This window comes from Pseudorca crassidens, chromosome 3 (genome assembly GCF_039906515.1).
Source record: "Pseudorca crassidens isolate mPseCra1 chromosome 3, mPseCra1.hap1, whole genome shotgun sequence".
Classification (NCBI taxonomy): domain Eukaryota; kingdom Metazoa; phylum Chordata; class Mammalia; order Artiodactyla; family Delphinidae; genus Pseudorca; species Pseudorca crassidens.
In genome coordinates, this window is record NC_090298.1 from 101,576,202 (window position 1) to 101,720,380 (window position 144,179).

The 144,179-nt window shown below is 41.6% G+C and overlaps 1 protein-coding gene across 1 annotated transcript; it reads left to right on the plus strand.

The window, feature by feature from the left end:
* The first annotated feature begins 1,117 nt into the window (after window positions 1-1,117).
* Window positions 1,118-102,017, plus strand: PRDM6 (PR/SET domain 6). The gene is made up of 8 exons (XM_067730096.1): window positions 1,118-1,176; window positions 1,669-2,293; window positions 11,264-11,571; window positions 70,224-70,351; window positions 73,893-74,017; window positions 85,284-85,626; window positions 94,114-94,290; window positions 100,975-102,017. The coding sequence occupies exons 2-8, from the start codon at window positions 1,684-1,686 to the stop codon at window positions 101,087-101,089; spliced, it is 1,806 nt and encodes a 601-aa protein (XP_067586197.1). The 5' UTR covers window positions 1,118-1,176; window positions 1,669-1,683; the 3' UTR covers window positions 101,090-102,017.
* Window positions 102,018-144,179: the final 42,162 nt, after the last annotated feature.

Below are 144,179 nucleotides of genomic sequence, written 5' to 3' on the forward strand. Positions count from 1 at the left end.
CTTGCCTTGTATGTCAAAAGGGAGAAGGAGCCAGCCCCCCAGGAAGACAACTCGAGAGTGGGTTGGCTCAGCGCTGGGCGGTGTGAGACTCCATTGCAGCCGCCTTCCAGCCCCGCGGCCAGGCCTGAGTCCCGCCAGGACCAGCGCCCTTTAGAGACCCTCGGTCTCACGCCTCCCAGCTCGCAAAGCCTGCCTCCTCCGCCGCCGACTGAGGGTTTCATTCCAGCGCGCGCCCCGCCCCGCCCCCGACTCCCCCTTCACCCCCACCTCCGCCAAGATTTATGTGAGAGATTGCGTGGAGGGCTAGTCGACTCTGGCACCCAGCAGTACTCCTGAAAAAACGGAGCCCGGGAAAAGCGCAAACCCGCTGCGGGGACTCGGTCCTCTCGCCTGGCCGCGCGCGCCCGCCCGGATGCGGACCGCCGAGCGCGTGCCGAGATGCGTTCCGGTTTCCGCGTTTCCACTGCTTTCAGGACCAGGGCGGTGAGCCGGCACCTAGAAAAGACATATCATGGGCAGAAAGAGACAACAGGCGAACGGGAGACGTCACGCCAAAAAAAAAAAAGTGGGGGGTGGGAGGGAGGAGGAGGTTTTTGTGCAGGAGAGGCGCACGAGCTGTGTGTGGATACAGCCGAGTTAGAACTTCCTTCTCCCCTCTCCCCTCCCCTCCGTTCTTCTGGCCTGCCTCTCGCCTCCCCCCCACCCCCACCCCCATCGCGCGCTCTCTCTCTCTCTCCCTCCCTTCCTCCCTCTCCCTCTCTCTTTTTCTCTCTCTCTCTCTCCCCCTCTCTCTCTCTCTTTCTCTCTCCCTCTCCCTCTCCCCCCCCCCTCTCTCACACACACACACACACACACACACACTTGTATTTTGTGCTGTCGTAAAACCCACGTGTCCAGCGGGGAGGCTGCCAGATCGTGGAGCGGAGGAGCCGGGACGCGGCAGCGGCCGAGCGCAGCAGCCCGCCGCGGCTCCGGCGCCCGCGTCCGCCCGCACTCCCGCGTTCAGCGTAACTGTTCTCACGCCCTCCGCAGGCCTCTACACCCCTGGCTTGCGGCCCCGGAGGGTCCCGGGCGGGCGGATCTCTAGGGCTCTGCTCCCGCGCTGCCCAGGGGCATGTAGCGTAGCCGGGGCGCACACTCTCCCGCACGCACCCGCCGGCGGCTCCGAGTTTTCAGGTAAGCGTGGCTTGTCTAGGGCTGAGGGTCTTGGACCCGGGGAATAGGAGGCTGGAGGTCCTGCGCTGGGGGCGGGGGGCGAGACTGTCCCGCCTCCTGGCGCCGGAGGCCAGCGCGGCTCAGGCGCTGCGCCACTCCAGTTCGGGTCGGCTCCGGGCGGGGGCAGAGGGTGGGGGCTGCGTGCTGCCGCCGAGTTCTGCTGGGAAGCGCCCTCTCTCCGGGCTTCAACAGTGCCGGGTGGGCGCTGGGCGCCTCGGGCTGGGAGGCAAGGCAGGGTGCACACAGCTCCCCCCGCGCGGCGCTGCGGCTTCAGAGTAAACTTTGCGCCCCAGCCGAATTGGGAGGAGGGAGCCTCCGAACTGGGTTGCCGCCGGCGGAGCCAAGGACTCAAAACTCTCGCTCCAGTGTCTTGGCGGCGGTCTTCCCCGCCCCTCTCGCACCAGGCCCTGAGTCCGGCTCACGCGCACCCTCCTCTTTGCCCTCTGCCCCCAGCTTGAAGCGTCGGACATGCTGAAGCCCGGAGACCCCGGCGGCTCGGCATTCCTCAAAGTGGACCCAGCTTATCTGCAGCACTGGCAGCAACTCTTCCCGCACAGCGGCGGCGGCCCGCTCAAGGGCGGCGGTGCCGCGGGTCCCCTGGGCGCACCGCAGCCTCTCCAGCCGCCGCCCCCCCCGGAGCGCACTGAGCCCCAGCCGGACAGCCTGCGCCCGCGGCCCGCCTCGCTCTCCTCCGCCTCCTCCACTCCGGCTTCCTCCTCCACCTCGGCCTCCTCTGCCTCCTCCTGCGCCGCGGCGGCGGCCGCCGCCGCCGCCGCCGCGCTGGCCGGTCTCTCGGCCCTGCCCGTGGCGCAGCTGCCAGTGTTCGCGCCTCTGGCTGCCGCCGCCGTCGCCGCGGAGCCGCTGCCCTCCAAGGACCTGTGCCTCGGCGCCGTCTCGGGCCCGGGGCCCTCCAAGTGCGGAGGCGGAGGCGGCGGCTGTGGCGGCGGCGGCGGCGTCGGGGATGTCCGCGGCGCCCCGCGCTTCCGCTGCAGCGCAGAGGAGCTGGACTATTACCTGTACGGCCAGCAGCGCATGGAGATCATCCCGCTCAACCAGCACACCAGCGACCCCAACAACCGTACGTAGCAGCAGCCCGCGCGCTCTCTTTCGGGGCGCTGGCTCCGTCGAGCGCGGGCGCCGGTCCGGGAGGCAGGTCGAATGAGGGGGACACCGGCTTGTGGGCTTTCCAGGCCGCGGGCCCGCACCTCTCAGACCACTGTAACCAAAGTTTTATGGGTTAGAGAAGGAAGGAGAACGGTTGGGACGGCCGGGTGACACCTCTGGGTTGCCTTTCCCCCCTCCTCCCATTCCCTGCTTCCCAGCTCCGAATCTTTAAGACCCGAGTTACTCGCGGACCGGAGAGTACAGATCACAGCCCTCCCGCGGCGTACTGCGCCTCGCGCGGGGCGGGTACTAGCGGCGCGCGATGGGAGTGTCCGGGGACCGGCCTGGCCTGGCCTTAGAGGGGACAGGGCAGGGACTGTCAGCGGTCCTGGGGAGCGTGGATTCCAGAGCTAATTTCTCCTTCTCGCTATCTTACCTCTGGGGTTAACTTCGTCAGCTCATTTTCGGACCGCGGGGTTGTCGGGGGACCGGCCGGGAGCTGCTTGCTGGCCCGGCCTCGCTGAAGTAGGAGTTTTGGATGACACTGGGTCAGTCTCTCCCTGCAGGCAGGCATTATTCTTAGGTTTACTATTTATTTTAGAGAAGAAGGAAGAGAAAAAGAATGCCAGTTGCTTAGTGAGAAAACATTTCCGACTTCAGGGCAGGGTTGTTCCCTGCGGATCCCGCATTCTCCGTGCACCCTGGACCCTGCAAACGTTTACAGTCCGTAGCCACGCTTGTCGGCTTAACGTATTTTTTTAAATGAGGGTAACAGTAATTTAGTATAAGAAGCTTGCTCTTCTTTTCCCGAAATAAATGACAAAATGCCTAAATTAACATCAATTTTCTTCTAGCTTCCGTTCCTGTATTCACAATTTCAAACTCTTGATCCCAAGTGTAGTTCCATTTTCAGGTTTTGAACCAAAACTCTAAATGAAGATCAAGGATGAGTCATTTATTTTTCATATCCAATTCTTTTTGGTAATTTCAGAAGTTATGCTATGTTTACACTTAATGTGTTGAGATAAATGCTAAGTATACTTCCAGAGACCCCAGAAGAGAACATTAAAGCAGGTCAAGAGTTAGGTTGAAAGCAATACGGGATTTGAAACAGCGCTCAGCTTCTTTCTTCGTCTCATTCCTTCATCTAGCTTCTGTATGAGGAAAGTTAATTGTAAATGTATATGATCATTCTATTTTGAACAAGTTCCTTCTTGCAGAATGTCTACTAATCCGTGAGCTTCTTAATTCGTTGTAAAAGCAAAATAACTACAGGTTGTAGTTATTTAAAGGACTCCCAAATGTATTACTTTGATTAAAAACACTGAGCATGACCCTAGTGATTGAGGTGTATTAATCTTTTCATAATGGTTGGAGATAATCGTTCTAATGGAGATAATTATTATTAATAAAAAGAGTAGTTGTATTTACTTTTTTCCTTTCTAGAGTCTGAGAGTAAAGTATTTGGTTTAAAATGAGGGTTTCAACTCAGATTTGCCCTGCAGTTAAGAAAATTCCTATATTTCAGAGTTCCAGAAAATTTTATAAAACTATGTTGTCTTAATGGATTTCAAAAAATACATATCTCCTACTGAATTTCTTGATTGTGTTTTTTTCAAAGCAGTTCTTTAAAAATGTAAAATACAAAGATAAGAAATGCTTTCATAAAAGGTATTTCTTACCTCTAAGTGAAATGTAGTCACTGTGGACTGAGAGTGCTTCATCAAACTTGCAGTCTTTCTTCTGAATTAAATTAGTGCTGGAAAAGACACTAGCAGTGCACCCCAAAGCCCCGGCTGTGCGCTGAGCTCCATGTGCTGTTTACAGTGCAATCTTGAGGTTCAATACATTTTCACCAGAGAAAAACCTAGACTAATCAGAGAAAGAATTGGGACAGATTCCTAATTAATATGTGCCTATTGAACCAGTTTATTGTCTAGCTACCCTTTTTCATGGCTGGAGGAAATGAATTATGATTTATTCAAATTATTCCTATTGTGTTAATCTTCTGCTATCTCCTTTTGAGTCGACTGGACTGCTTCAGTGTGCAAAGTGCAGAGGCAAGGACAGGAGAGAAAGGAAGTCAGATTGTCTCATTAGAGTTACGCTTCACATTGCTGTCTAATTAAAGGGCAACTGAGAAAGGAAATAGCAAGCTGAGGTAGCTCTCCATGTAATGCTGGGAGACTAGGTCTGCCATGCTTCCAGGAACTTCTCTGGGCAAGAGTAGGCATTCATTTGAAACCATGAGATGTGTTTTACAAAGATGAAGTGAGAAGTGATTGAGTTTAATCTAACTAGGGGATCAGAACGACTCAGAAATGCAAGCAGTGCGAAACTGTTTTTTCCCTTGGCAGGGAAAGTTGATATATCACTTGAAAGATGGTGAATAACAGCTTCTCCCCATTCCCAGGTTGTATGTGGGTCGGGGGTGGGGTGAGAGGCGGGCAGAAGGGAAGCACCTATTAATTTATCAGGCACAGATCATCCTAGTTTTCCTTTTAGTCTATTGCCCTTTCCCTCTAAAAGAATTCTGTGAAGTGACCACTCAGCATTGCTTCGTTTTATTACTTTGTATTTAAAAACATATTGAGTCATATTCTCTTTTTCTTACAAGGCAAAGAAAGGGGCCTCCGTACTTCTCCTTTTAGAAGAGTAACTTTTTGCCTGGGATCAGCAACCCAGTAACACCTGTGACTCAGTATCACCTTCACCTTGAAACTTTATTGCCACCTATGGCAAATGCCATAGTGAAGGGTGTTGTAGCTCTCTGTCACACATAAAAAGATTTAAAACCAGCAGAAACTATACAAGCTGGCCCGGGTGAGCTCTTCCAGTATATATCTAACTAACTCCGTGTATGAAGTTATTCTATGATTGAAGTACACTTTCCACTGAGGCTCTCAATGCTTGCTTAGTTGCCTCTTTTTTCATCTCTATGGTCAGGTGGAGCTTGTGTAATGCAAATGGGGGATAGGGACCTTTCTTCCTCCTGTATTACTGCCCTCATTTGCTGCCGGTTTGCCTGAAGCCATTGATTCCGTCAGGCTCCGTTGCGGTGGCCTCTTCTCGGGTTCCGGGAGCTGGTGCGTTGTTTGAGACCCTGTCAGTACGCTTGGAAGGTACTGAGCAGCGGCCAAGGGGAGCGCCGGACGTTTGTGTTTGTTCGGAGACAGCCGGCCGAGCCAGTTAGCTTTTCACCCCCCACCCCGTTTTTTTTTTTTTTTTTTTTTTTTTTTTTTGGTTAAGACATTTCTCCCTCGTATCTGGGAGAGAGCAGGGGACTAATCCCGCCTGGGGTCTCTCTGCGGAGAATTGAGTCGGGGCAGTCCGCAACTTCCCCAGCTGGAGGTCTCTATCTCCTCCGTATTTCGGGGAGCCCTGCTGCGCAGGGAACAGCACCGGCGTGTGCGCAGGTGTTGGAGTTGGGCCCGAGGCCCCCCTGTTGGTAGTGCCATCCTTTCCAAGGGTTTGAGGAGAGATATTGGGGAGAGAAGGAAATCTGGGGTTGGTTTGGTTGAGAGGTCAGGGAAAGAGAGAAAAGGAGGGCGAGTGTTTACTGACCCTCCCTAATCTCTTCCCACCCAGTTGGAGAACGCAGGTCCTGTGTGGGAAGCTCCCGAGCCCAGTAACCCACCAGTGGGATTCTCCTGACGCCAAGGCACACTCGCTGCGCTACTCCCCGCTGTCAATGGCCAGCAAGCGACTTAGCTTTCAGACGTGGTCTCCGGTGGGAGGGAGGCTCGGCGTCACTGTGTGGGCTCTTGTGTTGTTCTCTTTTTCTTTTTCTTTGCTCTCTTTTTGTGCGCACGCCCAGCCCCATCCCGTAACACACATAATTTAGCTATTTTACATCATTCGTTATCTAGCGCCCTGAAACTGAACATAGAGCCATATATTAGATTGAGGTTAGAAGAGGTGGTGACTGTTTATTTAAGGTGATAAAACGGTTCATCAGCAGTAATCTCCATCGATATGTGCCACCAGAAGATGAAGGATGAGGGGACAAGCCACAATTAATTGCCCTATAGTTTTGTAGGAGAGAGTGGAGCCAGCCCAGACCCGCTTCGATCTCCTCTCGCGCCTCCTATTCATCATCTCCGCAATGTATATGGCGGCCTCGCAGGGGCAGGGGCCGGCGAGGTTTATCTCGGCGCAATATTCTCTCACCCTCACACACTGGCGCTGCCATTTAATTTATTAATACAGTCATCAGAAGACAAATAAAACCCACATTTCCTCCCTCCCTCTTTCTCTCCCCCTTTTGTCTCTCCCTCTTGGTCCCAGGGCCAAGCCGGCAGCCAGGCCGAGCAGGGAAAGCCCAGCGCGTAGGGAAGCCTTAAACTCTTCTAGAGAGAGGCTCCCAGAAGGTTCCTGGGAGCTGGGCCGCCCCGCGGGGGCAAGAACACAATCGGTCCCCCTAGCGGGCCTGCCTCGCCTCTAGACCTGCTCCTAGACCCGCTCCTGGGAGCCTAGAAGACCCCTTCCCGCTGGCAGGAAATGGGCAAGGCCTTCAACATACAGCTTAAGTGCTGGGGGGCCTGGCGCCCACCCCGTGCACGGTCCACCGCCATCCCAGCCAGCCAGTGGCTTGGCGCGGGGAGGGCTAAGCAGGGAGTGCGGGCTGGAGGGGGACGTGGAACTCTGGTGCGAGAGACTCCCAGTCACAGCGCTCCGCCTGCCCTCGGCCCCGTCGGCCAGCGCCCTCGGCGACCCCAAGGCCCAGTGCCCCCGCCACGAAGCACGCGGAGCTGCCAGCAGGCGGCACTCCCGGGGCCGCGTCGCCGTCAGCGGGCGGCGATCGATGGGCGCCGGCCCCCACCCGGCTCGGCCTGTGGGACAGAGGGCCGCGACCTCGGCGGCGGTCGCAGAGAATTTATAGCCGGGCGGTTACCGCCGCCCAGGCGGGGAGACAGGCTTTTCAGCTGCTCCTCGGTTGCCTTCCCGGAGGATACGTGAGGGCAGGCGAAAGCGGCGGAGAGGCTTTGGGGAGCGAAGGCCCAGCGCGGCAGGCGCGTCCCGAGGGTCCCCGCTCCGCCTGCGCCCACGCGCTCCTGCCCACCTCTCCAGAAGGCGAAAGAGCCCTGAGACGTTTTATATTTCGCCTTTCCTGGAACGAGAAATGAGATACCAGAGAACTCTGGCTTGCTTTGCCCCCTTTACCTTAAAATAGATCCATTTTCAATTACACAAGTCGCACGTGCCCTTGTAAAAACATTCGAACAATACAGGATAAGGAGGGAAGAGTGGGAGTCTGGTCTTCACTCCACTTGGCCTGGCCTTCTGAAGCCAGTGGGTGAACTAGTCTATAACTTAATGATACCTCCTTCTCTTACTCAGAGACCCATAAACAAGAGTATTAACAGATCTATTCAAGGGAGAGAAGAGACCATGATCTCTTACATTCCCTAATGCTAAAATGGCATTTCAAAGTATCTTGCTTGGGGAATATAATATCTCTCACAGATACAGACAACATTTTATGAATAATAATTATGAAGTTGTGGAAAAAACTTACCCTGATTTTAAGAGAAAATAGGAACATTTACTTGCCTCTTCTTTATGAATACAAATAGATGTACTATGTATTGTTTGGCCTGGAATGCTGTATCATGTATATAATACATACGTATTTTTTATGTGTAGTTTAGGCATCTAGCCCACTTTTTTCCTCAAATCTTTTCATGTAGGTGTTAGTGGCTTGCTGTCTAGAAAACACTCTGCTAGAATGTTTGTCCACTTGGGCCACATTTGTCAACCCCAGCTAATCAGTTACTTGTTTTAGTCGTCCTCAGGCTCCTTTGGGACTCCGAGACATAAGTCAGAAGCCACATGTTTTCAGTGGCAGAAGTTTTGTGTATTAAGAAACAGTAACGTTAGGATATAACATGTATTTTGACGTAGCCTTTCAGGTAGAGTATTTTGAAATAGCATGAAATGGTTTATAAATGAAGAAAACCTATACTGGATGGACTGATGATGGTGGGTTGGCCTTGCCTACCCTGCAGGTGTTCTTCTACATATTGGGAGAGCCTCAGCTTGTCACTCTGCAGAATGCTGCTATTAAATATTTCAATACTTCATGGAGACAAATGAAATTTAATAAGTTGAAGAAGTACTTTAGAGGACTTCTTAGAGAAAGGACTAACCATACTCTATCGTGCATAACAAATAACAGGAGTGTGCTTGTTGTCTGTGTGGGTGGTGGCCGGAGTTGGCACCTTTCCTCATTTTATTGCTGATGTAGTGGGTGTGACGTTACAGGTTGTGGAGATCTTGTAAGTTGACAGAATCTCTGGTATGGACTGTTAGGGAGGAAATACCAAATGCTCTTTCTTCTCACCCTTTGTTTCACTGAGCCAACCAAAAAGGGAAAGTCTGTTAACTCCCTGGGGTGATTTATTTTTATTTTTATGGGCATATTGCCTTTGCTTATTGTCATTTGTTTTAAGCTATTTTTGCTAAGGTGCTGAAAGCTCATTTCTGAAGTTAGGCACTGAAATTCAAAATTATGGACATCATCTACTTACTTTTCAAATCATCCTCTTATGTTAACCTCCCCAAACCCAAGAGTGTGGGAAAAAGAGAGAAATCTCTTTAGTTCAATCATGCTACAACAGTTTTGCAGCCCCCAAATAGTGACTTCAGTGAAATATTTCAATGATATTGATTGAGTTATGAGTTTGGATATAAAATTCTCCTAGTTTTCATTAATCTTAGATCTCTAGGTTTGGAGGCTTTGGAGTCAGGCAGACCTGATTGTGAATCCTTCTCAGCCACTTTCTAGTTTCTGATCCTTGGTCAAGTTACATTGCTCATGAAGCCTCAGTTGCCTCCTCTACAAAATGGAAATTGTGATATTTAGATAATATGGTGGTTGTTTGGTTGAAGGTAGGTGTCTGGCACATAGTAGGCACTTGGTAATTGTGAGTTTTTATTGTCTTTCCTTCTATCCCCCCTTTATCTTAAGGTTTTTGTTTCCACAATCAGAAGCTTGAGAGGGTGTGTGAAGTGTCTGCATTCTGGAGGAGTTGACTTACGGTGAGACTGCCTCCTTCCATCTAGCCCTAGGGTCAAAAGCAGAGCCTGGCACAGTTTTGACATTAGTTTGTCTTGCTGTAAAAGGGGTCCTTTGTGTGATGGAGGTCCAGGAGGCATGGCCACTTCACTACCTGCAGAAACAGGTTGCTACTTTTCACTTGAGAGGCCTGGGGACACCCTCAAGAAGCTGAGGTCAAAGGTCCCCTCATTCCCTGGGCTCTTTTGGGGGAAGTGGAGGAGTAGCTGCCGGAGGGGAAGGCGCCGTGGGCTGGAGCCCTTCTTCACTGAAATAGGATACTCACCTAGTCAACCTTCAGTTCGCGGTGAAGCGAATGGCAAAATGGTATCGCACATCATGCTGGGTTGCGATTAGGTGTTCCTCGAAGGTTCCTCAGTGACTCACTTTTCACAAGTTCTTTGGACATTTCAATTGTTCAAGCACGGATAGGGCACACCCAGGGCGATCCACCAGGACTAGCTGTGACCAAGGGTGGGCGCAGGAGCCCAGAGGGGGACCCGCCGCCTAGCGCTGGCGCATCCGCTGGTGCCCAGCTCTTGCCATCTCCGCCAGTCGGGGCTCGCCCGATATCAGGCCCAGTGCCACAGGGCTCTGTTGCGCAGGGGCGCCGTGGCTCCCCAGGGAAGCTGGGCCGGGGAGGCCGGTTTCGCCGGCGGGCGCCGAGGCCGCCTCCCAGAGGCCGGTCCGCCAGGCCAGGGCGCAGACACGGCGGCTCCGCCAGGCCCATTAATAACCCGGAGGGCGCTGCGATCCGACAGCATGGTCGCCGCAGGCCTGCTTCCCGCGGCTGCTTGACCTGTTCCTGCCCAGTTTGAGTCGAGGGACACTGGGGGTCCACGGCCGGCCGCCCCAGAGCGTGGGGGATCCCTCGCGCGCCGGCTGCTCTGAGGAACATAGGAGAGAGTAGGCTTTACTACAGCTCTCACTTAATTTATAACGCAGAATAATTGCATTTAGCCTCGGGCTCAACCGTCTGGGCAGGATTTGGGGCCCTCTCCATTGAATCTTTATCATCATCATTAAAGACCCATTATCTTGATCGTTAAATTTGCTGTTGGTTTTTTGGGGGGCGGGCTTCCGGGAAGAGCTTGCACGCAAGCACAGGGCACCCCAAACCCGACAGAACAGCACCCCCTTTCCCTACCCGTCCCCACCTGGCCGGAGTGCCCGGAGCGGGCGCTTCCGGGGCGCTCGAGAGACCCTAGCGCCAGTGCGCCCTCTGTGGCCGGGGTCTAGAACTGGGGCTCCGCGGGGCCAAGGCCGGCTCCGCCCACTTACGTGGACGTTCTCGCGGGAGGGGAGCGTGGGTCGAGGAGTGGGGATGGCGTGCAGCGCCGGACCGGTCGCCCATCTGCTGTGGTGATTTTGAAAGTCTCTTCTATAACTGTAAAGAAAGGAAAACCAGACATACCCTGGCGACCAAGGTAGAATCTCTCCGAGATATCAGATTGGTCGAGAGACCGCCTTTTCTCTTGGTACAACGATAAATACACTTTGAAACACCACTGAGAGAGAGAACCCGAGGGAACAGGGGAGAGGGTCAGAGGGAGCTAGAGGCCGAAGGGAAGAGGGAGAGAAAGGGGCAGAGACCGGGGAGAAAAGCCGAGAGCCATCGGTTCCTTGGAGACGACAACGCCGTCCGCGCCCAACTCGGGAGGCTTTTGGAGGCGCTCGGGGCCTCGACCCTGTGCCAGATGGATTTGGGTGCGACGAATTCCAAGGGAGTGCGTCGGGTCACCTCTCCCCCTGCTCCCAGTGGCCTCGGCGCCCTCCGGCGTCACTTCCCTCGCAGGTGGCTCACCCGGGCGGGGATGCTGTTGGCACGGGGTTTACCCGGGGTTAACCCTCTCCCTTTCCTCCCTCCCTCTCGCGTGTCTCCGGCAGGTTGCGACATGTGCGCAGACAACCGCAACGGCGAGTGCCCCATGCACGGGCCGCTGCACTCGCTGCGCCGGCTCGTGGGTACCAGCAGCGCTGCGGCCGCCGCGCCCCCTCCGGAGCTGCCCGAGTGGCTTCGGGACTTGCCACGGGAGGTGTGTCTGTGCACCAGCACCGTGCCCGGCCTGGCCTACGGCATCTGCGCGGCGCAGAGGATCCAGCAGGGCACCTGGATTGGGCCCTTCCAGGGCGTGCTCCTGCCGCCGGAGAAGGTGCAGGCCGGCGCCGTGAGGAACACGCAGCATCTCTGGGAGGTAAGTCGGCCGCCACCGAGAACCTTGCCACCCAACTGGAGCTTTGGCCGCCAAAGAGCCTCCCTTGTTCCCCAGAGGGTAGTGGAGGCTCGATTTCTCTGGTCACGCAGATGCCGGGTATTTGCAGCACCTGCAGTGAAGAGGTGCAGAGCCAGGCCCAGCACTACAGCAACCCAGCCAGGAAGACAGGGCTTACAGGTTTCTGAAGATGGAATCACCATAACAAGCTTCCATTCTAGCTGTGATAGATTTGACTGTTGTCTCCCTTGATCTTGAGAAAAAGAGAAACACCTGAGGAGATAGAACCTGAGGAGAGGAGGCTGGGCATTGGGATGTGAGCTAGGTGAATTTTGTGTCCTATTTTAAGTTCTTCCAACATGTTGTTTTTGTTTTTGCCCACTGGGCAAGAAGGAACATAAGCATAAACAGGAGGAAGGAGAGTCAGGTTCATTTTCTCAGATAAAAACAATCTAGTAAATGCTGAATGTGAGAGACTGTAACATGTTTCACAACTTTCAAAGTGCCCAATGTAAAGCAAAATCATACTGTGAATCAGATACCACAAATTCTACTTCTCTGACAAAGTACAGTTATTCAGTCTTCAACAAGGTACTGTAGGAAAACTCTGGGCAGTTTGGTATAACCCAATTGATAGTACTTCAATGGTACAGTCTTACCTGATGCTATTACTTAAAAGTCAACAACGTATCTGAAAACTATTAACCTGAGATTTGCCTCAAATCTTCATGGTTGATTATTGAGGTCCATTCCGGAAGAGACAGACCCTTAATGTAGGTTTCCCCCACAACAATTTTAGATACTCCCACCATGGAGAGTTATTTATGAAAATAAAGTGCCAGAAGTCTTACTCTTAAGCAGTATGTACATCTGACTGAGGCCAGGCAATATAATGGAGCGGGATTTGCCAGAAGACAAACTTTTTTAAATGCCAGGGGCCAAGTTGGCATGGACCTTAAGGCTCCATTAATGGCTCATTTCTGCAATAGCTTGCCCCCCACTCTTGGCTCAGTAGCCTGCAAGGTGATCATTTTTCACTGCAAGTTGCCTTATAGTCACTAACTCATGCGATTCAATAATCCACTCAGATTTTGCTGAGCACCCACTCTGGCCAGCACTATAACTTGGTCTCCAGAACGCTTGTATGACTGTTGGCAGTGGGTACTAAGGCCTGTGTCTGCAGAGCTGCCTTTGATTAAAGGGGAGGAACTAAATCTATGAGCTCATAGCCATGCAGCCCAAGATGACCACATGGTAGCCACTGGACTGTGTACCCTACAGTTATCCACTGGTGCACTGCACTGTGCCCAGGCTCCCAGGTTCCATTTCACGCCTAAACTATTGTGAAATTATTACTGGAAAACAATTATACATTTTTAATCTTTCAGAATAGAATTCTTAAATGAGGAAAAATGAGGCATATTTATGTTGCCAAATAGTTCCTTTTTTTTTTTTTTTTAACAAATTTTACATAGGGAAATGGGGCAGGAGAAAATGGTCGATACATTCAGTCAAGTTAGACTTTAGAGCTTTTGGATAGGAAAAACTGACATGTGGGAAATCATCTGGTTTTGAAATATTTTCTAGTTGTTTTTTGCTTTTGACTAATTAGTTGTTACCTCCACTGTGGTTTCAAGTTTATAAAACAATTCCAGTCACTTTTCTTGTTCCAGTGGTATTATTAGGAACTCTATACCATACAGTTAAAGATCTGCCAGTACTTTTCTGAGGAAATCGTAAAGCAATTGCTTAGTGGTACAGATTTGTTCTATCTGAAAATGTTAAAACTGAGCACTATTACATTGCCCTCTGATGCCTTGGGTTTAGTGCCTGTCTATTTTTAGAGTGCCAGGGGACAAAGCCACAAATATGAAAAAAATCCCATAGCTTATTGTGGTTGTTGGTTTTTGTTTTCCTAAAAGGCTTTGAATGATTGGGATGTTGGCAGGAGACCACTATACAGATAGGATATGATGATATATAGCAATACTGAAAACTATGGAGCCTTTTTTCTGCACCTTTACTTGTACTCGATGAAGTTAAAATTCTGTTGTAGCAAAGAGACTGGGGAATTTAATTAGTTTGTTGTTGTTGATGATACTTTGGTGGATGTAAAGTGAGTTTTACCTGTTGTTTAGGGTATGTGAGTTGAGTGTGTTGGGGGGTGGTACATAGACTTGGTTCTGTGTTACAAAAAAAGACTTGCTGAGTTTATGCTTGAATGATCTACTTCTAAAAAGGACATAATCTGTTTATTTTTATCATCTGTAAGAATAGTTACAATAACATGCATTTAGGGGATTGAAGGGATATTAAAACTGAGGCCATGTAATATGTATCAGACTCCTGGGAGATCATATAAATGTGACCGACCAGGGTCGGGTAACTTAGTGCCAATGTCCATGTGTAAGATAAAATACTTATTTAATAGGTTTCAGAGTTTTACTAGTATAATTATTTTTAAGATATGAAGTGTAAGTTTATTTTTAATTTTTAAGCATTATAATTTATTATTTTTATAAAATGTGACCATTTGAATTGTTATATTTATAACAGAAAATTCTAAATGTGGGATTGTTCCTCAGATTTTAGTCTTTCCTTTCAAATCTAAATTTTATTGTGAAAAAATTCTAATTATTATATTTTTTATATTAGAAAGAATCAGTAATTGGAATACACTGTAGGTCTATAGGAAGCTTTTGGCAATAATTGTTTAATGACTCATGTAATAATTATCCATTTTGAAAACATACTTTTAAAGATATCTTCCAGACTATCAGATCGACATAAAGCAGATCTTGAAAAAATTAAAAGCAATCGATCATTACTATTTCATTTTAAAAGTCAACTGGAATCGTTTCTCTTTCTCACATGTTTTTTCAAGTCACTTGCAGGTGAAGAAATGTCTTTATATTTAGAGTTCAATACTCAGGTCCTGATGGATCTTACCAAGGTTACTTATCTTTATTTCAGTACAATAAATGGATTGCTAGTCACTGTTTCCAAGTAGATGATGGATTTTTGTTTCAGTTTACAGTTCATTGTTTTTAGTAAGGTTGTACTTTATTATACACATGAAGGCTTATTACAGAAACAATCAGATTCACTTTAGTTACTCCTTTTGTTGAAGCATTAAGAGCTCTTTTTGTTTTTTGTAGAAAAATGACTTTTTAAATATTTAACATACATCATTTACGGAGAGCTTGTTTGATTGGTTTGTAAGTGTGCTATCATCTTTTAGTTAATATTTTCTTTATGTATAACCCTGGTTCATAAAAATACAATTTAAAGAAAGTTTAATATCATGCCACTACCTTCATTATGTTTTGACTCTTTTGGGTATTTGTAGTTTAAGGAGGTTAACAAGCTAAAAGCCAAATTATTAGTCCTTTTTTGGGCCAATTTCTTTTAGAATCAGAATTTTAATGTGTTTTACAAAAAAATAATAAGTTCAGATACTTTAAAACAGAAATATTATGGGATGGATTAAACAGTCACTTGCCTTGCTTATATACCTGTATTCCAGCAAGACTTGGATGCATGATATATTTCTAGCTATTTGGCCATGACGGGAAAGATCTTTCTGAATGTTTTGCAGAGAAAGCGTAGTCTTTCTCAGCAATTAGGTCTTATTGATGAGAGTGAGATAATTTTGTCCTAATGTGTTTTCTAATAAAGAAGTGAAAAGGCACATTTGATTCCAACATTTATGAAAACATTATCTCAATTATTAATGTGCCCCTTTTCCCTTGAGATAAATTAATCTAGTCGTACATGGTTTCCCCTTTCTGCTTAACATCAGAATTTAATACGACTGGACCTGAGGAATGTACATGGTGTATACTTTAAATTCTACTGGAAGAAAATACGGAAATTTAAAATTAAGTTACAGTTTAAGATAGCCTAGAATTACTCAAGCCTTTCAACTCAAAGTCTGATTTGACAAGAAATTTTACCAACATTGACAAAATAAATTGCACTTATTTTCACCCTAGAAAAGTTTTTCTGTTAATTGAAATAATGCAGTAACTTGTTAGGATTACAGTCAAGGTACTAATTTTACAGAATTTCTCTTTGCCTGAGTAAAATTTGAGTGTCTCATTTTCAATTGCGCTACGTAGAAAGCTTCATTATTTTTCTTCAGAAAATCAAGGGGTATAACATAATGTGGTCCTTTTTGTGGTTTGATTTTGTGCCATAATATTTTAGATTTAATAAGAGTTTTACTTTGAAGCAAATGGTCTATTTTTCATCATTACTATTTAGCTTAGGTCAAAAGACATTAATGAAAACCAATTTTAAAAAGACATTACATGCTGCTAAATGTTTATATTTCAGAGCCATCACAGGTAATTGGTACTAGAAGGAAATGAATTGATTTCATATTTTAAGTGTATTATGTATGTTTCCATAAGTGACCCAAATCCATCTATAGTACTGTACCCATTTGTATATATTTAGATGTTGAAAAAAATCACTTGAAAATAATAATTTTAAATTCAATAAAAATCATTTTTAAATTCAATTAAAATCACTTAAAAATTGTTCCAGTGATAGTGCTGTAACTGTATACTCCATATTTTGCTTTATAGACGTGGGCTCATTTTGGCCTTATTCACCAAAACACCAGGGTACAGAATTATGTGGCTGTCACAGCTATATTGAAGTAAAAATTGTGTTTCTTAGCAATTTATCGTTTAATATAGCAGAGTGCTTGTCATTTTAGTTTTGAATATATCAACTCCATGAAATCCAAGTAATGTCTCCTTCAAAATAAACCATAGTCAAGTTACTATTATGTTTTTAATTATGCAGAGTAACAGCTGGTGCATCTCTTTGGCTTTGCCTCATTTGATTTGAAGATATCTTTTATAGTGGTGCCCATTTGATCGAGTGTGAGCATTTTGTAGTTTTACATAAACTGTAAAACCATCTGCCGCCTCTTGAAATGGTTTCCAGAATTGTGTTAAAAATCAAAACTTAGTACTTAAAGTTGGCTTTGAAAAGGTCCATTTAAAGTCCTGGTCCTCTTGGTTTATGTACCAAATGCCACCCTTGGTTTTCTAAGTCCAAAAATGACTCTGCTTTAAAAAAAATTATAACAGCCATTTGGAAATTCTCATGTTAGTGAAGTTTAATCCAAATATGCATGTGACACTACAGTGTTTTAGTTGCAGTTACTTTATAAAGAATGATGTGTTCTGTATCTGCAGGACTATTTTTCTCATTGGTCAGTGCAGTTTATCTATTGTTTACAGATTGCTTCTTTTGATAGCATTTTGTCCATGTGAAGAAAGTAATTCACAAGTATTTCCTGGTCCATAACTGCCTATTTTCTTACATTGTATAATTTTTTTCCTTTTTCCACACTGCCTTAAAAATAGGGTATGGAAATTAAAATCAGAATTGCAGAGGTTACTGGACAGATGAAATCTGCTGTCCCCAATCACTGCGTGACAGCACGTGATCTGATGAAAATGTGATTTTGGTAACACTGGGTCAGAGAAACCTGCAGGGGAGCCTTTTAATTTCACTGTCGATTAAGGCAGTTTTAATTATTCAAGGAAATCTACTGTGTTACCCAGAAACCATGTGTAGTTGTTGTATAATATTATGAGTTTTAAACGTTTTTGGTTGAATACGGAAAACTGCCTATTACTCAGCTGAGGAATCATGTCCCACAGTATCAAAATCCTCTTTTCTCAGAGGGTGGATGTGATGCATTGGTGTTTGGCTTTTCTAAAAAGTGCTGTGCATGGGACCACTATGAAACTGCCTTGCTCTCCTTTTTTCTTTTTCTTTTTTAGAATCATATATACTCCACAATTTCATGAGTTCAGACATTCCTTGTGTATTTACACAAGAAATACAGACTCCGGTATAACTACTTAGCATAAAAGCCAGAGCAGCCAGAACAGCGTATACTTTTCCTTGTAAGCATTTGCCACCTCGCTCAGATAAGTTACAGAATTCCATTATCCAAATTGTTACACATGTGTGACAGAGGTTGACCTTTTGTCATGTCAATCCTTTTTGTGTAGGCCCCAGGCTCCAGCCTAATGGCTCAAACCCTGATTTACTCACTGTAATAAGGGCAGGAGGTCGAGCAATTGTCAGGCTGCCTGTTCGTACTCTTCTTGGAGCCTGGTTGAAGGCTGTTAACACAAAGCTTTTCAAAGTGAATTTACAACCAGCACCACTGACAGAGGCCAATCAGTGCACCATAAATGTCAGGTTAGTGAGATTGAGCAGTAAGTAAAGTACTGACAGCACACTATTGGCTGGAATCAATTGGCCAAGGTTTAACTGAGAAGAGCAATCTCTGTGTGGTGGGCTTAGGGAAAGAGCAAAGTGTGCAGTCTGGGTTTCCAGGTGGAGCCTGTAGATTTACCTGTAAGGGTTGGGATGTCACCCATTTGCTGTGGTGCATCCAGCATCATCGTGTCGATATGCTTCACGATCTGGGAGTTCAGAGCGGCAGAGCCTGCTGATTCTGAGTTGGGTGGTAAAAAATGCCCCTAGCATTAGACAGGAGAGAGAGAAAAAAAAAACTATTAAAATATGGGGCTGTCCGAACTGGGAGACACATCCAGTGCGTTACAGTTCAGTGAAAGGTAATTTGTTTAAGTTGCAAAACTGTAACAGGGCTTTCTACCAAGGCAGAGAGACAGATAAGCCCGTTCTTTTGCTCTTCCTGGGGCTCAGCAGGGTGAAACTTTCATGGAAGTCACTAATGACTGATTATGGGTTGAGGGTCTGAAGGTTTCCCCACCAGACAAATGTTTTTATCATTTTGTGTAATGACAGCCTGGACAACAATTCATTTAACTCTGAAGGCATCAGCATTAAAATGGAGGAATCCATTAAAATGCTGTATGCAAGGATTTATAAATTAGGCAATTTCCTTGATTATTGCAGTCATTTACAAAATTGATTGTTCCAGTGTGGTATAGACAGATTTCAGCAACGATCATTGACAACAAGCACATTCTGATATCTGTAGCTACTGGTCACTAAACCAGGTCAGTATGCCTCACCCCCCTTCTGTTCTTGGTCTCAAGGTCAGGCAGACTGATTTCAAATAAGCTTATAATTATGAAGTTTCATTTGTCTTCAGAGGAGACTAACCTAGACTGTGAGGGTAAGTGTGGGTTGCTCTTAAAGGTTGTAGCATTCTATTTACAATAGCCAGGACATGGAAGCAACCTAAGTGTCCATCGACAGATGAATGGATAAGGAAGATGTGGCACATATATACAATGGAATATTACTCAGCCATAAAAAGAAACGAAATTGAGTTATTTGTAGTGAGGTGGATGGACCTAGAGTCTGTCATACAGAGTGAAGTAAGTCAGAAAGAGAAAAACAAATACTGTATGCTAACATATATATGGAATCTAAAAAAAAAAAAAAGATCATGAAGAACCTAGGGGCAAGACGGGAATAAAGACGCAGACCTACCTACCTTGAGGACATGGGGAGGGGGAGGGGGAGGCGGGGACAAAGTGAGAGAGTGGTAGTGTATATATGGACATATATACACTACCAAATGTAAAAGAGATAGCTAGTGGGAAGCAGCTGCATAGCACAGGGAGATCCGCTCGCTGCTTTGTGACCACCTAGAAGGGTGGGATAAGGAGAGTGGGAGGGAGGGAGACGCAAGAGGGAAGAGATATGGGGATATATGTGTATGTATAACTGATTCACTTTATTATAAAGCAGAAACTAACACACCATTGTAAAGCAATTATACTCCAATAAAAATGTTAAGGAAAAAAAAGGTTGGAGCATTGTTTTTATATTTTAATCATACTTTGTGGGGAGGGTATTGATGATCCCGATATGCTTCAGACCAGTAGCACAGATTTTGAGATGTTTCCAACTTAAAAGGAAATAAGTTTTGCAAATTGCATCTGTAAATATTTGTTTGATTGAAGATCTAAAAGTCAATAATGTGTTTTGTGTGTTGGTCCTTAGAGTTCTAATTACCCAATAGATACATCAGAGAGTCACTGGATTTTAGATCAATTAATTCTGGAAAGCCTAATAAAGACATTGTTACAAGTGTGAAATGCTCAAAATGCTGCAGATTTTCCTATATAAGAATGCACACAAGTTCACTTGGTGTTTAATCATTAACCACAAACCACAAAGTTGTCTTTATTTCTGAAATATCAGAGATGGGCATGCCAGATGTGTCTGCAGAGCTCTATCCAATGAAAGCTGGCCGTGCAGTTTATGCTTAGTACAGAATAACTAACTTTAGACATTTGTTTTCAATCATCATTTTGTTTTTAATCATAATTTTCCCCTTTTGGAAATCTAACACAAACTGGGGCTTGTAAAACAATAACACTTTAGAAAATTGTTTAACACTGTTGGGAAGGCAAAAAATGTTCAGTTTGTCCTGATTTGAATATATAATAATTTGATCTCAAGGTAGTTCTTTGTTTTAAATTGAAGATGTATGTTTTGGGAAGTCCTGTGGCTTGGGGGCACTTTGCACTTATCTGGCTGCTGTTACTTAATACTGTAAGTCAGAAGTTCATTTTCATTTTTAATTAGTTGTAAAATTCACTGCTTAAAAATTGAGTAAAAAAGGCAGTGTTTCAATTCAGTGTCTTGATATGATCTCTTCATTTTTATTTAAATTTTTTTTTACACAGTATTCTGGTTTCTGTTAAGACTTAAAAAGCCGTGTGACTGGATCTGTCTCGGGGGAACTCTGAATGAAGCACTCAGTTTTATAGGTGTTTTTGCCAGTCCCCTTGTAAATTTATTTAATAAACCAGCACCTACAGCATGCAATTGTGAAATAATGATATGGGATTAAGCCCATTTTATTAAAATGAACAGTGTTTTTCACTCTCTGTGATCATTTTAAACTAAGCCTGCCTCAGATAATGAAGTGTCTGTAGAAACATTTGGTATAATCTAATTCAGTAGAAAGTTCTTAAGTGCTTTTTATAATTGAAATTAAATGTAATCAAGTCATGTTTTCAGTATCTTGTACAGCACCAGGGCCTCAAGTGTTGTTAGCACACGTGGGAATATTAATGTTTATCGCAAAAGCAACAGTACTAAATTCCTAGATAGCCTTGCAAACTCCAAAATGGTAGATAACCCGTAAATAAATTCTAGGTTAGAATATAATGTTTTTAGGACCTGTTGTGTTTGTCCCACACTAATATTAAAATCTATTTTTAGTATACAAAATGCACAAATAGTTCCTGGGAGACAGAGTCCTGAAAAATATTGGTCTATTGAGGAAAACACTTAATTTCAATTTATTGCAATTAATTGCAATTTAAAATTTGACCTGGATAATCTACAAAGTAGAAAATCTAATTGCTAAACTTTAAAATGGTAGAAATGAACTTTTCTATTAAAAATAATTCTTATCATAAGAAATTTAAACTGTATGAAAGTATAAACCAGTGGTAACTATTATTGACAATTTTTATAATGGTCTTTTGAGAGATGACTATTTAATATAATATACATCAGTTTGTATTTGCATTGTATATACATTGAATCACAGTTTTGCTGAAAGATACTTGTGCTATCTCCTTGATACTGCAAAACACATTTTAAAAGCAGCAACTAATGACACTGTTTTCATAGGATCTCCTGCAGATGTTTAAAGTTGGCTCACCCATGAATAGATTTTGATTTTGTGTCTAGTCCCATCCTCCGCTCCCTGTATCTTCCCTGGTGGGAAATTTCATTAACAGTCTGCAGACCCTACTGATACTATAGAAGCATTTCTACTGATATTTTCATGTTTTATAGCACATCTTTAATAAGACCAGAGCCTTTCTGAGATCTATAGGGAGATTTTAATAGTCCTCAGGGAGGAAGGAAAAAATTTTTGTGTTTCTTTTTATACATCAAGGTATTAACAAAAAAGAATCAAATCTCTTTGAAATGCTTTTCTAAGTAAGAAGACTCCTTGATTTATGTAGCTGTGTGTGAGACTTGAGGGAAACTACTTAATTTCTTTGTACCTCTCATTTCTCCATGTGTAAAAGAGAGCCATATTGTACTATTACACAAATTTGAGTGACAATATTTATGATGCTTGTTTAACAAAAGAGATTTTCCCTTTTTCAATTGGGGTTTTAATAATAATTTTTAAGTCTGTAGTGGACTTGCATATAGTAATAAAGAATCTCATTATTTGTCTGTGGAAACAAAAGACTGTACATGGTAGCCCATGATACCCAGTTTGGATTTAATTACTTACTATAAAATCAGGCTTAATATTTAAATGCAAATTTATTTATCACTGCTTACAAGTAAGAAAGGATTATGTATTAAGGGGATACCATACAACATGGATGTACAAAAAATCATTGCTGGCTTTAATTTTTAAAAGAACATTTCTAATGGAGGGCAACAGGGTAACTGCAAATATTAGACACATAAAGAACATTTCCTAGAGGTACCTGATTTCAGTAAGTGAAATGGTCACTCATAATCCTCACAACAGAGGACTGACTTGCAATATGAACGTGCAAGGGGAAGCACTTAGTAAAATCACCAGGCAGCCCTAAACCTGAAGGTCTTTTGACCATGGGCCTTGAATCAGGAGCAATTCATTAGGTAGGTTTGACCCTGGATATTGAATTCTGAATAGAAAAACATCTCAATGCCCAGCATATCGTGACTTGTCAATAAATAGTAAATGACAACGAATCAACATAGTGGCACTTTTGCCACTGTCCATAAAAATGTGTGTGCAGCTATGTGTGTACCAGTGAATACCTACATAATAGTACATTATACAACTTATGAATATGTGTCAGTGTTGATTCCAAGTGACAGAAAATTTTAAATGAAAAAATAAACATAAATACCAAAACTTGTCATAGAGAACGAAAATTAAACTGAAATTAATATTTTTCTAATATATATTTATTGAATATTAACCATATCTCTTATGTTATCTGGAGTTTTTACTTTGATGATAACCTAATCAGGGGTGATAGTCAAAATATTTGACAACCAATCCAGCTTAGACCCTGCCTCATAAACCTGGATGCCTACAGTTGGATCTGTGCTCCATGGGCTACGTATCAGCTCCAGAGCTAGGATAGTTAGCAGAGCTTTAGCAAAGCCATTAAACAAATAGTCTGTAATGGGTATAAGTTTCAGTTTTGCAAGATGAAAAAGTTCTGGAGATTGTACAATATGGTGGATATTCTTAACACTACTAAACTATATGGTAACTTTTATGTGTATTTTACCACAATAAGAAAAGAATAATAACTATATTTTCAGTGATTTTTCTTCTAGCTCAGTGATTCTTAAACTCTCACATCCTGGAGACAAGCATCTCCAGGTGCAGGGAGCCCAGCAAAATTCAATCTGGGGACCTGCCCCCAAAAGATTCTGATTCAGTGGTCCTACATTGGGACCCAGGAATCAATTTTCTGAACCAGTGTCCCACGTGGTGCTGGAACTACAGTTTGGGGAACGAAATGCTAAGCACCCCCTTTGTCGGCCTTACTCCTGAGGTTGTCAACTTCCCTTTGTGCTTCTTCCCTTGTCTTGGCTGCTCTTGAGCAAACCTGGCATCTCTTCGGTTTCCCTTCTATATCTGGTCTCGTCTGTTCCTATGTTAATTCTAGTCTCACCCCTTGCCTTCATTCCTGCTACACCTTGCTAATCTCTGGGCATTTCCAATCTCCTCCTTTACCACCCACACCCCAAGATAGGTAAATAGACAGATAGAAATAGATATAAATATTAAAGAACTACTAACAGCAAAATGGACTTGCCTGACTTTCATATTTTCTGTCTTTCTGAAGTCCTTCTGGCCAGGTATAAGGAAGCAGCCAAAAAGGCAGAAAGCTTTCCACTGCGTGTCAGCTGCAGTGTGTAACTAGCCCCTTAGCAATCAAGGTGTGCTTCAGGAGGAGGTGGCCCTCTGGAAGGCATTTGGTGGCGTTCACAGGGCCTGAGTTCCAGCCCTCACTGGGTGTGAGCTGTGTGACTGCAAGCAGAAACCTTCACTCCCTCGGCTCTTACCAGCACTACATCTGACGGCACTGTCCTTTCCATGTCTCCTGCCAGCTCCTTCTGTACAGCCCTATATCATAGAGAGGCCATATACTCCTTGCATGATATTTGTGATTTGCAGTCTGTAAATTTTCCATATGCTAACTTTATCTGCAAATGTGCTGGTTGTTTTCTGTCTTCCTCTTCGGGTTCCCATTTCTGCCCGTTGAGGGAGCATGCAGCCTGTATTCTGATCACAGCGTACTGTACTGCTCTTACTGTTTCAGTTGCTCCCTGTGAGAGGTGGCTCTCAGACTCCGTTTCCCACACTGGGTCTGAGATCCTCTATCCTCGCTTGTCTGTGGGACATCTCCATTTAGGTATCCTGACATTGTTTCAAATTGAGTTCACTAACAGCGACCACCTCACACCTCCTCAAATAGGAATCCACTTATCCTTAACTTACCGTTCTCTCATTCTGCTTTTTGGCCTATGAGCCTAGCATTTTTGGAGTTACTGTAATGGCTTTTTAAAATATTTGTATTTCTGGCAACTAACAGAGTAGCACACAAAAAGCACTTAATAAACACTGTTGATCTTTTTTTTTTTTTAGAGTTGGAGTTGTTATATGAACAAATTTGAAAAAAAATAAATTTGAGGATCACTCAAGTAAAAGTTAATAGTGCATATAAATTATTTTGTAAAAAAAATTAAGTCCAAATATGAATCCTAAATTGCATCCTTGCTTCTGTCCAGAAGTATCCATTACTGAAAGGCAAGTATCCTCTATTGCTAATAAAAAATAAAAGATTTCTTTTTATTCTTGAAATTTGAGAACACATTTGACATTACTAAAGATGTCTAAAGAAATCTTATCTGTGACACTTTTATAAACAAGGTATTAAAAATTGCAGTGGGACATCTTAGACACAAGCCTCAATTGGTGCTAAGATCCACTTTCAGAGCCTACTTCTGTAAAAAGTAAGGAGGTAATAATCTGACACTGGAAACGCTGTTGATCTGACAGCAGTATTAACAACTAATACATTTAAGCTGAGACTTTGTGCCAGGCATTCTGCTGAGAGCTTTATAGGAGTTATCTTAATTCACCCACAGAATAACCCAATAAGGTAAAGACTACCACAGTATTTTTCAGATGAAGCAAGTTTTCGGATGAAGGCAGAGAGAAGTTAAGTAACTTGCCCAAGGTTGTGGGTAGTAAAGGTAGGATTTCCACTGAGTTGTGTGAGCTGCAGAGCTTTTGCTCTGAACCCATCTGTTGCTGTGCGGCCTGCCCTTTGCACTCTCAGACCTGAACTCCCATCATATTACAGGGCTCCAGTCTCTGCCACAGACTTCTCTGTGCATCCAGCCTGGTCTCTGGACCTGGCTGGGAACACTCCCTCCTTGGTGGGCACTGCTTTGGTTTCTCAGACACAGCCCAGCCAGCTTCACAAGAGACCCCATAGCTCAGGCCCTTGAGATTAGTCCACCTTGTGTTCCAGGATCATGGGCTCCACATTTATCATCCCAGAAAATGTAAACTCCCCAGCATTCAGGGAAGCACATTTATGGAGAAACTACTGTGCATGGGGTGTTGTGCATGTCACAGAGATGGGCAAGACCAACTCTGCCCTCAAGTACTGTAGAGTAGTAGGATTGCAAGTAATTCCGGTTGAAAACAGTGTCCGCAAAGTGCTTTTTGAGGTACACAGAGGGGAGAGGTTCCTGCTGAGATCAGGGAAGGAGGAGAAATTTGACCTCGGGACATAGATAGTTAATACTCAGAGAGTCAGGGATTGGGAGGAAAGATGCTCCTAGGGGAAGCTCAGCCGTCCCCTCCTGGTCCTTAGAAGCCCAGTTTTCTCCCTCTGCTCCTTCATTCTAAGTGAACTGCTTCCTGTTCTTTGTCAATGTCTTGCTAATTTCCACTGCTGTGCTTTCTGCCTAAGCTATTACTTCACCTAGAAGGTTTTTGCTTCTTATTCTGGTCAACCTATATATCTTTTACTTTTTTAGAGTCATATCTTCCAAGAATTCATTGGGGGTTAACCCCAGGTCTCCACCACCCTTTCCACATTCTCTTTCCTTCAACCCTGTTCTTGACAGTTGTTAAAGTTTTACTCTTTCGCCTGATATTGCTTTCAGCCTCGGTTTGGTAAGCTCATTTTGGGGATATACTTTGACTAAAAAATTGCTTGTTGTTTGTCAGTGATTCAGCTTTGACTGAGTGTCCTGTATTTTTATGTGTGAAATGTGCAGTCCTATTAAGGTGACAGTTGAGGAGAGACCTGATGAAAAAAGGAATGAACTGTCAGGGAGGCCAGTGTGCTGTAGCCCAGTGAGTTCAGAGGAGCTTTGTGGGAGAGAAGGTCGGAGGTATCTGGGATCAGGTAAATTAGACCATGGGAAAGACTGCATTTTATCCTGAGTGAAGTAGATCTTGAGAGAGGAGTAGCACAGGCCAACTTATGTTGTTGTTGTTTTTTAAAAATAAATTTATTTATTTTTGGCTGCGTTGGGTCTTCATTGCTGTGTGCAGGCTTTCTCTAGTTACGGTGAGCGGGGGCTACTCTGTTGTGGTGTGTAGGCTTCTCATTGTGGCGGCTTCTCTTGTTGCAGAGCGTGGGCTCTAGGTGTGTGGGCTTCAGTAGTTGCAGCATGTGGGCTCAATAGTTGTGGCTCATGGCTCTAGAGCACAGGCTTAGTAGTTGCAGTGCATGGCCTCAGCTGCTCCACGGCATGTGGGATCTTCCCGGACCAGGGCTCGAACCCTGGTATTGGCAGGTGGATTCTTAACCACTGCGCCACCAGGGAAGTCCCAACCTCTGTTTTAAAAGGATCACTCTGGGGTGCTGTGTGGAGAACAAGTCTGTGGCGGGACAAGGGTGGACGCTGGTAGGAGGAACTCAGAGGACAGGATGTGACTGGAGAAATAAACAGGAGTTGTGAGCATTTGGCTGTTATTTAAATCCATAGGACTACTTGAGGTCAGCTGGGCAGTGTGGGTAGGCAGAGCTTTGACTAGAGGAGAGCTACAATGTCTCTAGTTCTAGAAACCTCTGTGAATTGGATCTGCAGGTTGAATGTGGATGAAGGACCATGTAGTTAGGTATAGCTGTGGATGCCTCACCTCATTTCCCTCCTGCGCCAGTAATGGGAACTGTCCTTTCTTTTGCCTCTGTGGTTGAACGGCAGTGAGGCAGTAATACAGCGACTTGGAATGATGCTGCCGCTCTGAAATGTGTTGGCATCTGTGAACCATGAAGCCATTTTATGTCCTAGATGCGGTCTATACTAGGGTCCTTCCCCAAGGAGAGGATGCTTAATCTGACTCACCTACATGTTCTGTGGAAAATCTCATGTATGTCCTCTATTCGTAGTGAGTCATCCCCGTGTTCTCTTGCATTTTTCATCATGCTTTTGCGAGGTCTTTATTTTATTTTTTTTACGACTATAAGTGCTAAACATATTTATGAAAGGGAATTTGGAAAATGCAGAAAAATATTTTTAAAAGAAAAGAAAAATGAGCTGTAATTAATTTGATGTCATTCTTATTGCAGTTAGTTTTTTCATTTACTATACAGACGAAAGCGTGCTGTTTGCCTTTTATCATAAAATCAATAAGCATTTTCCCCATTTTGAAAATTCTTTGAGTATATAGCCAGTGATGTTGATTGGCTATATACTCTTAATATGGTTGAATCCAATTGTTGAGTACTTGTGTTGGCCCTCCCTCACTCCCTCTCTCCTTCCCTCCCTCCTTTCCTCCCTTCCTTCCTTCCACCCTCTCTCCTTACTTTGAAAGTGTTACTAATCATTTGATATTCTGAGTGTATTGGATCATGCTTGCCAAAATACCTGCAGGAAAAAACACACACAGAAAAACTCTGTTTATACTAACAAAAATAACATTAAGAACAACAGGAGACATTTGTCCTGTACTTTCTAATTTATTCAAGATTTCACAACCGGCTCACTGATTTTGTTGCTGCTGCAGCCTCTCAAATGCAGGGAGTGCTCTGTGCTGCCTGGTACGAGTGAGATGGGGAAGCTGGGTCCTGGGGGCTGCCTGCTCTTTGGAAGGCCTGGCGGGTGGAGCTGGCTCTTTTGACCCGACTGCTCCAGGGGAGCTTTCCATCTGTCCAAATGTTAGCCTGGAACGAAACGCCTCCATACAGTGATGAAATCCCTAACAAATGTAGTGACAACACTGAACATAAGGGCTTCATTTTTTTCAAATCACTTGCATTTACCGTTAATTCAATTTGAATTATAAGTCACCTCCACGTGAATGACTCACGCACTCATTATTGTGAGCTTTGTTTTTGAAAATGTATAAAACAGGAGAAGTTGGTTTGCAAACACTGCATTGCCGAGGTAGTACTGAACTGGTTTCCAACTGAGAAAATTGTTTTACGTCTTTGCACATCTTGTATTCCAGACCTGGAGTTCTACAAGAAAACAGACATATCTTTTATTTTTTAATTTAATTTAAATTTTTTAACATCTTTATTGGAGTATAATTGCTTTACAATGTTGTGTTAGTTTCTGCTGTATAACAAAGTGAATCAGCTATATGCATACATATATCCCCATATCCCCTCCAGAAATATCTTTTAAAAGCACACTTGGATCACTGTCCACAGTGGCTCTTGGAGGGGATAAATATGCAAATCAAACTTAACTGTGTAGCAAAATGAAAATTTTTTTTTTCTATTTCAGGACATTTCGTTTCAGGCCAGTTGAAACCCTTTTCCAAGTCCGGACCTTCTGGGGTCTAGAGGGGTGGATAGATTAGGCCTTATAGGTTGTGACGAAAGTGGGGAAATGGTTTCAAAAGCAAATCACTTTCACACTGTATAAAATACTGGAGAGAAACAGTAAGGATATATTCAGAAAACAGCCATATAAATAGGTAATTGCTGAAATATTTGGATAATTTTGAGAATAAATGCAGGCTAACATTTTTGGACAGTGAAATCAGCTTTTCATAATGACTCTGTCTCCCAGCCAGTAATTTCCTTGTTCTCCCTAATTTACTTCACTTTTCTGTAGCTGACAAATTCCTGTACCTCAAGTTCTGTACCTCAAATAAACCGACTTTCCAGCTACCAAGTTCTGTTGTGAGACTCTTGTGTTACCTCCTGCTTTTATGCACAAACTGGTTCCCGCCACCCTGCCAGGGAGCTCTGGAGCCCTGAAAGCTCTGGGCTTTCTGATGACTTTCCCCATGGGGCTTCCAAGGATGCCTGATATCCCAACAGTTCATTTAATTTTGGACCCAGGTCCAGAGTAATTCTAGAGTTATGCAACTTTTAACAGTCTTAGGGCTCCTAATGAGGGGTGTGGGTACTGGGAGAGGGCAGTGAACACACCCAGCAGTCTCTGCTAGGGGGCTTATGGCTAAGTGGTCACAGCCAGGATTGGACTGCCCTAGAAGGCAGTGGGTCATTTGAGGTACCTTGGGTTTTTGGCTTTTTTTTCCTGGCCAAGGAAGAGGAACGGTAGTGACTTCTGAAAACTGTTTAGTAGCCTGGCATGATGGAAATTTTCACGCTCTTAACTTTGGATCGCAGCAAGTTTGTGTCTGGAAAGTTTAAAATGCCTGTTTTAGGAACACATTCTAAAGGACTAGGTAACCAGTAGGAAATAAGATGGGTTTCATTTTGGTGTCTTATCACCTCTCCTGTTTGGCTAGAGTCACCGATGGGTTTTGCTCAGATTTACCCCACTGGCATAAGATGTCTAACGATGGAAGTCCTATTTAAATCTTGCTGAAGTTACCAGAGCAGAGAGCATCACTCGAAGCAACTGTGGAGAGTGTCACATAGGAATGAATGTAAAATCCAAGTAGCATTTGCTTTGCATGCATGATGACTAGCACGCTGAAAACTGGAGCAGAAGCTGTGAAGATGTGTAAAGTGTTAACAGAGGCAGTCCCAGATCTGGAAGAGTTCACACTGTGACCGCGGAGAGCCGCTCAACCGGTCAGTCTGTATACTGGGGCTGCCCAAAAATGTTCGTTTTCTTCCGTAAGATGGCTCTAGTAGCGCTTAGTTGTCTTTAACTTTATTTGAAACAATTTTGTTAGGTTGTGTTGTGACAGCTGTCATATCAGCGTGGAAGTAAAAAAAAAAAAACTATCAAAATCGGTGAATTTTTGTGTAGCCATTTTAATATTTAAGATGGAAGGAAAAAAGCAGCATTTTCGGCATATTATGCTTTACTATTTCAAGAAAGGTAAAAATGCAACTGAAACGCAAAAAAACGATTTGTGCAGTATATGGAGAAAGTGTTGTGACTGATTGAACGTGTCAGAAGTGGTTTGCGAAGTTTTGTGCCGGAGACTTCTAGTTGGGCAATGCTCCACGGTTGGGTGGACCAGTTGAAGTTGATAGCGACCAAATTGGGACGTTAATTGAGAACAATCAGCATTATACCACCTGGGAGATAGCCGATGTACTCCAAATATCCAAATCAAGAGTTGAAAATCATTTGCACCAGATTGGTTATGTTCATCACTCTGATGTTTGGGTTCTACACAAGTTAAGCGGAAAAGAAACCTTCTTGATCATATTTCTGCATGTGATTCTCTACTTAAACGTAATGAAAATGTTCTGTTTTTAAAACAAATTGTTACGGGTGATGAAAAGCGGATACTGTACAATAATGTGGAACGGAAGAGATTGTGGGGCAAGTGAAATGAACCACCACCAACCACACCAAAGGCTGGTCTTCATCCAGAGAAGGTGATGTTGTGTATATGGTGCAATTGGAAGGGAGTCCTCTATTAATGAGCTCCTTCTGGAAAGCTGAATGATTAATTCCAACAAGTACTGTTCTCAGTTAGACCAACTGAAAACAGCACTCGAGGAAAAGCGTCCGGAATTAGTCAACAGAAAACACATAATCTTCCATTAGGATAACGCAAGAGCACATGTTTCTTCGATGACCAGGCAGAAACTGTTATAGCTTGGCTATAACTGTTCCTCTCCACTCCTGCTACAGTGACCAGCAGCTTCTGCCCGTGATGCCTAGCCCTGCCCCCTCTTGGAATTAGAGGAATGCATCTGTTTGTGGGCTGGAGATTAGAGTTTCGGGTGGGGGACTACAAGGAAAGCTGTCTTTTTGGGTGGCCTCACAAGACATGCTTCAGACCCGAAGCTGATACTTCTAAACTTCCTTCTCTGATAATCTATAATTTTCTGTTTTTAGAACTACATTGTCAGCGATGTCAGAGAGACCCTTCTCAGATGATTCATCCATTTAAGACTAGCAGTAATATCTCTTGTTTGGAAATTAAGCAACAGAAAGGACTTCAAGGGGGCAAGCTAAATAAAGACATTTTAAATTAAAATATGTCTCTGCTTATACTACCAAGTTAAGTCAGGTCAGTTTTATTCCAGAGCTTTAAACAAGGTTGAAAAATTATATTTTAATTTATATTTTTAAATTTCTTTAATCTGAACATTTTAAGTTAAAAATTATTTTTACAGGATTTTCCTTCATCATGTCTTCTGCAGTGCCCAGTATACATTAGCTATTTTGTAAAGAGTTATTGCTTAGTTGTTAACATCTTTCATTTTTTCAAGGTGTTTATTTATTCTCATTTTACCTTGTTCCGAAAAGATTTAAAATGGCTCTTAAGAGAGTCTGCATTTAGAGACTGATAAATATATTAGGGATATGAAAATGGAAAATAGCAACAAATGTGCATAGCTTAAAAATATTCTAGGTAGGCTTCCCTGGTGGTGCAGTGGTTGAGAGTCCGCCTGTCGATGCAGGGGACGTGGGTTCGTGCCCCGGTCTGGGAGGATCCCACATGCCGCGGAGCAGCTGGGCCTGTGAGCCATGGCCTCTGGGCCTGCGCGTCCGGAGCCTGTGCAAAAAAAAAAAAAAAAAATTCTAGGTATTGTTTTGGTGCTAGAACATGTTATATCCAAATAGTGTTATCTTGACATGGTTACCTGATTTACTCCCCCTCCAGGTGTTCTGTTGTTTATTTGCTTGCAGAATGGGTATGATGCTACCATCATCTGGAGGCAACAGAGCGACACATGCAGAGTTGGGCAGGCTGAAATCTGTCTGTGGGGTGTAGCTGACTGTAGCTGTGAAATACTGTGTTTCTTTATTTTATTTTATTTTATTTTATTGCTTATAAAACAAGTAATTGATGTTTATTGTCAAAAATTTAAAAAAAACAGAAAAAAAATTAAATTCTCATAGCCCACCACCTGGCAACAAACTCTAAATTTTATTTTATTTTACAAACTCTAAATTTTAAATGTATTTTTAAAGAAAGATATATATGTGTGTATTATGTTGAAAAAAATTTTACTTAAAATTATTGCCTAAGCATGTTGGAGTATAATTAATATTCTTGTAATCACTTTATTTAATATATTGTCCAGCAAATGGATGAGTCAGGATTAGCTTAACTGTTTTCTTATTGTTAGATATTTAGCATCTGTGTTGTTTACAGGTTTTCATTATTTTTATGAACATATTTAGATATGCTACTTACCATGCTTTTGACCTCTGTATATTGGGAATTATTTCTCTCTTACAGGGTTATTGATAATAATGAATAAGGTAATATATGACAAATAGTAGGTTCTTATTAAATATGGGCCCCCATTTTCTTTACCTTTGGCCTGAATAGGGCTGTCTTAAGATCTTTGAGTTGATGTTTATAAACAGTAACTTACTGATATTTTGAAAATGATAATTACAAAAATGTAAAATTCCTAACTTTATACAAGAGAGAGTTCTGAAAAATTGCTTTAGGTTCAGTTTTGCAAACTGAATATTTTTAAATCACTAGGGCAGTGGTTCCCAAGCCACTGGGAAGCTTTTTCCCTAACTTTCTATAGAAATTTAAAATCTACCCAAAGGAAGGGAGAACTAGTACAAGTCCTCCTGTACCCAGCATCTGTTTTGAATAATCTTTCTTTCCATTCTCTTCCTTCTATTCTATCCTGCCATTTTTTTTTTTGCTTTGTTTTAATTTTGTTTTGTATTTTTTGTTATTGTTCGAATATTTTAAAGTAAATCCCAGGCACCATAGCATCTTACCTACAGATACTTTCTCTAAAAGATACAGATTTTAAAAACCCACATAACCATAATACAATTATCACACTCAGCTGTATTAACAATAATTTCTTAATATTATCTAATTTCCATATTCCCTCATTTCCTCCCAAGTATCGTTTTTACAGTTGGTTTGTTTGAATAATGATCAAAACAAGATCGTCACATTGCACTTTGTTGAAATTTCTCTTAGGTCTCTTTTAATCTATAACTATTGAATAGTTGTGGAGCTTTTTTTTTTTCTTTTATGAAAGTTCTTGAGTCTTCCCCTCTAACCTACTGAATCAGGATCATCAGGGAGGTAGTCTGACGGTCTGCGTTTTGTAGAAGCTCTAGCGGTGATTCTGATGGAGAAACAGAGAATCTCTGTATCAAGGAGCATACTTAAGACACCTTTGGAGTGAATTTTTTAGTAGAGGAGTAAACTTTTTGAAATACTAAAATAATCACCCCCTAATTCCCTGCTTTATTTATTTTATAAATGTGAACCCTTTATTTATTGGGTTTTCCCCAAATGAGAATTACTTCTTGTATGGGTGATGATTGAGGTGATTTATGGTTTCTTTTCACAATAACTTCTTTTTCTCTTGATGATTGTTCCTCCTGATAGGTGCTTTTACTGTTTCCTGTTAAGAAATCAGTACTAAAATTTCTCAGTCTATTTGTATCATATATGTAGTTATCTATCTTTGTAAAAAATTTTTTAAATGAGGATATGTAGGGAAATAAGAAGAAAATAAAAATTATCTATACTCTGTTTGGAGGTAATCACTGATAGTATTTTCACTATTTCATTGTAGTCTTTTCCTATGGCAGTCAACTTTTTAAAAAAACAAAGTTTTAAGTTCTATTATGAACATTTTGGTAACTTTCTAACATGATATATTGTAAATTTTTTTTCAGCGACTAAACATTCTTTACTATAAATTTAATGGCTGCCTAGTATCCCAGCATATGGGTATGGTCTAATGTTGGGTATTTGTCTTGTTAATTTTTTTCCCTGGTATGGATAATACTCTAATAGAATCAGTATAGATTTTTTTTACGTATGTTTGATTGTTTTCCTGGTTTAACTTTTTATATTTCTAAGCTAAAATGTTTTTACACTTTAAAGGCTTTTAATCTTGCCTAATTTGCCTTCGGAAGGGTTGTATCAGTTTACATTCTTCTGAGTGGATGAGAAACTATTTCCCTGACCCCATATCTACATTGTGCTCTTTTTCTATTATAAACCAGTTATTTGTCATTCCCTCTTTCATATTAGTGGTTTTTAATATAGGACCTCACTTACATTCAGTTATGCTTTCTGAAGCACGTGGTACCTGATGATTCAGTATTTGATCCTTTTGACTCTTGGAGTATTAGGAAACACACTTTGGAGGTCAGGGATTCCACCTGTGGTCAGTTCAAAGCCCTCAGCTCTCATTACAGGGATAAAGGATGGTAGAATCATGTAGCTGCTATTGAGTTTTTTTGTGTAGTTTGATCATTTTAAATATTGCATTGTGACATAGATAATGAAATGTCCTAGTTCTAGAGATAGCTGCATTTTGTGGATAAGCAAAATGAATCCAAAATAAATGAACTTTGTCAATTATCTTTAGTAACGTCAGAGACCAAATTTGCAGACAAAATATTTTACAATTGGTTGTATAGTTTCCATTTTTATTGCCCTTCATTCTTTTCAACATTTATACTGATGCCATAATAGGCATATGTTCTCTCTCTCTTCCCATGCAAACTCTGATACCACTCTGATACAGTTTGAAACTTTAGACCTGGGTGACATAGACCCTTAATGTACCTGATTTATTATCTAGCTTTTCTGGCTCCCCTTCAGTCCAGTCTCTTGTGTCAGATGGGAGCTCTAGGGGCTGTCATTACAGGGTGACTGAAAAAGGAATACCATGGAAAGACAGCTAAGGTTTGGATGGAGAAAGGGAGACCTGGGGTCTTTGAATATTTTTTAAAAACTGTTGAAAACCATGGTTTGGAGTAGATGACAGTCCTTAAACAAAGCTCATCAGAGTGGAATGAGCAAAGTCAGGGAAGACAGGATCCCTTGTAAGTTTCAGCTTGGCCCAGGGTGGGCCAGCCTTGGAGCCTGACCAGACAGGCTGAGCTGCTGTTACTTTTGTGTTGAAGGCAAGTTGGTTGTGCATCTCTGTTGTGTGCGGCAACTGTCCTGAGCAACCACACCAAAATACTTTGCCTTTGTGACTTTTTATGCAGCACAACAGGAAGAGTCAATCTGGTGATTTTCTGAATAATTATTTCAGTCTAGATGGCTAGCAGGATAACTTAGACTCCAATGGAAATGATTTTATCTTAAATTGTCCAGTGTGGCTACTCACATTGGTACAATGAATGTTGCCAAATTTTAGCTTCCTTTTGTGCTGTTTATACACACTTCATACGGTGCTTTGTTTTAAAAGACCTCAAAGTATTTTTATGGAAGTATTTACAGGAAGTTTGGTTCTCAAGGGCTAAGGCAAAAATATTGTTACTTCATTGGTAAATGTATTTATCCAAATCTGCTTTTTAAGACAATAGCCTAACATAGAGCTGGCATTCAGTGGAATGATTCTGGTCTTTCACAGATACAGTGTCTAATTCAGAAACTCTGCTGTTTTTGGCAATCACACTGCCTTGATTTAGGTGGGACAGGGATCAGGGAATAAAATGACTCCACCCAGGAGCAAAGTGGACAAGTTTGACAGCAGTGAAAACTAAGACATTGCCACATCCGGAATATTTATGGTTACGGCCAGGGAAGTCTGGAAAGTTAGACAACTCTGTCATTTATTAATTTATTAGCCTTTGCATCATGCTTTACTTTAGAAGACTGATCTATGGCCTCTGAAAGGATGTCTTCTACCTCTGTATTTTTTCTCTTCATATAAAATAAAGATACTCTACTTACAGTTTTCTAAAAAAATAAAATAAAGGGAAAAGCCATCCATGCTTTTGCATCCAGATCTGTGAAAAAACTGCTTTCTCTCTAGTCACATATTGTGTACCCCAAAGATTTGATGCTAGAAACTCATCATTACAGATATTTCCCTGGAGACGTAGTGTGGGCAACTTATAAAACATTTTTTTTTGAAACCTTGTGTTGCATTTTCCTGAAAACTCTCCCAGTACCCTGCTCAGTGCACATAAACACACACACGCACACAAACACACACACACACACACACACACACACACACACACACACACACACACAGGGACTCTTCAGCTGTGGGTGCCTTTCGTGCTGCTAACCCAGCTAGGCTTGTAGTCCATTTTAAGTCTGGTGACTCACAGTCTATTTGGTTTTATTTTTTCCTCATTTAAATTGCGGTATCATAAATAACTCCATTTTTTAAAAATCATTTGAGTAGCAGACACCCCAAAGCATTAAAATTAAACAATGTTAATGGGGATTTACTTTGGCTGCTATTGTTTTAATATGACAAATGGCCATGCATCAAGCTGCGTAGCACAGTTTATTTATGCAGACATAATTGGGCCTTTGAAATGAAATATGCAGTGAGCCATTTGCCAGAAATTCAAAGTCGACTTGACATGGTCCCTCCTCCAATCTTACTCCTTCTGTGTGCTTGATAAGTTTACAGCAAAATGTAAGCTAGATGAATACTCTTGGGTGGGGGACATTGTAATTAGGCTTAGGAAAGAAGCTACCTGATACTCAAAATGGAACACTTCCTCCTGCATTTCTTTGGTGTTTTTTGGTGACTTCTAGTGGGAGAGACTTGAAAGTTAGAAAAAAAAATATTTTTGGTTTCAGATGTCTGAAAAAGAGACCGTTTCCCAAAGTGTTCTCATTGAAGAGTTTCGTGGTCTGAAGGACACTGAGCCCTAACATGCAGGCTTTTGGAGAGAAACCATAGAATGTCCTTTCTCAGAGATCATGGAGAACAGTGTACACGCTCTCATTTCCAAGTCCTTGTCAAGCCCATATAGGGTCCTGTCCTTCTCTCTCTATGTTCATTCTGTTGTGCTTATGTGAATGGAGGGAGGAATAGAGATATAGTCGTTCATTTATGTCTGGACAGATGTTACTTTAAGGTTGTAATTACTTTTTAACAGTTAGGAAATAGGGACTAAGTTGGCACAGCAGATAAGTTCTGGGAATGAGGAACCAACCTGCCAGGAATTCTCCCCAATTCATTTCAGCTTCTCACTCTTGTTCATGCCTAACTAGGCCCAATCCCTCATTAATCTGAGAGGGTATTGGGTCGTATCAATAAAGGCAAAGAGAAGGGAGCAGGAGTCCATAAGTTATGTCACATTTGTGACAATCACTATATCTCATGCTTGGAATGAAATGTCAAAGAACACCTCCTTTGTCCTTAGGTAACTGCTTTGAAGTCTGAAAGAAGGGATTGTTTGTTTTGTTTTTTTTAACATCTTTATCGGAATATAGTTGCTTTACAATTGTGTGTTAGTTTCTGCTGTATAACAAAGTGAATCAGCTATACATATACATATATCCCCATATCTCCTCCCTCTTGCGTCTCCCTCCCACCCTCCCTATCCCACCCCTCTAGGTGGTCACAAAGCACTGAGCTGATCTTCCTGTGCTATGCGGCTGCTTCCCACTAGCTATCTATTTTACATTTGGTAGTGTATATATGTCAGTGTTACTCTCTCACTTCGTCTCAGCTTACCCTTCCCCCTCCCTGTGTCCTCAAGTCCATTCTCTACCTCTGCGTCTTTATTCCTGTCCTGCCCCTAGGTTCTTCAGAACTTTTTTTTTGTTTTTTAGATTCCATATATATGTGTTAGCATACGGTATTTGTTTTCTCTTTCTGACTTACTTCACTCTGTATGACAGACTCTAGGTCCAGCAGGGATTATTGACTATAATTGATGGTGATTTTCGCAGTGAAGTTTCGAATGTAGCTTCTCTGTAGTGGATCTCTGTAGATCTGAGACCCCTGGCAGTGACCAGTGAACTAGTTCTGTTTGGGAAGAGCATTTTCTCTGGGCTTAGCTAATTAGTTATGGAAATGGTGTCATACCAGCCACCACCATACCCGGGTTCTGAAACATTCTCAGAACCGGTCCAGTTCTTTTTAAGACATTACCAATTTCTTAGATTCTGTTTTAACCAAGTTTTGTTTGTTTAAGCAAGATATATTTCCTAGACAACAGGTCATATATATTCCTACATTTTCTTAGAATGTAGGAAATAAGATTAATTTTAAGGAGAATATTCCTTGCCAATGACAGGAATATCCAAAGTTTTTACACAAAAGAAATCTTCCAGATACTCACCTGATCCTAGTCTCCAAAGATTTTTTTTAACATAATCATAATTATTAATAAGATTTTTTGTCTTATAATGTGATACAAAGTGGTTTCTTCTGTTGGTGTAAGGAAAGTTTATAAATGTTTATTGTTTTTGTTGTTTTGGTACAAACGACTGAGCAGTAAGTTTAACTGAAAAGCCAGACTCCCAAAACTTAGACAAAGACCGCACCCCACTCCCAACACTTACTTCCTTTTACTCCTATTAATCAGAAGCACTGGGAAAATCTGACAGTTGAGGTGGAAGGGAAAAAAAATCAAGAGGTTGGGAAAAAGTTCTTATTTCTAATCCTTAGAATTGTAAGTTTGAAGGTAAAATATGTGGTCTCTGTATGCAGCACCACTGAGAGAAGTAAATGGAGAAGTGACTACATATTTGGGGTTGAAAAAAATGAAAACACTGTTAGTAATGAGTCTTAACCCTTTTCAAGGTTTGTTAACTTTTAAATCCATGCCTTGGAAAGATCTGTGGATGAAAATAAAGCAAAGGATTTTGATCCTAAAACAGAACTTGTAGAGGAATGATATTCTAAGGGATTTCTTGATAATATTTTAGTATTTTGAAGTCATTTAAGATTATATGGAATTCAGGACTTAGTATATGGATTATTATTAACAAACAACATCTCCAAAATCTAAGCATAGTAAGAAACTCCTGAGGTGTTCATTAAGCTTTAGTTCTACCCTGAATTTACTAATTCAAAGTGTCTGAAAAACACTTTGCATTGTAAACAAGCACAACACCATTTTAGGACATTAAGTAAAGGTTGTTGTGTGATCTTCCCAAGCATCTTCCTTCCTTCCAGTGCTGTATGAAGAATGAGCCTTTATGTGAAAGGAGCTACGTGGGGTGATGTAACGAATAAGGCCTTGGTAATCATGCAGGTTGTTCAAACCCTGACTCCACTTCATGTGATTTGGGACAAGTCACTTTTAACTTTTCTTAGCCTCAGGTTTCTCATTTGTCAAATGAGGAATACCAGTCTTATCTAACTTTGATAAGAATTAAATACAACTAAGTTATATAAATGAAGCATGCTGCTTGTTACATAGTTCTCAGTAAATGTTTCCTTCCCTTCACTGCATTTTCAAAAAAAATCTAGAGTATGAAGTTCTGCTCCATTTAACATCTAAGCCAGAGAGAATCAGCAAATCTACTATGTCAGACCTAAGCAATTCCTGTTAATAAAAATAGCGTCTGAAAGGGCTGGCACCCTTTCTTCCTCCCTCCCTCCCTCCTTCCCTCCCTCCTTCCCTCTTTCCTTCCTCCCTCCCTTTCTCCCTCCCTCCTTCCTTTCTTCCCTTCCTTCCTTCCCTTCTCATCCTTCTCATCCCTTCTCTCTTTATCTTTTTCTCCACAGAGGTTAGCCCTGAAACACATCTTGAAGAATCAGGAAATCTTCAACCATGGGGAATAACTCATTTCTTAATACATGCAACAATGCACGTATCTCTTTGGATTAGAATCAGGCACAGAGGATCTCTTTTGTAATGACTTTATTTAAATACTCTCATTTATTTAGGGATTTTTTTTTTTTACATGATAAAGTCCATGTGTTCCATTAAAGTGTTTCCAGTATTAAGAGATTAAAAATTGCATTTGAGCCAAATGATGGTCAATAAGCAGTTATGAATTCTCTCAAGAGATGGTCTGAGAAGTTAATACAGCTGCAATTCCACTTGTATTCTCGACAGCACACAGTATTCCAGGCTACTACATTCTGTTCATTATGTTAAAAGTTATCGTTATTAATATTAATAGCATTTACCATGTGCCAGGCATTGTTCTGTGCACTTTGCACACGTTATCCATCTTAATCCTTGAATCATCCCTCTGAGGGTGGTTTAATTATGCCCATTGTATACATCAAGAACTGAGGTCTTGGGAAGCTATATCTATCATACCATCATGGTGCATTGTAGTCATAAAGTTTAATATCTGTATTTCTCAGTAGACTGAATAAAAACAACTTGAAGTCAAAGGTTATGTCTGACTCAAGTGTCCAGCTGACTCTTGAACATCGCGGGGTGTTAGGGGTGCCAACCCTCTGCCCAGTTGAAAATCCACATATAACTTCCATTCGCTCCTCTGTATCTGTGGTTCCTCCCCATCGCGGCTCTGCACAGAGATTTCAACCAACCTCAGATCTGTGATACTATAGTATTTACTATCGAACAAGTTTGTGTATAATGGAGACTTGCTCAATTTAAACCGATGTTGTTCAAGGGTCAACTGTATATTTTCAGTTTTGATAAATATTTGGTGGATGAACAATGATGATAAGAGTTATCATTTTGAGTACTTACTCTGTGCCGAGATGTTTTGCATCTAGAATGATCTAGGTTTGTGTCTCAACTTAGTCCTCTAATAGGAGTGTGTCCTTGGGTAGGTTGCTTAGCCTTTCTGTGCCTCAGGTGCATCAAAGGCAAACTGGGCATAATAATAGTATCTTTTCTGTAATGCATCTTGAGGAGTGAATGAGTTAACATATAAAGCTTTTAGTGCCTGGGACAGAGCAAGCAGCCTGTAAATATTAACTATCATTATTATTTCTAACCCGGGCATGTCTCATTCCAAAGTATGTGCTCTTTTTATAAAAACACCTATATTTCTTTTTAAAAAAACTATTTGCATATCTTTAAATAAAAATCGTGTATATGTAAGGTGACAGCTTGAGGATTTTGATATATATATATATATATATATATATATATATATATATATAGTGAAATGATTACATAGTCAAGCTAATTGACAAATCATCTCCTTGCATAGTTACTGCTTTTTGGTAGTGATCATGCACTTGAAATCTATATTTTAGCATATTTCTACTGTTCAGTATGGTGTTATTAAGTATAGTTATCATGACTGTACATTAGCTTTCTTGCTGTTATGCTTAGAAATGTTCATGTAGAGAGATCCAGACTTCCTTTGTCTATTACTCAAGCTAAATTCCTACATTGTGGTCTTTTCAGCACTGAGAAGCCCATCCATTAACACACAGGATACATAAATGTGGAGAAACACCTCAGGCCTTTCAAAATTAGAATTATTGCTGGCTCAACCTTCACATAAGCGGGACAAACATATTCCTCTGTCCAAGTAACAACGAGTTATGCGGGGTTTTTTGTTTCCTCTTCCTAACTTATCAAAGAGAAGTTTCCAAATCCTGGATGTTCTGTAAGTACTTTCTAATGGGTTTCCTTGTTTAGTTTTCCACAAGGGCAGGTATAACATCCCCATATCTCTGGTGGAGCACTCTTAAAGTGTGTTGACATTTCAGGAAGCTTTGAATGTTTCTAAATGCATCGGTGTTTTGGGCTGAGTGGTTGGCCCAGACCCAGAGAAATGTGCCTACACAAGATAGCTTCCAAGATGATTTCTAACATGGTAGAATTTTGGTTGTACACACATATGTATTATACAGGTTGATATCTCTTCCAGAGCACTGCCTTTCTCTTATTGTCATTATTTTAGAGGTTTTAATTATTTATTAAACATTTACTCTCTCAGATGTGTTAGGTTTTGTTAATTTTATTCTATTTTTCCAGCATGTAGATATTATATCTTTACAGTTGAACTTTGATAAACTCTTACATATTATCTTTGGCAAATATTATCTAGAAGGCTATTTTCTGACGAACAGGACATATTGTCCATCCAGTTCTCCAAGCCCTGGAAACGTACAGTATCTCCTAGTGAAGGGCCTTGTAAGGAGAAAGGACACGTTGATATTGATAACACATTTTAAGTTTTGGAAAGAAGATACAAAGTCAGCGACACCTAGTGTGAGATGGCTATAAATATGGAAGTAAAAAGAAAAGAATGACTTGATTGCAGAAATAGTGTTAATTACCTTTGTTATAATCTCCTTTTCCATTTGAAGCAAAGTATTCTTATTATCACAGGTTATGCATTTTGCCAAACTGAGGAGAGAGTAGGAATCTCATATAAATTCTTCCTGTTCAAACATGTGTGTTCCTCCTATAACTGAGAGAAATAACCACCTTCGATAGTACTGGTAGTTTTCTCCTTTTGAAGTGGGATCAGAGTCAAAGCTTCTATCATAGAAAAGGACAAAAAAAAAGAAAAAAGTTCTGGTAGCTTATTATACCTTCTTAAAAAGAAAAAAAAAGACAGAAGAACAAAACACAACCAAAATATCTTTTTTCATTAAAAGTCATAATTAGCATTGCAGATACAAGCCAGAACTTCAGCACTGTCACATAGGGTGAACCTTTTGATAAATTGAATCTTGATATTTACAGAATCTATTAAAACACAACCAATAGCATGTTTGTTTATATGTTGACAAGATGATATACACCCTGAAGGTCAAGGGTGATGTGAACTGTTATGGTGTTCTTGTCAAAGTAGCTAAGAAAGGGGGGCTATTTAAAGAGTTTTGATGGAATAATGGCTTCACCAGAAGTGTGACAGCAAATACAAGGATCATCCTGAAGAAGTTCAATTGATTTGAAACAAAAATCTGTGATGTTTATCAATCAAAAAAATAAAAGGGAAAGTTTCTCTTCCTTCTGTAGCATGTTAAAAAATTGGCAGCTCAAATGGAAAAACAAATAGTGAAATTAAACAGAAAAGCATTGATTTAACTTCTTGGGTGGTTTATCAAATGCCACACCGAACTTTTCATTCTGTCTTGTCATTTATTAATTACCCTCTTTTAATCAAACCAGTTAAGGATCACTTTATAAACTTTTGGGTTACTTCTGTATAAATAGTTCCAGCAACTCAGAGTCACTTTGTCTTTTTACAAAGAGCTTTCTCTAATTGTCAGCCAAGTTGTAGTTCTTTTCCCCTTGTAAAAAACTCAGAATGTATCTGAAAAATAAATGTGAGGTTTACATAATATTTTCCTAGCATGATTTTACCACTGTATTTGGGTTCCTTGTTTTCTTTTTCTTAACAGTTGTAATGGCTTTAATTATTGGAAACTAAAATGTAACACCAAAAAGAATGCGGATGCATTCAAAATCAGTAAGTTTTTAAAGAGATCTTATTTTGGTACTTCAAATGAGCATCTAGAAGAAACGTAGTAAAAATTGTACGTGTTAATTTCAAAGTAATAGATTAAGCTTACTTTAATGAAGAGGGTTGGTACAGTCTGTTAACAAATTATGAATCGGTATAAGGAAATAGATTTAGATGTTCGATCCCCTCCATCTATTTAGAAAGCTTTTTAATTTGTATGTATTTTAAATTATTGTAGCACACAGAAAGCTAATTTACGGGCATATTTTAATTTATTTTTGGAAGGACCTGAACTTGTTCATGTGTTTGTCATAAAATGGAGTCATTAAATGAAATTAAGACAGAATAACTGTAAACAGCCATATAAAAATTATTAACCTCACATCTCCACCAGTCATTTTCAGTTAAGATTTCTGCTAAACAGTCTATGTGGTTTAGCTTGCAGGAATTAGTTCTCTGAGTACATTTCGGTAGACTGGTTCATCTCTAGTTACTGCTCAGCATGCAGAGATGTGTAATAGAATGTTAGAGAAGATGTCAGTGTTTTAAGAAACTGATCACATTGCAGTGCAGGAACATTTAACCTGCAATGGTTGACACATTCAGCCTCTGCAGGATATGAGGACACCCAGATCGTACCAAATAAATGCATAAAAAGAGGCAAAATATTCTTTAAGAAAAGCTCATGGATCCCTGTTCTCCTTAAGTAATTAGAAACTTTTGCTGAAAATCAATCTCCATGGCTGTCTTGATTTAAAAGATCATGGTCATCCCAGAATTAGCAATTATTGGATGGTTTACACAGGCTAGAAACTATAGTGAGGTAAAATATATGAGAGTGTTTTGAGAACAATAAAGTTCTACACAAATGCACCGTGATGTCAGATAAACTTGGATGAAACTATAAGCATTGAAAACGTTTTACTCATCCTAACGGAGGGAGGGTTAGAAGTCAGCAGTTCAGATAAAAGTGTTCATGGAACATCTTTAAGGCAGTGTAGGATTGTGAAACTCACCACACTGAAAAAGGTAAGGCCATTCCCGCAAACAATACACAACAAACCAGAAAGCCATCCCTGGCTCCAAGAGTGAATGCAGGAGTTTCTCCACTGATGTGACTCCACTCTGTGTTCATGTCTGAAGGCTGTATTTCAGCTTCGTATTAAAGACTGTGGATTTAATAAAACTTGAGGGTGTGTCGTTGAAGGGTCGCTATAGATAAGATGTTGGTAATGCAACATTACCCCAAATCACCCTCATCTTCCTAGCCCAGAGCCCCAGGAACTATATCTAAGCCACTAAACTATTATTAAAGCTGATTAATCACCCCTGACTGCTTTGAAATAAGACAAATGATTTAAGAATTAAAGTTTCTGTAGCCTATTATCAAACTCATTAAGTCATCTCAAACTGCTGGATTTTGGGTGAATTTCTGAATTCCTTAGAATCTGTTCATGCACCATCACCCCCCAACACACACACACACACACACACACACACACACACACACATATTTATCCATGTTACACAAATATTAAAATAACCAGACCAATCTATTTGGACAGCAGAGTACAACATAATTATTTAAGAATTTCATTAGTTTGTTTTGTTAGCTGTCACATTGCCCTGGGATTTTTTTTTCAATTTTTTATTACTTTTTCACTCTCACCAAGTGAAGGAACGTATTAAAATTATGTTTGCAGATGGTCTAAGATCTTACAATAAAAATGAAACTTTCTTGTTAGGCCAAGTCTCGCTGTTCTGCTGACATTCATGGGTTTTCGGAGGTCTCTGTGACTTGAGAGCGACCAGGTTTCTTATGGGAACTTTAGGGGAAGAGTTAAATTATAAGGCTATATTTTAAGCCTCATCATACTATGAAGTCAGACCTTTTTTTTTTTGTGGTACACGGGCCTCTCACTGTTGTGGCCTCTCCCGTTGCAGAGCACAGGCTCCGGACACGCAGGCTCAGTGGCCATGGCTCACGGGCCCAGCCACTCCGTGGCATGCGGGATCCTCCCGGACCGGGGCACGAACCCGTGTCCCCTGCATCGGCAGGCGGACTCTCAACCACTGCGCCACCAGGGAAGCCCTGAAGTCAGACCTTTTATCTCCTTTCAGAAATTGTTCCATTTAAGTTTTAGGGCTGTGATCATATGACTGCAACTCTGAATGTATTCTGTGGCATGTTGCATGGTGTAATGTGAACTATGTAGGCCTAAGACGAATCACAGCACTTCTATTTTATTTCTGCTCTAATTGTTTTAGTGTGTTTATAGGGTTCGTGTTGGCCAAGAATGGCAGTGAGATATATGACGTTATTTGCCCAATACAGTAGACTGTTTCACAAACTAAATACCCAAGAGGCCGAAGTGTTTCCAATCGTTATTATTTTCTGCTCTTTTGTAGAAAGAATGAACATGTAAAAAGAAAAAAACCTAATTGCAAATTATTTAATTAGCCACTAAATCTAAGAGACTGCAAGTACATTTTAGGCCACAATTTTTCTTTTTAATATGAATCCTTTTGTGGGGGCGGGGCAGAGAGATGCTGGGTATGGATTATTTGGGTTTTTTATTTTTCAGTTGATTGTAGTGCTATTAAAAGGTTTACACTGTTGGTGGGAATGTAAATTGATACAGCCACTGTGGAGAACAGTATGGAGGTTCCTTAAAAAGCTACAAATAGAACTACCATATGACCCAGCAATCCCACTACTGGGCATATACCCTGAGAAAACCATAATTCAAAAAGAGTCACGTACCAAAATGTTCATTGCAGCTCTATTTACAATAGCCCAGAGATGGAAACAACCTAAGTGTCCATCATCGGATGAATGGATAAAGAAGATGTGGCACATATATACAATGGAATATTACTCAGCCATAAAAAGAGACGAAATTGAGCTATTTGTAATGAGGTGGATAGACCTAGAGTCTGTCATACAGAGTGAAGTAAGTCAGAAAGAGAGAGACAAATACCATATGCTAACACATATATATGGAATTAAAAAAAAAAAAATGTCATGAAAAACCTAGGGGTGAAACAGGAATAAAGACACAGACTTACTAGAGAATGGACTTGAGGCTATGGGGAGGGGGAAGGGTAAACGGTGACAAAGCGATAAAGAGGCATGGACATATATACACTACGAAACGTAGGGTAGATAGCTAGTGGGAAGCAGCCGCATAGCACAGGGAGATCAGCTTGGTGCTTTGTGACCGCCTGGAGGGGTGGGATAGGGAGGGTGGGAGGGAGGGAGACGCAAGCGGGAAGAGATATGGGAATATATGTATATATATAACTGATTCATTTTGTTGTGAAGCTGAAACTAACATACCATTGTAAAGCAATTATACTCCAATAAAGATGTTAAAAAAATAATAAAAATAAAAGGTTTAATGTTACTGATGGCATTTAAGCTAAATTTAATCTAAAGAATATATGTTGCAGTGTATTTCGTTTCAGTTTCCTTTTCATTTTCCAGCTGTCATTCGCTTTCCATATTACTTTTTGGTTCTCTCTCTGCCTCTCCTGCTGCTCTCCTCACGTCCTCAGAGTTCTGTCAGTACAGTGTGCATGGGAACCTAAAAGTCCACACTGCAGGCAGGCTTCTGGGGCTCCAGTTCCCAGCTACATCACCTCCTACCTAACCCTATAATCTTGTGCAAGTTCCTTCTCTTCATGCTCCAGTTTCCTATCTGTGAAATAGGCTAAAGAATGGTTGTGAGGATTAAGTGAGATAATATATGGTGCATCCATGGCACCATCCCTGAGACAAGGTAAGCACTAGGTAGATGTTTGCTGTCATTTCCCAATATGCTTATTTCCAAGCCACTTGCAAATTTGTGTGCAAGGTAGGATGAGGATGAAGGAGCACTAAATTGGGAGTCAAGAAACCCGAGGTCTGGATCTGGTTCTGCTCTGGCTTTCTGTGTGCGATGACGGTGCAGATCATTCTAGGAGTCCTGAGATCATCACATTTTAGAATTTAGAAGAGACTTGAGGTTACCCTGACATTACTTATGGCCGAGCAAACCGGGAGATCCACAGAGCCTGTAATTACTCCCTGCGTGCCACATATAACTAGGGCAGAGCTGGCCTTGGAAGCCAATGCAGTGTTCTTATTTCTTAAGTCAGTGTTTGCCAAAGTGCGTATGTTGTTGTAGTTAAAATAATTTTAGGTAGTATACAGAAAAATGTTTTCAATACTACCATATTAGTGGTATTAAAGTAGTATTAAACTTACTACAGGGTTAGTAGTATTAAAGTAGTATACAGCAAACCCACAATTTTATAAATAGTGTTGATTACGTCAAGGCTATGTTATGTGAACAAATTGAATTAAAGTCATTTAAAAAAAGACATCAAGTAGGTAATGGTATAGATAGTGTAAAGATAAAGCAAAAATCATTCATGCCGACACTGAGGTATGGGAAATCCTGCTATTCCAGGTTCACCCCTGTCCCTTCAGATACTGACAGAGGCCAGAACTATGTGACAGCCCGCACGGTTTTCTATGATTTAAGATCTTTTTTTAATTCATGATTATATGCCCAAAGAGACTTCTTTGGCCCGAGGAGTTTTTCCTGTTCTAGTAACTTAAAAAACGGATAAACGGATATTGGTTAACCGTATGACATCCTGTTCTAGAATCCTAAGTACAAAGGGAAGCAGTAGTTGTTGGCACTGGCACCGAGCTGAGGGAAGTGTGAGATGCACTTTAGAGGGAAAAGGCAGATATGAAAACCCACATGTCAGGAATTGTTCTGATAGTGGGTTATCTTATCACACGCAGATGCATATTTACCCATTCACGTTCCACAAAGATTGTGAAGCACCCATATCATCCCTTCTCTGTAGCTGTATGTGCACACACAGGTAAACCCTCTTTCAAACAGTAGCTATATTTTTGAAATGTTATAAATACTTTGAATTTGTTTTATTTGGGTTATCCCTTAGGGTTCTGCAGAAGTTGAATATTCTAAGGAAAACTAGTAAAGCTTTTTGTCAAACAAAATCACCCCTTTATCTCGTATAAATTTGGATATTTATATATCACATTTTTTTTAAAGCAAAGCAGACATAATTAGAATGTTCAAGATTTGAGCATATTAGGTAACAAATACTTGGTTTTGTTTCAGTTATTTGTGCTGTTTGTTGATTGTTTTTGAAGACATGGAGGGAAGCCCTTGGAAATGTCAGCCGGGTTCATGGAGAGGAGTGACAGGGCTCTCACCCACCCTTGTTTTTTGTTTTATTTTTTAACTTTTTATTTGATATTGGAGTACAGTTGATTAACAATGTTGTGATAGTTCAGGTGATGTTATACATATATATGTATCTCTTCTTTTTCAAATTCTTTTCCCATTTAGGTTGTTAAAATATTGAGCAGAGTTCCCTGTGCTATACAGTAGGTCCTTGTTGGTTATCTATCTATCTATCTATCTTGTTGTGTCTACGTCAATCCCAAACTCCCTAACTATCCCTCTCCCCCTGGTAACCATAAGTTCGTTCTCTAAGTCTGTGAGTCTGTTCATGTTTTATAAATAAGTTCATTTATATAATTTTTTTTAAGATTCTGCATATAAGCCATATCATACGATATTTCTTTCTCTGTCTGACTTACTTTACTCGGTATGACAATCTCTAGCTCCATCCATGTTGTTTCACCCACCCTTGTTAAGCACCATTTCTCTATCTCTCCCTCCAGGAAAGTGCACTAGGTCATTTTTTAAATGAATGAAATTCTAATATTAAATTGGCTGTTCTCTGACAAATAAGAAAAAGGAGAAGTTGCTTATTATCCCTCCAACTAGGGAGCTAGCCTGGCTCAAATCAGCTTTAAAGTATAACTTGGAATCTTGGTAGATTCTGAAAGCTAGTTCTTTTTTAGGTGGTTTGTGAACTAATCTTCTCATGTGGATGATTCAGAAGCACAGCTGGTCATTTACAGATAATATTTAGTGAAAGTTAGGTCTTGCTGTTGTGTTAAAATTAGCACCCATTTTTTGGGTAATTTCTTTTGTATGTAGTTTGGGATAGTGTGCTTGAGAGAGAGGAGGATACAGGACATTGTGGGCCACAGGGTCTTTGCCGTTCTTGAAGGGATCTTTGGAGAGTCATTTCCGTACTGGTGTATGCTGAGCCCATCCTTGAGGTCACAGTCTTCCCTTGGTGTGTGCAGGCTGTGCTGGACCCTGATGCCTTATTTCTATAAAGTCACCGCACCTACTGTTTTGATTCCATTGACTGATCCAACCAATGCTTAAAATGTGGGAATTTGGGGACTTTGGGTTTATTACAGAGGCAGAGTTGAATTGGAAGAGGGCAGAACTTCTTGCTCATTGAGTTGAACTAAATAGGGGAGAGAGGAGTACGAAGGTTGGGCTGAGTGATGGGGGAGGATGATCAGGAACAGGGACAGATGGGTCGCAAAAAGGAGGCTGCAGGAATGGCCTCTATTTGATGCAAATGTTTTTGTAATTTGTTTGTTAAAAGATGTTGACATAATTGTATATTCATTTCAAACTGTAGTAAGCCCAGCATTTGATATTTAAAAAAAAAAGAGCTGTGTATTTGATAGTCACAGTTTGTATCAAACCATTCAAAAAATACTCTAAGCACAACTGCAAGGTCATAGATTTCCTAAGTGACATCATAATTTCAGATCATAATTATATCATAATTACCATGCTTATGAGTTACCATGCTGAGTTCTAAGATATAAGAACATCTTTAATCTGAAATTATCTGTGCTTGGCCAAATCAGCTTGCCTGTATTTTCTTTCACAAAACATTTGGTCTCAATTGTAGATTTCTTTCTTTAAAAAAAAAAGGTCAGAAAAAGTTCAAAATGACATGATGAAATATGTATTTGTTTGGAAAAATGATCTGGTTATTGCCATGGCAGCTATATTAAATTTTTAGGGTTATGTGATATAGTTCTTATATTAATACCATCTTTGAAATTTATTTATATGATGTAACAGCTCCAGTGGTCACATTACATCCTTGAAAGCAAAAATGTACAAACTAGTCAAGATTTATGCAGCTTCTTAGCAGGACAAAATTATTCAACTTACAGGAAAATGTATATTTGTTGGATTTTAATTATGCCATTTAGAATTTGACATGTATTTAATTTATGACAAAAGAAATGTAAAGACAGTTATAGGAAAAAAAGTCAATTAAATAATGACTTGGTAAGACTGTATAATTTAACATATCTTGGTAAGACTATATTATTTTGCTTTCTAATGAAAGCAGAGGTCTGAGAAATGGGTGTTATGAATGAGAGAATCTTTGTATTCAGTCTTCCCTCTGGTGCGTGAAATGGTTATACATATTTACTCTTGCTGCTGGTTTGTAAATGGTTTACTGATCAAGAGAAGGTAAGTTGTTAATTCTTAAATAAATTATAGGTATTATTGTTTTTAACTATTTTTATTGACCTATATTTCATCAGTCATGTCCTCCCATTTAAATTGAACCTCAGGTTCTAAGGTAAAAAATTCTTTTAAATGAAGTCAGTTATTTTTTAGGGTTAATTATGGTAGTTGTTGCAAGGGTGATTATAGAAACTAAATATTTCTATTGAGATAGAGAAAAATACAATTTTTTTAAAAATTAATTTTTATTGGAGTATAGTTGTTTTACAATGTTATGTTAGTTTCTACCATACAACAAAGTGAATCAGCTATACGTACAAATATATCCCCTCTTTTCTGGATTTCCTTCCCATTTAGTTCACCACAGAAAAATATAAATTCTGTGAAGCTTCTTGTGATTATACTTCCTTGGTTTTATAACCCAGTTTTGAGTAATTATATCCCAAGCTCAGAATTGTTCTGTAAAATAAATATATCAAATTCTGATTCTTTTGAGGACATAGAAGTAGTATTTATTTTCCCCCTCTAAACTATTATTTTAACCTAAAAAGAAATACGATGTGTTACAATGAAATGAGATAAAACTGAAATGACGTGGAAATTTATTTTCAAGTTGGAATGTGCCTCAGTTAATATTTTAAACATTGAGTACCGTGGCATTTATGTTTTTAATTAAAAATAATTGTATAGAGTTTTTTTCAGAATTTGTTATTATTTGGCTCTCTTAGTATTTAAGATAATGGGGCCACTGAACTACAGAAAAATTTTTAATTTTTCTAGTAATTCTTTTTTGTAGCTGTGTGTCTGCCACTATTCTCAGCCTTTGTTGTGTGCCTTATTTTTCTCAGTCCTAGCACAGCCTATTATTCTCTTTTTACACATGAAAAAATGAACTTGGAAATATTAAGCAATTTGCTCAAAGTCACCCACAACTCAAAGTCACACAGCTGAGATTTGATTCCTATTCTGCCCAATTCCATTGAACACACAACACCCAAGGGATGAAAATTCTGTCATTTTCTTCTGTACTTAGTTTTTCAGAAATATTGAAGTAAAGGGAAATTTGTTTTGGAAAGGAAAACTCAAACCCACCAGTAAAAAGCAATGATAATTGGTGCTATTTATTGAGCACTTACTATGTGTCAGGCACTTATATGGATCATCTCATTTCAGCCTAACAAAACCCTTTGGAAGTTGCACTAACATCTTCCTCATCTTACAAATGAGATAAGTGTTTTGCCCAAGATGACACAGCTCCTAATTGCTGAATCTATGATTCAGACTCAGGCTGTCTGATTCTATTCCATGACTGTGTCTACTTTTCACTGAAATCTGAATGTATCCATTACATATTTGCATAATTGAATTCACTTTCAATTACATGGAATTTAAAAATATGTAACTGTTGAAGAGTTTATTTTTGACTTAGGTATACTCTACAGCTTGGAAGGTATGAATTATAATTAAATTGGCACAGATATAATGAAAAAGTATGTGACTTAAGGTTGTTATTCTACCCCCCCACCTTACTGGACATCAAAATATTTTTATATGTACTCAAAATGGTTGTTATAGCTTTTATCCTTCCCGAGTTCCAGCAACCAAGTACTTATATTTAAGACATATTTACACAGTCATCAATTCATAGGATCATGGAAGTTGAGCTGGAGGATCCCGAAAGTCATCTAATTTAACATCCATACTTCACATTGGAGGACTTGAAAAGTCAGGTTAAGTGACTTATCTACATCACAAAGTTACTACTGGCCAAGTCAGAATTAGAACCCAGGATTCCTATTTTGTAGCTCATCTACCAATGAATTAATTAGGAAATATAAAGGCATAAGGCCGAAGAAGGTAAATAATGCCTTAATTTAGAAAAACTTTACAATTTACAAAGCAAGCGGTTCTATTGGGTGGGTTGATTTAGTGTGACTATATACTTTCTTTTTAGTAGGAAAAAATGGTGGCATCGAAGGGTTTGATCAAAGCTGAAAGGGAATGCGTTGGAGTATTAATAACCATTGACTCACTAAATCCAGAATGCTTAATGTCCACCGAGCTGAAACACTGAGGCATCCAGTGTAATCTGGCCCACTCACATGATCTCTAAGCTAAAAATATGTCTTATGAAATAAACCAACCAAAGGTTTACTATTCCAGTTTACTTTTCTAATGGTCGTGAAAATGTGGTCAGAGTTTTAGGCAAAACCAGTACAACAAAACACAATTGTAATCAAATACAAAATGAGCCAGTAAAGGGATCACGGAAAGCTCAGGGTCCCTAGCTTCAGAGAAGAGGAAATGAGAATGAGATCAGACAGTTCAGAGGCCCAGAGAAGCTTATCAGTCCTTAAAGAGAACCTCACCAAAAGTACGTAAAACACTTCAAGGATTCTAACTCATCCACAGATAGTTTCATTTCCATTTCTTCATTCAGTACTTTCTCCTGTCTGAATGTGTAGAACCTGGCAGTAGTTTCGTGTGTGTGTGTGTGTGTGTGTAAACACACCCCCTTTGAGAATCCACTAACTCTACAGAACTTCTTCCCAGAACATTACCCATATGCACGTATGTCATTTTCTTGAGATTCAAGGTATTTGTAGTCTTACCTGAAACCTCACTATGGACCCCAGTGTGAGAGATCCCTTTCCATTCTTTACTTTCATCCCACAGATGCTTCCTGTGGAAAGAAAGGAATCCTAAGTCTTGTCTAAAAGTTAGGAAGCATGCATGTTCTAACAATGTGATAACTAGGTGTTGGTTTTCTTTGGCTGTTGACATTAGTCACACCTCCGCTAGCCAGAGATTTGCAAACCTTGTGCCTCAGACGTTCAGGTTTACTACTTTTCTTGGTTGGATTTCTGGGGAATCATGCCTTGAGGACTTGACTGCGGATCCAGGAACACAGGACTGTCTCTCTCTGGGAAAATATCATGTCGGCTACACACTGGCCAGCCCCCTGGCCTGACTGTGTAAAAGGAGCTTTATTAACAAGCCCTAACCAGGGCTGTTTAGAGACCTGGGCAACTTCCATTTTTTGAGGTCCTTGATATATGGAAAAATGAAAAAATGCCGAAACAGGGTTACAAAAACAGTGGTATACTTTAAATGTTTATCTTTAACAGCTTAATGCTTTTAATACCAGAAACATACAATTGTGCTATTCATAAGTTAATTACAGGATTTATAAAAATGTTAATTTATGGTTTACTTCAGGCAGTGTGGTCTGGTCAAAGGACCCAAGTTCAGAGTTTGCAAAGGCTGCCTTCTTTTAATCCTGTCAGTCTGTCTCCTGATTGTATGTATAACCTCATTTGGAAATGACTTCAAAGGTCTAAATTTGAGGCTCTTTATGTAAGTGAGGCTGAGTGGCACTGCCGGCACACCCTGGAGAGGATCTGCAGAAAACGCTTCTGCAGGAGGAGCTGGGGTTGCCCAGAGTCCCTGACCTTCTCCTCCAGGCCCCCCACACTTCCGAAGCTACCTGTGCCCTTGACCTGGAGCTGTAGCAGCACAGTCAGCGGCCTAACCCTGCATCTCTACTGACGACCAAAATGGACCATCTATCTGTGCAATAGAAGGGTCCCAGGGATGCTCATTTGTCCTCCCCAGGATGACTTCAGCCCCTATTATGGTACTTCAAATTCCTTTCAAAAGGCAGACCCCCTTTCAAGCCTCACTTGAAGATAAAGCTCTAAATGTAAATATTCTTTCCAGGAGCAGCATGTTGACCTACACTCAAAACTGGATGTAAGTCTCAGTTACTGGGAGCCTGATGAGGGCAAGCACTGGGCCCAGAAGAGAGGGCTGGAAGGATGATGGAAGGTAGAAAATGAGCCACCTAAAGAGAAGACTAGGGATAGTAACAGTGACCCACAGCAGGGGCAGATTTGTGGGGGTGGGTGAGCGGCACGAGAGGGGACAACTGCAGAGAGGCAGGTATGTGCCAGGCTCTGGCCTTGCCGTTGACTGAAGTCTCCATCCAGCTGCTTTGCAGTGACCTCTGCTCTGCAGAGACAACTGAACATTAAAGGAACTTAAATGTTCTTACCAAAAAGAAAAAAAAGATAAGTCTGTGAAGTGATGGATGTGTTAAGTAACTAGAAGGGGAGGAAATCCTTTTACAGTGTATATCAAATTACCACCATGTACACTTTAAATGTCTTACAATTTTATTTGTCAGTTATACTTCAGTAAAACTGAAATTTAAAAAAGAAACAAAGAACTAGGGGAAAAATAATAAAAGTACTGTTAATTTTAATTAGTAAGGAAAAGTACACTTTTTCGGCAATGTTGCATTCCTTAAAATTTTCCCGGTTGGATATTCATTTCTGCCTTAGATGTGTTGGCCTGCCCAAAGGGCAGAGAGACATGGTCCAGCCTTTAATGCTTGGGTACCGAGAAGGCACCTTATCCTATCACCTGTATCCTTCTGACTCTCTATTCATTCATCTATGTACCCAGCCACCCATCCACCCACCTACCCATCCACCCTCCCACCCTCCCATCCACACTCCCATCCACCCTCCCATCCACCCTCCCATCCACACTCCCATCCACCCACCCACCCACCCTCCCATCCACCCTCCCACCCTCCCATCCACCCTCCCACCCTCCCATCCACCCTCCCATCCACACTCCCATCCACCCACCCATCCACACTCCCATCCACCCACCCATCCACACTCCCATCCACCCACCCACCCACCCTCCCATCCACCCTCTCATCCACCCTCCCATTCACCCACCACCCACCCATCCACCCTTCCACCCTCCCACCCACCCATCCACCCATCCATCCTCTCATCCACCCATCCACCGTCTCATCCACCCATCCACCTTCTCATCCACCCTCTCATCCACCCTCTCATCCACCCATCCATCCTCTCATCCACCCATCCACCTTCTCATCCACCCATCCATCCTCTCATCCACCCATCCACCGTCTCATCCACCCATCCACCTTCTCATCCACCCTCTCATCCACCTTCTCATCCACCCATCCACCCTCTCATCCACCCATCCACCCTCTCATCCACCCATCCACCTTCTCATCCACCCATCCACCTTCTCATCCACCCATCCACCTTCTCATCCACCCATCCACCCACCCATCCACCCATCCACCCTCCCATCCACCCTCCCATCCACCCTCCCATCCACCCTCCCATCCACCCTCCCATCCACCCCCCCATCCACCCACCCTCTGATCCACCCACCCACCCACCCACCCATCCACCCTCCCATCCACCCACCCACCCATCCACCCTCCCATCCACCCTCCCATCCACCCATCCACCCTCCCATCCACCCATCCACCCTCCCATCCACCCATCCACCCTCCCATCCACCCATCCACCCACCCACCCACCCTTCCACCCTCCCACCCACCCACCCTCCCATCCACCCTCCCACCCACCCATCCACCCACCCACTCATCCACCCACCCACCCATCCACCCTCCCACCCACCCATCCACCCACCCATCCACCCTCCCACCCACCCACCCACCCATCCACCCTCCCATCCACCCATCCACCCACCCACCCACCCACCAATCCACCCATCCACCCTCCCATCCACCCATCCACCCATCCACTCATCCACCCTCCCATCCACCCATCCACCCTCCCATCCACCCATCCACTCATCCACCCATCCACCCACTAAACCAACTAACCAACAGACATTTATTGAACACCAAGCACTACAGTATGCTGAGCTCTCTGTTAACCGTTAGGGAAACTATAGCAAACAAGACATTTTATCTTTGCCCTCATTGAGGTTATAGTCTGGCAGATTTTAATTAAATGTTTGTTTAATGCTGCCTTCACAGTCTACAATTTGTTTAAATAGCTAGCTTTAACTCTTTAAGTCCTGATGTCCTTTTTACAGAATTGTAATGGATTACCCTTCCTACACCTAGGAACCCCATTCTAGACAAATGTTCAAAGATTGGATGGGAAAATCTACAGATCGTCATGCCAGAATAAATGTCTTCTGATTTAAGTGTGTGTCTCTCCTATTGAACTGTTAATTGCTTGAGGGTAGGGACCGGGGCTTAAGTTTTTAATGCCCTGCACTAAGCACGGTGGCTGGCACGTAGTAGCTGCTTTCTAAATGTTTGTTGAAAGAATGCTGTCTGGGAAGTCAGAAGTCTCCATTCAGGGCTCACCATTACTGCCATGACCTTCTGTCCTTGCTGCCTCATCTCCTGGATCTTGATGGGGAGGAGATCTATGGCAAACCAATGTGTTCATTCAGTCCTCTGCACAACTGTGCAAACCTTCCTTCAAGAAGAATGGTTCTGAGAAGCCAAATTTCATCCCTCTCCCATGTTTCTTGCTCCAGGACAAACTTAGAATTTCACTCGGTTTTGCCTGTAAGCAGTTATCTTGGGAGGACAGCAAGCTCAGGGGGCTCTCCCTTGAGACCACCGGTTTAGGCCTGCTTTAGCCTCCACACTCTCACTTTCTTGAGCACCCTGAATCTAGGATTTATTTTGTTCCTTCCATTCTCCTGTGATCCAGGGCATGATGGTGTAAATTGGGAATTGAGGGCACGCTTGGTACTGTCCCAACTTGACGTAAGGAATGTCTCCTAGATTATTTAAGATCTGAAAATAGGTTTTCTACGCTTGACAGATGGTCACCTTCCCCTTAATAAAGCGTGTCTGACAATCACACTTTATTGGTGTGGTTAGGAAAAGAATGTCGTAGACTTGAGAAAACATAATAATTTAGAGAGTGACACATTGCAGTGAAGAAATAAAGCTGTAGACTACTTTGAAAAGAAGTAAAACCATAGGAAACCATGATTTCATTGGAACAAACGTTCTGTGTCTTCAGAAAGTTCTTACTAAAAAAAGAAGGGTGACCTCTAGGGCATGGTGTGTATGTGTCTACACATACATGGAAGTAGCCTCGCTCTGATTTTTTAGGGACATTCTCTTTGCAAACATTCCCCACTTAGTACCTTGTAAGTTTTTTAATATTATCACTAACATAGCAGTTTGCACCTAGGCTTTGGTCCGGGCTGCTTCTTGGAAATCATAGCTACCATGCTGAAGTATAAAATCGCTTATCATTTTTATCAAGGTCTAAAGGTCTGTATAGTATCATACCCCGTGGAATTTATAAACCAGTAATTTCCACTACAGTAAGGGTTAAATAATACCCCATAAGATACAGTGCATGAGCCATATGGAGAATTCAAGTGCTTACCACAATGCACTCACTTTACTGTGTTCTTTTGTGGCTTTCAAGTGTAGAACTATTTGGTACACTATCATAGATGATGTGCAAATCCCAGCAGTTCACACTGGTAATATTTCTAGGATTATTTTAACAAAATAATGGTCCCCTTTCCTATTTGGTAGAAAACTAAGGCTTTGTTTTTCCAACTGTAGGAGTATGTTCATTCAAATCTCCCTGTGGTTTAATTTTCCAAAATTGATGCTTTCTCACAAGGAGCACGTTGTTGTTTATTTTTTTCAAAACCCACCTCTCACTGATTTGAGAAAGGATGGAGAGTAGCTGTGCGTGTTCACTAGTCAGAGTCTGAGATTAGTCATAAGGCAGGACTCTCTGATGCTCAGTGCTGAGATCTGGTTCCACGGATCCCTTTCCACCTCAGCAAAAGTGAAAATGAGAGAGAAGATCAAGAAGGGCCAGAATGGGAGGGTAGCTGGAAGCTGTGGTGTTTCGCTCGTTCATCTCAGTAGATACAGAAAAACGTGGTAATACTGTGAGCTGCCCTTTGCTTATAATACATACAGTTCATGGCAGCAGTCTATATAAGCCCCAGTGGCATTTAACAAATATGAGAAGATACAGGCTTTCTTGATTACTTAGATCTGAATGTTTATTCAAGCTTTCATGAGAGTTTTTCTTCATTTACACAGAGCTCTCTCCACTGAGCAAATGTCCATTTTTAAGTGTGGACCCAGTACATATGAAACAAGTTTTCACAGGATTCAAATTCATTTCATTTGGTCAGGACTTCTTGCTGGTTACTTTAATTAAAACTGGATTTTTTTTAAAAAAGAGTAAAAGCAGTCTTTAAATGGGTGGCTTACATCAAAGATTTTACAGTTTGTGAAAAACATTAGTGCTGATACAAAAAAAAAGAAAAAAAAGGAAAGAAATGAAAGATAAATTGCTGCATGAAAATATTTCCAAGGCTGTTCTTAGCAATATAGGATTAGCGGTATTTTCCTTTTCAGTGTAGGTGTTGTATGGATACTGGAGACAGTTGTGCACTGTGGGTATTATTGCTGTGACAGAGGAGAGGGGAAAAGATAGGTTTGCAGCCGAGCCTGCGGATGGCACCAAGCCAGTGCCCTGAAAAATGGCAAACGTGTCACAGCTAACAGCTGGATGCAGAAATATTTCTCTTTAATTTGGATGGATAAAACTTTTTTCACAGCAGGGCACTCTCAAAAGAGGACAACATCAAAGAGGGTGGGTCTCCCCAGTCAGACATCAGCGGGCTCCAGGATGGAGCAAAATGAATGAACTGTCAGGACTTTTCCAGCATATATGCTTCTGCCAAGTGAAAAGTTAAAGGTTCAGTGGCTTGTTCGGATCACAGACAAAGTCCTGATAATGCAAGCCTGATCCCCAACGTCTTCCCTCTGATCAACAGAGAGAGGATGTCTGAAGAAGAATCTGGATTGATGGATGGCAGGCTTTGTATGGGTGACCACCGCCATCCTCGGAGATAAAGGGATTCACCAAACGCTCAGAGGCTCTCGGGAGCTCCCGATCCTCAGTCACCCACGCTCCTCTGCCAGCCTGCAGCCTAACAGCTGCTACCCCACAGTGTGACCAAAACACCCATCTCATCTCTTCCCACGCCTGGCTCTCTGAGGCAGGCTTCACGGATACCCCCACCGGTGTTTTATGGTTTATTGACACTTTTCAACTGTTTTTCTGATTACCATATTTCAGTCTTGACTTATGTGTTAGTATTATCTGCAAAGTCAACATAAACCTCTAATGATTTTCTAATATTTCTGGAACTTGATGAATGTGAATTGACAAAGTACAGTATATAGCTTTATATCAGCATTACTGAAAATACGGCAACGGTGTATATAACCATTACTCATTTCTTGACCTTTGAAACCTCAACTCAAAACCTTGGCATTCCAGATATTCCAAAATACTCCAAACCAAAATGAGAGGGAAGAGTTTTCTTATGAAAAATAACAACAAAATAAGTTAATTCTAATGGAGGAATTTTTGAAATGAAAAAACATGTATAGTATCATATATTTGAGAAAAAAGTGGAAAAACTGAACACAAATAAATCTGGCCACAGTAAGGAGTATTTGCTTTAATGAAGAAACTTTCATTTTAGAATATGCATCTTCATCCACAGACTTATGCTTTGGCCATTTTTTTGGTGGTCCTGGTCATTATGACACATTGCCAGTGGAAGGAGAGTGGGTTTTACAGAGTGGGGGAGTGGTGGCTTTGTCCATTGCATGGTTGCTTTGTGTAAATTTGACTAACAGATTAAGTAATTCTCACTAAATTGACGTTTGCTCTGAAAATAGGAATTTGATAATGACATTATTAATCATTATGGACATTTTCATGGCCCTCATTCCTTCCTTTGAAGAGTTTCAGGTGCTTTTAATGAAAAAGCTCGGCTAGTTCTCCCTGATAAGACAAATGGGATGTGATAAAAACAACAGTCACATGGTGGCCCATGATTCAGGAGGGTTTCATCCTTGTCACACTCACAGACCCACTCTATGACTGTGGGCAAGTCATTTCACCCTTCTCAGCCCAAAGTTTCTGATCTGTAAAATGGAATAAGTGTTCCAGCCTACCTTCTAGGTCAGTTGTAAGGATCAATTAAGCTTGGGAAAGTATTTTATAAACTAAAATCCCTCTCAAATGTGTATGACCTGGTTATTAGCTGCTGTTCTTTCTTTGTGTTAAGGTGGAGGCAGATGCTTCACTCATTTTTTTTTTTGGTGGAGCCACACAGCTTGCAGGATCTTAGTTCCCTGACCAGGGATCAGACCCATACCCTCAGCAGTGAAAACACAGAGTCCTAACCACTGGCCCGCCAGGGAATTCCTGCTTAACTCATTTCTAAAGTATTGTTTTGTGGTCTCTCTTCTCAAGGTTTGACTTAGCTTGAGTTGAAAGTTTACAAGTAGAGCTTTTAGGAGACCACAGTGGTGTGGTTCTTGCTGTCTTCCTCTCTAGATTGGGAAGCAGTGCCCGGAAACCATGGCTGACAGTGCTCCCTGTTGATCTGATGCTCAAGGCTGCCATCCACAAATGTCCCCTGCTCCTCCTCCAGGTACATTTGACTGCACAGACAGCTCACCTACCTTGACCATGCTCAGTGCTCATGTAGACATGAGGCACTGTGAGTTGGAGCCTTCTCTGGCCAGAAATGTCAGTGTCTTCAGAGGTCAAGCAGCTGCATGGTAGGGAATGTTCAGTAAGAGGGCTGAAGCCACAATTAATTAAAATGCTTGTAACAACCTGTTAGTTACAGAGATACTCCAGGAATGCTCTTAAAGGTGTGGTGGGTGTCTGTGTCTTTTGGATTACATGTTTGTAACACTGTGTTAACTTTAAGAAATGGAAAATGTAGAACTGACGAAATGTTTCCTTACTGTTTTCTAGATAGTATTCACATTCATCCAGCATTTTTTATATTTTTTTATTTTTGGATAGACTCATTGGGGGGGGGGCAAAAACATAAACTAGAACGACTGGTTTATTCCTACACCCCCTTTATGTTATTCCCAATTTTTCCTTCTCTCTCTTTGAACAAAAGTTGATTTCCTGTTATGTACAAAGCTTTGTGTAAGGTACCCATGGTTAAAATCTTAAAATATTTAAAATGCATTCCTGCCCTCAATGAGCTTGTAATGTTCCGGTCTTGTAATCTTAGCAATAATGAGTTTGCAAATGCCACATGTATTATCTTGTGGTCAGTGTCCATGAGCAGGTTAGTAGATGAAGTCCAGGCTGACATTTCCCATCTAATTATAGTGATGGCCTAAGGATAGCTAATGCTTTCTGGACTCCTACCATGTGCCCAGCGCTGATTTAAGTCCTTTACATATACTAGCTCATTTGATTTTCATATCAGCCCTTTGACTGGGACTGTCATTAGCACCCTTTTTTTCCAAGAAGGTCTCAGCTTCCTCAAGAGGTTAAGTAACTGCCCAAAGTCACTTGGCCATCCAAGGTGAATCTATGATTGTAACTCACACACATTGGAGCTGACACCCACGCGCGTTTTCTTCACCTCTGCCCTCTACCCTCTCCAGTTCCTCCTGACTGGGGTGGCTCCTATTGCATGTTTTCATTGGTAATACTTTAGAAAGTCTCCTCTGACAACCATACTATTTTTTTTTTTTTTTTTGTGGTACGCGGGCCTCTCACTGCTGTGGCCTCTCCTGTTGCGGAGCACAGGCTCCGGACGCGCAGGCTCAGCGGCCATGGCTCACGGGCCCAGCCGCTCCGCGGCATGTGGGATCCTCCCGGATCGGGGCACGAACCCGCGTCCCCTGCATTGGCAGGCGGACTCCCAACCACTGTGCCACCAGGGAAGCCCCAACCATACTATTAAAACTAAAATCTTTTATTGAGCAACAAAGGTATTGTGTTTTTTTAACTTTTCAGTCCAAACAGTCAAGAATTATTCTTTTGTGTAAATAGTTGTATAACAAAATATTGCACCTCTATCTTCTGATACAAAGGAATCTCACAGTAAAACATTTTTATCCATCTTGCCAAACAGTATAGTTTTCAATTCAGTTTCTCAAATTACTAATACACTTGATTATTGAAGCCCTTATTTTCTGAATTTTACAGAAAGATGGGGTCGTCTAAAGGTGGTGTGTAGAGAATAGGTGGAGGAGATCTGAGAAACCCTCTTTGTATCTGTTCTTCCCTGGATCTTCCATGTGCTGTGAAGGGACTTAAAACAGTGCTGGGCTCTTAGGTTTAAACTGGAAACCTCCCCAAGAACTCTTCTTGACCCTTTTCTACGGTAATTGTTTATTACATTTTAATCATCATATGAAAACCACCTTTGCATTTCATAGAATTGAAAGAAGTTAGGTTCAAAAAGGATGTAATATTTTCTTTAAAAAGCCCTGGTTGTTAGTGCTTAGAATGGAGTTTTAATTGCATTTAGTGGCGTTTCTTCTCAAGCTTTGAATAAAATCTGAGATCTTTAAGAAGCTATAGAATTATTGTGAGAATTCAATTCAGTTCACTTCAGCATGTTTTGAATTTTGCCAACGTGTTAGGCCTTGTGTTAGATGTTTGGACGTAAAATATGCACCCTCACCTCAAATTTTGGGGGAAAACTGAAGGAGACTGGTGTTTCAGCACATGACCAAATGCTGCTGCTTGGGCCTAGGCACGGGGACATGCCACGGTGTGGAATCGTAGGAGAGGGAGCCTGAGATGTCTCCCTACTCTCTGAAAATTGGCTAATACTTTCAAATAAAACCTTTGGACATTTTCTTTTTCCTTTTTTCCATGCCAAAATTCAGAGATCCCAGTTCTGGGAGGAGCAGATTAATGTTTAAGTTATAATTCAAGTTCCTTTTGTTTAAGGTCCGTGGCTCTCTTTAGAATATCTGTAGGATTAAATGAGTTGTGAGGAGGCCTCATTCTGCCATTGACTAGAGTCTCAGTTTGTCTAAGTCACTAACTTTTGGAGACCCCTTTTCCTTAGGTATATAGTCGTCCCTTGGTATCTGTAGGGGATCAGTTCCAGGACCCACCATGGATACCCCATTCTGTGGATGCTCAAGTCCCCTATATCAGGGGTCCCCAACCCCTGGGCCACGGACCGGCACTGGTCAGTGGCCTGTTAGGAACCGGGCCGCACAGCAGGAGGCCAGTGGCGGGTGAGCGAGCGAAGCTTCATCTGTATTTACAGCTGCTCCCCATCGCTCGCATTACCGCGTGAGCTCTGCCTCCTGTCAGATCAGTGTTGGCATTAGATTCTCACAGGAGCGCAAACCCTACTGTGAACTGCGCATATGTGAGGAATCTAGGTTGTGTGCTCCTTATGAGAATCTAATGCCTGATGATCTGTGGAGCTGAGGCTGGGCGCTGGGGAGCGGCTGCAAATATAGATTATCATTAGCAGAGAGGTTTGACTGCACAGAGACCATTATAAATCAATTGCTTGCAGACTCATATCAAAACTTTATCAGTGAAAACAATCTCAGGGCTCCCACTGATTCTGCATGTGACTGAGTAGTTATGGTGAGTTGTATAATTATTTCATTATATATTACAGTGTAATAATAATAGAAATAAAGTGCACAATAAACGTAATGCTCTTGAATCATCCCGAAACCATTCCCACCCCCTACCCCGGTCCGTGGAAAAATTGTCTTCTAGGAAACTGGTCCCGGTGCCAGAAAGGTTGGGGACCGCTGCCCTGTATAAGCCAGCATGGTGCATTCGGCCCTCTGCCCTCATGTCTGTGCGCCCTCCGCGATTGGCTGAATACGCGGATGCGGAACTTGCGCGAGAACCAAGGGCTGACTGCAAACTGATCAGGTTAGAACAGGCCATCTCTGAGATTTCTTCCAAATCTCATTTCCCTGGCCTCTAAACTTAGCCAGGGTACTCAGCTGTCTAGCAGAGTTGTTGACTGAAGCCTATCTAGTGGAGGAAGTGCTCTGCCTGTGATTTTTCAAACAGGGTCCCTGCTTCTCTGTGGGCCCTTGGTGATGTCCCAGTGACTGTGGCAGACAGCAAAGGTGAGGTTCGCTGAGCTGGTGGGGTGCTTCCTGGTGGACTTGCTTTTTATCTGTTATTATAGTAGACCACAGCAACTTTTATCTGTTTTTATAGTGTAATTACATTTATGACTTCTTTGAATTAAAACGGACCCCTTGCTTAAAAAGATTATTGAAATCCTCTTCTGGTAAAAATCAAAGAAATGAACTCTCTTCTCTGCACTCCCACTCCCTGGAGAACTACAGCACAGATGCTTGGATCTTGGTCAGATGATGGCTTCTGTGCAGCACCCAAGTGATCAATGTTTGCAGTGTTTCCAGGCTATCAGTTCAAACAGGTTTTCTTGAAAGTGCCCCCAGCGGTAGCAGACTGATTTTCACGGGGTAGCAATAATTCCTTTACAGCTGGAATTACCAACTTAAATGCTTTATGAGGCCAAGCAGCTAAGTAAATGAGTGAAGTAAGGAACACTTAAGGATAGGGAGTAGTAGGGAGTATGGGGAGTGAGAAAAGCCCATGGCTAATCTAAAGAGGCCACATTGAAGGGGCCTTGGATGTTTCCGTGGATTAGTGCCAGAGATTGGGGACCCATCTTCTGATTTTTTTTCTCAAGAAAAATTAGAAATTAGATAAAATTTCCAAAATTTTAAAACACCGGAGAGAAAACAAAATTGGTCAATTACGTGAATTCAGCCGGAGGGCCACCAGTTTGCAAATCTTGCTTTAGAGAAACAGATTGCTCAGAGCCACCAATATACACAAATTCTTATCATTCAGAAGATGGTTTTCTTGCTATTATGTTAAAATGGGCCCAAGTCAGTCACTGGCTTACATTGTTTCTATGATTATTATTATTGTTAATGTTAATTGGCAGCATTCATAAATGACAAAGTTGTGGACAAGCCACTCACGACCAGTGTTTTTAGGACACAACACTGGTGCAGTTTTTACTCGTGTTGTTCTCATGTAAAATAGATTCTTGTTCTAGGAAAATAAGATCGTAGGAGAGAATGCAGTTTCCTGATCTTCAGGATTGCATGAAATACCTTTCACATGGTGGTTTTCAGTTAATCTATGCGTGGTTTATAATGAGCGACAATTTGTGTGATCATTATCTCAACCACATGTGTGGTATTTCAGTAAATATTGGGTTGAAAACTATAAAAAGTTCCTTAAAAAGGTAAGAATGAGCTCTCCCCCTTACTTATCTTTCTACTCCCACTGATACAGGATAAAAGAAAAAGTACAGACCAAAACCAGTGGTTTTAAAATAGCAACAAAACAATCAGGAAGGAAATCAGTGGCTGATAATGTAGTGATACATATTACCAAGAGTTTCCCAGGAAGATAACACAGATACAGTTTTTAACCTTGGGTAAGATAGTAGGCTTCTCTATTTTAACAACACATGCAAAAATTGAAGTACAGAGAAATAAATGGCTAGGCTTTCTTTTCATTTATTTTTCTCTCTTTGATTTAAAAAAAAAATCAGAAAAGTCCAAAGTATAATATATAAATGCCATATACAAGCCACCAAAAAAGTGAGTGTTAACACTTTGCCATATTTGCTTCAGAATCTTTTTTTTTTTTAAGATAAATGAAGCATTTCAGATACATGTGAGTTCCCTTTGTTTTCCTTCCATCCCCTTGTTTCCAAAGCCATGACTCTGATGAAGTTATCGTGAATCCTTCCTGTGTGTCTGTTCAGAATTGTACTATATGTATAGATACATATAGATAGGCATATTGCTATATGTATATTACAATATACACTCATAAAAGATACTATTGGGTGTTATTTTGTATATTTTGAAATGTTGACAAATGATATCATATACTTTAATCTGCAACCTGATTTTCTCAATCAACATTATGTTTTTGATGTTTATATCAACTAGATCTTAATGCAAACAGATCTAGTTCATTCATTTTAAGTGTTTTGTACTTTTTTGTTGAATAAATAAACCACAATGAATTTATTCTTCTGATGATGGATATTTCTCTTATTTATAATTATTTACTGTTATAAGCTGTGCTACAGTGAATGCCCTTGAACTCATCTACTTAGGCACACGTATCAGAGTTTCACTGGAATAATTTCCTAGAAGTGAAATTGCTGAGTCACAGGAAATATGCATTGTCAACTTTATTTTGTTGCCAAAATGTTGCCAAAATGTTCTCCAGTGTGACTGTGCCATTTTATATTCCCTTTCAGCAATGCTAGGACTAACTTTGTAAAATGAATATACTTTCTACAGCTTTGAGGGGTTTCCATTACAAAATTTAACCCTTTTCCTACCAAGTGTCCTGTGTGTTTCTTTACATGTGTTTCCCCTACCTCCAGAGGGTCACTTGTTCAGCTTCTTTAGAAAAAACAGAGCAAATATTAAAACTTTGGTGGTTCATATTCTTTCAGAATAAAGTACACAGTTTCCAGAAAAACTATGCTTGATTCAAGGGTTCTTTCAAGGAATTTTTTTCCTAATCTAAATTTAACTCTTCATTCTCACCATTTGAATGAATACAATTTCTGACCTTTTTGACATTTTCATCAGTCCTGAGGAGATTGTCTAAACACTTTATGCATGATTTTTGATATTTTTCTGCTTATTTTAAATCTTTTGAAAGGTAATGAAAACAAAATAACTCTTGGTCTTGGCATTAATACATCTCCTTAGATTCCTTAAATTTTTTAGACCTATTAGGTATCTAGCTTAAAATTACATTTTAGCGTCACACAAATGTAGATGTTAATGTGGCTTCCAAGAACAACTTCCCGACCTTGAAATTGTTGCAGCTGCTCTAGACCGAAATCTGCTGAAACATTTCCCCACTCATGGTTCCTTCTCTCCTAGAAGGAATAATGTCAGCCCGTCTGGATACAGGGACAGTGTCCTTGTATAGTTCAGATACACGCAGAATTTTATCGCCCTCTTTAAAAAAATTTTTTTTAACTAAGCTCTTAGATGGAAGCAAACTTGAGCTAATGATGGAGAGTAATAATAATACTCAAATTAGGACCCAGAGCTTTTCTGAGAAGTCGTCTTTAGTTCCTCTTTGGCGTGCACATGTGGGTATCTTGGTTTTCCCAATTTTATTCTACTTCTTTTAGGAAAATGAACAGAAATAGGCATCACTGCCTTCTGGCCCATTGTTTCACTTTCAAGAAACACAGTTTAAATGTTAACTCCTACCAGCAGAAGCCAGAAAGCGCTCCAGGATGGTCTTGAGCCAACTGCAAAGGCACGTGTTTTCCACCCACCTCCCTAAATAACGTAGGTTGGAGGTGCTGCCCGTATTAGCGTGATGGGCCCCCATGACGAAATTTCACATGCTGTGAATATATGTTGTTATGACTGGACATTTTATGACATTTATGAAGTTTTTATTTTGGGGGGGGTTGAAAAGCATATCATCAGATTCGTGTTTTGAAAGATCACTCTGGCTGTACTTTAGAGACTAGGTTGGAAGGGCCTGAAGAAGGTGCAGGAAGATCAGTTAAGGGACTTTTGTCTTCCTTCAGGCAAGAGAGGAAACTGGTTTGGGCAGGATGGTGATGGTGGAGAAGGAGAGATGTTTAGGAGGCAGATTCAGCTGGATCTGGTGATAGCTGGGCTCTGGGGGGTTGAGGGAAAGAACAGTGTCAAGGTTGAATGAGCTTCCTCACCTCTGACTGGATGCACACTTGTGCGATCCAACTAGGTACATGGGATTTTCATCAGTTTCATGTGAAATCGTGTGATGTCGGTATCAGGCTGAAGCCAGGGAGGCTCAACCTCGTGCTGTGCGCTCATTGTGTGATATTTGGGGAAAGCCTGACAAATAGCCATCTACTTTCCTCAAGGCGAGAGGAGTTTCACCAGGTAGGCAAAAATTGTAGGATTCCTGTAATCACAATATACTTAGTTTAAGGAGACTATTGTTGAAACAGTGTGGGAGGAAACACTTTTTTTTTTTTTAACATCTTTATTGGAGTATAATTGTTTACAATGGTGTGTCAGTTTCTGCTTCATAACAAAGTGAATCAGCTATACATATACATGAATGGATAAAGAAGGAAACACTTTTTTATACTCATTTTCAAGACTGACTGGCTAGTGTCTGGTGTTCAAATGAGCTAACGCTCAAGGCAACACCCACAACTACATATAAACGTTAGAGAGTTTTACTTGCTGTTGAGGACATTAGCTACAAGCACAAAGGAGAACTGCGCTTCTACAAATGTGTCATTATTTTCACTAGCAGCTGTCATGGGTGGTTTGTTCATGGGGGAAGGACAGGGCAGGGGGCTGGATCATCAACGTTTTGGGCTCCATTATAGATAAACAGTGGCATTCAGAGAACTGATGGCTGTGTTCAGTGTTGCACGGGTTGTCAACAGCAGACTCAGGGTTGAGACTTTGAGCCTTTGAACCAGTTTCCTAAAACGAAAACAAAGACAACAACAACAAAATAAGTACAGTGTAATAACCTAACCTAAATATGAAATCTGTCATTAGGTTGCTCGAAGAGCAGATGTATCCACTGCATGAAATGTTTCCGTTCTCTGCCATCATCCCCGAGCTAGGAATTTAAAATCATTAATCTTAAATATAATATCATCCAGGAATCTCTTCATTCTTCTCAGGCTACATTGATTATCAGCTGTAATCACTCTGGCCTGCTACCCAGTTATAACTTCTCCAACAATTGTATTGGTTGGATTGGTGTCTCTCTTCTGTTTCTGGGGGTTAGTGGAAAGATTGGGGGTGAAGACAAATGAGTTCAAGAAAAGCCAAAAAAAGAAAAAAATCAGCTATTTTAAAATGACTGGTGATGATAAAAAGAACTGTCATCACTAAGCCCTTTGACCTCCAGAATAGAAATACTGAGCTAAATTAATATGAATGACCCTACTAATTTTAGGGCCGAAATGTAACCAGTGAGGCTCTCTGTGAGACTTATCTCTGTGTCTATTTGGAAAGGAAAAGTGGAAAGGCTGATTAGCAAAGGTAAAAAATATTTTCTCAGGATGCTCTGGGGAACAGAATCTTACTGCTGATTTTATTTGAAAAGGTCCAGTTTTGCCATGGTCCTTCTGAGAACTGTACCCCTTGCTTCCTGGCTGCCCCTAAGGCTGAGGATGACCTTTGAGGATTGCTGTACATATATAACCCCGGATCTCCCACTCCTCTAGATACCACAGCCTTCAAGGTACCCAGGGCTGACCTGGTTTCTGGAAGTGAGAGCCGATTGTCTCTGCTGTCAGCACTGACTCCGCGTGTCCTAGGCTGGCCAGTTGTTTCGCAGAAGACTTTTTGTCCCACGCTTATTGCCTGGTTTGAAGCAGATTTCATTTCCTTGAAGGTGCTTGAAAGAAAATCTGCTTGAGGTGGCCTAAGGCAATAATTATTAGAGCAACCTTAGTTAAGACATTAAAAATCCATAGGAAACAGTTATTATTATTTTTTCTTTCCCTTTGTGAGGGTCTCTCTTTTTTCATGACTCCTCTCCTAATAGTTTCAGGTCCTGACAGCTGAAGTCCTACATCTTCTGCGAGGTGAGAGTCCGTTTATTTCATCTGAATCAGAGTCTGCTTTATCAGTGTGATACAGCTCCATAATGCTCCAACCTCTGCTAGGTGTCACCCAGCTTGTTAAGCAGACGGTCCCTGCCTCCCGAATGCCTTCGAGCAGTTATGTGTTTGAGAGGAGGGCCTCTCGTGTGGATGTTCCAGCCATGTCAGCGTGGCCTCGCCTCTCAGCTTGCTTTGTTTACCCAGCAGCTCATTACTTAAGAGTAGCCTGTCAAAAGAGGTTAAATATTCTTTGGGAAACATGGTCACTCACATCCTTGAGATGCCACAAATGTATTTAATAAAGGGAAGATTGGCTCGATAAGAAAAACGTGATTAACTTGCATCACCAGAAAATGTTTTTCTTCTGTTATTCCAGTTGAGTTTCCACAAGCATTCATAAGCACTAGCAAACCTACGGGCAATAAATTGCTGCAGCCGACACATAAAGACACCAAGGGAAGCAGGGAAAATGATTGCTGATGATTCGTTCTAACTACTTGACCTTCTGACCTCTTCTCTAGATATATGACCAAGATGGGACACTACAGCACTTTATTGATGGTGGGGAACCTAGTAAGTCGAGCTGGATGAGGTATATCCGATGTGCAAGGCACTGCGGAGAACAGAATCTAACAGTAGTTCAGTACAGGTAAAGTATACCTTGATTTACCGCTTACAAAGCCGAAGCCCTTTGCCTTGCATATATAAATTCAGGCTTGCTGCTAGTTTTGAAAAAATCCTGCAGAGTCCTGAAGAACTCTGCAAGGACTGGCAGGAATTTTTTTTGCTAGGTTCGTGATATCTCCTTAGTTCTCCTAACAGTAATTTATTGAGAATTCGGGAAGAAAGATGTTAGGAGAAGGCCTTTTTTCACTCACTGCATGTGATAAAGTTACTTCCACATCATCACCTGAACTTTCATAATGGCCTGAGTGAGCCCGGCGAACTCACTGACTCGGAGTGATTTCCCCCAGAGCAGACGTGTCCACACGTAAACAGGAGTTTAGAGATTCAGCCCCAGGTCGCTTGCCTTCAGTCCCCTGCGGTCTGGCTGTCTCCTAGGGAGAACAGTTTGATTTGTACAAAGGCATGGGAAATCAAGAACTCTCAACACTCCCAAAGCTGCTTTTCTAAAACGGTTATGCTCGGCAGCCTTGGCTGAGTCAGAGCAACCTCTTCTGATCCCTTGAAAGGTGCCAAAGCGTTTGGCTTTGGTCCTGCGACAATTCAGAGTACGTTTCAGGGGATGAGGTAGTTCCGGAAAGAAGGCCCTGGTCTCCTGAGATGTTTGGGCAAAGCCCAAAGGGTAACAAAGATGAGGTGAGCCACCCCCATTGCCCAGAGTCTCATAGGGAGGCCTGGGGTGGGGTAGGGGCATAGAAGCAGGGTGGATTCCCAGAGCCTAAGCCACACCTGCCCAGTGCACCTGTTGGTCAGGCATTTCCATTTAATGCGAAAAGCTGGAGTGGAGACAAAAAGGCAAAGACAGATCCCATAGGAAAAAAGCCCTGCCACTAAGCCTTCTTTTCTCAGAATCCCTCGAAAACATGTGCCCTGTAAATATATGACCTCAGTTATAAACAGCCGTGTTCCCTTTCGGATCAGAAGCAACTGTTTAGCTTTACCAGGCACCACAGACACATCAAAGCAGAAGAGCCCTTGCTCGGCAACTTGGAGTCCTGCCTATGACGATTTATTTTCATTCTCATTTTTTTTTTTTTAAATGAAGACTTAAAAAAAAAAAAAGCTTTATTCCCCTTATAGGTTAAAGGCTGCACAAATCTGGCTTGCTCTCCAAAGGCCTCCAAATTCAAAAGGAACATATTTGGGCAGCATGTGACTCACTGCCTTGGTTTCCTAGGCAGTTATCTTTCATTACATAAGGGTTTAAACGAACTTGTGTACGACGGGATCTGGTTACAGTCTGTATATGGGCCTCACCCACCTTCCCTGCAGCTGCATCTCTGTCATGAAGTTTTTATAAAACTCGGAGCTAGAAAATTAGTAAAGGTTGTGCTTCTCCATTTGGCAAGAGATAGATTGGCTGGTTCTGTCATGGGCACCCAGGGAGCTCTTGAGGCAAATTCTGACTTTGGGAAAATAAGAAACCCCTACGAGGAAGGTGGGTATGAGCAAGTCATTACCTTTCTGTCAATGTTAAGTGGGTTTTATTGCTCCCTTTCCTGATGGCACTTACACATCAAGTTCTCTCTGCCGATCTGTTTTCGATTACTTCAGATCTTTATAAAATGAACTACAAAAACACAATTTAAAAACTGGCATCCGTCACCAGTGACCACGTCCAAGAGTAAGAAAATAGAAAAGTTGGACCCCGAAGAGCTAGCCTAATTTTTATTGTACATGAATGTCCTCTTCACAAAAAGTCAGCTGGTTTAGATTCATTCTGTTATGATTTGTAATATCTAAATGGAATTTTCTTCAAAGAACCCTTGATTGATTGACCCTTAGCTGAACGTTTTGTTTTTATTTTGAGGCTGACAATAATGTTTGTTGGCGTGTGTTCTGCTTCAGCTGCGTTGGGACGCCATGAAGCTATCTTTATGAGTCATCCAACCACAATACTAAATACATGTCAGCAAAGGAAATATTATCTGAAAAGGGAAAAATCCCTTTGATGTGCTTCAACATGCAGAGATTTCTGCGAGTTTTGGAAGCTCTGCCCGCTTGTAAAGAACGGTGTACGCTTACACATTTTTTTCCCCCTTTCGGCCTACTCTGTGCCTCCAAAGACCACCCATTGCTCGAAAACAGTTCTGCTCTTTCAGCGGCAAAGTGTGTCATTTGGTTTTAGCACATTCATTTGCCGGGCGCTGTGTTTATATTAAGGGAAGCCAAACCGAGAGATGAAATGTTACAAGGGTGAAGTACAAAGTCGACTCAATTTTTCTCAAGTTAGGAGATGCCAGTGATTTATAGCCCGGCTCCAATTTTGATTTTTTTATGTAGCAGTGGAAAGAATTAATAAAATGCACAGCTCTTGGAGGTGCGGAGGGAGGAAGGGGAGTGAGGTCCGGACAGCTGGCTGGAGTTTTTGTCAGATATTCATAGAATGTTGGGAGAAAACACTCTGCTTAGCTAGCAGTGCCCTCGTGAGACAGAATGGCAGCAAGTAAGGAAAATAACAAGATAAATGAAATTTTTGCAGCTGCAAGTAAAATATTGAGAATCTGCACTTTTTTTTATTGATCTTTATGATCCTATTGCCAAGAGCCACTTTGTGGTGACAAAATATGTTGACAAGTGCATATCTCACTGCCATGAAAAATGTGGTGAAGGCTTCGCATTATGTCTGCAGTGTTACACAAGGAACAAATTGCCCTGCTACGGCCAATTCCTTACAGAAAGGCTAAACTTAAGGTCCACCAACCCTAAACACTTTTATCTTGAACTTGAGGCTAATATTTGTAGCAATTCTTCATTGAGAAAACCCGTCGCAGGCTCCTCTTTCTTTTAATCTGTAGATTTTTCTTTACAGTGCCACAGCTGTTATAAAAAAGTGGTTATTTCTTGGTACCTTCACTCCATCATTTCAGAGTGTAATCTTTCAGCCAGAGTAAAGTGCTCCTCTTGTATTTACTGAATTTCCATCCATTTCACATAAGAGGGTTTTTCTCTTCTCCTGTATCAAACTTTAGAAAAAAAGGCAATGGGGAAGACTTTTATTTCTTTCAGTCCTTATATCACAAAGCTGCTTAATTTTATTACAAATTAGAGAACTCCCAATGCCAAGTTGTAAGAATATACGCAACACTTTCCCTTCAAATAAGAAATCAATAGTATCAATTTATATGTGAGGTTGAGGCACCGGAGTCTGCAATTTGCCAATAGAGAGAATCTTCTCATTAGTATGAGATGGAATTTTTTTTTTTTTTTTTTTTTTTTTTTTTAATGAACTCTTCCTTTCTGCTGTCTCCCGGGCCAAATATCTTGTCTCTTCAGCCAAGAGGTTCTGTGGAGGGACACTGTGGAAATAAACTGTGAGCTATTTATCATACCAGGTTACAGGCTCTAATTGGTTGTTGGGAACGATAAGGTGGGTGCAGATTTTATTACAAACAGAAACTGTTTAGGTGGAAAGCTGGGCAGAACTTTTTCGGGGCAATAAAAGTGTGGATGGGGCACATGAGTCCTACCGATTACTAAGCTGGGTTTTCTTTTGTTTTGAATAGGTCGAATATATTCTACCGAGCCTGTATAGATATTCCCAGGGGTACCGAGCTTCTGGTGTGGTACAATGACAGCTATACGTCTTTCTTTGGGATCCCTTTACAATGCATTGCCCAGGATGAAAACTGTAAGAATTTATTTTAGCTCTGAATTCACATTTCCAAATACCTATTTCAAAGCTAACTTTTTAAGAGTGTTGTTTGAAACTCCTGAAATGCGGTTCACTCTGCTGTGTAACACAAATGTGCACGTCTGTTCCATCATTTTCTTTTCCTTGTATGTCCTTTGCTTTTTCACAGGGAGTCTTGACTTGTACAGGCCAATTTTTCTTCGCCTGCTTATGATTTTAAAACCTTTGTCCTTTGTCCTGGTTTTAAATCATTGCCAGCAGAAATGTTAAGGCAGTTGGTATTTACTGAGCACCTACTATGTGTCTGTTTACAAGAGGAGCATAAGATACAACTTCTCCTCTGAAGGGATGCACAGTCTTGCTGGAGTCGCATTATTTGCAAAAATGAAATAATGAGAAAACACTGTTGTTTCATCAGGAGTAACACCCCTCCAGTCGATTGGTTTTGCTTCCTCTTAAGTAGTCATTGGAATGAGAAATGGTAGGAAAAATCATAGACGTATGATTGAGGAATTTGTCTCTCTCTAAGCAACTTAGTCTAAAGTGAACCATGTAATTTTCTTCTATCTTTCTTACCATGGCAATCATTATGTTTAAAAAATAATCTAATGTCTAGGCAGATGCAAACTTTTGCAGCAATTTTCACCTAAACTTTATATATTTGTTTTTATCAATTCTTTGGGAAAATGTTATGAAGTGATTTCCAGTATTTGGAACAGAATTAAGTGATTCTGATGTGCTTCAGTGAGAAACACTGGTTTTAATGACACTGTTTTTTCTTGTCATCAAATTGACTAATCTGTGAACTGATAATTTGGGATTATACAGTAGAAAAAGACACAGAGAGAACAGATCTATTTAAGAAACTTCATTTTGGAAAAAAAATGTGTTATTTTAATTTTTCCTTCTCTACTTACTTTCTCTCACACACATATAAACTCCAAAAAAATGTTTATAATACTACTGATTGAAATGCTGATCAGGTATTTCTTTTCCATGTTATCTTTATTTTCTTTGTAAAAAATAGAATCCTCAAAAAAGCATATTACTCTCAACTTTCCTTTTCCAATTTACCCTAACCCCAAACCAATCTCAAATCAAAAAATGAATCTCTGGACATGTAAGTACATTCTTCTTACTTCCCAAGTTTCCATTGGAAAGTTTCTTTTCTGCAGTCCTACTCCTGTTTGAGGGAGTGTCTGTTTCATAGGAGACAATCTCAGTGTTGGACATGAGTGTGTGGTTGGTATTACAGGCAGAAATGGCCGTGGCGGCCAGTGTGCTTTGTCTTCCCACAATGGCTCCATGCCCAGCTCCCCTAAAACTAGATGTAGATCCACACACAGAAAAGCACCAGGATCAACTCCCCTGATCTGCTGACATGGGCCTGTCTATACATTAGAACCTTGGTGTAACTTCGCCTTCTAAAGGATGGAATCTGATCCAAAAAGATTCCAGAAATCTTATAAGGCCTTCTGTTTCCTCCTTTAGTACAGCCTGCTCCAGACTCTGAAAATATTGTGGTATGTGTGTCAAGGGATGTCTGGGAGTAAACATATCAAAGTCTAGAGTTGTAAAGTACATGGCACACAGTCCAAAAATAAATTCATTCATTCATTCATTCATATTTGTTGAATACTTACTAAGGACCAGCATCATTGCTGGGTGCTACAAACGTAGCAGTGAACAAAACAGACAAGAATTCCTGCCCTCCTAGAGCATAGAGTCTAGTAGAGGGAGACAGATTATCAACCTGTATATGAGTAAATAAATAGTTTGTCAGGTAATGATAAGTGTCATAGAGTTAACAAAGCAGAGAAGGGGTGAGGAGTGCCAGGAGTTGGGAGTTGCAATTTTAGAGATGATCGGGGTGGGCCCTACTCGGAAGGTGGCCTTTGGGCAAAGACTTAAGGAGATGAAGGAACAAGCCATGTGTTCTTTGGGAGCAGTGTTGCAGGCAGCTGGACTCCAAGTGTAAAGACCCAAAATGGAAATGCTACTGGCCTGTCAGAAGAGCATCACAAAGACTGACATAGATGTGTCAGTTGGAATGTATTGGTTGAAGTGGGGAGGGGTTACCTTAGATTTGGGGGAAGGGATCTTGTAGGGCCCAGGAGGTCACTGTCAGGACCCTGGCTTTTACTCTGTGTGCCTTGGACAAAGGGGGTATTGCAGAGTTTTGAGCAGAAGAGTGATATGATCTGACTGAAGTTGTAACAGGATTACTCTGGCTACTGAGTGGGGACCTGACAGTGAGGGTGAGGATGGAGCAGGACCCAGTTAGAGGCTGTTGCTGGAATCCAGTGAGGGGAGGTAATGGTGGTTTGGACCAGTGTAAAAGTGGTGGAGGTGGTGAGAAGTGGTTGGATTCTTGATATATTTTGAAAGTAAAGTCAACAGCATTTGCTGACACATTGGATGCTGAGTGAGAGAAAGGAGTCAAAGATAACTCCAGGGCTTTGGTCTGAGGAGCTGGATGGGTGGAATGGCCATTTACTGAGTTATGAGTCAGACATGGGAACTGTGGAATGACTGCTCAGGGAATGTGTTTCTTCCCCTTGACGTGGATCTCTGGGGTGGAAGTCTCACATCTACGACATTGCTTCCACCTCGTGATGCTGTTACATGGACGAGAGGGATTTAGGGGCTGAGCTGGAGGATTGGGGGTTGTATGTGCCATTCACAGCCACCTGACGATGGTGTCTAAGAGCGTACCAGCTGGTCTCCAGTTTCAGTGTGATAGTGCCATCAAAAATGTACTTTCTGGCAACACCAAGTGCTTTGCTTCTGAGGCCTTCTTTCTCCCATTGTCCAACCTGCGTGAAGCATTCTTGAGGTTGCTGATTAGGGTATTGAATAAACTCTCCCGGGGCACATGTTATGTATCATTTAGCACCTGAAATCCTTGGAAGAAAATTCACAAAGCTAACGCACCTCGAAGTATTGTGGATTCAGTAGGTAAACTATGCAGCTCTTTTAGGTTGAGTTCAGAGCTCTAAGCAAGGGTGGAGGGAAGTTTAAAGGGAATTAAGTCATTGACTAAAATGCTCAGCAGTGACCATCTCCCTCCCCCCTAAGGGTATTACAGGAATTTTATTTCAGTTCTTGTCTCAAAGTCATATATCTGTGATGTGATTGGCCACCCAGGAAACCAGCAGAAAGCTTCATCAGATGGCGTGGGGAGAGATATATGACTTTGACTCTAACTCGAAGATGGATTGTCATTCCATATGATTCACGGAGAGACCTAGGGATGCTTTATAATGAGGGATCCTTATTCTGTACTGAGAAAATACTCTGTGTGATTTAAAAGCACAGATGTGTGAAAGGGCATGGACAGATAATTTAACAGATAGCCTTCTGCAACTCTGAGTAATTGAAATCATCTCAATGGGATTAGCAGTTTGAAGACAATTTTTATGCTACCGAGTTAGCCACAAAATAAATTAGGTACCCTAAAAAGAAGCTTCTTGAGATCAAAGACTTATTTGACAAAATGCTTCCACAGAGCCTCCTTATAGTGCTATGCACACAGTAAACAATTAATACATGCTCACTGGATACATATGGAGAATTTTGTTGCCATTACTAGAAGGGGTACATAGTTCAGCTAGATTTTTTTCTTGGTTAATGAAATTGATACATGGTCCAAGACATTCAAGTAAAATATGATTTTACTTAGTGAATAATACTTATTAAGCGCTTTCATTTATAAAAATATCATTTTCTTCTCATGGTTCTTTCAACGGCGAAAGTACACATTTCCTATTGAGCATGTGGGCGGGTTCAGGCTTCAGTCACTGGCCCCTCTGGCAGTGGGACACGCTCACTGCCTGGAGGAGCCATTGAAAGCAGCCTTGCCTCAAAGAGAAGGCAGCGTTTCACACAGGCACTTGGGTTCTGGAAGCAATTCCTATGTTATTTTCTTAAAAAAAAAAAAAACAACCCATAGTTATGAGTGTAATAGAGCTCCAAAGAGAGCGCAGCTCTGTCCACTATGGGCCTTTCAGAAGAGCCTGAAGGAACGCCTGTGTCGACAGATTGTATCCGCAAGAAGGAATGAGGTTCCCCAAAGCTTCCAGTGGGGGATTAGCTCCTGCAGAGTGTAAAGACCATAGTGTATTCATATTCATTTCAGAGGAAATTGAAAAAAGAAACCTGGGAATAAATGTTAAACACGTCTTCCTGCTGCTTTTTCTGTCCTGGCATGTGAAGCTGAGGTAGCAGAATGTGACACTTGATGGCAGCGCAGAGGTTCGCTGCACTGGAGTAAACTCTGCCCGCAAGAGGCCTGCCTTTTTCCTTTGATTTTAATGAGCAGAAAATAAAAATTGGCACCTCTGCACGGCGCACTGACCCCACCATCCCACCAACAATAAGGAACTAGGCCCCGGATAGAAAGGCCCCGCTCAAGCCTTCTACCTATGAACATTGAGGCGATTACAGTATAGTTCAGTCCAATGAGAACATCTGTGTGCAAGGCCCTGTGGGAAGCATTGTGATGGGGTACAAAGCCTCAGACCCCGTCCTCAAGGAACTCCGTGCAGGAGAAGGCATGTAGCAAAAACTACAACAGCAAACCTAACGCAGGTGCCATGTGAGATGGCCGTAGCAGCGAGCCTGGGCTAGGCGGGTGTTAGGCTCAGTCTTACTGCAGTTGGGAGGGGCCCGGTTCTAGGCTCCTTGTGCACAGTGAGCAGCTGGGACTGGATCCTCACATAAATCCAAGAACCAGAAGTCACTGTTTTGTCCCTTAACGGGACTAGAAAAGTGCTATCCTCAAGCCAATAGGCCATTGGTGAAAAAAACAGTATGTCATGCTCCAAAAAACCAGCCCCAGCTATGGGAGGATACAGGGTTGGATTTTGCCTTACCTGCCAGTTGTGGAAACCCTGGGCCAAGAAGTAATATAAAACTTGGCTCAGAACTGAAGGAACCTGTAGGGTCCTAGAACAAACAGAGGAGAAGTCACCCCAGAGGGATGTCTTGGTATCTGCACAGGACTCTAACAGAAAGCAACAGCCACTGAAAACACCTTCACAGAAGGAAGTGGCAAAAGACACAAGGAAACCCGTTGTCATGAGAGATTTGACCTCTTGGGCTCCTTGATCCCAGCCATGCTTTAGGATTGAGGCCCTCATTCCCCCATATCTGGGGGTGTAGAGGTCTGAAAGGTGCTCCCGGATTTATACTGCCAACCCAGATCTCTCACCGGAGCCCCAGGATCTTGTCTACCTGTCGAATTCCCACCTGCACTTGCCTGTCTCAGAGGTGTCTCAAACTAAGCATGGTAAAGTGAAACCATCCTACTCTGTCCTGCAAGCTGCCTCTCCCCCAGTTCAGTACCTCTCACTCCCATTCATCCAATTGTTCTTTCTAGAAACCTTGACCGCTTGTTCTTTCTCACCTCTTCTATCCAATCATTCATAAATCCCTGTTGATTGTGTATTCTTAAATGAGTTTCTTTTCATTTCTGCTGCCACCTCCCGATCAGCCTCACCATCAGCTTTGGCCTGGACCCCTGCGGTAGCCACCTGCATGTCACATTTTCCCTTTTAGTATCACAGCAGCCAAAGTGAAAATTCACTGATTTGTTGATTTTATTGTTTCAGCTTATTCACTTGTTTTGTTTTTTTGTTTTTGTTTTTGCGGTATGCGGGCCTCTCACTGTTGTGGCCTCTCCCGTTCCGGAGCACAGGCTCCGGACGCGCAGGCTCCGGACGCGCAGGCTCAGCGGCCATGGCTCACGGGCCCAGCCGCTCCGTGGCATGTGGGATCCTCCCGGACCGGGGCACGAACCCGTGTCCCCTGCATCAGCAGGCGGACTCTCAACCACTGCGCCACCAGGGAAGCCCTCACTTGTTTTGTTAATAGGTAGTTCGGTTCCATAGATCAAAATACAGAAAGTAATATGGGCATATTAATTCTTCTTCCAAAAGGCAATCAGTTGAAACACTCTTAGGTGTCCTTCCAGATGTATTTTTTTGCCCATTCTCTCATTTGAGCATATTCTCCCTCTCTTTCTCTGGCGCTCTCACTCTACCCCTCCCCTTGTATGCAAATAGCAGCATACTATATATTCTTTGTTCTGTACCTCGCTTTTTCATTTAATGATACAGAGTGATGATGCATTTAAAGCATAAATCTAATAACCTTATACCCTAGCTTAAAACCCTTCTTTGGCTAGCCATTACTCTTATAATCAATCCCTAGTTCTTTAATATGATAGTCCATGGGCTACATATAGTTTCCAGAAATGTTTTGTATGGCTCACATAGTGTTTTGCAAAAAATGGAATTCAAACATCTTTACGCTGGCCATGCCCTATTTAGTTTGCTGAAGACCCCACCATCCTCTGTTGTATTAACCTGCTTCCCAGCACTGATTTCTGCTATGTGCCCTGCCGCCACAGGCACTGGGAATTGTGCTGCCTTCTTCTCCAGCCTCAGCTACAGCCCATCTCTGCCTCGTTCTCTGGCCACATGAGTCTGCTTTCCATTCCTTCCATGCCCTGAGCTCCTCACCTCAGCATGCCATTCCGACTTAGTGACACAGCTGCCAACGTGTCATCTCCTCTCGTCCCCTTTTTCCTCCCTTTGCACCTGTCTGATGCTGTGTACCCTTCAGGACTCACGTTCAAGGTCACTGCCTCAGGGAAGCCATCATTCCCACCCGAAGTTTAGCCATCCCTGTTAGACATTTTCTTGGCCTCCTTTCTTCTCTGTCATACCACTTATTACACTTGTAGCAACTGTATATCGTCAGTTCTAAAATTCATATATTTTTCACATTTTAATCTTTCTGAACCTGCTAAGTGTGTTATAATGATCAGTGACTTACAATTAACGGTGTGGCTTGCAATTAATGGAAGTTTAGATTTGATGAAACTGAGTAAATATTTACCTGTAAGGACATTTGTATAATATCTGTCTCTGTCACTACAGTTTACGTGGCCTGAAAGCCGGGGCTGTGGCTCTCTTGTTCCCCTGTATCCTCAGTGCCAGCAATGTCAGGCTTGTCACTGATGCTCTGTACGCATTTGTGGACTGAATGAATGGATGAGGGTGTAAAGTAGGACTTTGTTGTATAGATCCTGCATTGCATTCTCTCAGGGGTTTAATTCTGCAGGATTTGATGAGTTTATGTTCTTTCCTGACTAAATCCTTTAGGGCTTTGAAAGTTTGCCCTCTTTCCCTTAACCTTTGTCTTATAGACTGAAGAGATTTTACTTGCTCACTATGTCTTCATGTAGAAACCCCTTCATCCTTTTGGGGAATTGCCTTAGTCGTTTCTGGGCCTTTTGCAGTGGTCTGGACTGTCATGGCTTGGGATAACATAGTGTTTTCCGATTCATTTCTTGTCCTCTTATAATTCCCTGTGTTTTGTTAATACTTTTGTTTGTTGGGCCAGTCAGACTGGTATTAGGAAGAATGATCCTCTGTGTCCTTTTAAGTCCTGCTTAAAAAATTGTGCTTTGTATCTAGACCTCTAGGGTCCTGTGGAAGTATGCAGGCGCTCTGCAGGACAGCTTCAAGAGCAAATATGGTTGCTTTCATGAAACTTATCCATTCCTAGCCTTACTTTTTTTTTCTCTCTCTAAATTATATGCTCATTTCATTCAGCAGGATTGAATTTATTCACAAGTACAAGAAAAGATCATGCCAAAAGCAGAATATAGAGTGCAGGTGTCGCTGCTATATCTTGAAAACATAGTATGTTTGTTTTGAAGTGTTCCATAGGAGGAAAGAAGACAGAGAATAACCATCCCAACTCTTATTACCTAAATGCTATTATTATCATTAACTCAGATCCCGTTTATCCCACATCATTATACAAACTGGTATACACTTTTCTTTATTACTATTTTGACATTGATTATTAAACTTAGAAAAATCCATTGACCCACACATTCTTTTGTTTAATAGAAAGGTGGTGTGCCCTTAACAATTTTTGAAAATGAATTTATTGGGTTACTTTCCAGGAGCTTAAGTGAGAAGTCAGCATTTATAATCTATACTTAGAGTATTATTTGTATGATTTCCCCCAGAGGCATCATATTCCTCTTCCCAGCAGTGAGCTTCTGGCTGGTTTTCCTGCTCTCTTGCATGTTGATGACATCTTCATTCCACAGTCTCCCCACCCCGCCTTCCTTCCTGCTAGTCTGGCCTTCCCAACCCGCAAGAGCTTAGTGTTGCCTGAAGACTTGCGGGTTTCCCTGTGCTTTGTCTCTTCCGGATTAGTTATAAACAGGCTAAATAAGATGAATTTTACCCTAATCTCTGACAATGCTGCTGTTTTGTTTTTTTTTTAATTAAGAAAGAGCCAAAACATAAAACATTTCTCCTTTTCTTTCAATATGTATTTCAAAAGTCACAGTCTGTGTACAAAGATTTTTTGAGAGTCTGAAATGTATGCACACATTTCATATTGGTTATACACTTTGCCCCAGAAGTTGAAATTATACATAAATTTTATATGTGAAATATATACATAAATATGTCTGTACATGTGTATATAGGTGCATATATAACATATGTTTATGCATGGGTATATATATACACACACACAGAACTCTGTACTAGCTGTAAAATGTCCTTTTTATTTTTGCAACACAGCTATTGAGCAGACACAGAATGGGAGTGTGGTCAGAAAAAAGTGCCTTGGAAATCAGAAAGCTAAAGCTTCCAGCTTAGCTGTATCCTTGACCGAATGTATGACCATGGGCAAATTATTAGACCTGCTTGGTCTTTAGCATTTTCTTTTCCTTCTTTCTTTTTTTGGTAATAAGAGAGGGTAGGATTAGATCAGTGGTTCTCATCTCTGATTGTATATTAGAAGTACTTGGGGAATTTCAAAAAATGCAGATGCCTAGGCCCTACCAAGAGATTCTGGTATTTAAAAAAAAAATCTCCCCTGTGAGTCTAATATGCATTCAGGGTAAAGAACTGCCAACTAGACAAACTAGGCTCTCCCCTGGTCTGTGAGTCTCTTATTTTATTTCTCCTTCGTAAGACAGGATGGGCCAGGCCAACAGAACCCTGTAGGATGAGCTATTCCTTTTGTTGGATTCATCAAATACATGTGATTGTGTAGAACACTCAGAGTTGAAGAGTCCTTAGTGGCAGCCCATTAACCTCCACACGTGGTGTCTACCTGTCCACTCAGGCGTGGAGCCTCCTGGCGGTCACGGTCCCCTACCACTCTCTTTTTGTAGTTGAGGACGCCTGAGTCTTCGTGCTTCATAGGACTCTCAGAGATGGTCCATGTCAGGAAAGAATGAGAGCTCCCAGTTCATGTATTTCCTCCACGTGGCCTTGAACTAGTGACCAACAGCCATAGTTTACTTCCCATCACTAACCTTTTTGCCAGTCATCCTTTTTAAACTTTTTGGTCTCTAATTTCCCTCTCTTGACCACCCTGTAACCTTGAATCTCTATGATCTCTGAAATACCAAGAAATACATTTTATTGACAGAGTGGTTACTTAAAAAAAGAATAACAGTTTATAAGCATATTAGGTTCTAATTACCTCTGAACCTGTGGGTTGACCGGTGAATACATGATATATATTATTAACACAATGGCAACTTAAAAAAAAGAAAGAAAGAAAAATTTCATGTATATTAGGGTTCCCTCCTCAAAAATGTTTCTTTTAATTCTTTCCCCACTCCCACTGCCACCACCCATGCTTGACTCCATCTCCCTTCATTCCAGTCTCTTCTTCTAGAATAAGAATGGTGGCTGTTGTTGATGGTAGGCCCTGTGATGAGCACTTTCAGTATCTCATTTAAACCGCATAAAAGGGGGTTTAAAGATAAGGAAGCCAGGGCTCCTAGAGCTCAACATCTACCGAGTGGCAACCATAGCATTTACTAGCTGCCATCTATGCATTATCGCACCCAGTCCTTCCAGTAACCACTTTACATTTTACCAAGGACTAAATTGTGTATTCAGATGTTCTGTGTTTTCCCACAGTCACAAAGGTATTACAGTCAGCCTTCTATATCCAAGGGTCTGCATCCGCAGATTCAACCAACCACAGATGGAAAATATTTGGGAAAAAATTTCCAGAAAGTGCCACAAAGCAAAACTTGAACTTGTTGCATGCTGGCAACTATTTACATAGCATTTACCTGGTATTAGATATTATAACTAATCTAGAGGTGATTTAAAGTATCCGGCAGGATATGAGTAGATTATATGCAAATACCGTGCCATTTTATATACGGGACTCGAGCATCTACAGATTTTGGTATCTGCGAGGGCTCTGGAACCAACCCCCATTGGATACCAAGGGACAGCTGTGAATAGTGGAGTTTAAGTTTAGGCCGTCTTGACCTCTAAGCCATAATGCTATTACTGTTAGGATGATTACTTCCATTGTCCTCATTTTACAGATGATGAAACAGAGGCACAGGGAGATTGCGTAACTCCATAGATCTTTCTGATTCCAAACCCCGAGTGTCAAGCACCGAGCTCCAAGATTGCATACTCTGTCGCCTCCCACTCTTACCTTACACACCGCACCCTGTCTGTGCATCGTGCCTCACTCGGGCCCTTCCTGAACACTGACTCTTTTCTTGCTGTTCCTCTGGTCAGAAACAGTCAGTATCTATTTCTTAGGCCTGAAGTCTTCTGTTTATTTATTTGGACATTAAAGGCCCTCTGAGATCTGCCCCCCGAAAGCCCACGCTGTGCTCGGTCAGCTCGATTCCCGTGCCATCCCACCAGCGTGCCAGACTTCTGTCTCCAGGCGTCTTTCATAGGGTTGCCTTCATCTCTTCAGCCAGTTTTTCTTGAAAACCTGTTTTGTGCTGGCAGGATTGGATGGAAGGCCTGAAATCCTGAAGGCTTGAATCTGCCTTCTCTGCTCAAGGCCACCATCTCTGGGGAGCCCCACCTTTCTCTCCCTGTCTCTTGCTGTACCTCCCATCTGAGAACCCCCAAATCTAGGCTGCAGTGTGGAGCCTCGTCATGGAGTCTTTTTATCTCAAGTTGTAAGTGAGCTCTGTGAGGGCAAAGACCATGTATGAAAAATCTCAAGCAGAAAATAGGTGCTTAATAAATATAGGCATTTAATGAGTTCATTTGTGGTAATTGTGCTTGTCCCCTTAAATCAAATTGTCTGCTCTATGTCCATTCTGAGTCCAGAAAAACCAATTTTTAAACTGTTGACTTATAGGAATCTTTTAGAAGTGTGTGTTATCATGCTTATTTGAAGGGCTAACAAAACTGATCTTCTCAACCCCTTGCTGTTCTCCCAGTAAATGTCCCCTCGACGGTCATGGAAGCCATGTGCAGACAGGACCCCCTGCAGCCCTTCAACAAGAGCAGCAAACTCTCCCCCGCCGCCCAGCAGCGCTCCGTCGTCTTCCCACAGACTCCGTGCGGCAGGAACTTCTCCCTCCTGGATAAGTCTGGGCCCATGGAATCAGGATTTAATCAAATCAACGTGAAAAACCAGCGAGTCCTTGCAAGCCCGACCTCTACCAGCCAGCTCCACTCGGAGTTCAGTGACTGGCATCTTTGGAAGTGCGGGCAGTGCTTTAAGACTTTCACACAGAGGATCCTGTTACAGATGCACGTGTGCACGCAGAACCCCGACAGGTAACCCCACCTCTCATTGCTCGCCGGCTGTGTTTGCTTCTGAGACTCACTGCTTGCCTTCTTGTCGCCTCCTCCAGTCACACCTCGGGGAGAACTCTGTGATCAGAGGTCTGCATTCTGGAAGGTCATAGAGTAATGTTGGGCCCCTCTTTGGCTTTATTGTGTAGAAGGGCTGCGTGAACAGTGGCTGCAGAAAGGAATCTGCTGTCGCTTTCCAAACAGCTCTGCCCAGGTCTAACGGGAGGCAAAATAGAAGGCACATTGATGAATATCATAGATGGAAAAATGAGGTCAGGATAATTAGAATCCTCTCTGTCTTCCAAAGATAATATAGCTGGCTGCTCTGCTGCTGTTCAGTCGTCTCAGGGTTCACCTCCAGTGTGCCGTGAGTATGAACTTAATTAAGTACTAAAAGGTAATGAATTGGAATTTTTTGCTTAGTACTATTTTTCTTCAGAGCATGCAAACCCATAAATCCTGCAAAGCTGTCAAAAGGAAATACCTACTCTGCTAGTGATGTGGAGGAAAACAGATGCCACTTATTCAATAAACTAATATCCACACAGAAGAAAAATGTTGACTAGATACCTCAGAGTCAAAGTTGCTTTGAAAGTTTGTCAATAAAGAATTTTATGGCCATGAACTGAGGATGAAATTTAGCTGAACAAGTGAATTAAAATTTCAGGTACTCTGACGAGTGGCACAGTAGATATAATGGAACTATTATTTATGAGTCGAAACTGGTTTATTCGACAGTCTTGATAGCTGGGAGTGCAAAAGACAAAAATCAAATTAATTCAATAAGAAAGGACCGTGTTTTATCTCCCCTTCACATCCTATGAAAATTTGATTAAACACCAAATATCTAAGAATATTTTGAATATAAAAGCAGAACGTAAATTTTGGAAGTAGCATAGGAGACTCGAAAGCAGGACTCCGGAATTATTTTCTTAATTTGGCCACTGATTAACCTTAAGCCACTCAGCTCTCCTTGCCTTATGATATACATCCAACTCTCCCCTCCCAGCTCTGCAGGATATGACAGTGTACTCGAACCCAAGCAGGCAGGGAGGATAGAAGTGTGGTGGAGAGGGGGTGAATCTTTTCAGAAATAATAATGATCCATTTTAGGGTACACGTGCACATTTACATGTGTATATATTTTTATTTGTGCCATTCTAGAAACTACTTGCTTGGCATCAAGCATTGCTGTGACTGATTGATGCTGAAGCATTTGTATTACAACTGTTAAGGCAGTTGTGTCTTTATAATCTTTTACCTTCGATAGGAGAGTCCCCTGGTGAAAATATCCACGGACTTCTGCATATCTTAGTACTACTGGCTTTAGAGGGGACACAAAAGTTTTGAAAATGTTTTCCTTACTCCAACAGGGTTTTTTTTTTTTAAAGTCTGCCTTCCTTGCAAATATACAGATAGCCTCAAGATATATCTATTCAGAGTTTGCAAAGCATTTTATTTTTTTTAATATAAAAATGCATTAAAATCTTGTTATAAACTTGCTTTTTGAATTGAATGAGTTTAGGTGTATGGATCTGTTATTTGCACAGGTTCATTGTGGTCATAGTAACTGAACATACAAGGTAAGATAAAATGATAGTTGAAAGTTTCTGGATACAGGAACTGAAAGCTTAGCTTTGGGTATGATACAGTTTCATGCTGAATGTCATATAAAACAATGAAAATATGTCTTGGTAAACAGAAAGTTAGCAAAACAGACTGTCTTGTCTGACCCCAGTTACACTTCGAAAACCGTATGTGGATTATGCTTTAAGTCCCTATGATGTCTGTTCTGTCAAATAATAATGTCAGAATTTATAAAGCATCTATGTAATCTGTCAGAAAAGTACCCTACAAATTAGAAAACTTACGTGTACAAAATAGACTTCCACGAGAGACTGTTAGGTCATCGCTGATTCCAAGCTAATCTAGAGTTACTGGCAAAAATCCAAGTGGCTTGAGACTCCCACCCAGTGCGAGACCCTGGTGGGCTTATTTGATGCAGATGCCCAGGTGTCGTTTGGCCAGGTTCCCAGATGAGGTGAAGTAATGTGCTTGATATTCAGGTAGATCACCAGCGTGGAATCAAATTATTAAAGCAGTGGATTCCTACTTCTCTCTTCCCTGTGCTTTGTTGGTGAAGACTTGAGAGGCGGTATGATTCACCGTCATTCATGAATAAGTTAAAACTAAGAATTATGAGTTCAAAGAATTAGTCCCTTTATAGGCAAAGTAAGAAAGTACAATGTTTCTTACTAGTAATGGGGAGATGCTTGAATTACTCCATCACATCTGAGTTGATTACTGGAGATAAGGGAAATAGAGATGCCCAGTCTCTTTGACCCACTAGTTTCATTGAGATACATAATCTCATTGAGTTACATAATTTGCCTTTAGCATATAGGTTCTGTATGGTGTTCTAGAACGTAGCATGCTCTCCTGGTACCGGCAAGTTTTGAAGTACAAGATACTTTCCCTAATTCTTGACCACACAGGTGAATTGCTAAAGAGGAGAAACATGCAGAACTAAAATGGAACATCAGTTCGTGCACGGTTGTGAAATTTGGAGTCATTCCTCTTATTATCCATGTGGAGACTTACAACTGCTGAATATACATATTTTCTTAGCGATTGACTCCATAAATTCGGTGGCTTTTAGTCTTTGGCGGTTTGTGCCCGTTCAGCCATATACAGTGAAAAAGCTTAGAACCTGCCAGTCAGAAACCATTTCCCTTCTATTTGAAAAACTCAAACGTTTTATTTTGCTAGGAAAATCTTGCTAGAACTAGAGGCAAGAAAGGGAGACACAGAAGACAAAGTCAGAAAGTAAACAGGTTAGAGTTTCAAACACGTCCAAATTTGAAACAGGCCCCCGAATCTTAGGTCCAAAAGATTTTTCACTCAGCACACTGAATATTTGGCCATGAAACCCAAGACATTTGAACCTTCATGAAAGAGACTGTGTGTGTCTTTATTTGTGAGCTTTTTCATGTGAGGGACCATCAGTAAGTCTATGCCTTGATATAAAGGAAGGAGATCCGAGGATACCCTGGGTTGTCAGCATTACCATTTTTCACTACCGTGTTATTTACATTGAACGCAGAAAAAAATTCCATTTGACCTTTCAAAGTAGGAATTAGCATTAAAGATAAAAATACACCCGTATGAGAGCCCAGGAGGCACAGAATCGTTATTTCTTGATTTTATTCTGTTAATATTAAACATACAAAACCGAAAGTCTCTTCTTCTTTTTTCTCAAGCTACTGACTTTTTCTTTCCTGAGTGAATTCAAAGGGAAGAAGCTGTCAGAATCTAGATTAACCTAGATCTAGACTAAGGACTAGGGACTTAGGGACCTCATAAACATTTGAGGTTTGGCATAAGCTTATTACCTGGGCCAGGGCAGCTTGACTGACTTGTGCCTGAAACAGGAATTAGAAATCCCTTTTCTCTTCTGTTTTTCTGCTACAGAAACTCTCAACAGTCCCATTTGGGGGCGGGGGCAGTCCAGAAAGGGGTAAGCAATGCCTTCAATCATAGTGGATTATTTTCTGATGAATATGTTCTTTTTATTTTCTGCAGAATGTCTTTTTAGTGCTTATCTTTATTTTGCATCCTTTTCCTTTCCTTTCTGATTGTGCTACCTGGGGAAAGTTTGCCTTTAGCCTCCTGGGCATACTGTCAGCCGTTCACATTTATGTTTTGAGTATCCTTGTTTATAATTGGGTGTGGTGGTACCAGAGGGGAAGATAACTCTAGAAGGAGCCGTTTGGTGGGAGGAGCCTGGAGATAATCCATCACCATAATAGTTTCTTTGGAATGTGTCAGTGTTCTCGTGTTCCATTGTTTCCCCCTCCCCCAAGTGTGAAGGTTACCTTCTTTCCATGTTCTCCCAGTGTTTCGGCTGCATACTTGAGCCACTTTCCTGAAATCTTTTTCTCCTTACATAGAGCTTAGTTCTTTTCTCACTCCACACAGCTAGCAGTGGACCTAAGTAACGCCCCGTATGAAGTCTCGGGAGATGTGCACTTGGGCTTGACTGACGGGGAGCAAGGCCCAACTTGCTCAACTGTGGGCCCAACTGAACAACTTTTGTCCTGGAGGCTTTCATGCCATGAAAGAAAAATCAAAGAAGGATTAATAATATATTAAACCAAACCACACTTAATTTTGTTAAATGTTTCATCCTTTTCCTATGTGTACAACAAACCAATTACAGACTCAAAGTAAATGAATTGCACATTTTACTGGAGTTATCTTTAGCAGAGGAGCCACCAGTTACAGAGAATGCCAGGGGACATACAAAATTGTCTTGCTGCTTTCTTTTTGCTTAAAAATCTACTGGCATTGATATACGCTAACTAAATCGACCCAGGCTTTGTCTGTTTTTTAGATATTTCATATTTGAGGACAGAGCACATTCTCGTTTTTCGTGAAGCTTTATATTTCTGTGTTGGAACAAGCCACACGAGGCTATTTAAATTTAAATTAATCAAAGTTAAGTAAAATAATACTTCAGTTTCTCAGTCACCCTAGCCGCATTTCCAGTGCTCAGTAGCTGCTTGTGGCTAGTGGTTCCCATATTGGATAGTGTAGTTATAGAACACTTCCGTCATTGACAGCACTGCTAGATATCTCAAGTAGTGTTAAAAAAAAAAAAAACAAAAAAAACCCGCCAAAAGCTTTTACTGGTTATGAAATGTTATCTCTTTGTGAAGAATGCTCATTGCATTTGTTTTGAGAATAATAAAATGCTGTATGTGTATGATGACTTGGAAAGAATCAAAGTGCTTTAGAAAGGAGAGTCCCGTTTAGCTGCTGAATGACATGAGATCCTACAAAGAGTGAAGCTGAACACAGCACTTGACTATGCCAGTCCTCCTGGGCTGCCTCTGGTATGACACATCAAAGCGAGCAGAACTTGGGATTTGAAATTGATTGTATCCAAAAGTTTAATAAATTAAGGCTTACTTTTTAATTGTTTTTGGTTGATGATGATATTTTCTTTTATTTTTTCACTTTTTTATCCCTTTAGTATTTGTAGAACTTTTCAAGCCCCACCCTTTATTCTATGAGTTTTTTTTTATCATATCCAATTTTTAAAGGTTACACTCCATTTACAGTTATTACAAAATATTGGCTCTATTCCCCATGTTGTACAGTGCATCCTGGAGCCTATCTCACACCCAGTAGTTTGTACCTGCCACTCCCCCACCACAGTATTGACCCTTTGACCAGACCTTGAAAAGTTAATGAGAATGTTAGTCATCACAATAAAAAGCTGAGTAATGGCAACTGATTCTGTGCCCCCAAAGCCCTTTAGCTGTAACCTGAGAGGTGAGGAGTCAGGGTGTGCTACTAAAAACATCCATACAGAGTCTTAAATCCTGTGGTCAGTTGTCCCAAAAGAAGTTGTGATGTCTGAGATTCTATGGTGATGATGATGTTTTCTAAGTAAGCCCTGCTCTTGGGTTTGAAGATTTCATTCTGTCTTGAATGTATTCCTATGCCCTTAGATGAACTCTAGGATACAATTAATGTTAAAATTACTTTTTGAGCATTTCCTTTTATTCATTTTTAGGAAATATTGAAAATCTAGGGAAAGAAGTATCTTGTCTGTATTTTCTGAGGCCTAACTTTCCATATATTTCTAGGCTGAGAGAGAGAATCTGTTAACACAGTGGCAAATAGAGTACACATTTTAGTTCTGAATTCTACATGAAATCAGTTTCTGTGATGGTGAATATGACCATATGCTCTAAAATCTTACTCTTTAAGGTACCAGTATTAAAGGGATATCACTTTGTTTTTTGAGATCAACTAAAGTTGGGTCTTGTATTTTGCTACTAGATTTTCTTCTTGCTCTGAATTCTCAACTGTTTACCAAGTAAGTTTAAATGGTCTGTATTCTAGTTAGCATGACTAGACACACAAAACCGTGGAAAGCTCTCCCTGCAGGGCACTGGCTGGTACACACGATGGAGGATGGAGGTCACATCGTCGATGCTGTCTACTGTGAGGCCATGTCTTGGACAGATCCTTAGGTGGCACGTGCTTGTTGATTATCTGAAAGCAGGAGCAGAACATGATGGGATGTGAGAGGGCATCTAGTTCAGTCCATCCTGCTTACCAGAGAGATGAGGAGATGGAGAGTCAGGGATGTTGGGCGACTTGTCAAGTCCCACAGCTAATTGGGGCCAGAGGCTAAAGCAGGACTCACCTCTCCCATCTCGCCCATTCGAGGTTGTTCCATTCAGTCAGCTGAATTCTGCAAAGTTTTAAAAGCTGTCACGGGATACCTAGCAAATACCGCTCAGGCTGGTACTGGCCAAGGTGATGTTTTATAATCTGATTTGCCTTTCATTGGTGTTACCTTGATATAAGAATTCAGCATAAGCCTCTCTGTGGTCATCTCTTCTGTGTGTAAATCTTTGCCACCTTGACTATTAGCATAAAAAGGATGGAATGACTTCTGACTATAGGAAATAAATCACCCCAACTTTTGACAGCAGAGTCAGAAAAAAAAGATTAATTGGTTTTATTTAGTGGCTAATTGTTTATTGTGATAGCTATTAAAAATAGATAACCAGAGGCTAATAAATGTTAATGGTCCTTCACTATTAGAAAAGTCAATTGTCAGTGGATATAGCATATATTCATATATTATTTTGTTTATAATCTTCAATACATTTAAAAAATTCACCCCTGAGAGAATGATTTCTTGAGGACTCCTTTAAGGTTAATGGTTACTACAAAGAATAATTTTGACAAAAGGATATTTTCATCTACATATGATTTTAATGGCTTCAAAGCTTTATTTCATGATTGTAATAAAATGCATGTGCAATTTGTCAAGTTTGATAAACTCCTTACCAAGGACTCTTATATATATTTCTTTGAAACTTGTTTGAGAGCAGTTAGATAGATTTCTAAATGTAAGTAATTAAAATTGTATAGTATTGAGTTATTGACCAATCCCAGACTATTAATCAAGCTAAAAAATTCTACAATCAGTGCTCAGTGCGCTGAAGCCTGGTAAAATAATCGTATTTGTGTTCAGTGAGGCAAGTAGCCACAATTAAGCACTTCACTTGACAAATGAGAGGGTACACTTTATTTTGCATGTAATTGAATTGTTGTACATGCTCGGTCACCATTGTTTCCTAGCCCTTCATTTTGGTTTCTGGTCATTGGAGCTTATGCATTTGTTAAAGGTAGAGCAATTAAGTCTGCTTTTGCCATTGGCTTTCTAAACGCAGCCAGAAATTTCTGAGCCACAAACCAAGGCTTCCTGAGCTCTGGTAATATCGCTCATGACAGATTATTAATTTTCTCAAGAAAAATTTTGATAAACAAATTAGAGCCCTGTCAAGGAATGATATGAAATAGCCTCGAATAGGGAAAACTCCCCAGGTTTTATATCACTCACCAGATTCTGCTTAAGTAAGCAGAAGAACTTCTGTAGAGAAGACAGAATTTTAATTTATTTTATGAAAACCAAAAATTGATTTCTTTCTCATGAGCTGAAAAGAATGCGCTCTGATAATCTTGCTAATTATCAGGTATTTGTCACAACTTCCTTCCATTTGCTTTTGCATCCCAGTCCTCCTGCAAGCATAGTGACATCCTGTCATTTCTGTGCTGCTATAAATCATTGCTTGCTACCAGATTAAACTGGGGAGCCGAAGTTCACGAAAAAAAGACCCAGTGGATAAATATGAGTTTAGGTCGGGGCGGGGAGAGAGTAAGTAGAAGTCAGGATTTCTTTTACAAAGAAACAAATCTGGGTGCACGCCTGTGTTGGCCTGTGCACTATCACACAACCCCAAGTTGGGGATGTGCTATAGACAGACCCCAGGACAGTCTAGTATCTATTAAAACACACATGCAGCTTGCTGACTTGCCTGCATCTTTACCTGGGACTTAGAATAAGGTCCAGAGTCACCCTAGAGTGACCTTGGCATCAAGAGCTTATTTCCTTTGAAGACAGTTTATCCTCACTTTTCTGAACTGACAGAGATCATAACATCCGCTTTCCCTGAGAGGATTATTGTAAAGATTAAACTAGATCATTGATGTTAAAGCACTTTGAAAAGTTAAAGTGCCCCAGAATTACGAGAGACAATTACATATCTTCTCTTGTACTGTTGTGCTTCATCAAGTCTGTACTCTCAACGCTCCAATATTTGCCTGGGGGTGGGGCTCAAAACAAGAAATAGGAGTTCTTGAAATGGTATGGCTAATACCGGAAAGGAATATTCTTTGGGGAATGAACGGCTCTCATCAGCTCTGTTAATTTTGTTCGTGTGGCAACAAGTATAGCCATGAGAACCTAGCAGCCCCAGTGCTATGCTTTGTTACAGAAACTGAGAGAACGTCCCCAGAACGTTTTGGCCCTTGCCTCGTGATGCTAACGTCTGCTGACTGACATAGAACGTAATAACCAGGCAGTGTCTTCATTTGTTTCAGACCATACCAGTGCGGCCACTGCTCCCAGTCCTTTTCCCAGCCTTCAGAACTGAGGAACCACGTGGTCACTCACTCCAGTGACCGGCCTTTCAAATGTGGCTACTGTGGTCGTGCCTTTGCTGGGGCCACCACGCTCAACAACCACATCCGAACCCACACTGGAGAAAAGCCCTTCAAGTAAGTAGCGGCTCGCACCGTATCCCTTCTTTCTCTGAGCCTTTCCTGAGAGCCGGCAGACAAGGTGGCCCAGCACTGCCTGGCTCAGCCAACTAGTGGAGGACGCTGTTTTAGAAAGTCAGCGTCCAGGCTGCAAAAGGCCCCGCTTGTTTAGTGGTCGATACTGGGGAAATGAAGTCAGGAAATTTATACACTGATCCTGGGTTGAGCTGTGCAACCTTGGACGTGAGACGTTCTTCGTGGTCTGTTTTCTCACCAGTAAAATCAGGAAGTAGGAGTAAGTAACTTTAAGATTCTTTCTGGTTTCTGAGGGTCTGTGCTTCTAGAATTTGAGCTAGGAGGCATGCAGAATACCATCTCTGGCCATCAGCAAGCAAGTCCCCTGACCATCATCGAGGTGGCCACAATCGAGGACAGCTGAATGAATTGTCTCTTGGGAAATCTGAACCCTTTAGGATTCTGATGAACGATTTCCTCCTCTTTTATATTTGTTAAGGGGGTTTGAATCTATTATAGCAGCCAATTGGTAGCTTTTCAGCGTGCCCTTTGGATCTCAGACTTATCATGTTAATGCAAAAAAGAAAAACCAAACCAAACATAGGGCATATCTGAGTCCTTGAGGATTCAGGGAATGTGGAAAGAGAACGGAATTCCAAGGGCTTTGGCAAGGTAAGGGCACCTGAGCGAGAGACTATGTTTCTGGATATAGCACAGTCATGAAAACGGTGGACATCTGAATCCTGCAAGATGGTCTCTTCATTCACTCGCTCACTCATTCATTCATTCATGTATATATGTGTTCATTCATTCAGCAAATATTTATTGAACACCTTCTTTTGTACTAGGCACCCTGCTAGGCACAAGAGATATAAAGGTGAATGAAACTCAGCTCCCTAGTGTTTGAAGACCTCATAGTTTATGGGGAAGCCCAATTAATAAGCAAGTATTACCACCTAGGGGAAGGGTGCAAAAGTGAAAAACAATAAGGCATGTATATACAGTGTTTCAGGGTAGCACGAAAGTGGAGTAATCAGTGCTATCTGGAGAAGATGATGTTTAAGATGTGTTTTGAATGATGAGTAGGAGTTTTCCAGACATACAAAGGAAAGGAGGCTTTCTGATAGCCCATGTGGGACATGGAAAGGCTTGGGAGGGTGAGCCAGCTTGGGTGAGTGGTTGGTCATCTCAGAGCAGATTTTACTGTCTGTGTGATAGACTCTTTTTTGTTCAACTCTCTTATATCTCTCTTTCCTCATTTGCCATAATGACTTTCCTTGATGAAGGAGGAACATGAAAAGGGCGTGGATGAACAGCCTATTTACCTTCTGTAGGACAAGATCAAGCAAGAAAGGAAATGATTCAGGCAGTAGGAGGTGAATCCCCTTTCTTGGTCTCAGCCAAGGAGTCTTCCCAGAGTCTCATTACCCATGCTTTTCCCTCTGGACCTGCTGGCGTAGCATGCAGTTGCCATGGTGCTCGGCCTGAGATGGGGCTCAGCTTGGGGTGGCAGAGTCCTGCTGGTCTGGGTCCTGCCTGCCTTGGTGTCTGCCAGGAGAGGGAGAGGCTCATAAAAGGCTGTCATCTTTACCCACCTCCCCATGAATTAGTTACCTTTATTCGTTATTCTTAACTGTTTTCCATTGAGGTTTAATTTATGATATTAATTGTGAAAAGTTTTAATTTTTGTCTGTGTACACAGGTGGGGCTTATTTACTGCATAAAGGCATCTGGCTGAGGGCACTGGATGGGGTCTAAACATCCAACCTGCACTACGCCAGCCAAGCTGTGCCCTCTGGGGCTGCCATAGCCCCAGGGGGCCCTTTTTTTAAATCTACCCTTAAGGGCCGGGTAGGTTAGCACAGTCCTCGAGTTCCCTATGGCAGGTGTCTGTGTCTGCACAGTGGGCTTTGTCATTTCCCCTAGGCCCTCGGGGGTTCACAGATTCTGGTTTCACCACTGTTCTAGATGTAGAAGATGACAGTGGCACATTCCCTGTGCCTTTGAGCAAGAGAGCTCTTCAAAAGCAGAGACGCAGGAGGACTGACAATCCTCCTGGCCCCTTACATTAGAGAGGGTAGCCAGATGGATACAGTGCCAGGAATCAGATTGATTTTTATCTTGTTGCTGTGTAAATAGATTTTAGTAATTAATTGAAGAGGTTTCAGGGTCAGGGTGGGAAATAGATTTCTATTAATGTTCAGGTGTTACTTAAGTATAACCTCGTTGACTCCAGTCAGTTTTTTTTCTTAACATCCTGTTTTTGTCCTGTTTCCAATAGAGGTGCCATTTTAACTTAATTTTAATTCATCAGATTAATATTTGAAGGGCTTTAGTACTTGTACGTTTTTCCTTTCTCAAAGTATTTTTGGGGACCATAACCTGATTTCATCTGGAAAAACAAAAAAGGAAACACCAGACTTGGTTGGATTAGATTCACTGTGCCTGTTTTAGTTCCTCCTGCTTCTTCTCATATTAGGATAGCCATGTGCTGTAGAGTTTGTTTTTTTAAATTTATCAAATGTTAAACATATTGCCAGGGGAGAACTGAGTGTACGTGTATTTTATAAGTGCAAGATTTAAACGTCTTCTAGGAAATGGAAAGCTAAATCCTTCAGTGTATACAACCAGATCATTCAGGATTGAACTACCCCAAGGGAATTTTGGGAATCTTCCAACCATAGCTCATGGATATCCATCCCATGGACATTTGTAAATATTATGAGGATATCCTTTTACAAGCCTATAAAACAAACATTCAAAAAAAGTTTATTGCAGATTAGTCAATAAAATGGATTTTGCCACAATGGTTAATTTTACTACTTCAACTAATGGGTATTGGCTGAAACAATGTTGCAAAGAAAGAAAAGAATCTTGTAAAGATACACAACCCATGCCCCAAATGGCTCAGTCCCCAAATTGTCCTACCCACCCAGGGCCTGGGAGGCCTTTGCAAGATTGTTAGGGGCCAGGCCACAACAGGGGAAAGCCTTTTCTAGCTTCTAAAATCTTCTGCTGAAAAGTGATTTTTCAGGGCAGATCAAGATTATTGCCATACAAGAAGCCTGGAGAAGATTTGGCAGTAAGAGATGAGAGTTTCACTCCAGGCTTTGTCTCACAATCTGATTGGCTGAAATGCCACTGAAAGACTCCATCCCCCATGCTCTAGGTAGATCATGGGCTTGTCAGCAGCTAACCTAGGCTGTGGATGCAGAATTTATAAGGTGAAGGAGATCATAGGAAAAGCACATATCAAAGGATCATATTGAAGTTTGTACTTTCCGTTTGTACTGTGAGGCTGGAAGTCGTGGAGAACAAGGAACAAAATCAAGACATCATTTCATCTCACAGCAATTGCCAAGCACTTTATTGAAAAGAGGAAAGAAGGAAGGAGGGAAGGAAGGAAGTTGTCAGTTTCAAACTTACTCTTTACAGTGAGAACCCCTTCTCCTTCTCTGTTACTAAACATAATCTCTCAACATCTCAGAGAGGCTGCTCTGCCCAGGATCCATGTGAGCTGCTTGATGCCTGGCCTTTGCGCCTGGGAAGACCAGGACTTTCCATAGGAGAGTTTCTTTTCTTCGTCTTCATTAGAAGCAGGGGAAATACCACTAAGTTTGTGCCTTAAGTGAAGACAGTTTGGCTCAGTATAAAAAATAATCAAAGGATATTCCAAAGAACATCTGATATTTTAGCAAGATCTAGGCAAAATCAAAGCAAACCAAAAAAACACATCAGTGAAATGCATTAAGCACATCATACGTACGAAGCAATTTGGTTTCATTCAGGAAATATTTGGTGACAGACCATAGAGGACCAGAAAGAAAGCTTCCTGTAGGTTTTCTGTGAACAGAACTTGACATCGTTTTGCACATCTGTCAGTTTCAGATGACGATTGTTAAGCTCCCTCTGTACCTATAAGCCAGTCGACTATCACATTAAGTAAAGGATGATCTCAAATCTAAAAGGAACTCAAGTCTCATTAAGATGCCCACACTGGCAGAAAGTTGGGGAATTTCTCTTTGCTGAAATATTTGGATGGCTTTCCACTTCACTGTTCCTGCAATGTTTCCTTAAAGGCTGTGACGTCAGCACTGAGAGGAAGACCCTGTGTGCCAGAGCAGTTTTAGTCTCCTGGATCATTACCCGCATCTTTCTTTCTTTCTTATTCTGCTAAACCGCATGAAATCCAGGCCTGGAGGTGCCCATGACCAGTCACTTGGCTGGGATTGTAGTTCAGGGTTAATTCCGTGCCAACCCAGCTGAAATCCAACTCTGACCCGCCAGAACCTAAGCATTTGCATTGAGTCTGTCCTTCTGATGTGTTCCATTAAGCCATGAAAATAATTTGTGAAGGGATTTTTGTTCTGAAATTAAAGATGATGAACATAAAACTGAGGCTCTCCCCTTATTTAAAAATATTTTTACGTCAAGTTCTCTTTATATCCTTAATTATACAAATTACATTCTTATCATTACCAACACACGTAGGTATTATTTCTAGTAGCCCACTTTCCTCAAGAAGGGGAAATTCCTAGGAAAAGGATCTAAGTTAAGGTAATTTTCTACACATCTGCATGTGTTTTTACTCACACTTGGTGAGCAGATGGCCCTAGAGATGATTTTTCAGTGATGATCTCAGGAGAGCCCTATAGACTTAGTAAATTTCCTGACTATGACAACAGATGGGACTATGACAACAGATGGTTCCATGAGTGTAAATATCTGTGAGGCAGTTAGGCAAACACAGGAGAAAAATGTTAACTCCCCTCTTACTGTCTCTGCCCAGTCTGGGTGTTTAATATTACATATAGACATACACATTTGCCTTATGTGAAGCACTACACCTCCCACTTCTGAATTCTTTATATTCTGATACACAAGATCAAAGGTGCAAAAACATGACCTAGGTAACTAGTCATAACTTATAACTTTGAAACTATTCTCTCCTTGAAATTGATTCTAGAGCTTCACAATTTTAAAAAAGGAATATAATAATTTGAAAGTTTGTCAAGCAGTGAAAGGTAGTATATTTTGACACACTAATTTAGTAACTAATCAGTTTTCTAATAAACAATCAGCAATTCACTAGCATGTCATCAGCACTTCAGGAGCTCTGGAGAAGGGATGAGCTGCCCATGGATGTTAATGAATACACCAAAAATCATTAGCTGATCAATACTTCTGAGTTATTTTCATTGAGCTGATAGGTCTGATACATTAAAGCTGACATTATACATTTGTCAAGATCACAGTGCAGTTTTTAACAGTGGAACAGGCTGCTAAAAATATCCCCCGAAAGACAATTGAAGAAACACAACTTCCTCATGCTGACACATTCAGCTGGTGAAGGAGCCCTGAAAAATCCAAGCGTGATAGTCAAGCTCCAGCCTCCCAACAATAAAACATATGCAAGACTCCCTAGTAGGGATAGATGTATTTTATTTTTATAGGTAATTATTTCCCTGGCAAGGCACTTTGTATAATTTACTCAAAAGGAAAAAGACAGGGCTGCCTACCGGGTAGCGGGGCACGTGGCAAGTGATTGGGCGTGTGTGGATTTTCTTCTGATGGCTTTACCACAGCCCTACTAGTGCAGGGACCTGAGACCGAAGGTTGCATTATTTAGAAGAAGAACAACTGTCTGCAGCTCTCCTGAGTATCTTTTCCTTTTAAGGTTTCAGGAGAGGACATTAGGGGGAGTGCTGAGGGGGCTGCTGTGCCCCAATGGGTGCTCGGCCAGTGCTCCAGGCAGCCCAGACAAGTGGAATAGTGACAGGGAAGCCACTGTCCGTGCCCAGCTTGCTGCAGCAGTGTGCGTGTGTGTGTGTGTGTGTGTGTGTTTTGAAGGTTGTGTAGCCATCAAGCTAGTCGGTGTGTGTTGCAGGGAAGATGGCTTAGGCCCAGGGTCTCTAGGTTAGCATTTTTTTTAAGTTAAGGAGAGGAGGAGATATTCCTGAAGTGCGATGCCAGCGTTCTCCTTATCAGACACACCAACCCTTAATTACGGCCCACGTGTACATTCTTCCTGCTGTGCCTTGTAGAGGTGAATTCGAAGCACACAAACATTGGCTGATTTCGGGTTTTTCTGAGTCCCCTATCCCAATGCAAACATTTTTTAACCCTAACTTCGGTGGAGCTGTGATACTCTAGCTTTTGCCCCAAAGCGGTCACCCACACCCACCCGCCACAGTCGCTGAAAACTAATGCGCTGCTTCTTCCAGTTTCCGAATTCAAAGATGATGGCTCTCTGGCTGCTGTGCTGAGGGGAGTAGAAGTCCCGATTTTAAATTAGCAGCAAGTGAAATTCTATTTGTCATCAATTTCTCTTTGGGGTTACGGAGCAGAAAACTGCAGACAAGCTGCTGCTTTGATGGCTCACTCCTAAAAATCTCTTTTTGTTCTTTATCTATTTGAACTGACAGTGATCAGAGCTGCAGCAGGACAGGGCTCTCTGGAGAAATCACCTTCCCTCTGCCTATTGACATATCCCTCTGTTCTGCATCAGCCGGGCTTTGTCCCATCACAGGCATCCAGGCCTTGGAAGGAGCCACCAATTAAACCTCTTGAGCCAGTAAAATCTGAAGCCACTTTGGAGTGTCTGTTCTGATTAGGCAGGATGAGAGGAAGTCCATCAACCTGCAGGCCCTGCTCCCTGGTCTCAATTTTCTCTCTTGCCTCCACCAGGTGCGAGAGGTGTGAGAGGAGCTTCACGCAGGCCACCCAGCTGAGCCGACACCAGCGGATGCCCAATGAGTGCAAGCCAATAACCGAGAGCCCAGAATCAATCGAAGTGGATTAACTGATTGACTGGTTGGAATTAAACTTCAAGGAAAGTCATGATTAAATGTCACGGACACTTAAGCAAAACCAAAGATTTCCTCTGAGCAACTTTCAATCAGTCCCGGAAAACCAAAAGCAGTAATAAAATAAGTAAGATGTTAAGAGATATTGATCCTGGCGTGGAAGTCAGACCAGGAGAGAGATTATTTATTTACGACTAGGGATGAGACTCATTTCAGTGGACGACTAACCTGGGATGGCTCACATTTCCAGTCCCACCGTGTATTTGCTTTGTTTCTAAAAAGCTTTTTTAAACTGTTATTTAATACCAAAGGGAGGAATCGGATGGGTTCTTCTGCCCACAGTTGTGACTAAGAATGCACAGGGACTCGTTTCTCGTTGCACCTTTTTTAGTAGCATGATTCAAGGGGACCCATTGTACAGCCCTCTTCCTGCTGTTTCAGTTTGGCCTGGCCTGCCTCAGGCTGCCCAGCAGGGACCACAGATTCGGGAGCCAGAGCCTTCGCTGAGTCCAGGCCATCTTCAGCCCCACGGGTGCTCCATTTCTGTGTTTTCCACACTTATTATTTCTCGTGCACTTTTCTCACGGCTCCTTCCATCCAGCAGCCTGGTCTTGATGCAGAAGAACCTGGAAGTGGAAGAAGATGGTTTAAAATTCAAAATTCAAGGGGAAAAAGAAATGGGGACTTAACAGTGTCCTGTCAAGATTTCAAAAACATTTAAAATGTACGGAGCTTCATAATACAGTATATTGTTCTGAAGCAGCTAGTGAGAAAATTTTGTTTTCAATAACATTTTAGCTTAAAAAAAAACACGAAAATAAAGTTCTTCAGTATGAGGCTGAATATAAGGTATTAGGCTTCCAGTAATTTTTTGTTGTGTCTATGAAAGTATTGAATATGTGAGCAAAAACAGTGCCAAGCCCCACTGTCAAGACCATTCTAGGCACTTTCATCTTCCTTCCTCGTACCTCCAGGGGAAGCCTGGGAGGCCCTCCTGAGTGTGGGGCATTTCTGCAAAAAATAAGTGAAAATAGCCTAGACAAGGAAACCTTGAGAGGAGGAGCCACGGACAGGGTTCTGGTTAGAAAAGACCGCCCTGAACAGCTAATTTTTTCAAGAGGAGTTCCCTTCTCATCCCCTCCGGCCCTTGATAATATTCTTCTTTCAACACTGATCCACTGAAAGAGAAAGGAGTATGTACACAGTTTCACTGATCTTTGATTGAGTGCCAGGAAAATGGGTGTCACTTCAGCTACCCTTTGGGCAATTTAGCAATGGTGCTCAATCAAATTGTGTCGCATTCCACACAATAATCCCACATCAGGAAGAACTGACGGCTCTTGCATATTAGCCATTAACTCCCAGCAGCATCACGAAGACCGAGTCTACCTTGATGGCCGGTGTAAATCTGAACAGTTTAGAGTACTTACCAGCAGCCATCTCTTGTTTGTAGATCTCTTGGTCACCTGATAGCAGGACACAGCCCGTTAAGGAACTCCTTGTCTTTTTAGCCTTGCCGTTGTCTTCTCTTAGCAAAAATGTGAGACACATAACAGAACTGGCCACTGAAAGGCAAGGATAGCTGTGGTTTGGTTTAATCTACCATCATGTATTTTGTCCTCAGAAATCTTCCTCTTCTTTCCATTTCACTCCCTCATCCCTTAGCACCCATCTGCCACATTTAAAATGGAGTGAAACGGGGCCTCACTAATTGTGTTTGTAACTTATTGATATATGTCTCAAAATAATGTCTCACAGAGGAATTTGGCTAATTCTGACCTCCGTTGCCCAATCTGAAGTCGTTCCGATTTTCCTCCATTTCTTGCTGTCTCCTTGTCATGGAAGTAGTAAGCAATCTGTGCTGCTGTGTAACTGTTTCTGATGGAAAATATTTTCTTCGGTAGATTGGAATGTGTTGTGCTTTTATAGTTTCTTGCCCTAAGTGATAGAGACGTTTGACAAAAGTGTGAGCCATTGGGAAGGGTGGAGAGAATATGTAGCCATATTAACCCAAAATCTGCAAGAAAGTGACAAGACTGGCTATACAGATGAGCAAACTGCTCCATTTATTCAAGTTGAAACATTTGGTTGTACTTTTTCAAAATGATAAGGGACTCATCTGTATGTTTCTAATACTGTTTTCAGTGAGAAAACCCAGTTCTGCCTTTTGCCTCATTTCACAGTTTTACACAGTGCATCCCACCCTGTGCTCATGAGCTCCCACGCGAGTATGAGAAGCCTTCACTCCAACCTTGACACCCCGCCTGGGCAGAGTCTCCATAACAGTGGTCTCTACCACTTTAGTGGCTTTGCCAGCTGATCCCAAAGTCCCACTTAATATGGCGGTAACCTCTATACTGAAAGATTCTTCTAGCCTTCTGCTCATTTAAGTCTCCTTTTCTCCTTTATTAGTAAGGGCAACTTTTAGCATGTCTTTTCTACCAAATTTGGTCTGAAAATATTTGCTACTGAATAAATAGAAAATTGGGGACATTCAAAATGTTCACATTGCTGAGCCATTGCTGACTTCTAGCAGACTGGCCTTGGCCATCAGTCTACGGGTAAGATAGGCCTATACCTGCCAATTGACTTGGAGCCCTGAAGCGGGTACCGCCATTGCTTGGGTCCCAAATGCTCTTAATTGAAGCTGGGGGTGGGGGGCAGTTCTCCTTAAAACCTCCCAACAATTGCTTTAGCCTTTTCTATTTAAAATTGACAGATATTTCCTAGGGACACTGCAAATGGGTGGTTAAACACAGCAGTCATCAAGATCTGTCAGTTTTCTTTATTAGCAACTTCCTAATTAATCATGGTATAAAAAGAAAAAAAGAAAAACTCTGAGTCATTGAGGAGAGGGGAGGATATCTAAGATGAGAAAGGGAGACTGTAAGAGCTGAATCCATGTTTGGCTTTTGGAGCAATCGTTTTTTGCCCCTTTCTATCAATGAGGACTGAATTTTTTTTTTTTTTTCCCCACAATAAGACATGCCATCCTAACACATGCCAGTTTGTCTAGCTAAGAGCCTAAGCTAATGGGGGTGATTCCAGGTGGGTGTGCAGACATCACATCTCTAGAAAAATCTCAGTAACTTTAGGTAAAGCTGAATATTTTCCCCAGGAAATGTGCGTAAATTATTTTAAGATAAGCTTTGCGTTTTGGTTGTCTTTGTCTTTAAAAATGACTTTTTTGGGGAAGAGATATGCTTTTATAGAGTTGTGTGGATAGTTAAAACTATGAAACTCAATCTTGTGTAATTTATATAATTTGATTCAATTAGTAAATATTTATTGAACGTCCATTCAAGTATAGCCTTATGGGGGAAAACTGTGTATAATAGAGGTTTATGGTACACTAGTGTCCACAGGGCTTACAAAAATGGATCGTACTTTGGGAAAAGTTCATTCTAGTCGAGATAAACAAAGATTTACTAACATTTACCAATTCATCAAATTTTTTTTGTCAGTTGATTGGTTCATTGTTTCATTTATTCATCAAGTATTTATTGAACTCTTATTTTGTATAAAGACCCCATTTTAGGTGTTCACCGTAAGGAGTTTTACTTAATTGGCGAGAAAATAATATTCTCCTCCTAAGCGTCTGGCTAATAGCATGGGCCTTTTAGGCCTTTAGACCATTGTCTCAGTGAAGTTACAGAGGTTGCTACAACTGGGAGAATCGGAGAGATGTAAACTCAGCTGGAGACCAGAAGGTAGCAAATTTCAAAACAAATTAAGATACACAACTTGGACGTCTTTGGCTGATCAGCCCCACTGTTGGTTCTTAGCAACAATCTCAAGATACCAGGATTAGGGTCTGGGTCTTAAGATTTTTATGACCCTATTCCAGTGATAAGGTAACAAATAGGGACAGGGCCGGAGTTACTCAGGGCAGGAGCTCTGCAGACCCTGTGTGGGTCTGAGTGGCCTTGTGAGTGTCAAGCCTTGGCAATGCAGCCCTCGTCCCCAGTGTGTGGGCTGTGGTGCTCTGAGAGGTTTCAGAGAGCACCATCAGGGTGGATATTCACTGCTGGTTGAAAGGTAGCAGTTGTTTGGTTAGGTTTGTTTTTGAACCTCACTGTCAAGCTCTTTATGCGCTAAAGCTGGAGGATCTTCCTCTTCAGTGGCACCGCCTCCAAGGCCCCAGGTGCCTGGCACATCATTGCAGAACTAATTGCTAATAATTGGCTCTGAGTTGTGCATTTAAGAGACTGATGTTTCATTGCTTTTCATAGTAGAAGTAGCATCATTACTGTTATTTGTTTTGCACCGATTTTAAAAATCAAATGCAAGTGGCTGTTGAGTCGTTTAAAATGGGAAACGTGGCACATCTCACAAAGCAGGGCATTTCCAGAGCAGCATGGGGTCATGGGTCCTCCGAGCAGGCCCAGGAGCCTGTGTTGAGAAGCAAATCCATCATCCTCATATTAAGGCTACATATGTCTACAGAAACCAGGCCAGGAACAACAAATAAACTAAATAAACACATTTTCAAAAAAGTTGGTTTCAATTTTCCTTCCTTGATGTGAATTTAATTTTATTCCCCCTAGCCTTTACCAATTCCTGACACCAAATCCTGAAAGATACTAAGAGAGATGCTTCTTAAAGTGATAACAGTAGGTTTCAGAAATGTCACTCATTTGTCAAGTTCCTTTCAAGGTGAAGAGGTTTGGAAGTGACAAGATGTTTAGGTCCTTATCCACCCAAGAGTTTGAGGCTTTCCCCATCACTAGCACTTATCTGAACTACCACAAAATAACAACAGAGTCCCAGGAAAAGCCACATATTTCAAGCCTTCTCAAGATTAAATTCTACAAACCCAACAATCACCTGTCACATACAACTGGCCAAGAGAGCCAAACTGAAAAGAATATTGCTTTATCTATGGAAGCCTCACCACAGATGTTTAGCCTGTAATCCACAGTTGTGTTTAACATTTAAAATATTTATTTGATTTATTCTTTTAAGTAATGTATGTCAGATGTTTCATCAAATCAATATGAAAAATGATAAAAAAAACAAAAATATGCCATAAAACAGGGCAAAGACGTAAAACCATTGAATTGTCTGCCCTGTATACTGAGATGCTACCATTGTACTTAGGATTACAAAAGAATCTGCTGAGTATATTTTAATGGAAAAATAAAATCTGAGCTTATTCCCTCAGATGTCGGGAATAATAATAATGATAGCAATTTATATTGTGCAATCACTGTCAGGCACTGTTCTAACTGCTCAACATGGATTATCTAATTTAATCCTTGTAACATAGATACTATCATTATCCTTTTCTCCTATATACTTAATCTTATCTTAGCAGCTTTACATTTTCACCCTCCAAAACCACACGACAGTAATTTTTTAAAAGGGAAAATATCTCTTTATTCAAACTCTTTTTAAGCATATGAGCTTTTTAAAATAAACAAACACAAGTATAGTTTATTGATCAAATGAATTTGTGGAAACAATACTAAAATGTTCTCAAAATATGCGTTATTATAGTTGCTGATTTTGTATCTCTAAATCTGTGCTTCTGGACAGCAGAATTTCAAATATCCCACTGCTGGCAGGTATTGTTTTATTTTTCTAAACATGCAACTAAAATTCCACAGTAAAAGAAAAAAAATCCTCTCAAGTGTGTGATACACATTAGGACAAATGGCAACAGGCAGGAAGGCAGGTTATGTTGGACACTGGCCAAAAAAGAACTAGGCTTGAACGCTATTGACAAGTGAAAACACATCCTGAACGGGGGCTAAGTGAAATCTAGTTTTCTTTCTTTGTTCTGACTGAATGCTAAGTGAGTTACTTTTCAGGCATCAATGGAGTAATTATGCAGTTGTGTCCATTAAGAATATGAGCTTCTGTGGTTAGGCTGTTGATTTAAAGCACTGAGGTAGAAAGACTGGAGTCATTACAGGTTTGATTTGTCAAAGGCACAGATAATGTAGTTCTGTGCATGGGGTACTCAAGGAACCAGTTCAAGTTCTTAGGAACAATCTAGATGAGACTATTTGTGAGAGGTATTCAAGAAGAAAGTTTACAAAACTTCTTCAGGAACTGACTTAATTACAGGGCAGTTCTTTACCATGGTCCTGAAATTACAATCTATGTTACTTTTTTCCAAATATGGATTCTAACAGGCGCAATGGTTGTCAAAACGATGAACGTGTTTTCCTCGTCAGTCAAACACGGTGGGCTCCAGTTGGTATTTCCTGTTTCCTGCCTTGCAAAACATCCCTGTTGCTGCTTTTCTCCCCAAAGCTTGGCACATCACTCCTGACTGAAAACAATCTTGATATAGACTTCAACAACTTGGAGATATTTTTATATAGCATGACTCATTCATGTTTTTAAAAGCTCCTGTCACCACAGATGATAGGTGATCACCGCATGTTGGGGAGAGCGGCCATTTTAGACCAAGTGTCCACCAGCTTACTGTCCCTGTTGATCCCCATTCGAGCGTTGTCTAACGCTAAAAATCAACCCTGGTAGACTCACTTTCTCTGAACAATTTAGTACACATACTCAAGCTTCTCCCAACTTGGAGAGAATAAAATAGCAAAAAACAGGCAAAATTTCTCTCCTGGGAAGTTCTAAGTACTCTGTGAAAGAGGTTTCCCCTGGTACGAATGCAAATGCCAAGTTGGTGACTCAGATATCGAGGAAAACTTTGGCTTAGATCAGCAAAATTAGTTTGGAAACCTGATGTCCCCTTAATTTATTTTGTTATATCAAGGGGAGGGCATCCAGCTTTGTAATATGCTAATAGAAATGTGATATTTAGATGCTATCAAGGCACTGTATACATTTCCCTCATATGCTAATTTAAAATTTACTGTAAGTGTTCCCCATTGAAATAGAAATATGTCTCTCTTCAACTTCCCCGCAAAGAAAATGGCTAGAGTTAGGGCTCAGTTTCTGTTCTTGATTTTTGAGGTTTGGAAAGTTTAAATAAGTCAGTCAAGAGGATGAGGAGAAGCTCACCGTGGGTAGTGAGGATCCCTTGCTGTAAAGATACTGATGTGACAAGAACAAGTATTCTGCAGTTAGAATGGTAAACAACTGGCTTATGTTTTTTAACTTATTAAACTCACATCTTAAAAAAAACCACAAAGAACCAATGCGATGATGCATGCAGCTGTACTCTTATGATAGGATCTACCAGGATTAGATTGTGTTTAAATGAAAAACAGGCACACATTTAGAGATAATTGGCCAAGAAGTGTAAATATATTTGATTAATAAAACATCCCTATGATGACTTGATCTGCCCTTGGTTTCTTTCTAGTCCCACATTGGTCCTTTTCCCAAGTGCAAACTGTTCAATTCTAGCATGCAGCTCAGGGACCTAGTAGGCAGTCAACAAACTCTTTGGGGGAAAGTATTAGCTAGAAAATGGAATGAGAAAGCTTGTAGAACTTGCTAGCAGAAAGGTTGTTAAAATTCATGCCTGTGGTTTATTAGATATATTCAAGATTGCTCTTTTCCTCACTCCTGTGCTCTCATGCCCATTTGCTAAACCAAGTTGGGTCCCCTCTCAACGAAACTCATACACAGAGGCCCAGCCACAATTTTGTGGCTGGATGGATTTGATATTTGATCTCTGGCCTTCATAAAACTTCAAGAAGTTTACTTGCTCTGTGAGTAACCTGGATCTGTGACTCTTCTCAATGTCCAACGCCGTGGGGCTCTCAGTCAGAAAGCTAAAGTCAGCTGTTTTTCTCTTATTCTGTTAGGAAATAAAATTCCACTTGTATCTGAGAAAGAAATATATGAGCTTCAAGGATTAGCAAGGACACTGAGGCTGGAGTGGATGGAAAGAGGCAGAGATTGTAGGAGGTGAGGTTGGAGAGGTAAAGTGGGGTGGACCATTTAGAGCCTGGGTGGCCATTGTGAGAACTTGGCTGTTTCCTCTGAGTGAGGTGGGGAAAAACTGGCTCTGATGGGGCAGAGATGGGGCATGGGCTGATTGAAAAGGATCATTCTGGCTGATTTGTTGAGAATAGACTGTAGGAGAATGTGGGCTGAAGATGGGAGATGGTTAGGAGGGTATCTCAATACAGATGGAGATGATAATGTCTTCTGCTAGGGTGGAAGTGGTCAAGGTGGCCCGAAGTGGTTAACTTCTGGGCATAGTTTGAAGATTGTCAGGATTTGCTAATGGGTCGGATGCGGGCTGTTAGATAAAGGGAGGAGTCGAGGATGACTCCAAGGTATTTTAGTCTAAGCAACTGGAAGATGCACTGTTTCTGTTTGGGAGTCTACACTCCATTTTTCAGTTGCTTGTCCTTTCCATAAGCGCCAGGATGATTCCAGTATAATAAATGTGAAAACGATCCTGCCAACAGGCAGCTGCCTGACAAGGTTGTTGACTCTCCTGAGTGGCCAAGCTCAGCAGCGAACCCCAACCTGGAAACAAGGAGCTTTCAGGTTGCTTCTTCTGTCATACCAAATGGATATCCCATTGTCCAGGAACAACATGCAAAAATTTCTCAAGTAAAAGATTACATCAGAAGTGAGGATCTACTTTCAAAATAGTAGTACTCAGCAGCCACCAGGCACCTGCGTTTCATTCTGGAGATTCTTTAAGGAAAGGGTGCTCTGGGGATACACATGAGACTGTTTTCCTGTGTAGCTTGTTTCTCTGGTCAGGCTCCATGCTTGGTGGAGGGAAGGCAGGGCCAGCCAGAAGGGTGTTTGTGGTTTTCAGCCTCCTGGTTGGTACACTTCTAAGCAGGTTTAATGAGACTTCTAGTCCTTAGACAACTCATGTTTGTCATTCATCCATTCATTCATACATGCACTTAACAAATATTTTTTTAAACTTATGTGCTAAGATTCCATTTTTCTTAATACCAAAATCACTAGGACATGGTGGGTGATGAAATTTGGAAGAGAGAGAAAGACATGTAATCAAGTAAAATATAGAGGTTGTAGGAGACTGTACAAGAAGCAGTGGGGACAGATTTGAGAGAATAGTCAGTTCTCCGTGCAGGCAGAGTTCAGGCAAGTCCACAGAGTTGCCTTCTGAGATGTGAGTTGAAATGAACAGAGACAAGTGTTTGTATCCCCTACTAAATAGCTACCACAATGAACTGTCCATGTGGGCTCTTTTGGAAGAATTTGCCACCTATGTTGAAGGCCACCCAGTGTGCCCTTCCCTAGGACATCTGTATTATATTTGAATCAAAGTTTTTTTGTTTTATTGAAATTGTATCATTGCTGTCATCCCCATGTGGATAATAAGTTTGCACATGGAAACTAAAGAACTTGCCAAAGGTCAATAACCAACTGATGGTTCATAGCATTGAGTCAGCCTGTGGATATTCTTACCTTTTGGGGGTGATGGACTTCTTTGAGAATGTGACTGCTCTACAGAAAAATTTACAAACACACCCAACTTTACATTGAACTTCAGGGAGCGATCCTGGATCTCAACTTAAGAACCCCTGATTCAAGAGTCATGTACCACAATGTTCATTGCAGCTCTATTTACAATAGCCAGGACATGGAAGCAACCTAAGTGTCCATCGACAGATGAATGGATAAAGAAGATGTGGCACATATATACAATGGAATATTACTCAGCCATAAAAAGAAACGAAATTGAGTTATTTCTAGCGAGGTGGATGGACCTAGAGCCTGTCATACAGAGTGAAGTAGGTCAGAAAGAGAAAAACAAATACCGTATGCTAACACATATATATGGAATCTAAGAAAGAAAAAACAAAACATGGTTCTGAAGAACCTAGAGGCAGGACAGGAATAAAGACACAGACACAGAGAATGGACTTGACACAGGGAGGGGGAAGGATAAGCTGGACGAAGTGAGAGAGTAGCATTGACATATATACACTACCAAATGTAAAATAGATAGCTAGTGGGAAGCAGCCGCGTAGCACAGGGAGATCAGCTCGGTGCTTTGCGAACACCTAGAGGGGTAGGATAGGGAGGGTGGGAGGGAGATGCAAGAGGGAGGGGATATGAGGATATATGTATACGTATAGCTGATTCACTTTGTTATACAGCAGAAACTAACACACCATTGTAAAGCAATTGTACTCCAATAAAGATGTTAAAAAAAAAAAAAAAAAGGAACCCTGACTCTAAGGTCTTGCATTTCGAATGGCGCCCTTCAGTTGTCAGTTAGAGCTTCAAAAGTTTGAATGGACATAATAGGTAATAGTAGATATAGTAGTTAACCAAGAGATGTGCATTTCTTCATTCTCTACATGAAGATTCTAAGTAATGAGGAAGAACAAGCAAGGTGGATTGGCTCCCTCTTATAGGAAGAGTGACAAGAGGCCTGGGTGCCTGCTTCTGAGACCAAGAACTTCTCTCCCTGTTTGTGATGCAGTATGAGGCCCACAGAGACCCAGAAAGGAAGCCAGGCCAGATCGACAAGTCAGAGAGGTCATTTTCTTATTCATTAAAAGGGGAACTCACAGCCAGGCAGAGATTTTTCCCACCTGTTATCCCAGATTATTCCCCTTTCTGATCCCCAAATTGAAAGCAAATCTGAGTGTACAGAAATTATGCATGACATGCATACAATTGTGAGGAAATACTAATTATTTAGAATCCCAGTCACAACCAAAATCAATTCTTTAGTACCTATCAGAGCAGGTAAAATGGAACTTTTAGTCCCAAACTCACCATATAATAAAATGGGGAGTGATCTTACAGGGCGTTTCTGTCCATTTTCCTTGCTTTCAGGTGGCTAGTATGCAAACACATATACACATTTTATAAGAGATAACAATCCATTTTATCTTTAACATCCTTAACAAGACTTTCAAGCTTCCATTTGTATTCTCTTCTGAGTTTCACCATCCTCTTTCCTATTTGTAGCAGGTTGAATGGTACCCCCCCACCACACACACACAAAGATATGTCTACCCAGAACATATCTTTCTGGGTAGACATATCCACCCAGATATGCAAGAATATTTTGCATATCTGGGCGGATATGTCTTATTTTGCGAAACGGTCATTGCAGATATAATTAAGCTAAGGATCTTGAGATGATCCTGGATTATCCAGGTGGGTCCTAAATCCAGTGATGCATCTTTATAAGAGACAAAAGAAGAGAAGACATACAGAGGAGAAGGCCATGTGAAGATGGAGACAGAGATTGGAGTGCTACAGCCACAAGTCAAGGAATGCCTGGAGCCACCAGAAATGGAAAGAGGAAACGACTTTCCCCTAGAGCCGTTGGAGGGAACATGGCCCTGCTGACACCGTGATTTCAGACCGCTAGAGACTCCAGATTTGCGAGAGAACAAACTTCTGTTGTTTTAAACCTCCAAGTTTGTGGTAATTTGTTATAGAAGCTATAGGAAACTAATGCACCGTTGTAGTTCTTAACCCAACATCTTGCAACTAGTGAGTGGCAGTCAAATTCACTTTTGGGAAATTTTCTCCATTAAGGTAATTTCATTTGCGCTTTTCCTCATTGGTCAGTGAGACTTACCATGTCACTTTTGCAATGCATAATGACAACATTCTCTAATGATAAGTATTCTTGAATCTAACTCCAAGTGCCTGGATCTATACAGAATCTATTCTGCTGATTCTCAGGGTTGGCAAGCCCTTTTTTATAATTTGCTGACCATTGTTTGTTTTTCAAACTTTTATCGTCTACAGAACATATAATGGCAAAGAGCATATATGTAGTCTACCAATTTTAGGTATAAAGAGTTGTCATAAGTTTTTAAATAATAAAACATTTAAAAATAAATCATAATTTTTTCCATGTAAACAGTAAGAATGATCGCGTCTGTTATCTTTCCCCAGTTTGTCTTCCTGAAAGGTAATCTGGTCTGGTTCCATGAAGGACAGCTTGAGCCATAGGTCTGTTTCCATGGCTTGGCAGTTTTTCTTTTTCTTTATTTCTTTTAATTTAGAAACACTTAATTCCCAATTATATCATTGGCAATGGCAGCAGGTATTTGATGGTTCATTCAGAGTCATCAACATTCAGGTTAGCCACAAGCCCAGGAATTAAGGAGAAGTTTATCACTGAAAATTACTTTCAGCTGTGTGTCAGAGTCTACCCTGAAGAACATACACTGTTTCAAAGCTAGAAATTTGAAATTTCAACCTGAGAGTTAAAGGCAAATGGTTTCCTAATCCACTGTGGTTGTATATGGCTGTGGAAAGTATTTCTTCCAGTTCTGTTGTAGTATTTGTTTATGGTTTTAAAAAGTGTCCAAAATCACTGATTTCTTTCCAACAAATAATAAAAATAATCAAGTATCAAAAAGCCCTTAGCAGTTAGACATTTGTATTCCAGTTTGGTCTTATAAGAAAGTACAATTTTAACCTAAAATCATGGTATCTTAGGGCTGATTGTAGAATCAGCGTGCTCTCAAACTGTAGAGCACATTGTGAACAGTTCATAGACACAGCCCACCGATTTTAGGTAAAATTTAAAAATACATCCACTGAAAAATAAATCTTGAGGAGAGAACATTTTGAATCATTGAAATGGTCTTTCCCTTTGCTTCTGTGGATTCATTCCCTTTGCCAAGTTGAGCTTGTAGTTTTGGTTACCAAAGAGGTGGAGTCTATTTCCCCACACCTCAAATAGGGGCTGGCTTTTAGCTTGTTGGTCAGTAGTGTGAGTAGAAGTGACTGTGGCTAGCTCTGAGCCTAGCCCTCAAAAGGTTTTGTGTGTTTCTGCTTGCACTCTTGTATTTCTTCATTACCAAGAGAACACGTCTGGGGTCGTCTGCTGGAGGATGCCAGGCCCTTGGAACTGAGCCTCGTTGCCCCAGTAGCCCCAAGCTGAGAGCCAGCCAATCCCTGGATGTGTGTGAGCCCCACCAAATTCAACAGCACTGCCAAGTGAATTCCCAAATGATTCTGACTACATGAGCAATACCGTTGCATGCCACAAAGATCTGGTGATTCTTAGTTATATGGAATAACTGTGGCAATAGATAATCAATACAGTAACCAACACAGCTCAGTGTAAAGAATCTGAGAGCTTGTGTTCCTGCTGCTTTTTCATACAGCACATCAAAAAGACGATCAGTGGCTGTGAATCCATTATATTTACAATTTTCATTATTTCCATCAACATCTAATTAAGATTTGGAGGCAGATTTTTGGCCACCCACTGTTCTTTGTGAATAAAGCTGGCTATGGATCGACACTTACATTTAATAATTGACAATTATTTTACTCTTTTATTCTTAGTACGTACATATTAAGTACCCCATCAATACTCAAACTGACTCACCTTTTGTATTATAGCTCACAGAATGATTACTAAGGTAACCCCAAAGGTCTCTTCTTCTGTAATATTAGCTTTCAGTGTTAATTAGAACAAGAGTCATCACACGTTTCTCCTTCATATTCACGTATGCTGAATGTGTACACTGCACATCAGTGGTTTTGTCCAATTCCAGGGTGGAATGTCTGTTAGCACGTGTTTTATTTACTTGTTTGACAAACATTTATATAGCAGGTACTCTGTGCCAGGCACTGTCCTAAGTGCTTTACATTATTGATTTACTTCAACCTCCTAGCAGCTCTGGGGCAGTACTATTGTGGTCCTATTTTATACACAAGGACATTGAGGCTCGGGGCAGTGGGTAAGGAACTTGTCCAAGGTCACACTGTTAACAAGTGGCAGAGTAGCTATGTGGATTGAGGTATTCTGGCTCTGGAGTCCGTGTTCTTAATCACTACACACGATGGAAATTTCTCCTCTTTATGTCATTGTCATGAAGTGGCACCCACAGTGCCATCTGAAAAGGGAGCTTCTCCGATAGCTTGTTCTGCTTTCTTGCCAACCATGATATCAATCAGTAAATATTTAGCTGGTTCTTCAAGCTTATGGGCAGTAGTGTGGCTTGTTGCGCTATAGAGAATGTCACTTTAAATGATGCCTCTGTACTTTTGGTTTCTTGTATGCTTTGGCAGTGTAGTTTGTAAATTCCTTGCTGAAAAGTATTATTTTGAGCTTGTTCTAGAAAAACTGCTGGTTTATCAGGAAGGTTGTTGTGCTGTGTTTAAAAATAAGGGGAAGACTCGAGTTGCTTTATGACACTACAGGACAGTTTTTTAACAGAAAACATACTAGAGACCAGGGGTAAATGGAGAGGGGATCTTATAAAATCTATTTTTCAGATATCATATACTAGGATTCACTCATCCCAGCCTAGATAGATACATATTTTATATATTTGCATTTGAGTTCTGGTGATCATTTACATTTATGACATTATCCTGAGATGTATATTTTTAGTACTATTTTTATTACTTCTTTTGCATTTCAATGTATCACTTTGGAATTCGTGTATGTGTGTGTGTGTGTGTGTGTGTGTGTGTGTGTGTGTGTGAATTGGGAATAAAATGATCGATAATTGAGAGGCAGCAGAGGGTCAAAGTTTATTAACTCAAGCTAGATTGTCTGGGGTCATGTTTCAAATCCAACACTTAAAAATTATGTGACCATGAGCTAGGTACTTAATGTCTCTGTGACTCAGTTCTCTCATCTATAAAATGGGGATAGTAATAATAATAACTACCATATGGGATCATTCTGAAGATTAAATGTGTTCACTTGAAACAGTATCTGGCACAGATAAGTGGTTTGTATATATCTTCCATCTAGCAAATAAAAATGTATGGATAACAAGAATGAAAAATACAAATTTAACTGTTGTTGATAATAGCATGCAAATATAATGAAGAACTGTAGCCTGTTAATTGAAAGTTAGCCATGAAAAACTGACTCCGTGTAATCCTAATAGTGCATGTATAACTTAAGAATATAATGGTTACTGAGAACAGAATGGGATTTTTGTAAAAACCCTACTCAGCCATACATTACAAATGTGTTACATGTGTGTAAATAAACCTGCCTCCTCACCGTTCCCACTGAAACCACTAAAACTACCAAGGGACACATTCAGACTACCATTGCTGCATAACTAGTTACCCCAAAATTTAGTGACTGAAAACAGCCTTTTTATTTTGCTCACAATTTTGTGGTTAAGGAATTCAGGAAGGGCTCAGCTGGGTGATTCTTGTTTAGAAACTCTCCAGCCAGCAGTTGGATGGGGCTGGACCATCTGTGAAAAGCTCTACTGGGCTGCAATCCAAGATGGCTCTCTGGTTGGCAGTTGATGCTGGCTGTCAGCTGGGAGCTCAGCTGGGGTGGTTGACAAGAGTGCCTGGACATGGCCTCCCTAGCATGGCAGTCTTAGGGGAGTTTAATGTGTTACATGGTGGCTGGCTTCCCCCAGAGTGAACATCCCCAGAGGACCAGCCTTGGAAGTCACATAGCATCACTTCTATCATGTTCCATTGGGTGAAGCTGTTACAAGCCTGCCCAGACTCAAAAGAGGAGACATTGACCCCCACTTCTCTACTCAAGGAATGCCAAAGAACTTGAGGGCCATGATTTTTTCTTTTTTATAAATAAATAGATTAATTAATTAATTTATCTTTGGCCGTGTTGGGTCTTCGTTGCTGCGTGTGGGCTTTCTCTAGTTGTGTCGAGCGTGGGCTACTCTTTGTTGCAGTGTGCGAGCTTCTCATTGCAGTGGCTTCTCTTGTTGCAGAGCATGGGGTCTAGACACTCAGGCTTCAGTAGTTGTGGCACACAGGCTCGGTAGTTTTGGCTCGTGGGCTCTAGAGCACAGGCTCAGTAGTTGCGGCACATGGGCTTAGTTGCTCTGCGGCATGTGAGATCTTCCCGGACCAGGCCTTGAACCCATGTCCCCTGCACTGGCAGGCAGATTCTTAACCACTGCGCCACCAGGGAAGTTCCAGGCCATGATTTTAAACTGCTAAAGACCACCTAACAGAATTCTAGTAGCTATCAAAGATCTGCAGAACCATTCGTCTGCAGTGTGTATATCTAGATTATTCAATACCAGTTTATTTTTTCTTAAGGGTCTAATGTTTTAACCTTTGAGCCATTCACAGAGATTTATTCTGGAACTTTCATAACAGAAATATCCCAGGACCAGGACAAAGAGAACTTGGAAATCAGCTAAAACTTTGAAAGAGTGAGGAGAATCCTGTGAAGTTCCTTGAAAGTCATTCATAGCAGTGCTCATCTCTCTCAGAGCTTGCAGATCTCACTATTCTGCAACCAACAGGCATTTAAATTGCTCTCTTTATGGGCCAAGTCACACTGACTCAGCAGTGTCTAAAAATCACTTTTCCTGAGGCTTGGGAAGTGAATCCCTATTTCCTGGCCCTGCTGCTTCTCCAAGCAAATTTTGGACATGACTCTGGAAAAAAAAAAAATCCCTTCTTCACACTACGCTCCATTTGTCCCCCTTCACGCACTTCCCACTCCTCCATGGGCATCTCCTATGTGAAGAGTTTCACTGGCTCTGAGTCTTAAAAAAGCCTCTTGACTAGGCCCTTCTCTTCAGGAGCAGGAAGGGACCTGATCCAGAGAGTCCCAAATATGAGGGCAGCACCCACGTAAAACAGACCCAAAAGTAACTGCTCTAGGAGAAATTATTCTTAGGTGAATCCTTATGGAAATAGGCCAAAAGCCACAGCTGGATGAATTCTGTTTTCAGGTTTAGAAATAGTTTGCTTTCTAAAAGTTGACGTTGTCCACGGGACAAATATATTTAGTATCTCCCATTGCTACTCACTGGGGGCAACTTTGATACATTTACTTTAGGCCAAATAACAAAAGGCCACAGTCCCTCTGATGAGGCAAATACACTGGATTCAGTGTGGAGGTTCCCTGGGTCTCACAAGGTGAGGTTTGAAGAATCACTGATAGGTTTGCCTCATTTTCTTTTAAAAGACCATTTCCCACAGTTAAGAGCTTCCTGCCAGCACCCTGGTCTTTCCTCTCCTTTCCAGCCTTTTTTCAGTTTAAGATGGCTTTCCTAGACTGAGTTGTTTTCATGTGCTTCCTGAGCGTTAGCCTGGTGGGTTACCCTTCTGTCAGCTGTGCCTACATGAGCCAGGCAAACCAAGAGAGAAGACCTGGGTCCTGGCCTCCTGCCCTCCCCCTGCTTAAGGAGTTAGGGTCCATCCCCAGCTCATTCTTCAGGTACCCAGCCTACTGCAACTTTCATTCTGCAGGATTTCCTTCCAACCCTTTCCCTTTGAGCCAAGTTTTGGAAGTGCTCAAACTCCACAGGCCACAGCTCTGGACATGAATTTGAGTCTTACTGGTTTTATGATCTTCTGGCCAATCACAGAGCCTCTTTCATTAAAAACAAACGAGATAAGAGGCTAAGGTTTTCTTGCACATCAACAAGCTCTTCAAAGCAACATTTCAAGAAGTGCTAATGACTCAGACCAAATGGAGTCTATTTCCCTGCAAAAGACAGGAATATCTAAAGAAGCAGGATGTGAAGCTTGGGACGATCAGTGTTTTTTGGATTTTCCAAACTCCAGCCTCTTTCCAAATACCATCGAGCTGCATCCTGCCTTCTCTCCTCACCTGTCTACTTGAATTGACACTGCCCTTCAGCCTTTCAAAGGAAACTGACTTAACCCATAAGGAGAAAAACCTCAGACTTCAAACCTTGGGTAGGATTCTCAGATTCCTTTCATTACCAAAATGCTTTTAGTTCAAAGTAAATGTTTTATTTTTTAAATTGTGGTAAAAAATACATAACATAGTATTCTACCATTTTAACCATTTTTAACTGTACAGTTCAGAGGCATTAGGTACATTCACAGTGTTGTGCGTCCATCACTACCATGCATCTCGAGAACATTTTTCATCTTCCCAAACTGGAACTCTATACCCCTTAAACAATAACTCCCCGTATTCCTCTCCCCCTGGACCCTGGCAAAGACTGTTCCACTTTCTATCTCTATGAATTTGACTGTTCTTGGTACCCACATGAATAGAATCATACAGTATTTGTCCTTTTATGACTGGCTTATTGCACTTAGCTTAGTGTCTTCAAGTTTCATTCATGTTGTATCATGTCAGAATTTCCTTCCTTTTTAAGACTAATAATATTCACTGTATGTACATACTATGTTCTCTTTATCCATTCATCCACCAGTGGACATTTGGGTTGCTTCCACCTTTTGGCTATTGTGAACAATGCTGATATGAACATGGGTGTACAAACATCTCTTCAAGATCCTGCTTTGAATTCTTTGGGGCATATTCCTAGAGTTGGAATTGCTGGATGATACGGCAGTTCTAGTTTGAAGTTTTTGAGAAACTGTCATACTCTTTTCTATAGTGGCCATACCATTTTACACTCCTACCAACAATACACAAGCTTTCCGATTTTTCACATCCTCATCAACAGTTGTTATATTCTGTTTTTTGTTTGTTTGTTTGTTTAATAATGGCCATCTTAGTGGTGTGAAGTAGTACCTCATGGTTCTGATTTGCATTTATTTCCCTAATGATTAGTGATGTTGAGTATCTTCTTATGTGCTTATTGGCCATTTGTTATATCTTTGAAGAAATGTCTGTTCAAGTCTTTGCCCATTTTAAAATCAGGTTAGTTTTTGTTGTTGTTACTGAGTTGTAAGGTTTAATATATTCTGGATATTAACCCTTTAGCCAGGGATTATATGATTTGCAAATATTTTTTCCCATTCCTTGAGTTGCCTTTTCACTCTGTTGATAGTGTGTTTTGATGCACAAAATTTTTAAATTTTCATTGAAGTCCAATTTATCTATTTTTTCCCTTTGTTGCCTGTGCCTTTGGTGTCATATCCAAGAAATGATTGCCAAGTCTAATGTCATGAAGCTTTCCCTGTATTTTCTCCTAAGAGTTTTATAGTTTTAGCTCTTACATTTTTGGTCTTTGATCCATTTTGAGCTAATTTTGATATAGGGTATAAGGTGAGGGTCCAACTTCACACTTTCACGTGGGGATATTCAGTCTTCTCAACACCATCTGTTGAAAAGACAGTCCTTTCCCCACTGTATGGTCTTGGTACCCTTGCTGAAAATTATTTAACCATCTATGGGAGGGTTTATTTCTGGATTCTCAAAGTAATTCTTGACTCATTGGATTCTGTTAACGATCACAGAATTGCTTCCAGGTCCTTCAGACCAGATGCTAGACACTGAGGCCCCCAGGATGTCCTAGAAAGTTGATTCACCTCATAATTAGTTCATTCATCCATAAGCCACTTTGGGGGGGCATATCAGTTCTTTGTGTGTAAAAGATTTATAGTGCATTTTCCAAGTGAATGAGTTTAACACAGCCCTGAAAATGCTAGTAGGCTGAGGTAGTAGGGAGTGCAATGAACAAGTCATTATATATGTGATGAGTGTAGAAAGTGGGAAACATGGGGTGCCTTTGTATTGTGTAGCAGCTTGGAGTTCGGGAAAGCTTCCTTGACCAAGTGAAGTTCAGTCTTAAAAGTGAGGACAGTGGGAGATTGGGATTGACATATATATATATACTAATATGTATAAAATAGATAACTAATACGAACCTGTTGTATAAAAATAAATAAATAAATAAAAATTTTTTAAAAGTAGAAAAATGTCTCAGGCAAGGGAACAGTACGTTATCGAGTCTTTTCTGGTCTTCTGAATATGCTTTGACAAGACCAAGAGCCACAGAGAATTAAAAAGATGTTTCCTTATGTGTCTCCTTCCCTAGACTTGAAGTTCCTTGAGGGAGGACTGTGTGATATTCACCTTTGTATCTTCAGTATGTATTGTTGAAGCACCTGCCCACAGTGGGAGTTCAGTACGTGCTTATTTCATCAGACCCATGAACACTGAGCATGTATCTGTGGTTTCTGACAGCTTCTAAGGCAGATATCACCATCAAATGAAACATTTTCCTGTGTGGAGCCTCTGATTTTGTCCTCATAGCTACCTTGTGAGATAGGCGTTGTTATCTGGTTTAGAGAAGAAAACCAAAGGCTCATAGAAAGTAATTTGTCCAAGGTCACATAGCTAGTGAGTAAAGAAATCAAGATGTGGACCCAGATATGCCTTGTAATTACTTCATGCTGCTTCATTTTGCCCCAGTAATTAAGAATTGTGGGTAGGGAAACCAGCTTTCATTGAGGGCCTAGATATCATGCGAGGAGCTTGACTGTCTTCTGATAATAGCTGACTTTCACTGAGCACTTACTATATACCAGCCTATTACTAAACACATTGCCTGTCTTTTCTTACTGAATTCTCACAGCAGCCCTATAAGGTAGACACTATAATTTATCACCATTTTACAGATGAGAAAAATCTAGGGACAAAGAGCCAGAATCTGACCTGGGCACACCGACTGGGAGACTGAGCATCACCCTTGAATCCTCTCTGTGTCACTGGGAAGCAGTTACTATTATCTTTCTTATCAAGAGGAGGGAACTCAGTCAGAGGGATTGATATTTATTGTCTTTGCTCTTGGTTTTAAATCATTTTTACTATTTGGAATGATCTCTTCTTTCTCCCTTGTCCATCCCTCATCTGCCTCCAAATAATCAGAAAACACACTTACGATGGGGTCGAATCGCTAAGAAATTCTTTCTCTCAGCAGAGGCTGTCGCTTAAACCGCCAATCCTTCTCCAAGGTCTTAGTTGTTTGATGTTCTTTCTGCCTTTGGAGGGTTGATTAAGAGCCCAGCAAAAAGAGGAGCTTTAGAGCTTCTAAGTTCTGAAAGGGTCCAGTGACCCCAGGCACCCCAGCAGCTGGGTCAGACATGGTGACCATGATTTATAGACCAATAAACAAAGCCTTTCCAAACCATGTTTCTCCTCCTTTAAGGGAGCAAGCAATGAACGTTTTGAGTATAAAGCCTAGTTTTCGTAAAATATTTTTGTTTGTTATTGAGAAAAGCCTTAGTATTGGGGGTCGGGGTAGGGGATTAGTGGGAGTGAGAGTGAGGGATACGTGAAGAAATTAGACAAAACAGAGACTCCAAATCCTCACAGGCACAAACACCACACATTCTGACTTAGGTGGTTATATCCAAACGCTCTTCATTTTGTTCCCCTACAAACCATGTTTGCAGACAGTGACTGTTGGCTCATGTGTTCCCCTGAGTAGAAAATTACACATGTGGGAAATGAGCTTCTCCTCCCCTCTGCCTTCCTGCCTGCCTCCCACTCAATGGTATCCCCTTCCCACCCTCCCCCCCTCAACCAAGAAAAGAAAAAAACACAACCCACCACACTTTTTTGAGCTACATGATGCAATGTCACTTTTTTTTTTTTTCTGAACAGTGAAGCAGCAGTTGTTCCTCTCTCAACTGATTTTTATTCCAAGACCTCACAAGGCGTGAGGAGAATAACTTCCTGAGTGAAGAAAGCATTCGAGTGCCTGCATCTAAAGATACACAAATCCGATAACTTAATGGGAGAAGGGTGGAGACTAGAGGGAATGAAAACAGAAGTAAGTCATTCCTGCTTCAGGGAAATTAGAAACCAAGACCTTTGTTTTGTTTTGCTTTCTTTTCTTTCTTCCTTTCTTTCTCTTTCTTTCTTTCACTATCCCCTCCATCTATAAATAACCCTATGGACTTAAGTTCAGCTTTCTTCAGCTGGAAAAAAAAAAATTCTAAGGCATGCTTTTCTTTTCTCTTTCTTTTAAAGATCTAGGTCACTGATTGTGGAAGTTGGGATATGGAAGATTCTTAGGAGATGTTGTTCCAATAAATTCTAGTCTGACTTATTGGGTTGTTAAATTATAAATTCTATTAAGGCATATTTTCTTCCACTTTCAACTCCAGAAAGTTTTCCAAGTATAAAATCCTCAGATTACACACAAGTGAGCACTAAAGCGGAGACTGCGGGAGGAGGGTAGATAAGGGTTAGGCGTCACGTCGAGAAAATTCCTATAGCCATGAACTTTAGGGGCGCACAATTAGCAGGCTTCCCGGGAAGGTTATACATCATGTCCAGGACTTTACATTAAAATGACTTTTTACTTGAGTCATTTGTTAGTCCATTACCAGTTCTCATATCAGATTGCATTTCATCTTGTATTAAATCAAGGTAATCTGGCATGTAAAAATAGCCTCCTTCATGTCACTTCCAACGCTGGACAAGACTTGGAGATTCCATGGCATTTTGCCTCACCCTTCTCCATGAGACATGCAGAAAGAAGCACAGCCTTTTGCCGAAAGCATTCATTGTTGATTGAATCCCAGATTCTCCCACAAAGACGTGCAACGTGCAAATGAAGGCTGAACGGTGTGTGCTAAATGCTGATTTTTCTCTTTAGGGTTCAACTCACTCTCCTCCACCTACAGTCCTAAAAGGACCTGAAACTGAGTGACTCCTGTTGCTAATCCTGCAATCATTACAGACCCAAAAGACAGAGGAGAGACCCAGAACAAATGACAAAGGAGCAGAGGAAACCTGCATGAAAAAGCCACGTCCTTATATTTTGAGGCCAACTGGATCTTCCTTGTATGATGACTAGCTCCATTTCCAAGCAAGCGTGTCCTTTTATGGGGACGCAGGGGAGGGCTGGTTAATTACCAAGACATCACTGGTAGGAAAACCGAGCGTCCACATAATTCACTCTATTTATTGCATGAAGGTACTGTTAGGTTTTTGTGCCACCCGGGACAGGAATGGCTACAGTGTTGGAGTGAAATCCTGCCCTCCGCAGGCCAGGACCACATGTGTCCCATCAATTACATTCCTAATGCTCTTTCCCGGTACCCCTGTGTTTCCAAACGCTTAATGCACCTATGAGTAAATGATTTCTTTCCACTACTTCTTAAAGTGCCAGAGGCAAGAGAAATTTAAACAGACCTAAGATCAACATTGTGCGTTTACTTGGCCTCCCCATCTAGCAACACTGCCATAAATTTCCTCGGCTTCTTAGTTGGGAATTTAAAGGGCCTAGAGTCTTGGCAAGGTTTACATGACAATGTTTCTTCTGTATGGATTATAAACTTGCAAAATCCAAAGCAATGGTAGGGTATCATATTTGGTCAGTGGGTCAACCTGAGAAGCCAACAGAAAAACTCAATACCATGTCCAGCCAAACCCTTTCTTCTGGATTTGGCCTGGTGGGTAGAAACAGCTTGGTTGGCTCCATCACTGACAGGGTCAGAAGCTGGGTCTTGGGGGCCTTTTCTGTTGTTGTTTGAGGCTTTGCTATTCTAGAGGCCTGTCTTCTGTGGCCCTTGCAGAGCCAGGGGCCCTAAGCAATGCTCTAGCTGGCAGAGCCCCAGAAGAATGTTCCAGAGGGAAGTTATAAGCTCCAGCTTCATGAAGCTCTGTCAGACAGCCATTCCTCAGAGCACAGGAATGCACAGAGAGTGGGAATCAGTGCTGGTCTGTGCTGAGGGTTACCCTGGGAGGCCTGGGGTTCATCAGCCAGTTAAGTGTGCTTGATTCTATCAAAGGAGGCTTTGTGATAAGGAGATGCCCCTCCTTCTCCGCCCGACTACATTTTCCTCTTCAGAAAATGGGTCTTCAGAATGACCTGCTGTGGAGTTACATATGCCTCTTTGCCCAGGTGCGTGGTGGTTGGCATGCAACCTTCTCACACAGGGCTGGTGAGTGATCTTGTAAATGACTTGGGTCCAAGGGGACTGCGCATGTCCGTCACTAAAACTGAAGAGCATTTCCTTGATGAGAACTGGTCTCCTGCAGAGGAAGCTCTTCCCTCAAAACAAGCATGAAGTTTTTGCCTCCTATGGGGTCACTCAGTAGAACAATAAGTCTCTTTGCATTGAACATGAGTCCTCATATGCAAAGAGCTATGTGTTAGGAGCTGAAGGCCAAAAGTGGTGTAAAAATTGGCCAGCAATTGATGAGCTCCAGTAACCACGTGTCAGAGTGATGTATGCATGCATGGAAAACCTTTATCTTTTCCTGCTGCCAGGGAAAGTACAAAACTGTGGGACTTTACCCTGACTTTGGAAGGACATTTTGGTTTCACTCTTAGTTAGAAAAACTGTGAAGATTGTTCTCATATCTGGAAATGGGCTGACAAAGAAGTTTGCAACCAGCAAGACTGACCCGTGAGAAGAGGAGGGAAGGCTAAGAAATTCTTGGGTTGGAGAGCAGTAGGAGGCTAACTTTGCATTTTACCAAGACTTATTAGAAGGAAACTAAAATATGAAGTTATGGAAATGATGCAGAAAACCAGTTGGAAGTCACTGGTATATAGTATTTAGACAGAATGAGGCATATCAGGGGAAAAATGACAGACATTGAAATAAGGCATGGTCACACAGGTGTTTCTGGTTTGTTCTCTCATAATTCAAGGCCCACACAGTATTCAATTAAAATTAAGTCAAAAGGTTTCCAGTGAAAATTGATTCAAGGATATACTCTATGCATCATCAACCTATGAAAGTCATCACCTGGGGGTATCATTTCCGTCCAAGTGAAGTAGAAAAAATTACTAGTTGGAGGCGCAGTTTAGATCAGTAATTTTTAAGCTTTTTTTTTTTTTAACAGTGGAACTTAAAAAAAATGAAATCTTAAACAAAATCCCAATATATAAAACAGTGGAGATGTTTTGGGTGGAGGAGGACCCACTGGCCTCTTCTTTGTCCCTTGAAACACTCATGGCTCCATAGAAAAGAGTGTGAAATTTTGTGTTTTAGGTAATTATTTTTAAAACCTAACCAGTGGGCAAGCATTGACCCAGGTATCCTCAACAAACCTGTTCCCCAGAGGCAATGGCTGGCAAAGCTTATGGCCCCAGTATTTCTGGAGCTGAAGCTTCTAGGCTTAGTTTTGCCATGAATGATGCTGTTAGGGACAGAATTAATGCTGCTTGTTGCCATTGTTTTCCACTTGCCTCCCTTGGATATGAAAAACGTAGGGTATCCATCCTCTTGACTCTTTCCTGGGCTGGCAATACCTGTTACAGTCACTATCTACTTCTGGAATTTGCTGCTGTTTAGAAGTAACCAGTCTGAAAGGCATCAGAAAAACAGATTTTATCACAACTTTGCCTATTGAGAAGGTCAGTAATAATTTCCTATCATTGTACTTGCAGAAATATTCTCACCAAAAATTTATGTAGATCTCCAGAGACTGTTAACAAAAGCAAAAGAGGACATTGAAGATTGTTTTCTGACTTCCTGCCTGTACTCTCCCTTCCCGAGGATTGCATGTCCATCTTCTTAATTTGGGATGTGATTAAAATGGATTGGTTTTCAAATCAAATATCTCTGCCCTACCTCAAGCCTCGGTTGTGCATGTGATGCCTTACTCACCCCACCTTCTGTTCCACTTGTGAAGCCAGTGCTTCTGGAAGCCAAATTCCTGAGGATTTTGAAAATACATTGTCAGCCCTGGAATTGGGTTAGCTGGGAGTGAAATAAACAGGTTAGCAGAGGAGGTGCAAATCTTATCTACAGGTCTGTAAATCTAGTAAGGATATTCACTTCCAAATAAATTTGGGATCAGTTTGTTTCTCCAAAGGTAGGTAAATGTGGATAAGATGACTCTGCCTTAGAGAGCTGCATGATTCTTTTGTGTTTAAAATTTTGTCAACTTAGCAAGAATTGACTACTAAGCTATGTAAAGAAGTTCCATTTTATACGGAGATTTGACTCCAAAGTCGGTATTATTTAAGGCAAGAAATGTGCGTAGTCCAGTCATCCTTGAAAACCCCTTATAATGCATGTAAAGTACAGAAAAGTATATGTATAAAAGTTTCATTATATAGTAAAGCAATATATAATAAATATTACTTGTGCAAGAAATAATTTTATAATATTTTTAATTGCACAAAAAGACAGACCCGCCTGAGTATGTGTGGGCGTGCTGTTGTAAGTTAACCTGGTGTGTGTATGGCCTTTCGCAGGCATCCGTGTGTGTGGGCCACACAGGCACTGGGGCCATCGCTGAATAATTCCTCTGAATTCATGGACCACCACTCCCTGACTTTGTTTATCCATCACCCAGTCCTGTTTTTTATGGTCCCATTTCCTTGCAGTATCTCGTAGCTTCTTGGCATGTGATTTACTTTCCTTGAGATGAAGCATGAGAGGATTGACGTTTCTTATTTAGATTAGTTGTTCACTTTATAATACATTCTTCTGATATGAAGAACTAGTCTGATAGGGGGAGTCAGAAATCAGCCTTGTAAAAGAAAGAGGAATACATGTTTGGACCAAATCAATTTCAAGGGCTTTCCCCCTGCATGTTGGATGAAGGTCAGGTAGGGAGATGTAATGCTTTCCACACTTACCTGATTTAGATGTGATTAAAATCATAGTGTTGAAAAATAGTCAGACTACCAACCATTCTCCTAATATACCAGTTAAGAAGAATTATTTAAAATCTCAAGTAAGCTTTTGCTTCTTAGATCTTGAGGGCAGACCATTTGAATGACCTATATACACGCAGCCGAATGCTCTTGTTGCCTCTTGGAACTGATCTCCCCGTGTTTCTGTTCCTCAGAAAGAAATCGTTGAGATACCTTACATTTATGCAGTGTTTTGTAGCCTAAGAGGCACATTCACATACTTTCTTATCTGACCTTCACCATGACCCTGTGCAAGTCATTGTGAGATACAGCAGTGTTATCCCTACTTTACAGATGAGAAAACAGAGTCTGGGAAAGACCAGATGACTCACTGAAGCTTACACGGCTAGTGAGTGGCAGGGCTGAGACTGGAACTCCAGTCTTCTGGTGACTTTCCTCTCACCAGGGAATCTTTCATTTATGATTTACTAAGTCAAAGTTTACTTGGCCTCTCTGTTTTCTGCGCAGTACGTTGTTGCTGTTTGTGTAGGCGATAAGGAGGATATTTGTTTCACACCACACTTGTGGAAGATAGAGTTCTCAGGCCACAAACTTATAAGAATTGTGGCTCCTTTCCTTACATTTCATTTCTGCCTTCATCTGACAGCCAGAACACAGTCTAGTCAATTCTAACATTTGGTCCGTAATTTTAAGGGCAGATTCAGTCACTTAAGGGTTTCCTTTTTCTTTCCTTCTCCCGTGAGGGATTATGGGTTCAGAAGGTCTTCCTTAGCAACGAATCATCTCAGTTGACTTGAGAGAGTCTTCCTTAGCGATAGGGTGTCTGAGGTGAGTTTAGGGGGGTGCGTGAGATTGTGAGGGTGAAAAGTGCTCGGGCTTCTTCATATCTATACAGAAGATCTGGCTTCTGCTAAGCGATGCCATGTATTTTGGGTCTTAGCTGGTCTTCACCTCTCCATGCTGGCATCTGCTACAGTGAATGATGCTTCATCAGAGCCCTGGCTGGAAGCCCCAGGCCGTATCTCCTTTTGCAGGGGCTGCATGCCATTAGCTTGCTTTCCAGGGGCACGATGACAAAATAATTCTAAGGGGCTTGGCCACCTCTCAGTACCCACAATGGAAAACGCAACCTGGGCAAAGTGTCCACCCCATCGTATAGCCAACCACAAATCCTCTCAGCTCTGTTTTGCTCACCAGCTCTCAGGATCGCTATTTTGGGTGAGGGTGAGGGGTAGAACCCCACAGAGGTTAATTAGGTCTCATCGCTTCCTCTGTCAGACTCAAGGATAAGCAGCTTTTGAATTTAAAAACTCATGGTTTGCCCCTTTGTTCACCTATCACCTCTGAAATTGCCCTCCAGTGGAGGCCATATGGCTAATGGCCCTAATGGGAGACGCTCACGGGGTCACAGTGCTAAAAAAATGCAAACAAAAAAAGCCTCACATGGTTAATATATCAAATTATTATCCCACCACACTAAAAAGTGTATAGGGATTTGATACATGGCTATTAAATAGAAAACATACATGAACACATAACTTCAGTTCTCCTCTCCAAAAGTCAAAGACAAATGGTCCATCAAAAGGTCTCTAAAGTTACAGCTGAAACAGTCTTGCAAATCATATGTGCCCAAGGAACCATTAAAACATGCATCATTTTAAAGGGCAATGTGAAAGCGGAACCCTCAGAAGTGAATTTCACATTTGGTGAAACCTCAGTATTGTAAGTCGAAAAGTGGGTAACTGCAAATGTTCAAGCTTCACTGGTAATCGTTTTCTGCAGTAGCAGTGTTTAACAATTGTTAGGAGCTTGTCAAACATTACAGTGGATTTTTAACATTCTCTTGCCCCACACTTAGAGGTAAAATTTATAATATAATATACATATCATTAAATAAAAACGCAGAATGTCATCTTTGAGGCGTACTGATTGATGCAAAATTGAATCAAATAAATGTAGTTTATGGCTATCTTCCAGCAAGTGCTTTCCATGCTAAAGAGTTCCATATAATAGATTTCCATTTTAAAAATCACATCAATTTTTACTTAAAACATTTCTGAAAACAAGTACAGCCGCTTCCAATCAGCTGCCTGGTGATAATTTAAGATTCTCTTTCCATTAAGTTGTAAAAGTTTGACCAACACACAGCAGAATCTCACTCCTTTGGTGTCTTGATCTGCAAATCACTGTTTCCAGGGCTGCCAAGGATTGTGCCGTCAGTTGCTGTGGGACAAAAACAAACAAACAAACAAACAAAAAACACCCAGAACTTTTCCTGGAGTTGGGAGCCACATCATTTGGAAAAGAGAGATAGGTCTTGGGCCAAGCTCCCTTCCATGACTGCATGTTTGGAACAGAAAGCTTCTCTGTGCTGGAGAATTGATTGATTGTTTGATATTTATTGAGGGCCCGTGGTGGGTTTAGTTCTCAATATATATGGACACGTCAATAGTTTTCTTTCTCAACCAGAAACATGATGCCTCAAGACGCTGCATCCAGTACTTTCCAAAACAACGCTACCTGGAGTCATTCCTATATCCTTTCAGGATGGATATAAACAAAAAAGTAAGTAAACATAGTTTTATCAGAAGTTTCTTGTCCTTCTTATACAGACCCCCAGTACTACCCAGTAATGAGTCCAAACTCCGAGTAGAATTAGAATGGCCTTTCATCATCAGTAAAGTCTGTGGGAGCCAGTCCCTCTTGGATCTCCATGGTAACCAATGGTGTATTTCAGAGCAAAGATCATCTGGAATTAAGAGGAATCCTACCGTTTCTATCACTGGCAGGAATAAAAGCCCCAGGCTTGGCAAACCAAGTGGATGGTCTATGCTTCCAAAATGACTGCCCAGGAGGATCGCTCTCCTCTGGCCTAGACGATTTCATTAATTGGTGTCTAACTCATAAGTCTGAGTTATTTATTGTAAAACCCAATAGGGACCATGTGACTTTGAAGATCTGATCAGACCCAGGCTGTGTGGGCCAGACACTGAGCAGATCAAGTCTCCCAGCATTAATCTCTCACAGTCCATTTTTCACTTGCTAAATCAGCTTTATGCAAATAGTCATTCCCCTCGCAGAGCTCACCTATTCAGAAACTCTTCTTCCTCATCTCCAGCATCTGTGGATGTTTTGGAGCTATGGGCACATAACCTTAAGTCTTTAGACGTACACTTCGAATTTTAGAATGGGAAGAAATATTAGCCACCATCTTATTTAAGCCCCAATTTAACATATGGTGAAGTTGAGGTGAAATGACTTGTCCAAGATCACAGAGCCAAAGTGACACCAACAGGAAAAAATTGTTATTACATAGGTTCTGCATCAGCAGTGCTAGAAAGAATCCAGTGTTTCATCTAGCCTCTGGAAGACATCCTTCTATTCCCAGAAGCTTGCCACACACCCCCCAACCCACATTATTTAATAGGTTATGAAAGCAAAACATAATGTAAACAAACAAACCAGCAAGCAAAAAGTAATATATATTTTGGAAAATTCCCTCTCCTCTACTCAGAAATAACTATGGTTAGCATTTTGATGCATATACGTCCACTCTCTGTTTTTAACCTGGGCATAGAAGGCATATGACTTTTTACAAAACTTTGATCCCATTAAAATTGGTGAAAGTGATAGAATTAGTCTATTCTTTTGAGACTTCTTTACTTCATTCAACAAACAGATTAAGACTTTGCTCTGGTTGTTTAGGGAACCACAGGGCTGTTTAGGCACAGCCCTGCCTCTTGCGTGCATTAACATAGAGATCTTATTTGGGTCCTAATTCTTGCATGGGAAACTCAGGTCTCTAGATTTAGGAATAGTATCTTTCTGTCACAAATCTTGTTTTGTGGATATTTACTCCCTTGCTGCAAAGACTTCTGACACCAACTCCCCAGAGTTAGATTTCGCAGGTTGAGGGCACGGTTAGTCCTCCACAAGACTACCTTCACTTCAAACACCAGCCACAAACGCAGGGCCCCCGGGCCACCTGCACTTCTGACCAACTGGTTACAAACTTGAGGGTTCCCGCTACCCCCTCAGGTTTGATAATTTGCTAGGATGACTCACAGAACTGAGAAAGCTGCTTTACTTATGATTACAATTTCATAGGGTGAAAGGATACAAATCAGAATCAGAAAGAAAAGACACACAGGAGGAGGTCTGGAAGGTTCCCAAACACAAAGCTTCTGAGCTCTCAGTGAGCATCACCCTCCTGGCACATCGATGTAGGGCAACCAGGGAAGTTCACCCCTGCTTCAGTGTTCAGAGTTTTTATTGGGGTTTGGTTATGCAGGTATGAATGAGTGAATCATTGTCCCACACAGCTCAATTTCCAGTCCCCGTCCTCACAGATGGTGCTGACATCACGTGGCTCAAAGGCCCAACCCTTGAATCACACGGTTGGTCTTTCTGACATCACCAGCCCCATCCTGAGTCATCCCATTGGCATAAACAGGGTTGTGATGGGGAAGGGAAGCACCATGAATAACAAAGATACCACTGTCACTCCAGAAAGTCTAAGGGATTAGAGGCTTCCTCCCAGGAACCAGGAACAAAAGTTAGCCAAATTCCTTATTATATTGGACCTGCATGAGTACCATTTTTTTCCTATCACCATGCCTATACCTCCAAAGTAAACTTTTAACACTGGGTAAAGAAATGCGTTTAACTGACACCAAGTCTTTGGATTTCATGAGAAGCCGGAGATCTCGTACTTTGTGTCCATCAGCCTTATTCCCCATACCTGGGCAGGGGGAGGGGGCAGGGGGAGGGGGAGGGGGAGTGTTCCCATCCACGGTTCTCGTCCAAGACCACCTCCAGTGTATGACTGTGGCTAGTGGTTGGGTAGCTGAGTCCCCAGTTTTCTAGGTTGCCTGGAATGCTTAAAGACTCAGTGTTGGTCTCATCTTATATCTGTACTTCTCTCCCTCACTGGTGACCTTGATCATTTAATTTTCTAAACTGGGTACTAGGCAAGCCCTCACGTTGAATGTACGGTAGGGGGAAACTCTCTTGTAGTTTCATTCCTGAGCTGCTGCTATTTTTTTTCCTTTGCAGTTCAGGCAATTTGTCTCTCCCACCTTCCAAAACACTAAGAAGGAAAAAACATATGTTTTACAAAAGAGAGGTACAGAGTAGATGCTGGACTGGAGTGGGGTGTTCAGAGCACCAAGAAACACAAACTCCTAACTCTGGAATCAGAGTCACCAGTAGGTCCTGGAGTTGTCCATTCTTGTTGTCTAGCACTCCCTCTAGTGACACCAGAATTCTCTGAGGTTACAAGTGGACATAGAAAATGACAAGCATCTTTAAAGAGGCATAAGGTGCTACAAGGTTACAGAGGGGAGTGATTGCTTCCATTGGGACCTAACATTTGACCTGGGACTTGAAGGATGACTATGGTTTGGAAATGTTGAAAGTGCAAGGAGAAAGGATCACATTAGCTAAGACCTGGAAGGAAAGAGAATCAGGCAAACAAAGAGTTACCCAATGTGACTGAAATTTTGAGTTCCTAGAGAAGAATTATGGAAGGTAAGTCCAAAAACTTTCCAAATGTCAAGGTCCGTGGAAGGCTAGGCCAAGGACAATGGGGAGTCCATAATCTGTGTTCTATTCTGAGAAGTGTTTTCACTTCTGAGGATCATGGGCAAGACCCTGTTTATTCCCCATCCATTGAGCAGGAACAAATGCAAACTGTCCTGGGCAAATGGGTGTTTATCCAGTTATCTCAAGACTCTTTCAGATAGAAACTACCATTTGATCATGGGCTGCTTTTGAATCCATGCTTTGAGTCTGGGCCTAGGCCTCCTTCATCTGTGTATGGGAAAAAGTTGTATAAAGAAAGGGCACTGATAACATTTGGCCATGCCCAAAGGCTGACTTGAACATGAAAAACAAGGTTTCACAGACTTAACTCAAAATACCTCTCATGTCTGTGCAAAGAAAAAGTGGCCAACTTAATTCTGTTTTGATTTTCTCTGATGTGTGACTTGATCTGTGGGCTGGATTTGCAGAGCCATGGTCGTGCCAAACTCCATTTGTGTTTAAGGCATACTCCTGACCAAATATGGATCGCTCATGTTTTGTGTGGACCATGTGTCTCGGTCCAACTACCCAATCCAGGACAGAGCCCTGGCCAGGGCTTGAACAGACACAACATAGACCAGCATTATGCGATGCATAAACAATTTTGCCTGAAATAACAGCATGTGAATAGCTCAGCTGGTAGATTTGTCAGCAGGAAGTATGATGTAGCCTGTGAATGGCTGCTGCTAAAATCACATTCTGATTGTTCCCTGCCAGCTTTAATCTCAGCCTCCAAAGCAAGGACAAGGAGGTTCTTAACTCCTTTTTGGAGCTTCTAAATTCCAGTGTCTTCTAGAGAGAGAGAGACTGGTAAAGAATAGTGTGATAGAAAGGAGAAGAGACTAAAAAAGAAGGTATAGAAAGAAGTAAGGAAGGAGGGAAGGAAGGGGGGAAGAGAGGGAGGGAGAGAAGGGGGAAGGAAGAAAAGAGAAAAAGAGACTCAGAAAGAAGGAAATAGTATGGTAGCGGGGGTGGGGGTGGGCAGGAGGAGACTGGAGCAGAACAAGAAAGGGCACAGGTAGGAGCAGGATGGAGGAAAACCCCTACAGACAAGGGCTGACACTTAGGAGAGTCAAACAAGGCCTGATGTATGTGGAATCCATCCCCTAGTGTCTGTTTCAGGGGAACTTTGGAGAGCTCACACATTCCATGGCATTGAGAAAGCCTGGCTAGCTGGATTGTCTTCTGACCCACTCCCTAGTATGGTTGTGCTTAAATTATTCCAATCCAACGGAACATCTGCCAATGTTGATTTAAGAGGATCAACACCCAACACCATGCTAAGTCTGGGTGTTTGTATTGGGTTTAAATGCAGGGCTTCTTGAACAGTAATCTGCATATCTGCTTCACGACGCTGCTGGCCTGGGTATAGCTCAGCTCCACAACCTCCAAGGAAAGTAGTCAGGGATAATCGATATCTATGTAGTGTCAGGGTGAGTGTGTGTGTGTGTGTGTGTATTTGGATTATTTCTTTTTTCCCTAAGCCATCCCCCGCCCCGTAAACTGTCTCATATGTAGTAGCTGCCTGATAAATAATTGTTGTATGAGTGAAGCTTTTGTCTCAGGGAGAATTTTGTATGTGCCCACTAAGGTCCACATTCATGTATTCGTTTTAACAAACATTATTGGGCACTTACTTTGTGCCAGGCAGTGTTCAAGAGAAAAACATCTCTGCTTTCACAGAATTCCACTCTAGCTAGCTTGGACCCAAGGTATCTACTTGGTGACTTCTTTCTGCTGCCACTTTTACTACCTAGGGAACCTCCCCAAATAATTCTATTTTGTGTTTAAAATATCTTAAAATTATTCCAAGTTCCACCATGCCGTGGATCATTGTGAGGATTAAGTGTGGTAGGGTGAGTAAAGCGCCTTACACAAAGTTTGTGCTTAGTAAATATTAGTTCTCTTCCCCTTTCAGGGGAAAAAGTCATTATAGTATATTAACTACCAGTTCAGATCACTCAAGTGATTAGGGCTGATGATGGGCTCCACTTACTAACTGTGAAATCTTAACCTGTCTAAAACTTGCTTTTCGCATCTCTAAAATGGGCAGGAGGAAAAGATTAAAGGAAGTAAGCACGTAAAGTCCTTAGTACAATGACTCATCATAGTATGAATCCTAAGATACTGTTCCTCCCACGGGGCTGATTCCATCCCAGTATGGGATAGGCCCAGATGGGATAGTCATCTGGATGATTGAAGAAAAATGTGGACAGGCTAGAACACTGGTTTGAAATTATCAAGAAGAAATTAAACAGGATGGATTCTAAAATCTGCCCTTAGATTAAAAGTAATTATTTAAGTTCCACCTGGGGCAGGGGCTTAGCTGTGGTGAGAGGGTCTAGGAGTGTTGGTTGATTAAACTCGGTGGTCCTAGGATGAGGCTTGGCCACTAACATAACTCCTGGGCTTCATTCATAGATGATGATTCCACAAGAGAGAAGTAATTTAAGTCACATCCCCCTAAATTATTACGTAAATTATTGTGCTCGGTTCTGAAAAAATGTGGACAAACTCAGAACGTCCAGGGATTGTGAGCCAGAGGGTACAGGATCTAGAAGCCTGCTCTGGGAAACAGTATAGCACACTGATTAAACATATGGGCTTTGGGACCAGACAGACTGACGTTCTAGCATTGGATGTCCTTCTTACTAAATGAGTCATCCTGAACACATCATTTAACTTCTCTAATTTCTTCATCTATAAAATGGATATTAAGTGAGATAATGCATTGTATTTATTAAGGTAAGACCTACTGCTGGAACAGAAAAAACTCTGACTTCTCAGTGACCCAATGTAATTACAGTTTATTTCTTGCCCATATCACAGTCCAATGTGGTTATTCTCATCAGATGGCCTTCCATGAGGTCATTCAGGGACCCAAGATCCTTCTGTCTCATGGTTGTACCTGCAGATGAGGTGACAGACTACTTTCTTCTTAACCTCATCAGCAGGGAAGTGACAAATCATTTCCACTCACATTCCATTGTCAAGAATTCAGTCCCGTGGCCATACCTAAGTGCAAGGGTTTCTGGGAAGTATACTAAATGCAAGTGCCCAAGAAGAAAGGAAATGAGTTTTGGTGAACACATAGCAGTTTCTGCCATAGTCCAGCATTCTGGTCATCAGTTACCCACTTCCTTCTTCCTCTACACTTACCTCTTTCCCAAAGGAGACAGCTCTGAATCCCATCCAGTTACTGCATCTGGCTCAGAGTCCAGGATCTCTGAAATATATAACCCTTTCTATCAGGTCTAGAAGAGGCTTCTCATGGTCCTACTCTCTATGAGAAACCCTCTGTCCATTGCCCTCCACCTGAGGATCTGGCTCCACCCTCTGAAAAATTTTCCATTCTCCTCCATAAGTACACCTAAGCTGAATATCGAGGAGTGTCCCTTTCAGTCTGTTCAGCTTTCTGATGGTATAAGTTCAGGGACCTGAAGGATGTTGATCATTTAAACAGTCCAAAGAGTTTTTGTGTTTTGGTTCAGGCTCAGGGTTTCTCTGGCAAGAGAATATTCTCAGAAACTTAGAAGGCTTCTGATCTATTTGCTTCTGTGAATTCCTTGTGCTAGTAACCATACACAAAGTTCTTTCTCAGATATTATTCTCCAACATTCATATTTCTTTGCTTTCTTGTCTCCATCTCTCTCAATTAAATGACAGCTTCTTTGAGGTCATTATATGTAGGGTAATATACCTTTAATCTGTTTTTTGCTCCAGGACTGAGTCACTTTGTTCAACTGAGAAGTCTTACTGGGCCATTATCCCCAAAGCATTCTTCAATTTCATCTCTTAACCTTTGGGGTCCAGAAGTGATTGATCTTTCCAACCTTGTAAGATCCTTGATTCCTAGACTTTCTCTGTACATTCCAATCTTCCTTGAAAATTGGCCAATTCTTTCCCAAGCTCATCTCTTTCTTGTAATACCTTGCTAAAGCCAGGTAGTTGCCAACATGCACCAGCACTCTGATCCTTTCTACGATTTCTAGAACTTCTGGAACTGGCCGCTAAGCCATTGCCACACATTTTGGGTTTTTGTTATGGCATCTGACTTCCACTACAAATCTCTGTATTAGTTAAGGTTACACTGGTTGCTGTAACAGACAAGCTTCATATTCTCAATGACTTAACACAGGAAAAAAAATTTTTTTTTTCCCTGGAAGAACCGCTTCTTTTATTTTATTTTATTTACTTATTTATTTTACATCTTTATTGGGGTATAATTGGTTTACAATGGTGTGTTAGTTTCTGCTTTATAACAAAGTGAATCAGTTATACATATACATATGTTCCCATATCTCTTCCCTCTTGCATCTCCCTCCCTCCCACCCTCCCTATCCCACCCCTCTAGGTGGTCACAAAGCACCGAGCTGACCTCCCTGTGCTATGCAGCTGCTTCCCACTAGCTATTTTACGTTTGGTAGTGTATATATGTCCATGCCACTCTCTCGCTTTGTCACAGCTTACTCTTCCCCCTCCCCATATCCTCAACTCCATTCTCTTATTCACATCACAGTCTAATGCAAGCATCATGGTGGGGTGGCTGTCCACGAACAGGCACCCAGGCTCCTATGGTCTCTTTTGCCTCCACCCACCTCTTGGTCTTCAGAATCCTCTCCATTCAGCAGGCAGAAGGCAAAGACATCCTGCTACAGCAGGGAAGACATTCCTACCCCTTACCACATTCTCAACACACAATAAATATTAGTTGCTCTTTCTGTTACTACACGTCCGTTGAAAATAACAGATGAAGGAAATGATGTATAGTTTTAGCCTGGAGTAAAGAAAACTTAGAGGAAACATGATAACAGCTTTCAAATGTCATGTAAAAGAAGAATTGGACTTAAGCGTAGCTCCAGAGGGCAAAACTGGGAGCAGCAGGCGAATGAGGCAGTTTTCCATGTAAGGTAAGGAGAACTTTCTTATAATTAGGCATGAATCCCAAATGTGGTCTTGCTTGAAAGATAGCAAGTGCTGCGGCACTGGGCGTGCAGAAGCAGAGACTGCTGTCAGAATCCTTAGAGAGAAGATTCCTGCTTTAGGGAACATTTCCAGCCAGAGGACTCCTGAGTCCTCTTTCAGCATTAATATTTCATTTTCTGTATTTGAGACAGTGGACAGAAAGAATTTTTTTTTTTGCCATACGCGGGCATCTCACTGTTGTGGCCTCTCCCGTTACGGAGCACAGGCTCCGGACGCGCAGGCTCAGCGGCCATGGCTCACGGGCGCAGCTGCTCCGCGGCTCGTGGGATCTTCCCGGAACGGGGCACGAACCCGCGTCCCCTGCATCGGCAGGCGGACTCTCAACCACTACGCCACCAGGGAAGCCCCAACAGAAAGGATTTTGATTGGTGATATCTCCAGCAATGTGTTGACCTCTGAGATTACTTCTCCTTAGCTAATAACTGCATGTTCTGCCTTTGGGAGCATTTACTACATCTTTGTTCATACGCTATTGGCAAAACGTTACGTCCTCCCTATCTCATTGCTGCATCTGACCCAATAAAATCTCCAAGAGACCTTCTTCAGCCCCACTGCACAGTTAGTCACTGAAGGAAATGGACTCATATATTATTCTACCACCCACCTAATTGTTCAGGCCTGAAACCTGGGAGTTATCCTCATCTCACTCACTGCCACCTCTGACCCATCACCAAGTACTTGCTCTTCCATTTCCTAAATATTTTGCAAATCTGTCCACTTCTTTTCATTCCCATATGTTTCTCTCCAGTACAGGCCGCTATTGTCTTTCACCTGCCTCCTTCCCATCCATTTTTCACACAGGAGCCAGACTGAGCCTTTTGCCTTTCGATATGCATAAACGGTATGATTCGTGGCCCACAACGTCAGCTGTGTAAAAAATACCACGGGACTTTATTTTTCATGGATCACCCTTCTCTTAATTTTGAAGGCCAGTCCTTCCAGGCTGATAGAAATGTTATCCCCAGGCATTCCTGAGATTTCTCTGGCTCCCTGGAATTGTGTCAGTCTTCCAGGTTCTTGTATGATCAAGGTTTAGGGGCAGCCAACAGATGTCCTCTGGGATGACCATCGCCCACATCTCTGTTTCTTTTTTAGGAGCTCCCTGGTGTCTCACTGCTGCTGACAGGTTGTCCCCATACACCCACCATTCCAGAACCTACTAATCACTCTCTTCTTCCCCAAGTCCAAAGGAATCGATTTTTCTAACCTGCAGGGAAGCCCCTATCTCCATCCTCCTTCACCCTACAATGCCTTCCTACTTCCTTTGCAGATCTCCAAGTTCCCTAAGTGCTTAGGCTTCAAAAATTAAAGCAGAAATTCTTGCATGGTGTATCTTCTTACTACCCTGCAAGTAGCACACCTCCCCCAATACTGGAAAGCACAGTCAGATATTGGTTTAAAAACGAAAAAGATAAAGAAGAAAATGGTGGACAGAAAAAAAAAGCCTAAACTACTCTTTCAGAATACTCTCAGGCCCCATGTACAAATCTGCTTGTGTTGCATCCCCACTTAATTGTTCCCTACCGCCCTTGGGATCAAGTTCAAATGTATCTCACAGTCTTGGGGGCTTTTGCATGATAGCATCCCTGCCCCCACCCCCTGCAACTTCTCTAATCCCCTTCTTCCTTTTTCTCAGACACCCTGGACAGTCCTCTCTGCCTGCAGTAAACCAGGTGTGGAGTCTCCAAATACGTGGGTCCTGGGCTTGGAATGTTCTTTGCTTGCCCCTCTCCCCACCTGGCTCTCTGCTTAGCAAGCTCCAGGTCTGGGCTAAAATACATGTTCCTCGGGGAGGCTGCCCTGCCCTGACAAGGTTTGATCCATTGTTCTGGGATCTCACAGCAGCACCTGTACGGCTCCTTCCCTGCCTGGGCTGTGTGCCTGTTCAGTGTCTGGAAGGCCCACAAGGGTGCTGATGGTGTCTGCCATATTGACTGCTCTATTCCCAGTGCTGAGCAAGGGGCCTGGCTACTTGAGAAGCACTTTCTCAGTGCTTCAGAGAAGGCCCTAGAATGCCATCTTACTACTAGGTAACTTGATGCACTGCAGAACTGGAGCGAGTATGTTTGTGATTTTCTGTTCTGGCTTATCTGTGCCCTCCTTTTCCCCCTATGGAGCTATGAGTAAGGATTTGAATTTAAACCAAGCTCATCTATGAAACATTTTACAGACACTTATATTCATCCTTACTAGAGATTTGCTTTTCATTCAGAATATTCTCATACTTTTTCTTGGACTTCCTCCTACAAATGTCTGCACAGCCTAGTTTCTGTGGGAGCAAAGGGGAGGAGGGGAAGGATAAGAGAGGGAGGGGAGGGAGACTGCATTTTTGTTCACAGAAGCAATGGACCCTAGAATAGCAGGGCTCTGGGAGCGAGAACATTGAAGCTCAATTATTTTTAGGGAATGTATGTTTGTTTTTAACACATTGGGAGCTTGTTTCAGAGATCTCCACGCTATGCAAAAAAGAAAAAAAAAAAAAAAGAGAAACAGGAAATGAAAAAGTCAGCAGAAAGAAGGTCAGACAAAGTTCCCAAAGCCTCCAACATCAATAATTTTTTTAAAAGGGGGAAAAAAAGCCAATTTTTTTTTAATGAAAAGAAAACCCTGTTTTATTAACTGATGATAGCTTTATGACAGTTGTGTGATCTGGTCTATAATTTCTAAGTCATTCTTGAACTTGGCCCTCTGGAATCTCTCTTCCAGTTGCTCAGGAACTAAATCTCGACAGCATGATTTCTATGCTGCAAACTGACATCCCGGCCTCCTGGCACAGTGATATTCACATGGTTAAGCAGATGTGAACTGTGTGCGTGGGGACATTCCCATACCCTGGTGTCACACCCTTCCAGGGACTATATAACATAATGGTGCAAAAACAAAATTAGTCTGGTCCCGCCACATAAATAATACTTTAATATTGCCAAAAGAAGTTGTCTCTCTTTTTTTCCTTCCAGTCTTTAATGAGTTCCCTTCTCTCTACTAAGCACTGAATCAGGCCCTAGATAGTTCCAAAACGGAGCTTTGAAATCCTGACTTTGAAAAAGAACAGTGCGATCATATCAGGATATGATTTTCCTAAAAACAGGGACATCTTGAAAAGGGAATCCTCTGAAATTATGAAGTTATTTATTGCAAACTTGAGATCACTTGTCTTATGGCAGACAAGTGAGTGCTCCCTAGGGCAGGGGAAAAAGTTCTACTTAACTAAAATAATTGTAGACCTCAAACAGTCTTATAAATAAAGATGAAAAACGTACTGGTATTGTACTTTTGCTTCTGAAAATTTATCCAGTGAAAATTAATCCTAACGATGGAGAAAGCTTCATGCACAAAGATGTCCAATGTAATTTTATTTAAAAGAGGAAAACAATCTAATGCCTTTAAATTAATTATTTGCTTAATGCAATATTATGCAGCCTTTTAAAATAAGGTGTACAAAGAATCAATGAATGCTTGGAAAGTTGTCATGTTGTCATGTTAACTTATAATGTAAAATTTTAAATACAGTGTGACCACAAACATTCAACTCAATAGCCATGAATAGAGAAAAGAACGGACATAATTTACCAACACTTGTGATTTGTTGCTCTTTGGGTGTTTGGATTATGGGTAGTTTTTCCTTTTACTTTCCTATATAAGTATGTAAAGTATGTAATGTTTACAGTGAAGGAAGAAAAACCTTTATTTTTCCAACAAAGAATTATCTTAGCCTCAGCTTTTCTTCCACTCAAACAATGTATATACTTGACTCTTTTTTTTCTTTTAATTAATTTATTTTTTAAAATTTTTTTATCTTTTTAAAAATTGTTTTATTTTTGGCTGCGTTGGGTCTTCGTTGCTGCACGCGGGCTTTCTCTAGTTGTGGTGAGCGGGGGCTACTCTTCGTTGCGGTGCACGGGCTTATTGCAGTGGCTTCTCTTGTTGCAGAGCACGGGCTCTAGGCGCGTGGGCTTCAGTAGTTGTGGTGCGCGGGCTCAGTAGTCGTGCCCCGTGGGCTCTAGAGCGCAGGCTCAGTCGTTGTGGCACATGGGCTTAGTTGCTCCGCGGCATGTGGGATCTTCCCGGACCAGGGCTTGAACCGCTGTCCCCTGCATTGGCAGGCGGATTCTTAACCACTGTGCCACCAGGGAAGCCCCATACTTAACTCTTAAAGCAAATTGGATGAATGATTTTGACTACTCATCTGCCATATACTGTTATTTAGTTATCATTAGAGAGTACCACATTAATTATATAAAAATGATGAAAGGCCAACTTCTCTTCCTGCTGCCCTGGATGAAATAGTACATACCCATTTATTTTTCAGAAGAAGAAAAATCTTATTGGTAGTTTAAACCTAGGGTAATGGATCTGAATTGCACATTCACTGGTGGAGAACTTCCTGTCTGGGTTGCTTTATCTAGTGTCTAGTTTATAAATTGAAGAAACAAATTCAGCCAAAATAATTATAATAAAATCATAACACAAAAAAGAAACAAACCCCCAAATGCTAGTTGCTATTAACCAGATGATCCCCAAGCAATTTCTGTACAACTACTCACTTAATGTCACAGATCTTTAGAACTGGTCCCATTTGTAGGTGGAAAGATGAAATCACAGTGTACAAGTTATCAGCTTCCAGAGGAATTTCATTTGTAATGACGCTATCCAGTTTTTTCTAAATAACACGCATGAATGTAATCCAAACACACACTGTTACTACATGATAGAAGCAGAACATATTTGGTTTTAATAAGTGACCACATTAAAAAAGAATTATGAGTCAGATTGATGAAGATATAGGGATACATGGGAAAACTGCAAGCTTCCAGCAAAATCAGAGAGAATCTCGAGTAATTCATCCACATGAAGGATGAATCCTTTCTCATGTCAGGAGAAGTTTGTGTAGGAGTCTCAGTTTGTGTAGCTGAAACGTTCTTTTTCAAATTTGGCTGGTTTTCTATATGAGGATGTGAAATGACTAAGGCATCATTTTCCTTCTTCTTTTGAAAAAAAGGGTAATAACAGCTTTCTTTTGGTATCTATGATTGTATGCTTTCATGTACGATCTCTAAAGGCAGAGGAAATTGTAGGATATAACTAAACAGGAATTGATGCAAAGCAGATACCTCCTCTCCTGAGAAGATGACCCGTGGTTAAGGACCATCTTTTTCCCTGCGAACTCTGGCATTGTGGAGTGGAAGGACAGGCAGGTGCCTCTTGAATGTGTGACCCCAAATCAATGAGAAGAGCAGAGTGGGTAGCCTGGGTAGGAGGACGCTCAAGAGAGGGAAGCATCCAGTATCAGGCTGGACACATCAATTTCTAAACCTCCTCTCCTCAAGAAACTCTCTGAGTTAGAAACAACCATTTCATTTTCAACTCTGCCTTATGACTTGCGTGTTCCCCAGACTAAAGGCAGCGGGCTAAACTATGTACTGTGGAGCTCCCTTTGCCTCCAAGGCTATAAGGCTGGCACTGGCTTCTCTCCCTGTCAGAGCCACTGCCAAACACCTGGCAGACGAAATGCATTTGTTGACTCCCGGGATGGGAGAAAACGATCACATGTGTCCAGCAGTGTACGAGAGTGCCTTGTCTTCAGTCCTCTGGCTCTGACCTAGAATGGCAGGGATGGCTGGGTGAGTTTGTATTTCTGAACGATCCCCAAAGTCTTCCTTCATCTGGCATTACTGCAGTTTGGGTTGTGGTTGTTCTTCCACTTGTCATTCTTGTGCTCCTGGAGTGGAGTGTCTCTAGCTGAAACAGGGGGATGGGTGGTAGCAGCAGGAAGAAGGGGAACAGGGGTGACTCCTAGCCCCATACGTCCCAATCCTGCTTCCAACCTATAGACCCAAGGATTTTTTAAAGTAAGTGAAATACGCCTTATGTGGGAGAGAATTATTTGACAGCCAGACCATAAATCCATCATTTCCCCCAACTCTTCCAGGACCCATCCAAAGTTTGCAATGCCTGCCCCCCTGGTCTTTGCCCGTCAGAATCTCACCTGATTTCAAGATGTAATTCAAATTACCTCTTCTGCAGAATCCTTCTCTGATGCCCACAGGTCAGAAGGGTCAGTTTTCTCTTCCGTGTGATTATCTGCATTTTCTGTATTGTGTATTAGGACATGTGTAGTGGGAGCTGTATCATACCTGCTGGCCTCTGCCACAATCCAGGGTTACCGGGGGTGCCTCACGCCTCTGCATCAGCAGCAGGCTGGACAGAGGCGAGAGCATGGCATTCTCCTTGTAACCCACGTGGGGCTTGGTGGGTCTTGTGGAAGGGAAGTGACCGGGCTTGTGGAGGTTCTGGTACAAGGGCTGATTTAGTACAGGCATTTGCAGTGAATTCTCCTAATAATGAAACTTTTAAGTGAGCTGAGGCTTAGCTGCCTCTAAATGATAGCCTA

Coding starts and splice junctions, on each gene's coding strand:
- PRDM6 (XM_067730096.1), top strand. CDS start 1,684: ATGCTGAAGCCCGGAGACCCCGGCGGCTCGGCATTCCTCAAAGTGGAC. Junction 2,294..11,263: donor CACCAGCGACCCCAACAACC/GTACGTAGCAGC, acceptor TGTCTCCGGCAG/GTTGCGACATGTGCGCAGAC. Junction 70,352..73,892: donor CTAACAGTAGTTCAGTACAG/GTAAAGTATACC, acceptor TGTTTTGAATAG/GTCGAATATATTCTACCGAG.